The sequence below is a fragment of the Arachis stenosperma genome, chromosome 1 (assembly GCF_014773155.1).
Source record: "Arachis stenosperma cultivar V10309 chromosome 1, arast.V10309.gnm1.PFL2, whole genome shotgun sequence".
Taxonomy (NCBI): domain Eukaryota; kingdom Viridiplantae; phylum Streptophyta; class Magnoliopsida; order Fabales; family Fabaceae; genus Arachis; species Arachis stenosperma.
The window spans coordinates 125,182,619-125,286,446 of NC_080377.1; the positions used below are offsets into that span (position 1 = coordinate 125,182,619).

Genomic DNA, 103,828 nt, shown 5'->3' on the forward strand with positions numbered 1-103,828 from the left:
CTATACAATATTATCTATTTTTTGTGGCTCAGGAAGCAATAAAATAATCTCACTATCTCAGGTTCAAGGTTTCTACAAGACAAGCGTCCTTAATTGCTAGGAGGTGAATCCCTTTGGTGTAGTGTTCCTTAGATATTAATTTTCACTACATTTATATTGGTTTCTATAATTTTACATCACGATGTCCACTTTCTATTTTTTGTATTCATTAATTTGTTTGAAGCCCTTTTAGATTCAGTGTGAATCGTATATCTTTCATCTTTGTTCCAACCTATTGGTAAACAGTTTAGGGCCGTCACTGAATCTCGTGCTAAGAAGAGCAATGAAACCTTAAATGTCTTATTTGTGCATTTTATACTTTGTAAACAATCTTCTTTATTATGTGATGGTTTCCAGTGGCTAAGAGAAGAGGGGGTTGAATCTTAGCCCCCTTTTTTTCAATTACACTTTCTGGTCTTTGAGGAGACTTTTTTATTTTTGTCTCGTCCCTAGCCACGAGACTTTTATTTTTGTCTCTTCACTTGGCACGAGATATTTTTGGTTTTAGCTCCTGTGTAGTAGAAACATAAATGGAGTAGAAGAGAGAGAAAGTTACACCCAGATATATCCTGGTTCAGCTGCTAAGTGCAGTGCAGCCTACATCTAGTCTCCATCACAACAATGATGGAATTTCACTATAATCATCCTGATTACAAACTGTAAAGTGCTAACCCAAGTTACAAGGGGATTCCCACAGAATCATGAAACACAACACAGATGTACAAAGGAACTCTAAGGACATCTATGGCTTTTTCTTTTAATTTTGCACTCTCTGCCTTTTTCTGCTCTATGACTTTTTCATACAAACCTCACTGTTTACCTTTTTCCATGAGCCTCAAGACATGACAAAATTAAACAGAAAAATACAAAACGGAATACATTGAAGGAGAAGAAAAACTGTAAGCTTAGGTAGCTATGAGACTTCTGTGCCTTGAACTCTCACAATTTCTCCTTGAATCAAACTGTGACTGTTCACCCCTTTTGTAGATAGGAGAAGCCTTCACAGTTGAAACAAAAACCAAACTTAACTTCTTTTTCTTCACCCATAACCGGTTTAGCCAAAGAGAGAGAAGAGGTAACCCATTCAAAACCCAACATGCAAATACCTCTAGTTCTTCCTTGGTCATCACTTTTCATCAATCCGAGCGCTCCATCCTTGGGTTGCTATCCAAGATGAATTTCTGGCCCTTGATGCTTCATGATGATGATAGCTTCATCTGCTCCAATCTCTGCCTCTTCTATCACGTAGCCACCCTAGCTGCCTTCTGTGGTGGTTGAGCAAAATCAGAGACAAGCCATCCCTCCAAGGATCTCCTCCTTGCTGGCCGAGATCTTCTTCTTTCTTTTTTTGGTATGAAGAGCTCGAGATTACCTCACCAAATCTTACCATTTTTGGTGAAAATCTCAGCCACATCATATTTTATGTTTTCTTTTTCTTGCCATCATTGTGATGGTCTTTGTTGAGTTTTCTTCATCTCTTCGGTGTCTAGCCATAGCCTCCATGCTTTCTCTGTAATGATATGACCGAAGGTAGAAGAAAGATGAGAGAGAGGTGAGAGAAATTTGAACTCTAGCTAATGGTTAATGATAAAGTAAAATTAAAGTTCAACTTCCCTCGCATAAGATAGCGTGTAAAGTTACTGAAGCCATCAAATCAATTACTCTCTCTCATTTATGTTTCCAATGCTAGCAAATTAGATTTTGAAGTCCATTCCATAATAAGAAATGGAATCCGTTGGAAGGCACAAGGCAAATGATAACATTTGCTTTTCTGATGGATTATTTTTCGGATCATGCATTGGGGCTACTAGCAAAATCTTGGGCTTGTGACAATAATAGATCAATTTAGCCCATATTAACAAATTTCTTCAGCCAAGATTAATTTGGACATTTTGTTTCAAGGCTGAGCTACAAGTAACACACTTGGGCTTGCCAATTTCTTTTGCTTTTCGGCCCAATATGTAATCCTGCATCACAAAATTATTAATTAATCATATGTTACATGAAAATAAAAATTAATAATTTTGCAATCAATTATTTCAATAATGTTTGTTCATCATCAAATTAAATTTAAGTTTTTCAAACTCATCAATCTCCCCCTTGATGACAAACATTATTAAAAATTGAAATCGAAAGAAATTTAAAGATTGAGTAAAGAATACTCCCTTTGAATTTTGAATTTCTCCCCCTTTTGAATTGTCACATGGCTCCCTCTTAATATATGCCATTTTTACCAAGGGAAGCACTAATCCTGTAACATTTTAATCAAGCTTCAAGTAATAATGTTATTTAGCATTTTCATTACATGATGCTAAATGCTTGATTTATTAGCAGAGTTGGTTTGATAATCAAAACTCATTTGATATCATAAATTGATTTTCTGCTCAAACAATGATCAACCAAAAATTCTTTTGAAAATAAATTGCTGTTTAAAATATTTTCCATTCAAATCAGAGCAACATACTTATGGTAAGAAAATATTTTTAATCATAGCATGATCTCAGCAATTTTCAATATTTATTTTCATACCCAATACTTTAAAGGAACTGCCAAAGATAAAGTATTCATCAAACATGTTTACCAAGATGAATCAGAATATTCACTAGAAGCAAGCATATTCATCAAGATAAAACTACTGCTTCCACACATGCATATGAACAACCTGGCAGCCATGATATCAAAACAAATGCATCACAATTCAAAGAAATCAAGCATTATTAGTATGCATTATCAAGCATCAAGTGTATCATTCTAACAAGGGTGATTATGAATTCTCAAAAGAGAATTTCATCTCCTGTTTTCCAGTTTCAATTTTCAGCATTTATTCTCCCCCTTTTGTCATCAAAGGGGCACCTGCAAAAAATATTTTGATATAGGGAACAGAGTATGCAAAATATAGCTAAGCGAAACAGAGTATCACAGAGTATCAAAAAGTATTCAATCCAACATAATAGAAAAAATAGATTGAGCCTACTTAAGCCAATATTCTAAATTTAAGCAGAGAATTAATCATCAGATAAAGGCAGATCAGATTCCTCAGCCTCGTCCTCACTTGCATCTCCCTGTTCCTTCTCCAAATTTTCTAACATCAAACTGACCCTGTCCTTGCATCTCATCCAAGCTCTTTCACTCTCATATGCCAGTTTGCGTGCCGCCTTGTGAGATTGGACCATGAGTTCTGACACAGTTAAAAGTTTGGTAAGAATTTCTTTGATGGACTCGGTTATTTTGGATGACTCAGGTCTGCTCTCATAGTCACTCTCTGAAGCCATGGATTTCTTGCTCTTGGTTCCTTTAACAGCTCTACCTCCTTTGACCATTGACACTTTGTTTTCTGCTGCCTCATTCGAAAGGTCAACTTTAAAAAATTCAAAGATACTGGTTAAGAACATACCATAGGGCAGATTTGCCTTTTTGGTGCTCTTTACTGAGTCCCACATATGGCGGATCATAAGATAACCAAAAGAAATAGGAGTAGAGGTAACAAGTGCAAATAGGATGAGAGAGTCAGAATATGTTACTCTATTGTGAGAGCCGCTTTGTGGAGTCAAGATATGGGTGATGATCCTGTGTAGTAGAGAATTGATAGGACCGAGGGCTTTATGAGTAGGAGTAGTGCCATCCAAACCAGAGACATTTTCACATATGTGTTGAAGAACAACCCTGTAGGTAACGTCGACTTGAGAATCCTATTTTTCAGCCATGTATGCTTTCGGCCCTTCATCTTTGTAACCCAAGGCCGTCCCAATGGTTCCAGTGTCAAGAGTGATGTGAACCCTTTTCACATACGAGTGGATGGTGCCATCAATAAGTCTCATGTTGGCATAGAATTGTCAGACTAAGCCAGTGTAAACTGGTTTTTGAATGTGAAGTAATGGAGTCCATTGAAGCAGTTCAAACAGAGGAGATACATTTATTCCTTTGTTGGAGAGATTGTCAAGGTTGACAAGGTAGGTTGGACAGAGATGACGCCTTTCCAGAACATCTTTGTGGAATTCAAATGAGGCACAGGAGTTGAATCTGGCAGGGTCATAGTGGCAATGTATTTTGCTGAACTTGTTCTTGAATTCCATGGATTCCAAGTTGGCTTCGGTGGTGTTGTGCAGCGTAAAACCGTCTGTCTTTTGAGTACTCTTTCCAGGAGTAGCCTTCTTGGGTGGTGAATACGGTGGTGATGGAATGGAGGATGTTTGTGATTCCTCTTCTTCCACAGGATCCTTTCCCTTCTTCCTTCTTGAAGAGGTTTTCTTGGCTATGACCTTTCTTCTCATGATGTCTGTATGTTTGGAGGGAGGTGAGGGAGAAGATGATGTTGTGGAATAAATGTGTATATGTGTATGAGATTGGAGTGTGGACGGTTTTTGAGAAAGGAGAATATGTTCGCTTTTTCTAGGAGCGGTTTTCTTTTTCATGGTAGTGAAAATGGAGAAGTGGAATATAAGGAGGTTGGGTAGGAACCGAATGGAGTGAGGGAGGAGGGAAGATAGGGAGGCATTAAATGTGGATTGGAGAGAGAAGGTGGGGGAAGTTAATAACCATTAAGAGCACGGTTATTAACCAGGGGATTTCCAAGAATTTGAAAAAGTTGTTTCCTTAAATCAAGGGATTAGTTGAAAGGAAAGATTTGATTTGACACTTTGCCTCTTTCAACTAGATTTGATAAGACCTCAAAAAGATTTTGATTTTCAAACAGTGATGAACTAACAAAACGGTCATGGTGGGGTCAAAGAGATTTGGTATGGCCCACAAAAATTAGTTTCTGCGCAGCCTTCCCTTAGATCACATCCCTTCCTTCATCCTTATTTTTATTTTGTCCATTCCTACGAAACAAAACTGGGCAGAATCAGAATTTCACAAATTTTCAATAGAAACAAGATCAATCATTCCCAAGCTTTTTCTTAATGAACAGAATCTGTCTTCACAGAGGGATTTTGTAAAAATGTCAGCAAGTTGATCTTCAGATTTTACAAATTAAATATCAATAGTACCCTTTTGCACATGTTCTCTAATAAAATGATATTTGATCTCAATGTGCTTTGTTCTTGAGTGCAAAACAGGATTTTTTGAAATATTTATAGCACTCATGTTATCACAAAATAATGGTATACTATTGATTTTTAATTTGTAATCTTTTAACTGCGTTTTTAACCAAATTAATTGTGAACAACATGCAGATGTGGATATGTATTCAGCTTCAGCTGATAGAGCTATTGTGGCTTGTTTCTTGCTTGACCACATGTTGAGTGAGCTTCCAAGGAAGCAACACATGCCGGAGGTGCTTCTTCTATCCACTCTATCTCCCGCATAACCTGCATCACAAAACCCTACTGCACAAAAATCATCAGATTTTGGATACCATAAGCCATAATCACTAGTTCCCTTAATGTATCTAATGATGCGTTTAACGGCTGTAAGATGTGATTCTTTTGGGTGAGATTGAAATCTTGAACATACACCCACATTTTGAACAATATCCGGTCTAGAGGAGGTAAGATACATTAGTGAACCAATCATTTCTCTATATCGTGTTTCATCCACATCTTTGCCATCATCATCCTTTTCAAGTTTAGTGTTTGGATGCATTGGTGTTCCCATTAGTTTAGAGTTTTCTAAGCCAAACTTTTTGATAAGTTCTTTTGCATACTTCCTTGGTGAATAAAGGTACCACTAGGAGTTTGTTTAGTTTGGAGGCCAAGAAAGAAAGTAAGCTCTCCCATTAAACTCATCTCAAACTCACTAGTCATGAGTTTTCCAAACTCTTCACACAAGGACTCATTGGCCGATCCAAACACAATGTCATCCACATAAACTTGAACTAGGAGAATATCATCATTAGATGCTTTAATAAATAAAGTAGTGTTCGTAGTACCCCTTTGAAATTGATTTTCCAACAAGAAGGCACTAAGCCTTTCATACCAAGCTCTTAGAGCTTGTCTAAGACCATAAAGAGCCTTAGAGAGTTTAAAAACATGATTTGGGAAATTATTATGTTCAAAGCCGGGGGGTTGTGCCACAAACACTTCTCTATCAATAAAGCCATTAAGAAAATCACATTTAACATCCATTTGAAATATTTTGAAACCCTTATGGGCAGCATAGGCAAGAAGCAACCTAATTGCTTCCATTCTAGCTACCGGAGCAAAAGACTCATCAAAATCTATACCCTCTTCTTGATCGTAACCTTGGGCCACTAATCTAGCCTTATTACGAACAACTTGTCCATCCTCTCCAAGTTTATTTTTAAACACCCACTTAGTACCCGTTACCTTCTTACCATCCAGTTGAGGTACTAGTGTCCAAATCCCATTCTTGTCAAATTGAGCAAGCTCTTCTTGCATGGCTTTGACTCATGATGGATCTTTAAGAGCTTGTTTGACATTGTTGGGCTCCATTTGTGACAAGAGTACAAAATTGCTTGGTTCGGATTGTCTCTTGGTTGAGGATCTTGTTGTTACTCCTTGAGAGGGATCACCAATAATGAAGTCATGAGGATAACCCCTCATGGACTTCCATTTTCTAGGCTTCATTTGTGGTGTAGAGCTTTGATGGGTTTCTGTTGGTCTCACTGTTTCAGTTTCTCATGCTGGCTCAGGAGACAAAATGAAAATGTCTCCTCCATTCTGACAAGATAAAACTGGGCTGGCAGATTCTTCATTTTGAGCAGACTTGGGATTTTCTTTACTTGTTCCAGCTTCTTCATAATCTGAATCATTATCTATCACAGTATTGGGGATTAAGTTAGAATCACAAAAACTAACGTGTATGGATTCCTCTATAGTTCTATGATCTTTGAGGTAAATCCTATAGGCTTTGCTAGTAGTAGAATATCCAACAAACATGCCCTCATATGATTTTGGATCAAATTTGCCAAGATTTTCTTTGTTATTAAGCACAAAACACTTGCATCCAAAAACATGAAAATACTTAAGATTTGGAGGGGTTCCTTTCCATAGCTCATAAGGAGTTTTCTTTAACCCTTTTCTAATAATGGTTCTATTCAAAATATAACATGCTGTATTTACAGCTTCAGCCCATAGAAACTTTGGAACCTCATTCTCACATAACATAGCTCTAGTCATCTCTTGAAGGCTTCTATTCCTTCTTTCAACAACCCCATTTTGTTGAGGTGTTCTAGGACATGAAAAATTATGAGTAATTCCAAATTCATCACAAAATTTTTCAAAATCTTGGTTTTCAAATTCTTTTCTATGATCACTTCTCAAATAGGCCACTTTTAAATCTTTTTTATTTTGAATTTTCTTGCAAAGAGTTGAGAAGGCATGAAATGCATCATTTTTATGAGCAAGAAAAAGTACCCAACCAAATCTAGAGTAATCATCTACCACTACTAAACCATAGTGTTTACCTCCTAGACTTTGAGTTCTTGTTGGACCAAAAAGATCAATGTGTAACATCTCTAATGGCCTTTTGGTTGAAATTCCATCTTTTGGTTTAAAAGAGGATTTAACTTGTTTGCCTAATTGACAAGCATCACAAGTAAGATCCTTATCAAATTTGATTTTAGAAATTTCTCTAACCAGATTTTTCTTTACTAGCTTAGAAATTTGGTACATGCTAGCATGACCCAACTTTCTATGCCATAGCCATTTTTCATATTCAAGAGATGTAAAACATGTTACATTTTGTTCTTTCAAGTCCTCAAGAGTTAATCCATACACATTGTTGCATCTTTTAGCTTCAAAAAGAATATCCCCAGTTTTTTCGCAAACAACCAAACACACAAACTTTCTAAAAATAACTTTAAATCCTAAATCACACAATTGGCTTACACTAAGTAAATTATGTTTCAAACCATTTACAAGAAGAACATCATTTATACAAGATGAAAAGTTTTTACCAACTTTTCCAACGGCCACTATATTTCCTTTACCATCATCACCGAAAATGACAAGTCCTCCATCATATTTATCAAGCTTTATGAAGAAGGTTGTCTTTCCGGTCATGTGCCTAGAGCATCCGCTGTCCATGTACCACATATTTTCCTTCCTCTTGGATGCTAGGCATACCTACAAAATGAGCTCAAGTAACCTTAGGTATCCAAATCTTCTTGGATCCTTTCACGTTAAACCATCTCCTATGTCCCAAATAATTGTAATAAAAAATAACTTTGTAAACTTTATCACCAATCATTCTTTTACCAAAAAAACACTGAACGAAAAAATGACCGTTTCGGTTGCATAGCCTACAAAACCTTGGAGTTGCTGTTTTGTTAAAGTAGGTAGGATCTTGAAATCTTGTGTCATTAGATGAAGAAGCTCTATTTTTAAAAGAAGGTTTCTTATCAGATTTATAAAACCCCAAACCAGCTTTATCAAAGAGTGGTTTTTGACTAGCCAATATTTGATTTAAATTTTCAGAACTTTGAGTAAACTTGGCTAAGTCATTTTCAAGACTTTTAACCTTTTCAGCAACTCTTCATTTTTCTTGAAACAGTTTACATATTCAACTACCGAATGATCACTTTCGCAACTTCTAAGTTGAGCTTTTCAACTGCTTATTTTCTTCCACAAGATCACAAGCAGTTTCGGCCTCCCTTAGCTTTTCTTTGAAAAAATTATTTTCAGCTTTAAGAATGGTAATTTATTGTTCAAGATCTTGATTATCAAGGAGAAAACATCTTATTTTTTCAGAGAGGTGATCTATCATAAGATGAAGGTCTTCAGTGTTAGGGTTTTGAAAGAATACCTGATCTATATGATTTGCCATGAGACAAGGCTGTGACTTGGTCTCAGATTCTTTATCACTGTCTAAATCATTTTCCAAGTCTTCCCATGATGCCATCAGGCCCTTCTTCTTCCCCCCTTTTTTCTTCTCCTCCTTCTTTAACTTGGGACAATCAGATTTGAAGTGCCCCATTTTCTTGCAGTTGTAACAAGTTACTTTGCTAAGGTCTTTCTTCATTTTCCTTGAGCTACCGCCTTTGCCTTTGAACTTCACCATTTTTCTGAATTTTTTGGCAAACAACACAAATTCATTTTCAGAGGAGTTATCACTGGATTCATCATCCAGGGGGTTAGTCACAGAAGAAAAAGCAATTCCTTTCTTTTTTGAATCTTTTTTCAAATAAGTATTTTCAAAAGCAAGAAGGTTTCCTCTCAAATCATCAAAAGTCATGGAATCAAGACTACTGCTCTCGGAAATAATTAAAGCTTTTGTTTCCCACTCTTTAGTGAGACATCTCAACATTCTTCTCACAAGCACAGAATCAGAATGTGTTATTCCCATAGCATCCAAGCCAACAATGATGGTGTTGAACCGTTCGAACAGTTCATCAATGGATTCTCCTTCCTTCATTGCAAACATTTCATACTCTCTGTTTAACATGTCTATACGAGTCTTCTTTACAATGGTGGTTCCCTCATGAGTGATTTGCAGTTTGTCCCAGATTTTCTTTGCCGTTGTGCATCGTGAAAACCGTCGGTATTCCTCGAAGCTGATAGCATAGTTGAGCAGATTTACAGCTTTAGCATTTAGCTCAACCTTCTTTCTATCTTCCTCGGTCCAGCTAGCTTCTGGTTTAAGTGTGACTACTCCTTCAGCACTTGTGTTGGTTGGAAATTGAGGACCTTCTAGGATGATCTTCTAAAGCTTGTAGTCTACTGCTTGCACAAAGATCTTCATTCTCTCCTTTCAATAGGTATAGTTTTTCCCATTGAAAAGAGGTAGTCTGTTGCTTGACTGTCCTTCTGTAAGATTGTAGGACACCAGATTTGAGCCACTGCTTTCTGCCATGTGGATCTTTTCTTCAAGCTGCAAAGCTTGATTTCTTTGAGACCAAGCTCTGATACCAATTGATGGTTTTCAGTGGCTAAGAGAAGGGGGGTTGAATCTTAGCCCCCTTTTTTTCAATTACACTTTCTGGTCTTTGAGGAGACTTTTTGATTTTTGTCTCGTCCCTAGCCACGAGACTTTTATTTTTGTCTCGTCACTTGGCACGAGATATTTTTGGTTTTAGCTCCTATGTAGTAGAAACAGAAATGGAGTAGAAGAGAGAGAAAGTTACACCCAGATATATCTTGGTTCAGCTGCTAAGTGCAGTGCAGCCTACATCCAGTCTCCATCACAACAATGATGGAATTTCACTATAATCATGCTGACTACAAACTGTAAAGTGCTAACCCAACTTACAAGGAGATTTCTACAGAATCATGAAACACAACACAGATGTACAAAGGAACTCTAAGGACATCTATGGCTTTTTCTTTTAATTTTACACTCTCTGCCTTTTTCTGCTCTATGGCTTTTTCATACAAACCTCATTGTTTGCCTTTTTCTATGAGACTCAAGACATGACAAAATTAAACAAAAAAATACAAAACAGAATACATTGAAGGAGAAGAAAAACTGTAAGCTTAGGTAGCTATGAGACTTCTGTGCCTTGCACTCTCACACTTTCTCCTTGAATCAAATTGTGACTGTTCACCCCTTTTATAGAGAGGAGAAGCCTTCACAGTTGAAACAAAAACCAAACTTAACTTCTTTTTCTTCACCCATAACCGGTTCGACCAAAGAGAGAGAAGAGGTAACCCAGGCAAAACCCAACATGCAAATACCTCTAGTTCTTTCTTGGTCATCACTTTTCATCAATTCGAGTGCTCCATCCTTGGCTTGCTCTCCAAGATAAATTTCTGGCCCTTGATGCTTTATGATGATGATAGCTTCATCTGCTCCAATCTCTGCCTCTTCCATCACGTAGCCACCCTAGCTACCTTCTATGGTGGTTGAATAGAATCAGAGGCAAGCCATCCCTCCAAGGATCTCCTCCTTGCTGGCCGGGATCTTCTTCTTTCTTTTTTTGGTATGAAGAGCTCGAGATTACCTCACCAAATCTTACCATTTTTGTTGAAAATCTCAGCCACAACATACTTTATGTTTTCTTTTTCTTGCCATCATTGTGATGGTCTTTGTTGAGTTTTTTTCATCTCTTCGGTGTCTAGCCATAGCCTCCATGCTTTCTCTGTAATGATATGACCGAAGGTAGAAGAAAGTTGAGAGAGAGGTGAGAGAAATTTGAACTCTAGCTAATGGTTAATGATAAAGTAAAATTAAAGTTCAACTTCTCTTGCATAAGGTAGCGTGTAAAGTTACTGAAGCCATCAAATCAATTACTCTCTCTCATTTATGTTTCCAATGCTAGCAAATTAGATTTTGAAGTCCATTCCATAATAAGAAATGGAATTCGTTGGAAGGCACAAGGCAAATGATAACATTTGCTTTCCTGATGGATTATTTTTCGGATCATGCATTGGGGCTACTAGCAAAATCTTGGGCTTGTGACAATAAAAGATCAATTTAGCCCATATTAACAAATTGCTTCAGCTAAGATTAATTTGGACATTTTGTTTCAAGGCTGAGCTACAAGTAACACACTTGGGCTTGCCAATTTTTTTTGGTTTTCGGCCCCATATATAATCCTGCATCACAAAATTATTAATTAATCATATGTTACATGAAAATCAAAATTAATAATTTCGCAATCAATTATTTCAATAATGTTTGTTCATCATCAAATTAAATTTGAGTTTTCCAAACTCATTATTATGTAATTGAATGGTTGGTCCTTATCATAATTACTGGGAATATTTAATTGGATGGGTACATCAGTATGTAATGTGGCTATCGGTGTTGATAGATGATGTTAACCCAGAAAAATTGGGAAAATTTGATTTCAATGACTGTGAATGATATTTTGATGTTATTATGTTGAAGGCTGTTTTGAAAACACTTAATGTAAATGCTATTTTGATGTTTGTTATGTTCCCATTTATTTTTTCTTTTGGTTTTTGCATGATTTTTGCTTGTTAAGTAAACATTTCCATTCTGGATGCTCAAGTCAGAGTACGTCCGAACCGGATAACTAATTTGTGAATCATTTATTCGCATACCCTTTTGTGAAAGGAAAAATTGATTTGTGGAGCTGCCAAGTTGATGGATTATGTGAAAGTAGTTTACATTGATAATTGGTGTGGCTGTAATTGATGGTTGTGCTCCTCCTATTGATTTGTTAGTAATATTTGTAAACAATTTGGATGGTCACTTTAGTAGGGCATTGGATAGTTAGAGTATTTGATAAACAATACCCATATTTATTTGGATCATTACTTAAGTTTGTGGTTAGACAGGTTGATTTTGTATTTGCTGCTATGTCTTCATGAATTAGTTTTTTATTTTAATTATAGATGGTTACAAAAGGAAAATTCTGAGGTTTGATCTTGATATATCTTGACACACATTTTATATTTATTTTTTATTTTCACCTATCATATCATGCACAATAAAACAACAAATACTAACTATACAATAATTTCTTTTGCATTGTCATCAAGATTATTGTGAATTAGAATTTTAATATCCATTCTCTTGTGTAAAAAAATTGTATTTTTTCAGTTATTTATCCAAACACTGCAACTTTAAAATAAGTATTTTTATAACTAAAAATCAACACAAAATAACTTATTTATAAGTTGCTATTAATAAAAGTCCTTCTACTTTAAACTCTTTTTCCAAAAGAGCTTATTTAAGTTGTTAACTCAAATTGGACCTTAGTCTTAAGACCACAAATACTTTTTTCACATTGTTTACGTGTTTTCATGGTAAAATTTTGTTAACAGAAAGGATAAATTTCCATAGTGAATAACATTTTTAGTTCTCTAACTACTTTGATTCTATTTCAAGATATTAGCGAAGCGTAAAAGTTATTAGTTAAGAATAACCATTTGGGTACTAATAAAAATAACCATCCGCTACCATATGGAATTGAACATCCAGCCTCTACTATTTGTTACTATTTACACACTACACCAAGACTTCTAAATAACCATTTGGGTGACAATAGAGATAACCATCTGTTAGCCTATAGAATCGAACATCCAGCCTTTATTACTTGTAACTGACCACATACTCTACACCAAGACTATTACGAATAACTATTTGGGTACCAGTAAAAATAACCATTCGCTTTCCTATTAAATCGAACATCCAGTTTATAATACTTTTAACGAATCACACGCACTACACCCAAACTATTCAAAATAACCATCTGGGTAATAATAGAAATAAATATCCGCTATCTTATTAAATCGAATATCCAGTTTAACATAATTGTAACTAATTATACGTACCACACCAAGGCTATTATAAAATAACCATCTGGGTACCAATAGAAATAACCATCCGCTACGCTATTAAATCGAAATCGGCTTTCTTTGCATATGTTGCATAAAAATCCTTAGCCAGCTTCAAATGTTCAAACCACACCCCAACTCTTGGTATTTCGTCTTCGACAAGGCAACTATGATCCGATAACTGCAAATCATTTCAAAACAGACATCATTCGATGAACATGAAGATTAATGGTCGATTCAAATATGCGGTTCACGAAAAAATAATAATATACTATAGACCAAACCTTATCAACAAGATTTGTGTCATGACTTCCAGTAATGTCTGTACATTCTATGACCTACAATCAAACATACACAAACTAATTAGATACCGTAGTATTAAACAAATTTCAACTAAAAAGATTCTATTAATATTTTTTTCAAAAATATCATTAAAAATTTATTATTATACATAACTTACAAGAAATAATAACAATGAAAAGTGTACTCATAAAAAATCTCACCTAATTAGTTAGGCTTATATTAAGTATTCATATAGAGTATGTATGGATCTGCCACAACTAAATCGCACCTACACAACCTAAAACCAAGTCCATTTCTATGCTTTGAAAAGTAAAAAAAGTTCATTATTTCTTTTTGGATGTAAATGATACACTCCTATTCTCCATTTTCGTTTTTTCAATTCCTTCTTTGCTAATCCTCTCTTATTTCTTGTTCTTTTTATTTGTTTATTAATTAATTTATTTTTCTTATAGCAGTAATCAGTGTTGTATGTATTGTGGACTTGCTAATTAAAATTTTGGGGCCTTTAAATACTATATTGTATGTTATGCACAAATATACATATATTTTCTAGCAATATTATATAGCGTTAAAAAATAAAAAAGAATGCAAAAACAAAAAATACATTTAGTGAGTATCCAAAATGAATAGCATCTCCACTTAGAGCATATATTTTCATCTGTGAAGTGAGTTGTGATCAAATTTATTTGCATGCATGGCATGGAGGCATAAGGATGGAAATTTAAAATAATCTAATGGCAACCATGTGGAATGTTTAAAACATACATGAATAGGTAGTTTCATTCAATCCACTTAACTAAACATGATATGCACTTCTTAAATTACACTAATCAAATGACCAAATTTAAAATTTTAAACTAATTTGGTGTTTAAACAAAACTAATAATCAAGTGCCATGTCAAAACTCAATCTAAACATCATTAAAAATAGCATAACATTACACAATTATGAATTATAATGCCTAAAGATAACAAAATTTAAGACAAATGCTGGCCAAACATAAGAATTAAACAAAAAATTTCACTCAGGCATTTCATCGAGCATATGGTGTGCACAATATGTAAACATGGATTTTAAACTCAATTTAAGCAGCAATCAATCCAAAAAAATCAGCCATCAAACATGTTGGAAACCAAAAAGTATCAAACCATTAATCTAAGCCTAATCTAAACACTAAAAACAGAATTAAAAATTAGTTAAAAAATAAACAATGAACACGGGCAAGAGAAAGCATGGAACATGCGTTGGTGAAAGGGGAAGAATGAAAAGAAAAAAGTAGCAGAGGCAGTGTTGCAACGGCACAGAGCTCAGCCGCGGCTGGGTTGTACTGGGGCTTTTCGCCGGGGTTGGATTTTGCACAGAGACCAGGGGTAGCGTACAGGGGATTGAAAAAAAATGGAGAGATAGGAAAGAAAAAGATAAGAGAGGGAAGAGAGATGGGGTAGGTGACAGTGGTCGCCGGTAATAATGGCGGTGGTGTCGGACGGAGGGCTGAAGGTAATCCTAATTTGTTTCAAATTTTAAATTAAAAAAAAATTAATTAATTACCCATAATTTAATTTTAATTTCAATTAAACTCCTATTGTATGTATTGTACAATAAAGATATTGCCTCCTCATACTTTTTCTTTATCCAAACATAATACTAGATATTATATTAGTGTCTTGTCCATTATATCCAAATAACGCATAAAAAGCAATTTTTAGTGCTTCTTTTTTAGTGTTATGTCCTATCATGTCTATAAAAACAAATGCAGTCTAAGTGACTGATGAATTTAATTGTTAGAGACTAATCAAATAATTAATTTTAATTAAAATTAAAGTATCTCCTAAAAAATTCTTTAGGAGCCAAAATAGATAAATATTCTAGAGAAAAACCCAAATCAGCCCCTGACAATTACTTCGAAAGACAACGAGGCCCCTGACAAAAAAAACTCCAACCCGGCCCCTGACCAAAAAAAAAAAATCCAACTCGGCCCTAACAATTACCTCGAAAGGACAACGAGGCCCTTGTGCCAAAAAAAATCAATGTTATTTTTTTTGGCACAGAGGCTAATCAGTCCCAAAAAAAATTATCAGGGACCAGATTGGGTGTTTTTTTTTCTTGGGAACCTCGTTGTCCTTTTGAGATAATTGTCAGGGGCCGGATGGGGTATTCACTCCAATATTCTATATTTTATTATATAGGATAATGTTAAAGGACCAACTACATTTATTATTTTTGACGAACAACTAATCATTAATAATTTTATATTTTATTATATAGTAATTATATATATATATATTATTTAATTTTTACAAATTTTGAGTGGGACAACTGACAAGTGCCCGTCCGCTTTGCACTTGGGTCCGCCCTGCTACCCAATATATCAAAAGATCATAGATGGATATTCCATCATTGATTTGATTTTAGAATATCTTTACTAGAGTGTTTTTAAAATATTATTTTTTTATATCTTTAAAAAATAAATTAATTTAAAATTAAAATATATATTAAAATTTATTTATAAAATAAATTGATATCACTTTAAAAGTATAATATTATTTTGATAAATAATTAATAAAATTTTATTATTTTTATAATTATGTTGATAAAATAATTTAAAATAATATAAAATTTTAATTGAACTAATACTAAATATTGAAGAAATAAATTTTGCTTTTAGTTTTAAATTACTGTTTATGATATATAATTCAATAAATATTTTTAAAAGATCCAAAATCAAATGAAACTACCATAAAAAAATGCTCTTATATAGTTATATGTTCATTGCAAGGACATGTTTTATGGATCAAGGACAATATCAACGATAATAATTGACTAATTAATAAACAATATTATATGACAAATAAATATTATTATTATTTATTAGTATTTGATTAATAATAATTATATCCATATTTACAGATATTTTGTACATAAAAAATATATAATTTATATATATTTATTAAAATTTTATACATATAAATTAATACAGTATGTATTTATATTTTTTAAAATTTATATATATAATTATTAAAATTTATTTGTTAATTAAAAAAATTAATATTTGTGTCAACTAAATAATGATAAAAAAAATATTAAAATTTATTTGCCTAAGAGTTTTTCTTAATTAATTCCATTCACTATAACAATAATATAGAGAGACCTTGATTGTTGAATTTTGATGAGCCTTAGCTTAGTACGTGTTTAATGACATTTTTTTTATATATCTACACTGATGAGATTCCACTCATTTTTGTTTTAATTTTATATGGCAAATAAAGAGAGTGGTGAATCACAATAATACAATGCTTCTCTTCATGATTGTACCATAGTCCATAGCCCCACCTGATAATGATGATCGAGAAGTGCGCTTGCCCCACTACACTATTCTCCATTCTCCATAACCACACACACACAACACACACACATATATATATATAACTCTCTACACAGTCACGTACATGCAAAGCACTGCTCTTGCTACAGGGTAGAGTACAACATATAATCAACCATCATAGAGCAAAAAATGTTCACGTTATTTATTTATTTTCTATGATTATTGTAGCAGCAACTAACTCTTGAAGAAACACAAAATTGATTGAAGTTTCGGTTAACTGTCACACCTAAACAAATGATCAATACTTAATTAGCTGACACATACATACAGCTAAAACACGAGGACATCAATTCCAGTTGCTTGTTACATGATATATATATCGAAAAGGACACTGTACCAAACAACATTTTCTCAGCTGCATAACATTATTATTATTATTATTATTATTATTATTATTATTATTATTATTATTATTATTATTATCAGCAAACCAATTTAAATTAAATGATATATTTAAGCACGAAATAGCCAACGTTTACGTCATGCTAATCCTGGTAGGCGGAGCCTCACCCTACACATGCCTCCATGTGCTATTGTGCATTCATCATAAGAAAATGGAAATAAGGAGGTAGATATATGTTCAACGACAAAACTTCATCATCATAGCTTGATCCATGTAATTATATTAAGTCAAATGAATTCAGGTCATAATTAATATTTGTTGATTTGATGTTTAATTATTATCAAGAGGGTGATGAAGATCAGAGACTATAAATATTGATGTGCTACTCTAACCAACTGGCGACGCGACTTTGTTAATGGGTCCATGGTTAATTGTGGTGTATGTGTTTCTTTTCTTTTCGATATTTTCTTATCAATAAGACCAAAAAAAAAAATACAAGTCTTATTCTTTAATAATGCTTTAACGTTAACGCCATTTTTCTTTTCAATTAGAAGAAAACAAAATATTTCTAAATGATTAAATGGTATAGTCTATAAGATTCGGAGTTGTACTAAGCTAGAGTTTATGTTTCAATGAACATTATTGATGATAAACGCAACCATGCTGTTACCACTGAATTTTTGGCGCAGAAATAATTAGGGGCCGAAATGTATGTGCAAGTGGTGGAATCCATTGATAGGGACTCATTTGGCTATATTTGGCGGGAACATGGCCTAGCTAACAGAATTTTATTTTATTTTATTTATATAGTATTTCATGTTTTATATTTATGTGTACTAAAAAGAAAATTCAATTATGATTTATGAAATGACCCCTCTGGAATCTTGAGAATGGATGGATATATGGATTATTAGATTATGGATATGTATGTAGATCCAAGTTCAACTTTATCATATATAGAATCCAAGATTATATATTCACAGTGTGATGAAGATAAACCTTATCATCATTTTATAGAGAAAAGGCTGTCGTCAAATCCAATTAAATATAGCGAATAAGATTTAAATTTATCAGTATACAATCATGCACCATATATATACAGTGGTCCTCATCCATGGAAGAATCTCTGGACCTTAATTAATGTCTTGTAATGGATTGCTAAAGCCATAGATGTTTACCAATTACCAATGCCATATATATCTGCATACAAGTACATGAAATTAAAGTACCAACTGTTTAAACTGGTTTTCTTTATAAGTATACATGAGTTATTCATTACACAAAGTGAATTAATAATAACAACAAAAATTACACGTGTGTCAAAGTGAAGTCCTACTTGTGAATCATTCAATTCATTCCACTTGCAAAGTTTGTTATGTATGGATTGACTATTCAGCAGCCAACATAACAAATTAACAAGGGACTGTGTATCCTAAGATGTGGGATAATATAATTTGAAGAGTGTTGGGGACAACAGATTTTGTGATTTATAACTATTAATTAGTTGTTTTTAATGATCATTTTAATAAAAGTGCTGGACTATAGAAATCATTCAACGCGGGAACATGCCATAGTCATTCTTCAGCCGCCAGTGCCTAATTTATTTTTCTTTTTTCTTTTTTAAAATGATATTATTCAATTTACCCAAGCCCATTCAGTTATTTAAGGTTGAGGCCATACTAACCAGAAAAACAACATAGAAATCATGAACCTCCAAAAGACAACAAATAAAAACAAAGGAAAAGTGCTTTTTGCAACTTTAACCAATTACAAATACAAAGTGCATTGATCATGGGAAATGGGTGACGGGGAATTAAAGAACAGCATAGGATGCTTGGTTGCACTTATGTATTGTCCTCCCCATTCAACCATTTTTCGTGTGGGTCCTAACTAACTTGGTCACAGTGAAACTCATACATGACCCACTTAACAATCTAAGGCCCAACAATATTTGCTATAACTTCCAATCATACATTCAAAATCGGCAGTTATAGACACAGTGACCCCCCTTCCCTCCTCCATCAGTGCAGAAAGCAACACCGTACTCCAACATACACATCCGCAACCACCATTATAAGAGTGTTGGCCATAATGGTAAAAGGAGCTTTACTGATTTGTACTGGGCCTGAGCCCAAGCCCGTCACCCTATACCTTCATTAATAGCATTCACTCTTATATAGTAAAGATCGGTAAATTTATCCACTCATTTTGAAGATAGAAATTCTCTAATTATATTACTATTATGACATTGTTGGTTGTTTGTTTTTTCAATCGAGAATAGGAGAGTGGGTCCCACACCGAGAGCGATACGTAATTGTGAACCGCCGAATGTGGGTTGCTATATCTTAGTAGTGATATATATTGACAATATAAATAGGTCATGGAAGATATATCTTAAGTAGCTACATGAGAAGTGGGATTAGTTTAACTCTAATCATAACGGCAACTTACCTAAACCATCAATTATATGGGTAGAGGGATGCTGTCATTATCGCCATAATCATTTTCTTAAATTATTTTTAATATTGATTTTTAAAAGTTTAAAACTCAAAATGAATGAAAAAAAAATAATTTTAAAAATTAAAAAATAGTTATTTTTTGTTTTCTATAATATTCTCAGTCGGATACAGATCAATAAATTGTTATATACACAAAATATAATTTGAATTCTCACGCTTATTTAAATAAATAAATAAATTAATTATTTAGACCCTTAGCTTATTTTCACTAAAATAATTAGAACCTATCATAGTGTGCCATGGTGGCAATATAGTGACAGGACATACATGGCGTCTCTAGTGCAAGAATCTTACACGTGGTGGGATGTTAGAGGACGCAGAACATGATAGTTGACACCCCTTCTACCCACGTGGAGGGGTTGTCTTGCTTGGATGCATTTCACGTACTCTTCATATCTACAAAAATCAATCAATTCTGACATGAATTTAGTTTTATATATCTATTTTAATGGTCTCAATAGCTTTGTAGTTAGTTCACTTAGTTGATTTCTGTATGTATATTTAATTTTATATCTCAACTACTAACAGCAGTTGTGGTTAGCTTGTATTTTAGAATAAAGAATGTTATATAATTAGTAAAATTTAAATATATTATTAAATTATTATATTAAAAAAATTGATTTAATAGATAAAAATATTAAATAAAAATAATAAATTTTAATAATTTTTTTATTTTTTTTAGAATATCTTATTTATATTCTTAGTTTTACGTGAAATGTACTTAATTTATGACAAATGAGTTTAAAATAATAAAAATTATACAACTCTTAAAGAATATTGGAAAAACTTCTGCTAGTTACGAAAATAATGTGAGTGATATTGATGATTATAAGACGTACAAGTTAAATAATATCTTTCTTCTATTATTGTCGTTTCATGAATGTAGACATATACATGTACTCATCTCTTGTCACCCATAATTTATTAATCACTTTTTATTTTATTTTATCTCCTCGTGAAACAAAATATATTTATCAATCTTTATTTCAAGGTTAGTTGTGACACAGTATCTTTCAAAATAATTAAATTGATATTAACACTTTTTTTCTGGTATAGTTTTTTGTATTATGAATCAAACATTTTGCATTTATATATACCTGTTTTACATATAATTAATCAATGTGTTAGAATTAAACAATTAATCAAATAGTAAAATAAAAATTGAGTATTATTTGTAATATTGAATATAAAAGCTCTTAGAGGCTTCAATTTCACCAAATGCAATTATTCATCAAAATTTAGAAAGGTTTAATTTGTAAGTGAGTGTCCCCATTAAAAATGGATCACATGAGAGCAATAGTTCAATATGAGAATGGGAAAATAAAATCTAGAATGTTGAATACTTAAATCTTATACAATACAAAATTATTGCATTTTTTCAAAATAATCACGTGATCATACATTTAATGACGACTGTTAATAACTTTAACCATTTGTTGTATAATTAATTAGTTATGAGAAAGTATAGGGAGTTAATTCTTGTATAGCAGATTTTAACTCCTTTTTTTCTTAAAAACATTTTTTTCCTGTTTCATTTTCTGCATTCATATTTATCAAGATCTAACTTAAATTATATTCCAAACACATTATTCATCTCTCTCATAGTTTTCAACATTTTATTTCACTTTCAGATATTCTTTCTACTGGAATTTTAGATATTTTTTAGTATGTAGTTTTGGATTTTTATTTAATATTAATGTAAATTAAAAATAATTTTTTGAAACAAAATTTGCTAATATTAACATATAAATAATTGATTTTTTTATTTGGTCTCATTAGTTATATATTATTTGCCTCTCATCACCTTTCATTATAATTGGTGCTCTCATATATATGATAGCTTTCCTCTACTGGGTATGTTAAAATTAGATTTTCATTATTTCTAAACCTAAATTAATTCAATTTTCATAAGTTTCAAAAACTAATGTCCGTCTTTAAAAATGGTAATAAAAGAATTAATATTATAGTTGAGTAAAGTATAACATAAAGAAAGAAAGTTCGTATAAGTTGACTAATGAATGGTTTAGAGATATTCTAGATAATCCTCTTAGGAATAGTTTTGAAATAGGCGATATTTCATTGGACAGCACATAAATCTCCACCACCACCACCAAGTTTAATTTCTTGTTATATTTATTTTAAATTTCAGAATTCAGCATGGCAGAAAATGAGTGAAGGCGAGCCTCAGAAGTCAATTCAAGTAACTATAAGTGGAAAACGAAAAATAAATCCTTTTATGCTAATTATAGCGACCAACGACTAAAATAGAAACTTAATTGAAGAAACACACGTCATATATATAGGGGAGTGGGCATATTTTTCTGAATAACCAATGAACTACACAAATAGAATAAGGCCACTAAATTGTAATAAAATCTTCATCATATACATGTATGTAACAGATTCTGACGATATGCAGTGGCTAAAATAAATAAAAAAAATGTGAAAATTCAGGTGAAGTATATTTTACGCGAAGTTGATATTTAAAATTTGTTAGATGATTTGGCTGATTTGGCTAAATTTTCATTCAATAATTCTCAGATATTGACTTCACGTAAAGTCGATTTTACCTGAGTTTTCATCGTTAAAAAAAATAGTATATTAAAACTTAAAGCTTAAAAAACAGACACGGAATATTTAAGAATAAAATATATTTTAAAAAGAAAGCTTAAAATTGTGCTATTAATTAAAATTTTGAAAATTGACCATGTATTTTTTGTTGTGTTATCAATTAAAGTTTGCCTTTCTACTTTTTTAGAGGATAAAAAATGTAACTCTTCGGGGTATTTTGTTTTCGAATTCGTTCTTTTATATTTTTAAAAGGAAAAGTGTAGGGGTCAATAATTTTATTGAATTTTGGTCAGTATGTAATCAGTAGAGAAAGGTGAGCCATTGGATGATCTCACACCAATCTCACACCATTAAATCATCATTAATGACTATTTGATGGCTACTAATTACAAAAATTACTGACCCCTAACATTGCCTTTTTTAAAAAACACAATTAAGCTCCATTTTTTAGAATTTTACTCATTTTTATATCATATAAAAATTGTTTAGCTGTATTTAGGGTCACTACCACAAAAACGGTGCTTAGCCACCAAATTTTAACTACGAACACTAAATCGTGATAAAAATAAATGAGCGTGTCTTCTATTTATCACGAAACATTACGACAGTGGCTAAAATTTAATCTTTTGCTACAAACAATATTTTTCGTAGCTGTATTTCTTGCTTACATTAACGTACTATGGCTATTCTGTCTTGAATAAATTAATTTTTTAAATAAATTTATTAATGTATAGTATCATTTTTTTAATATTCTAACATTAACACATATTTATGAAATTAAATCTAAAAATATAAAAAATGAATTTAGATAAAATAAAAAATTATAAAAATAAAGATAATATTCTAATATTTGAGTTAATTATAAAGATAAAATTTATTTAACTAAAATAATATAATTTGAATAGATAATAAAAAGTTCAATAATTTGTAAGTATAAAAAATTTTTTGGTTTTTATTAAAAATAAATTATTTATCATTTTTTGAATTTTAAAAAATGAGAATAAGTTAAAAAAAATTAGTCTTTATTTATATGGTTTAGTACATACTATATATTTTTGTGAGTACTATACTCTTATTATATGTATAATTATCTTTTTAAAAATTATTTTGTGAAATTATGAATTAAATTTTTTATTTTTACTATTATTTAATTGGTATATTCCATTAATTAATTATTTTACAATTATTTTCAGTTATAAAAAAATTAATACTAATTAATTTATGAGTCACTTGTATAAAAGTTTGAAATTTTATTAAGTAACAAAGAAATTAATTTATAAAATTTCTTATAACAATTTTATCTGATAATTAATTTGTCTAATGTAATAAAATTTTAGTAACTAATTTAATAATTAAAATTTATTAAACATTAAAATTTTCAGGTAAAAGTATTTACGAAATTTACTTAATGTATAACTCTTGTTATATTGTTTCATGTATAATAGGTAAATAATTAAATAATAGTATATTGTTTAGATCATCAACTATCAACTGCATGAAATGAGAGATTGTGAGGGTCATATATTTATTAAAGTAGTTTTTTAGTTATTTATTGTTATTTTAATAAAAATTAAAGATAAAAATATTACAAAATTAAAATTTAAATTTAAATTTTTTATTATATTTGACCATTAAAAAATAACTAAATAACTATTGTATTAAAAATAAAATAATTTAAGGTATATTTAGTAGATAATAAACAATAGGATGAAAGAAATATTCTTAAGATTAAAGAAAGTTAAAAGGCAATTTAAACAACATTGGTCAAGCTGAATTTTTAAAATTTAAAATTTTAATGTGCGCTTAACTTCTGAAGTAGTTTTTGGTGGAAAGTTAAAATAATCACGGACAAATTTTAATATAACATCACATCATTCACGTTGCCTTTTAACTCCTACTTTTCTGCAGCACCTTAAAAGCACTATCTTTAACCACACTATATGAACCCTATCATATGATAGGGTATCCTCCAAACTCAAAATACCGATTTTTTCTTTGTTATTTGTTAGTTTTTTTTAGTAGATTTTTTCGTGAAACAAAAACATAATAATTCAGAAGAGACCCTTTTAGCAGAATTACGATAACACAGAATATCAACAACAATGAAGAATTTGTAGAAGGTTTGGGTGAAATAAGTCTCAACCAGTACCTACCAGAAAAGATTATAATGACCCTTTCGTTGTGAATGTCAACGGTATATGAAATTTCAATTTTTTTTACGTGATTTTTTGAATTCTAATATTTAGTTTATTTTTTTTATTAAATTTTATATTCATTGCAGACACTTCTATGGGAGAAATTACAACTGGCAAAAGGACGACAATTCAAGTTTGGCATTTGAAAATGGATGAAAAAGACATTATGGAACTTGATGGGCATGGACCAAGTCGAGATAATGACGTAAATTTATTGATACGATTTCTGGGTGTAATGGCTCGTAGAGCAACGCTGTAAATTGGAAAGGTCTTTGGTGTTGAAAATGTATGATGCGTGATAAATTTAGAGAAACTGGATGAAACTTTAGAGAACAAGCTATGGATATAACAGCTCTGTACAAATTTTTGTTATCAAAATATAGTGATAAAGTGTCTAATTTATCCAGTGATATGTTAGACATTTAATTGATATATTTAATAAGTAATAGTTGAAATTTTAAATATATTTAATCTAGAAGGGATTAGAATTTATTTTATTTATGTTAAATTTTTTTTATTTCTTATTATATATAAGTTTAGACTTGTATTATTATTATTATTATTATTATTATTATTATTATTATTATTATTATTATTATTATTATTATACTGAATTCTTATGTTTGATTTTTGTTATTAATGTAATATATATAAATATAATTTTAATTTAATAAAATTGTTCAATTAGAGCAAATTAGCATAAATTAGCCTTAAATTGTATATGAAAAATATAGTGAGTTAGCCACAAAAATAGTGTGATTAAATAATCCAACATTAGCCACACAAAAAATGTGGCTGAAAAACTCGGCCTGCATAAATTAACTACGGATGAAGTGTAGTAGAATTATACTTTTTTATTTAATTATTCTTATTTAGCCACGGCATTATGCGTGGACAATGATATACAAATCGTGGCTCTTTGAAGGTCTCCACGATGTTTAAAATTGTGGCTAATAACGCTAAAATCGTGGCAAATTGAAAATGCAACCCCCCGATTAGTCACAAATTTTCTTTCGTGGCCAATGTATAGTTGCTACGGTTATCTTAGAGTTTAGCCACAATTTTTTTCGTGGCTAAACTCCTTATTTCTTGTAGTGGGTATACTTGCTTTTGACAAAAGTAAACATTTTAAAAAAAGTTTTGATAAGCTAAATAGAATAAATTTATTAAAATCAGTTTTAAATTTTTTTATTTATATAAAGAAATCTGGTAGTAAAAGAAACGAAAACGCAACCTTAATTAGCATTTTTCATAACATTTTTCAGTTAATGGGGTTTGGATTTCGTATGGTTAGCGTAAAACAGATGATTTTGAGAATTTCTTTGATAAATAACTTAATTATTTTATTTACTAATATATAATTTATTATGTATTTATTAATTTATATTACATTATTTATCTTATTTATATAATAAATGATATATGTATATTATTATAAAAAATTATGATTAAAATAATATTAATTTTATTTTTATTTTTATATTAATCTATTTTTTGACAATTATATCTTAAAATGAGTGATTTAAAACTGTATATTTAAAATTAATATATTATTTTTTTAAAAATAATCCATTTAAATTAATACTAAAATAATACATAAAAAATAGATCAAATTAAATTTATTTAAGTTAAAAAAAATTAAGATTGCATGTGTTCAAGTTTCATAATTAAAAAAAAAATGCGGTAACTGAATCGTTTAATACGTGATCAAGGATAGATAGTCATTATATTAAGGTAAATGTTATGGTATCTATAATGTAGTGCTTATTTACTAAAAATGTTAAAAGTTATTATTTTATTTAAAAGATATAAAAATAAATAATTTTTAAAAAATCAAAACTTACTATAAAAAGTAAGTTAAACAATATTTAAGCAAAAACTCATAGACACCATAGAATTGGCCTTATATTAAAAGTGGGAGAAATAATCATGTTTCACAACAACCTTCTAATTTTCATTCTTGATATTTTCTCATGTGAAATTTCTCATCCCTAATATTCTTTCACAGTTTAAAATCAATCCAGCTCTTATTTTATCTAATTATAAAAAAAATTAAATTTTATGTTTTAAATTATTCAAGTTGTGATTTTAATCGTTTGATGAACTAAAAAGAATTGAGAGACGAAAAAAATAAATTATTCTTATTTTAAAAAAAATAAAAAATTCCTTAAAAATATGTGTTAAATTATTATTCTTTATATATTATGTACTTTTTATGTATTTTCATTATAAAAAAATACAAATAAATTTATATTTCCTATTGATAAAAAATATAATTTAAATAACAATAATCTTTTAATAAAGTACGAGTTTTGAATAAATTACAATCCTATAAAAAAATACAACACTTCAAACATAAATATTTAAATATATTTTTCATAGAAAATGAGGACAATGTTTTTAAATGTATAGGTGATGCTTCATCAAGAGTGGATACCTCTTCATCAAGAATATGCTCCCTTCACCACAGCTTCGTTCCTTCTACAGTCGTAATATTTCAATATTTCTTGCTATGCTTTACAAGAGCACCTTTAAACTCTACTAACTAGCATGGCCGGTACCACTCTCCTATTTCTGTTCAACATGTGCTAGCCATACAAGAGCATTATTTGTAATAAAATTTCAGGCAACCTCTCTAATGTACTTTTGTAAGGAAAGGAACAGTAAAAAAAATTTCACACCTTAATTATTAATGATTTGATAATTTAGAAGAGAATAAGAAGGAAAAAAAATAAGTTATTTCTATTTTGAAAAGAATAAAAAAAATTTTAAAAAATATTTATTAAATTATTATACTTTATATATAAATTTTTGTAATGTTTCAATTTTTATACGTAATTTTTCTTTTGTAAAATCTTCCTTCTTTTTATGTACTCTCTTGAGTACTAGTTTAAATGAGCTGATCTTTAAGAAAATCGATATCATTTTAATTGTATTTTTTTATAATAATATACATATATAATTTACACTATAAATGAGATAAATTAATATAATATAAATAAATAAATATGCTATAAATTATATGTTTTAATAAAAAAATAATTAAATTATTTATTCTAAAAAATCTCATAATGTTGATTATGCATGCATACAGATATCGTTGGATCGTTTGATCTTAGTGTCATGTCAAGTAATTACTAAAAGTATTTAATTTGTGCTTGTTTTTTATTGGATGGTATGTATTAAAGGTGAAGTAACATTAGTGGAGCGTAGATATATACTTCAACTGTGTAAATGTTTTTTTTGTCTTTTCCGTATTTTTCTTACCTCTTGTTCTTCTCTTTTTTTTCGGGTTTTTTATTATTTTTCGCGTGTTTTTTTTTATCGCTTTTTTATTCTTTTATTGTTGTTATTGTATTTTTTCTTTTTCCTGCCTCTTCGTATGCTTAGTAATTTTGTATTATTATACGTTTTTTTGTTTAATTTTTTTTATTTTTATTTTTGTTAAAAGAGTAATGAGGAGGTAAAAAAAAAAAAGAAAAAATAAACAAAAAAAGAAAAAAAATATGGTAATAATGAAGAAGAAGAAGGAAGAGGAGGAGTTTTGAGTTATTATTGAGTAATTTTAGTGTATTCTGAATTTAAATAAGGTGAATTTTTTGTTTGTGCTAATTTTGAATTGAGTTTGTTTGTGTGTTGTCATTATTAAGTAAATTTCGGTGCATTTTATATTTGAATTTAAGTTCATTCTGGATTTAAATATGGTGCACTCTTGGTTTAAACTTGTTTTGAACTATGTTTTTGTTGTGTATTATCATCATTAAGTAATTGCGGTATATTTTGGATTTAAATAAGGTGTACTTTTTGTTTGAATTTTTTTTAAACGGAGTGTGTTTGTGTGTCGTCATCATTAAAGAATTTTGGTGCATTTTAAATTTGAATTCTTATACATATAAAAAGAAGACAACGATGATGATAATAATGATAATTAAAGAGAAAGATGAAAAAAAGAAAAATGAGAAAAAAAAAGCAACAACAACTTATTCTTCAAGTGTGTTAAAAGTTATCCAAATTTTTGGAACAAACTAACACCAAAAACCAAAAACACCGAAAACTTATAAGCACGACACCAAAAACAATTCTATATTACACCAAATTGTGTTTCAAAATGCACCGAAAATACTATTAAATGTAACATAAATAGATTCATCGAAAAAACAATTAAAAACTCTTACATTCCATTTACATTCAAACCTTTAACCATAACACTGATTTTTACTAACAAAAAAAAAATTATTCAACTCGTAGACAAAACAACTACACGAACATCAACTACTAACGAACTGCATTAACTAGAAACGAACCAAACTTCATCCACTTGATTTGATTCGAAATAATAATTCAATTTGCTCTGATTAAACTGATCTTAACTTAAGATATTTTTAAACGAAAAACCTATATAAATTTAATTTTATTGCTTGATTTTACCGATCGAAAACGAATTCAGATCAAACAACATTTATTCTAAAAGCAAAAAATTATAGAGAGAGCCAAAATTAGCAGAGAACGCGTAGAAATAAAAAAAAAGAAATTCGTAGAGAACGCAAAGAAATCAAAGGAAAAAAAAAAACAAAATTTGTAGAAAATGTTGAGAGAGAAGCCATTTCCGTTAAAAGTCTGTTACACGTTAGGGGAGCGTGTATATAAATAACTTGGTTAAACTTGGTTCGACAAATCTCTTAGTTGTAGAATATTATTTTATTTTTTTGTTAATATTTGTTAGAGATGTAATTATTTATGTTGTCTTTTTTCTATCTGTTTAAATTTTTGAGAGAAGTAATTTTATGACATAATATTATAACTCTATATTCAAAATGTTTAGAGTTCTATTATTGGTTAAGTGAAAAAAATAGCATTAGACAAATAAAAAATTTTTTATAAAAAATTAAGCAAACGGGTTAAGTACAATTTTTGTCCTTAAGATAAAAGCTGAAAAATTTTTCCATTTCGAATCTTTTTTTACTTACAAAATCATCCTTAAAATTTAACTTAATTTTAAAATCGTCATTTTTATCAAAATTTTATTTTTTATTACTAAATTACCTTTAATTAAAAAATATAAATAAATATAAAATTAAAAAAGAAAGAAAGAAAGAAAGAAAACGGGTTAAATGGGGAAGGGACCACCAGGGGGAAGAAGAAAGGGGACGAGATCACGAAGGGAAAAGGGCGGGGGCCGTCGTCATCCTGGACTTGTCGTCGCCGTTGAGCCGCATCGTCGTATTGGGCTCGTCGACATCGTTGAGCCACCGTCGCTGACCGCAAAGAAAGAGAGGGAGCGATGTGCGAGCTGAAGGGATTCGTGTCCTCCACTACCGCCAGTGCTTCTGGTCCTTGCCGCCGCTTCTAGTCCTCGCCCCTCACCACTCTACTCACCGCCCTCTTTGCCGCTCGTCACTGCTTCCCGCGTCCTCGCCGCTGCTCCACGACCCTCACCGCTGCTGCTGTTCTGCTGGTCCTTCCCACCATTCTGAATTTGGTTTGATTTGTAATTTCTATTGACGTTGCTTGTAGCTGCTGTGGTTGAACTAGTAAATTGAAATTCAATCCTCATCTTCTTCTTCTTCTTCTTTGTTGTGAAATTTTGTTGTAAAATTTTTTGTGTAATTTCTCGTTGCTTGTTGCTTGTTGCTTGTTGCTTGGTGATTCTAATTTGGCCTAAATTAAGATCGAGTTTGTCTATTGATGATATGGGTTTTTTAATATTAGTTTTAATTTTTGCATAGCAACTATATTAATTGAAAGAATTTTTCTAACTATGAATATCAATAAGAATCGACTTCTAATTGTGTTGGGAAGTGAATTTTTAAATAAATTTTTAGTAATAATATATATAAAAGGAGAAAAATTTTGATTGTAGTGTTTAAAAAAAAATTACTTAATTTTTTAAAAATATAAAACCTAAAATAATAGAATTTTAAATTATATAATATTATTTAATTTCTATTTTAATGTTTTAATTTGTATATTAGATATTTTAAAGACTAATCGTATTTTACAATAACAAAATATAATCTTAACAATAATCATATTATATGTATATAAAAAATAACTATCTGTATAAAATTATATTAAAATATAAAATACACATTGAAAATAAGTTAAACAACACATGTAAAGATATATAGTGATTAATAAATAATTTAATATTTAATTTTTTATATACACATACTATTTTTATTATAAAAATTATTATCATATTATATAAATTTTATCTCTTTCTATCAAAATTTTTTGAATTTATCACTCACCTAAAGTAATTAGATTCTATTTTTCAGAACTCGGTTTTGAATTTCTTGTAACACAAAGCAAAAATAACTTTAATTTGATTTAATTGATCGCACATATGGGTAATTGTTAGAAGAGTATGCAACTGGATTAGCTCAAATGCAAATAGCGTTTTTTGGATTTTGTTTTTGAGAAGAGATTTGTACTTTTCATGGACCTTTTATAACTAAATTTAATTAAATTTTTTACAATTATTTTTCCATGTTCACGTTTTTTTTTAATTAGGTTGAGATATTATTTAAAAAAAAATAAAAAATTATATTTTAAATTTGTTTTTTATGCAATTTTTTTAAATTAATTTATTTATATATAAATAATTTAATTTATTTTTAATATATATTTTATATAAATAAATAATATAATAATTAAGTTTTTATATATATTAAATATTAAAAATATTATTTATATATTAAAATCAATCATTAGTATATTTATATATAAATATATATATATAATTTAATTTATTTATAATATATTTATATTTTAATATATATTTTATATTAGATTGACATATATCATAATCGATTTAAAATAGATGATTGGGAATATATAGGAGGGGAAATGCAGACAAAATGCAGGTGAAACTCAAATTGAAATGAAATGGTAAGAAAGAAAACGCTATAAATATGGAGGCAGGAGGAAGCAGAAAGCTTATGCCAAAACCAAGCCAGGTTAGAAGGGGTAAGGTAAGAAGGTTGCATCGCTCTCATCCCCAAAACCACTTACTACCACCACCATCCACCCTCTTGGCTTGGTTTATTGGCTTCGCTACATGGCCAAAGGCCGCAAGCTCACTACCGCGCGAAGCGACCGCTTCCTCGCTGCCACAACCACCTACTCCCACGCCTCCACCGCCTCCGAAACTTCCGAGTTCCGGGAAGAGGACATCTGGTCCTCGTCGGAGGATCGTGACCGCCACCTCACTCTCTCACATGACGACTGGGAGCCACGCGCCTCTCCCCGCCGCAGGGAGGACCACTCGCACCACCGCCAGGTGGGAGGTCTCTCCCTCGCGTTCGAGGACCCCAAGGCCGGGACAAATAATGGCGCCATGACTACTACCTCGTCCTCGAGGATCGTGCACCAGTACCGCGCGCAGCACGACGCCGTTTCTTCGCGTCGGGGTCGCCACGTGGCGGCGTCTGCGCCAGTGAACGTGCCGGATTGGAGCAAGATACTCCGAGTGGATTCGGTGGAATCGCTGCACGAGATGAAAGATGGTTTTGACGACGAAGACGACGACGATTGCGATTCTGAGATGGTTCCACCGCACGAGTACTTGGCGCGCAGCCGGAAGATGGCGGCGAACTCAGTTTTTGAAGGAGTGGGTCGCACGTTAAAGGGCCGCGACATGCGGCGGGTTCGCGATGCCGTTTGGAGCCAAACCGGTTTCTACGGCTGAACCGCCACGCATAAGGTGGTGAATTGGACCGATTTGCGGTTGAGTTGATTAATATTAATATATTAATATCACTAATCAGGCTTAATGGCTGGTGCTGTGTTAATTTAAAAATTTTGGCATAGTATTAAAAATTGTTGTGGTTAAAATTGGATGAATGAGTTTTGTTGTGGACTACTTGTGGTTCAACCCTACGGCCAGTGAGCCTAAACTTATAGTTGGATATTGAAGTTCTATGAAGAATCAAGACCGTCTTGAACTAGTACCACTTTAATCTCATCTTGAAAATTAATTGTCTTGTTGATCCAAGCTGATGGTTGTTTGAATATTAATTATTAAATAAATAGTATTTTAGGATTGGATGAGAACAAGACAAGCGTGAAGGAATGAGGCCGAAGCATCGTCTAATAAACTAAAGAAAGTGTTCAATCAATAGAACTTTGGGTGGTTGGTTCTTATTGCAAATAATCAGAATCACATAAATTCGTACACTATCACTTTTTAAAACAAGGACCTAATTTTATTTGGTTTTTGATTCAACGGGCTAAAGTCACCCGACCAGTCCATTAGGACCATTATTTGTTCAGGGAATTAGAGCATGTTACTTTTGTTGTTTTTACTATAAATATAAATATAATAACTCAAAAAAAAATCTGGATTCGGGAAACTATAGACACAATAATACATATTACAAGACTTAGTTTAAGTGATTGTTAGAATTAATTAAACGTATGTCCTTAATTTTATCCTAAAAAATGGTGTGTATACTAATGTGGTAGTTGACTTATATTTGCTACCATGCAAAATATCTCCTTATTAGTCTTAACAAGGTCTTCTTATAGGAGATACATCATACATGCAAAGACTTTGGCTTGAAATCCACAAGGGTTCCATAAAAATGTAGTGAAATGAGAGAATTGTCTTTTCTCTTTGGTAAGTAAAAAATCATCATATGTTCTAAGTACTGTTCGCTCCGATCCATTACATTAATGCAAACACTAGACTCTAGCTAGCAAAAGTATTCTGTGATATCATTTTGTTGAAATTGAATGTATATATAATAAACTAACAATAATAATATAACATGCTGAGTGTCAAAAGTAATAATTAATAACTGAAAGATTTAAACGCAAAAATTCATTAATCTTTTGACATAATTTCGATATACTAAGAGTATAAAATATTTTATACAGTCATATAATTATATCTATTTTTATAGATAATCATTCACATAATTAATATAAAAAATATTATTTTTATTGATATACGTGTAAAATTATTTTATATTGTATTAAAATTAAATTCTAAAAAAAAGGGATAAAACTTGTTAGGAGGTTTCCATAAACTTTAAATCCAATTTGATCCAAAAATATTTGTGGACAAAAAAAACGGGTGGCCCACTGAGAGAGGAACAGCAAATGCTTTTAATGGAAAAGGGATGGATGGCGCCACTGGATGGTTACTGGTTAACAAGGGTCCAAGAATGAGAGTGAGCCATATTAAGAGACTGAGTGACAAGCCATTGGTTGCACCTCTTTTAGCATGAAAACGACGCAACTCTTCTACGTTGGGCTCATAACTCCTGTCCCTTTTGGACCACTGGTTTTGTAGAATTGGTGCCAAAGTATGATTGAGATTTTAATTTGTTATTTATAATTTGTGCCACTCTTAGAAATCTATATCACAATCATCGGTCCTTCTATTCCGATAAGCACAGAATGTTTTGACCAATGGAACCAAAGATGACTCTCTTACTCTCTTTTTAAAGTGGACCATGTTTTAAACAAACTACTCTTTATTACATAAAAAAATATGATTCTTGTATGTTAATTTTGTATGTACTTGAACCAAAATTTTCAATGTTTTAAATATTAGATTCTTTACGAACCATCACATGTAAAATACGTGTAGTTATGCAATTAATTTTACTGTGGAAGTCAAGGAATTCAATAGTTAAGGCTTTTTCTGGTCATCAGTAATTCAATACTCATTACTAACTAATTAGTACTTTGTCTTTTATGTTTTCTTGGACTGGTTTAGTACTATGGACACCTGAATGAAAAATAAAAATATGGGCCTCATCTCAGAAATAATTGACCTGCAATTATGATGCCCAGCTAAGGCCCTAAATAGTGGAACTTTTTAGTGTTGGGTGTGTGATTGTATAATATGAACTTATTCGTGATGTAATACTTAAGATTATCAGGAGTTGTTCAATTTATCTAACAAAAAATTTAGAAATTCTCCAAGGATTATATAATAATGGAGAGTGGATTAAAGATTCAGAAGACTGATGAATAAGAATTTTGTTAGGTAGACAATGATTTTTATAAATAAGGTAAATAATAAATTTTAAAATTAATCTAATAAAATAAAAAAGAAAAAACATAAGTAGATAATAAAAATATTAAATAATGTGAATAATGGATATATCGGATGTTCATTTCACTAGGTGTGTAGATGATTATTCTAATATTAAGATTTATGTGAGTAATTTGGAGGTATAATGTATTTTGATTTGATTGGTGATTGTTCATATTGTTCAAAAAAGTTATTGGTTATCTAACATAACCTAATAAAAAAATACTCCACTCCAAATTGTCTCCTAAACCTTAAGATTAGAATAATCATCTATATACCTAGTGAATTAAACACTCATAACTGTGCATGAATAAATCGAATCAAAAGAATAACCATCCAATTAAAAATAATAAATATAATCATTCGCATACCTATTGAATTGAATATTAGACATATCCATTGTTCATATTGTTTAGTATTCTCATTGTCTGCCTATACTTTTTCGGACAATAATGCGGTAAATTACTTCAAGAATCTCTTTGAAGATCATAACGAAGCCGGCATCGTGCTTGATATGGAGAAGACTTATCCCCCGTTAGCAGAGGAAATTTCCAAGAGGATATATGAGCAGTCTAATGTTGAGGAAAGAAGGCAATCTTTAACATTGGATGAAAAAGTTTAAGAGTCAGCAACTTTATTAAATTCTGTCCAGCATGTAACCAGCAAGAAAAAATGAGTCATTGGATGAAATCTCACATCAATCTCACCATTAAATCATCATTGATGGCTACAAATCACAAAAGTTGCTGCCCTCTAGCACTCTTAAATAACACTCCAATGTGTGACAAATTAGTTATTGACTTGTCGAATTGAAAAATATCATTAAAAAAAATAGTGATAGCTTGATTACTAACGTATTATCTGGTGGAAAATTATATACTGTCATATAATTCAAGAAATATTTTGGTTACTAACTTATAATCTGATATACAATTATATTTGGTGTTAACTTGATGACATGATTCCATACTCCATTTCTTGGGGTAACCTCAAAGCAAACTGGGCACAATGTCTGCTGTCTCCTCTTAATTAAGTAATGAAGGATAAATGGTATCCAATGTTTTTACTACATACCAAGTTATATGCACTACTTTTGTATACACTCTTTTTTTTGTATAGTTTTTATTTTTGGCATTCAAAGTGATTGATAAAAAGTGAAAATAGATAAAATAATTACTACTGTACCATTAAAAAATATACGTACCAAAAAATGTGTATAAAAAAGTAAGTACAAATATCATTTTTCTTAATATTCGTGACAAAATTTGTATTAAGATGACAACCATATTCAGGTTGCTCATCCGCCCCACGTGAGGTTTCTTTCTTTAATACCTTAGTCTATTACGCATCCCACTGAGTTGCATATATATATATATATATATATATATATATATCAGTATATGCATGCACGTGTGCATACCGGTTCTTCCAATAATTTTTGTGCCCCAAAAACCCCTGAAATCATTCATTGCTTTATATATACAGGTATTCTGTTGTTATACAGAGACCTACTTACACGCTGTCTCTTTTGCATCTTGAAATAGCCAACACAACAAAAGGATCAATGAAGTATGGCTAAATAATACACTGTTAGAACAACAATGTAATAATAAATGTGAAGGCTGCCTCGGATGCTAATAGAGTGCTGTTAAACTGGGATACAGCTGCCTCAGGCTTTCGAAACAAGACAATGAATGCAACTACATGTTAATTAAAAGATGAAGGCTGAGTTGTCATTAATTGAGAGGTTAATGCTTTGCCAAAAGAAAATTGAAGGCGGCAACAAGCAATAAGGTTTTATTATTTTATATAACATGATTTGTAGTGCCCTTGGATTTTGAAACAAGAAATCCAAAACAAATACTAGCTACTATAGTATAGTGTAATACTGAGTGAAAACTAAAAAAAAATAAGATTGAAATGGAAGAAACCTTGAAAAAGAATAATTTGGGTTGTATGTAAAACCAGCTACTATCACATACACATGAAAAAGCAACTCCCCAACATTTTGCTTTTCTACAATCAGAAGTTAATAGCAATTTTTATGTGGCACAAAATACAATGAAAGGAGAGAGAAGCCACAAGTGGTAATGCTAAAAGGCACCATTTCCTTGCATTGATATCATTGCCAATTTCCCATTCTCCTCTCTTGATTCACTGACTTTGATTTCATTAGTCTTCTTTCGTTAGAGTGAGAGTAAAACCTCTTCTTAATATCCATGTTTTACTTCCCTTCGCCTTAGGCTGAACTTTTGTGCTTTCCAATGCTCTTTTAACACTCAAATGATCCAATATTTTAGGGTCCATTCTTCATGCCAAGTTGCAACCGTGAACCATTAGGAATTATATCTTCTATATACTATATAATGGTGGAAGGTTTTGATACTGGAAACATTGGAAAGTTGAAGTTTTGATTAGAGGGTATATCTCGTTTTTTGGAATCCAAAACCAAAGAGTTTCAGATAAATTGTTAACATAAATCTCAATGGTAGAACTTCAATCCTGTTCAAGCTTGGTCAATGCCTCGGCATTGTGTGCAATAGAGCAAGAAGTTAAGGGAGAGAGTGTCAATGTTGTTGCTGAGATTTTAGCTGAATTAGAAAGAGAAAGGCAGAAGAATTCAGAGCTTATGAAGAGAATATCAATGCTGGAAGCTCAGCTAAGAGAAAGAAACATGGAAACTCAAGTATGATATTATTTTTTATTTTTGACTCTGCATTTTTTGCTTGTACTTAGCGCTATGTTATATATATCTATGCATGATAATTCATACTTTCCTACATTGGTTAAACTCCATTTATGTATTATATGCTACAATAGGGATATCATAAGTCATTAATGTTGTTGAATTATTGATTGCTACTTCTTTAACCAACTGAAACCTTTTAGCCGTAAGATTAAGGCACTATGATCAATTATCCCTACTGAGTGAGGAGGGATGGTAAATTAAAAAATTAAAAATCAAGTGTTTAGTTAATATTCCTTGATGATTCAACTTTACTTCAATTTTATTATTAAAAGATGGAAATTATTTTATTGATATCAGGAAAGTCATCATCAACATGCAGGTGCAGCAAGCTCAAAGACATTCAAAAGGCAGAAGATAGAACAAGCAACTGATGAAGAAGAGAAAAAGAATAATGTCAAAAGTGAAATGGCTTCACAGTACAGACCTGGCATTAATCCAGCAAAGTGCTTAATCAATGAAGCAGACTCTGAATCTGTTGCAGATTTCAATGAAACAGACAGTGATGATGACTGTGATGATAATTATGATGATGATAGAGTTAGTCAAAGACATGAAGAAATTGAAGGCATTACTGAAACTATTAATGAAAAAAAAGGTTACTTAGCTAGTTATGTGAAACAAGAAGATCATGGAAATCAAAAGACAAATCATTCAGAGAAGAGCGAAGTCAAATCACAAGAAGGCACAACAATTAGAGAGACTACATCTGAGGTACCTTCATCAGGGTTCATTATACATAAATCACAGAACAGAAAACCTCAGAAGGTGGCTTTTAGCCCAAAAGAAGTTAAGAGGATAATAGAGTCCGAAGGCCTTTTACAAAAGAATGCTCAGTCCCACACAATAAGGAAAATCATAGTTTTTTCATCCCTTGGCATAAGACATGGCTGTGAAGATATGTATGAGCTGGACTTGAAACATTTTAGCATTTTGAATAAAGAAGAACCATATGTATCACCAACAAACCCTGGAGTAAGAGATTGAAATCAGTTTTCAGTTATTTTCATAAATTCAATTGTGTAATATTGATGCATAGGACATATTTTCTTGCAGGAGCATGTTTTATATGAGAATCCTGGTGTTCGGAAGAAAATCTTTTATCCAAATCGAGAGAACCCTGTGTTGTGTCCTGTCCAGATACTTGAAGAAGAAAATGCCATGCGTCCATGTGATCCTAGCTGTCCATCATGCTTATTCTTGTGCATTAAGTATGGTGGAAGGACAAGAAATCTTCCACAAAATGAGTAAGTTCTTTCTTTCTGATCTCAGAAATGTGTAGGTAAAAATTTACATGCAGTTGTTTTATATAAAATTAAGAAAATGTTAGGTAAACAATGATTATCTTGAATAACATGAATAACTACCAATCAAATAAAAACATATTACACTTCTAAATTAATCATTTAAATTTTAATATTAAAATAACCATCTGTACGTTAGTGAAATAAACATCCGATATATCTATTGTTTACATTATTTAAAATTTTCATTGTTTACCTATACTTTTTCATAAAATTAATAGTTGAAAATCGTTAGATGATTCATCTAACAGTTTAGAGTTTAGGATTTAGGTCATGTTTGGATAAACAACTTAAACAAGCTCTTTTGAAAAAAAAGTTTAAAGTATAAGGACTTTTATTAATTGTAACTTATAAATAAGTTATTTTGTATTTAGATTTTTAGTTATAAAAGTACTTATTTTAAAGTTTAGCATTTGGATAAATAACTCCAAAAATATAATTTTTTACATAAGAAAATAAAAATAAAAATGATGATGATAACAAATACTTTTTAATATTAAATGTTTACGTAACGCAATCACTAAGATCACAATCGGTCAGGCAATTGATTCTTTATTTATTCTCTTGTTAGTTCAATTTTTTAGACCATTGGTTTTTACCATGTAATATCATTAGAAATTGGTTCTTCTACTTCACCTTGTGAATAGTAATAAAATTTTAATTCACAATAATCTTGATGACAATGCCAAAAAAATTATTATGTAATTAGTTATTATGATATGGTAGGTGAACATAAAAAACAAATATAAAATATGTGTCAATGTATATTTTGTTGTTATTTTTTTATTTTTTTTACTCTTATTAGTTTTCTCTTTTATTGGGGTCAAGAACTTGTTAATTTGTTATAACTAAGTATGAAAATAATAACAAGTTATATAAAAATAAAATTACATATAAAAAATAATTTAAAATTGAGATTTCATACTACACACAATTAAATACAAATTTAATAATAAAAATAGAGTGGTAAAATGATAAAAAAAAATAACTAGAAGAAATATATGTAGTAGATAGTTTGTTTTAAAATGGTGGTGGAGGGTCAATACTTTCAGCAGATGAATCATTATGTGAAAATGGTAGTGGAAGAACAGTGCTTCTAAGAGATGGAACCTTGTGTGAAAATGGTAGTGGAGAAGTCAATTTTTTTTAGAAAAGTGATAAAATGACTTATCAAGAACAAGAAATCATATATTTTTACTTTTTCAAAAAGTTAAAAGTTTTTTTTAAATAATGCAAAACACACGTATTATGATTTTTCATAATAATAAAAAAAAGTAGCTTTTGTTGTTTCCTAAACGGGCTTTTAGCATTGTAGTATTGGATTGATGTGGCAGGTATGTGAGGCAGCGCATGGGAAGAAACAAATTGAAGTCATTTGGGCCAGTTATGTGCCGAATGGGAATGTTGGTTCATATTAGAAGTGGAAGCTTCTTCTTCAAGGCACTTGGTATCACACTTCTGTTTATGGCAGGATTTCCTGATGATCTAGTTCAGAGAGAAACCAAATACCACAACTTAGACTTGCTTCACAAATATTACAGGTTTATCAAAATCATGAAACAATATATCTAGTTTCACTTTCTTCACCTAACAAATATAATGGTATCCATGACAGGACTGATGAGGATGCTGAGGGGGAGCAGCTGTTTCTTCCAATTCCAATTGCATGTGACAATGTAAAGTAAAAAACTCTAATAATAGTTACCTAAACAATGCATTAACATACTCTAATATGGTCTTGTCCTTGCAGGGAAGCCAAAATCCTGAAAACTTGACTGGAAAAACAGTTGCTGCAAAATCCAAGGGGAGAAAGAACACTAGTGACATCTTCAAGCCTTATAGTTCTCAAAATGCTCCATCATATCATCAACAATTAGCTCCAACAAGTTCAGCACAAACTCAATTTGCAATGGCAGCATTTCATTCTATCCCATTCCCATCTCAGATTTCCCAAGATACTCCTCATCACATGCCAAATCCAATTCTTGCCACTGGTAATAACAATTCATATTATATGCTGCCACCACAACCAGCAAGTACTATTGTACCTGTGATGTATTGGCCTCCACCAAATACATATCTTCATGGACACTACCCTTCCACATATGGATACCAGTTTCTTCCTTGTGCTGCAAGTTACATGCCATTCCACACAACACAACCTAATTACAATCACCCAAGCTGCAGTTCCACCTTACCAAAGTTGTTAGAAGGTGGTGGAAAGAATGATTTAGCCTCCGAACAATGTGACAGCGATACTGATAGCACTGAGGACCATGATGCAAGTGCAACTGCTTCCATGACATGCCACAAATGATTCATTCAGTTGGAAAAATAATCATTCGCATATGGTTGAAGTACCATGATGCATAAGCTTTTCTGTGCAGCTTGTAACTCAAACCTTACTTGTCTTATTTATCATCATGGAAATAATTTTCAACTTTTCTCACTGTGTCCTAATAATCACTGACACAACCTATATCACACACATACACACATATATATAGGTTGGTCAGCTCATAACATCTTACAATATTTTGTGGTCCTGACCCAACAAAGAAAATATGAAGTTATGTATACTTGTTAAAAATTGAACATTAGACAGAGTCAGACAGCTATGTAATTTAACGGAAATGAAAGGATTTCTTTTAGTAGTAATGTTAATTTGATGTTATGAGTTGAACAGTGGAATGTTGGGCCACCTGAACGATAATGGTGATTCCATTTTCTTGCTTGCACCGCTCTCCTAAGTCCTAAGTCACTTTCGAGTTTTGATTAATGCATTTAGCAGTGGGTCCACTACACAGTTCAAGGTAGGAAGATTCTTCATCTGTGATGTATCCCGTTTTGCTTGTTTTCTTTCCTTAGTTTCCTACCAACTGCCAATAATGTAGTTCACTCCTAACTGAAAATATGCATTTATTATTTTAATACATTCAAGTTTTTTTTTTTTATGAATCAAATTTAATCAAATTAAATAATAAAATTTAAAATAATATTAGTCATAATTAATTTTTGTTCTGTTAAATCAATGTATTTAGACTTAATTAACACAAATTTAAATGCAGAGCATTAATGCATCATATTAAATATTTTAAGCAAATAACCACTGTTGATTATTCTACCCGCCCTTGATTTCTGGTGCATTTAATACTGTTAATTAAAACTTGTTGAATTTTATAAACTTCAAATATAAGCAACAAATTTGGAATCTTATGCTTCTTTTGCCCCTTTTACCCGTACGTCTTTTTCTTCGTCCTTATCCGCATATAACAATGGAAGCTACGCTTGTATACTACAATAATGAATAAGCATGAATGGGAGCGAGAACTGATAGCACATACATTGAACTGTGACTGCCACGCACCCATGCCATGCCATGCATCATCACATACATACACATACACATACACATACACGACAGGCCCCACATCACATGCGTACATTATCATCATCATCATCATTCATAAGCATCAACATAGCTATTACCCACTATCCTTATTGAATAAAGAAAGAAAAAAGAAAAGCATCTAATTTGTGCAGAGATCTTGAGACACAGCAGCAACAGCAGCTTATTATTTTCGCAGAATTAGGCTTAAGAAAGCTAAGGCTCGTCGTCGGTGGTACGGATCTTGTTGGCAAGATTGCACTGCTTTCTAATCTCACCTTTAGAGCCAGTGAGAGGGTTGTTCTCAGACAGAATGGTAATGGCTCTGGAGAATTCCTTATAGAAATAGTCCTGACTCTTAGCCATTTTCTTCACAAAAGGCTTAGTCCTTTTGTCATGGGCCAATTGGTGATCCACCAGCAAGAGCCCCTTGTTGTCCAAGATGTTCCTGTAGTAGTTGTTGTCCAGAACCATGGGGGTACCACGGTCATTTCTCACATACTGTACGGCCTTTGGGTCCGGAATGGAGTCCGGGCACTTCTTCAGCATGTGCGGCACATGCTCTGGGTTCAGCGCTGAGTCTACCTCCGGGTACAAACGGTGCACCAACTTCACGCAGTGGGTTCGCCCAACGCTGTGTGCTCCAAGTAATGCAACTACGCCGGGAGTGTCGATTCCCATGGCGCCAAACTTGTCGAGAACGGAAGAAATGGATTCATTGTGGTCTGGAAGGTACTGTTCAACGACCTCAGCTCTGCTCCTTCTACCATCCCTTCTTCCTGTTTTTAGAGGGATGTAAGGACCTCCTAGAGAAACAATGCCATCTCTGGCAGAAAGGACAAGGATATCAGCACAGGAAACAACTCCAGGGCACTCTCTCTCCACAGCTTCCTTGATGGTCTCAATGTACCTGAAGTTCCTCAGCCCGAAGCTTCGGTCAGTCTCCTTCTCAGACAAGGTTCTTCTTGTGGAGTCCAAAAGCAGCGATGCATCACACCTCTGAACAGCACAGTCATGGAAAATGTTCCTGAGCCAGGAGAATGCAGTGTTCTTGTGGCGCTTGTAGAGAAGCTTCACTTGTTCTTTGATGATGTCTTCAGCCTGAGGGCATGTCTCCTTGTAGAAGTTCATAACAAGGCCAGGATCATCTTCTTCCGCAAAAGCCACTACTGCTGAAAAGGATACTAAAGCTAAGAAGAAGAGGAAACAAGTTTTGGGAGCCATTACTCTTCACTCTCCACTCTTTCCGATCCCACTAAAGAGTAGTGACCTACTTTCACTGCTTTCTCTTCTCCTTCTTAAATAACAATAAGACAGATAAATCTGCTAATAAAATACACTACTCTGTCAAGGCTTTAATGAGTTTTTTTTTATTTATTATTACGGTAATATTAGAAAGATAAACAAATAAATAAAATTTATTTTATTTAATATTTGTTAATTATTATAATAATAAATAAATATTAAATAAAATAAATTTTAATTATTATTTATTAATTTTTTGTTGTTAAATATTAATTATTGAGCAATGCTAGGAGGCCAATAATATTTGTGATTGATAGCCATTAACTAGTCATAAATGATGATTTGATGGTATGAGATTGGTGTGAGATTTCATCCAATGGCTCACATTTTTCTATTGGTTACATGCTGGACAAAATGTAATAAAATTGCTAGCCCTAAACTTTTTCTTAATTATTATATAAAAGGTGCCTTGGCTTTTGAATTTTCATTATAAGGAGTATTAGGAAGCAACAATTTTTATGTTTTATAATTATTAATTAGTTATTAATAATATTTTTAATAATGTAAAATTATATTTAATAATAAAAGACATTTTTTTAATGATTAAATATTAACCATAAAATACAAAAATTACTGACCTAAACTTTTTCATTCCATTATTATTATTTATGAAAGGTGCCTCGGCTTGTGAATTTGATGCCATGTAATAATGATCAAACGCTCGGTGGGACTTCTTATCCTATTTTCGGGTTTGGGTTTAGTTAATAAATGCTTTAAAAATATATGTTAAAGTTATTATTAAGGTTTATTTAGTTAAGATTATAAATTAAAAATATTCTTATTAAAAATATAAAGAGTTTAAATTGTATTTATTCTGTATCTATTAAATAAAAATATTTAAATTTTTTTATTAATGATAAGTTTATTATGTGTCTTAAGAGCACATATTAACTAAATTTTTATTATTAATAAGAATTTTTATATTTTTATCTTAATAAATGAATAATAAATATATTAAATTTAAATTTTACATTCTTTTTGTACAAACTCTTTTAATTAATAATGCTTTGAAGTTATACTGATATTTTGGAAACTTAAAAAAAAATGCTCCAGTGGGTTTTTGTGAAGCACTTACACTGTTACACAAAGGGCTGAAAACAATGGCTCATGAATGATGTGAAGAGTTTACTGTACCTTGTTATTACTATTATGGGTTTTTGTGAAGTAGTATAAATAAATAAAGTCAATTCTGTGATATAGACTATAGTGTTTAAATTGTCTAAATTATCTTTTAAAGTAAAAAAATTAAATATTTAAAATTTATTAAATATTAACTAGTTATTTATTTTGGCAAATTAGATACCATTTGTAAAGTACCATAACAATCATCACTCATCAGTAAATAAATAGCATGAAGCTGTTTTCATGCATTCAAAATCTATATATATATATATAACTTATTATGGTAAAAAAGTTGTTTTCAATCGACAAAGTGCAACCAACAAAGCCGAGAAATTACAAAATTATTTCTGATTTAGTGAGACCATGTTATTCCTTACCATTATTGCTTAAAAAATAGGTGACTCAATGCAAGCACATTCAGTTTTCAAATGCATAGTATTGGATTTACTTTACACGCTACGGGGGTGATGGTGTCTTTATTTTAATCGGGATCTTGGGACAAGGAATCAACTAGTATTATTTTAAGCCACAGTAAGATTCAACTGGATGATTAAGATATGAGCAAGGACATGGATGTAAATACAAGAGCTCAGAACAGAGGAGCCTTTATCCCAGTTCCAATGGCAAGCTCATAGAGGACGTGAGGACTGAAGAACCATCTAAAAATGGACGCACAAGAAAAGTGTCATCACTCCTAACTCCTAAGCCTGTAAGCCACCCATAACGCGATCACGTGACAAAAAGATGGGATTCCCAGAAAAGGAGGCGGCTAAATTTGGTGGCTGATGGCGCAGGTTTAGCTTGCTGGCTGCGAAGCCGTAGCAGTAAGCCGTTTTGATCACCGACAATCTCTGTGCAAATAATCAATGGTGTGGGACCCCTCATCACAGTCATCACCAAAAGTCGCTATTTCCACTTCCACACTGCCTTTCAACTCGGGAAAATGCCACTGTATGCTCTTTAATTTCAAACGATAAAAAAACGTCTTTGTCAGATAAATTGACCTTATACGCTCGTATCCTATATAATGTTGGAAGAATTTTAAATATAAACATTTAATAGTTTTAATCGTTAATTTCAATTATAAAAATTATATATAATATATATTAATTAAAATTAATGCTTAAAAATTTAAAACTACGGAAATATAATTATTTGAAATTTTTTTATATTGTATACTTTATGCAGTTTTCAGTTTTGTGACATATGAATATGATGAAACGAAAATTGCAAGATAAGGTTATTCGTGGACTGACTTAATTGGATCCACGTTTTGTTATTCAATTATACAAAATGTAAAGGTGTTGTGTCTAAAATCAGGGCCCCAAACTTACATGCACAAGTAGACAACTCATTCATTGCAGGGAAGGGAGATAAGCCAAAAATATGAGCTAAGAATACTGCCATCAGACGTAACTACTAACTACGGAAACCTTACTCTTAAGTCTTAACAGTTAACACATCACAATTCACAGCTTTTGAGGACTATCTTCTATACCTAAAAACATGGTTATATATTGAGCCTAGTCGAGCTCCGAAGGAATACCAAACCTTACACGGAAAATTTATCACCGAGGGCGACGAGTGTTACAACGAAGTTATGGATAATTAGATAGCGTTCTACCTTTTTTTATTCTTTTGATCTGAGATAACGCTAGTTTTGGTTGCATACTGAGATACTATTGGCGATTTGACGTTATACCTACTTATTGGATCCATTGTCCAACTTTATTGTACAGACATGAATGAATTATGTTGCAACAAAATCTTGGGCCTAACAACGGAACTTTGGGCTTTAACATGGGCCAAACTCTGCAGTGGAAACATTTTTGACGTACTGCCAGAGAATCCAGACCAAAAGAAAAAAATTTACACAAACCTTATATCAATAAACCCCACAAACCAAAAACAAAGAAAACGGTACAACAATTTGGTGCAGAAAAAGATTCCCTCCCCTCTTCTCCCTCCTTTGATGGATAGGATTAACTATTCTAGAACAACAAAACTGTATACTGAGAACAAGATGAATAACAGTTACAACATCAACTGTAACTCTGTAAGTATGCAGAACCTGGAATGAGACACAAGTATGCCAATGCATGCAACATCTGCCAGTCTGATAATTGTTGAAGTTGAACATATTATAGGAATTGCTTTTGCTATCCGCACTGATTGCATGAAGAAGGCAGTTTTAAACCTCAGACCACGTCCCAATAGCTATCTTCTGATCTGTCTGCATCTTACATCTGCAACGACATGGCGAATGTGTGGAGCATACCATTTCACCCTCTCTACATGTTCTATTGAAACCTCCCAACAATAACCTGTGGAAAATCATAATGGTGTTGGGTAATCAATATTAGTTCCAGAAATTACATCATCATTTTTGCATTGAGACAAGCTCACTGTACATTTATTTTCCTTTTTGTAATGAAGAAAGGTGCTACCTTCAGATCTAGCAATTTCATCTATGGATTTCAACACATGATCAGTCCACTGACGTTCTTCAGTGTCCTTTGTATTCCCATGGACGTGTAATATTCCACCCTCTCTCCTGCAACATTGATTTCACGAGAAAGAGTGGAATTAGTTACCAATGGCCCACAAGTGAATCTGAGCTGAATTAAGCTAGCTATTTATGCAATGTAAAGATTTTTCTTGATTGTTCTATACAAATTTTATTACCCCACAGCACAAGTAAAACAGAAATTCTATATGTTTTTAGCTAAATGCAATTTTCCAGATGCATAAGTTTCAATCATGCAATTGATAAGATGACAGATGAACCTAAACTTTAGTATCATTATGAATAGAGTTGGTGAATAAGAACGGCTTGGGAATCAGGATGTGCATACATCGTCTCAGATAATTTGTATTCATACAATAATTTATTTATTGGATAAGAACGATAAAGTATTTCATAATCAAATTCAAGCTGAATGAATAACTTAGCAGCTTATTAGACAGTTTCTCCCTCATTTCATTCATACCTTGATACATAAATAATATGGCAATATTTTAGAGAAATATCAGCAACTTAAGAAAATTAAGTTTAAGAGCAGGGAACATAGTCCCACGGTCATTTCAATTTCAACCATCCTGGATAATCATTTTGTGAGAAGAATCAAGGCAAAGAAAGCAATCATGCAATTACCTTAAAGCCCTGACAGCTGTGACCCAGCTACACTCGCTAGATGGAAGGAGACCAAGAGATACTCTATCAGCCATGTTCTGTAAGCAAAAAAATAGTGAAAGAGTGTTTACAGTGACTCGTTGAGAAAGGTAAACAGTCAATGGACCGCTAGCCACATGTTTTGTTCCTTTGATTAATCTTTTCATCCGGCAAAGCTGATTTTACTAAATCTTTTCAAGTAAGAAAGAGAAGATACTTTTGATATGTAAAAATAAAATTAAAGTTACTGTAACAATCATCCCCTGGTTTCCTCTGCACAATTTTCTTCCCTTCATCTTCATTCAGAAGAGTATCTCTGATAATATGTCAAAGAAGTGCTTATTTTTTCTTTTTCTCAAGCTAACTATAAATTATCTTCACCGCTAAACAAAAAACAGATCCTCTCTTGTTTTTTGGTCATTAGACATGCGATTCTTAGAATAAAGCAAACTATTATAGAAGATTTTTTCAGTTGCTTGTCTTTATTTCCAAATTTGATCCTCACTTGATGTAGTGAGTTGAGACTCTAGTATTGAATTATCAGGAGAAGAAAAAATAAAACGAAAAATAAAATAAAATACTATATACCTTGGGGGCCATAATTCGATTATCTCCCTCAAGCACAATACAACGGTCAGCTACAGAGTTAGTTTGTAGATTATGTTTGAGTGCTTCTACCGCATGGGGATTCCACTCACATGCATATACAAGTTTTGCATGGGCCCTGCATAAGACCATGCAATCACACTATAAATAAACACAGGTTAACATAAATAATATTAGAGGGAATAAAAAGAACCCAAGGAGGTTAAATAGTATTTTTCTCAAATAATACCCCAAACCCTAAGACAGCAAATATTAGAAGAGATTCTGTATAAAACAATGGCATGCCAGTACCAAAACACAGAATACCTGACAAGAAAAGGCAGCACAAAGTAGCCAATGCCAGCAAACAGATCTACTATAACCTCATCTTTACAATCTAGCCTGGCCATCCGGAGCTTCTCGGATAGATTGCCCCATGAGAACATGCACTTTGTAGCATCAAAAGAATAAAGTATTCCATTTTCTCGATGATTGACCCAACCATTATCTCCAACAAGAATTTGCAATTTGCTATCTCTTGTACCAGTAGCAGCAACAGGGCCCTATCATACACTACTTACTAGTCATTTCAAGATATTTTTTTCCCATTCCAAAGATCAATCACTACATAAATATTTAATAATAAGGACTGAAAATTCACTACCCTTAACTGAAACTACATACAATGATGATTTAATACATTTTTTAAGAGAAAAATGCCACATTTAGCCTTTATAATCCATTTTCTGTTGGTAATTTCAGTGTTTTCTATATCTGTCAAAGTCATATCAGGAAATCCTTATCCTTGACATAAATTTTATGCATGCCACTTCAAGAAGACATCTTTACAAAAAGGGAAAATAGAAGAAAGGATCATGTGCATGGAAAACAATAAATCAGTAGGATGAAGTTCGTGGAGGAAAAGGCAAGAATATAATATTTATGCATTTGTCATGCATGTAAGATTTACTTGGCGAGCAAGACGATGGGCCTTAAGTGATTTGGCAACAATGGGCCAAAGCTCCTCTGCGATGGAGTCCCACAAGGAATCCTTGAAAGAAGCCACTGGAACTATGACAATATCTCCAAGCCGATCCCACCTATAAGTCATAAAAGATTACTAAATAAAATATACAAAATTAGAGGAAGCACATACAAGAACAAAAGACATAAAAGCACAAAAATAACTGTGAAGATAGCAATCATTAGAGAAACAATTTTAATGAAAGAACCTTGTTGGCAATTCCTCTAGAAGCAATTCCGGTAGGCCTTTATGTTTAATCAAAGATGTTACAGCTTCATTCATCACTTTCAAAGGGGACTTGGCAGCTTTTCTTACTTCAACAACCTCGTCTACCAACATAATTGCACCATATTCAACGAGAAGATTCAATCCTTCAGAACAGGACAACTCATTTAACGAGTATCCATCTCGATTATGTGGTTTTGAGAAGATAAGTTCATTATTTCCATTAATTGCATCAGCTGAATGATGAATCCTTTTATTAAATAAAGTAACAAATTCCTTACAAACAGGAAAACGGATATGCATTCCACCCTCTTCAGAGCATGCCTTCCTCCCCAAGTCTAACCATCCAAATTTCTTCAATATGTCCTTCCCTGATTTGGCATATTTCTTTTCTAGTTGCAGGACATAATGTGATGCAATCTTCTGACTTTGGTTACTTAAACAAAGTAAGGCACCATTAACATCTGATTTTTCATTCTCCAATACATTTGGTGCATGTACAGGTTGGGATCCTTTAGAATGTTCAATCATATTCCCGTTTGTCCGTTCCCTCTGTATATTCATATGGTTGTCCTGATTCTTGATGGGCAAAGGATCATCACGTGAACATGTTACATGGAGCAAGTTGACTTTTGCTGGCTCACTAAACTTGGTTCCAAATGCATAGCATGCTGCACCACCACCAACAATAACAAGGTCATTACCAACAACGTTAGCTGTACTACGCACAAACAAATCTTTACCAACAGAATTAAGGGTAACATGCTTCCATAGACGAAGCTTCAAATCAAGTAAAGCTAACTCCTGACAATTTTGTCTGACTGGGCAACCACCAATAATGCCAAGAAAATTTTTATTCACAAACATTGAGTGTGAGAACCTAGCATGTGGAATCCTTCCAGCAGTCTTTTCCTTCTTCCACTGACACTTCTGAACATCAAACCTATATAAATCTCCAAGTGCTTTCCCACCAGTGTATCCACCAAACATATAAATCTGAGAATCAGATGCCACCATTGCATGAGAGTGGCGTGCACAAGGCCAGTCCCCACTAACTGGTATCTCTTTCCATTGTAAATTTTGTGTGTCAAGAATATAAAAGGAAGAAAATATAATATCGGTGTCAAGTCCTCCAAATACATAGATATTTGAACCCACCACAGCTGCAGCATGACGATGTCTATACAAAAAAACATTAACCTTACACTGTTAAAATACACAGAAAATATTGTTGCCAAATCAAGCTACAGCAAAAATGTTGCTATACAACATAGAGATTCAATAAGTTGTAAGCATTTATGGACAGAATTATAATGTATGATTCCATAACATATAAACCATAAACAATTATCCTGAATAATCTATCCCCCCCCCCCCCCCCCAAGCATTTATGGACAGAATTATAATATATGATTCAATAACATATAAACCATAAACATTTATCCTACATAATCTATCCCCCCCCCCCCCCCCCCAACAAAAAAAAAAAAAAACTAGACAGTTGCATCATAACTGGCTTTCGTTTGAACTGGAGAAGGTACAATAAAAGAAAACTGTAAATCATTACCTGGGAGGGAAGACACTACCGCCGCATTGATGCAACCTCCAATAATTCTTAGTTGTATCAAGGATCCATACATCACTCAGAATTTTATCAGGACCAGTCCGACCTCCAATCACAAACATGCAATCTCCAACCAAGGAAGCTGTATGGCCTAGTCGTGGGGATGGAGACTCACATGCAGGAGTGCTGATCATTTTAAGATTGCCAGAACATGGATCAAGCAGCAACAAATCATCTCTTCTTGCATGTCTCCCTGGCCCTCCAAAGCCACCAAATACAACCACCTTGCCATTATCCAATGCACAAGCTGAATGGCCCCATAGAAAAAGTTTCTCCACTGGTTCACCAACAACTTCAACATGTGTAATTGGCACATTACAAACAGGAGAACCAACAAATCCTGCCAACCATTCAAAGATTCAGACTTTTTGATTGATATTAAATGGAAAGTTGTCCTGCAATCAGATACATATCAATATGTATCAGTATAATTACCCACGCATTTCATTACCGTATGATATTAATCATAAAGTTAATATATCTATAAATGTGGTGCTACAAAACATAAGCAAACAGCAGCAGCAACATGATATTCTAATCATCAAATACCATCATACTGAAATATCAAATACCTGAATAGGTGTCTCCATTCTCGTTTCCTGACCGAGACTCATTCTCAACTTCATAATGATCACAATTTGGCAGTAAATGGTTACCGATATCCGCAACCACAGGTCCTCCTCCAAAACCATTGGAATGCTGCAACACTGCAAGGAACCTCTCAGTTCTGTTCCTATTAGCTTCCATCTTGTCGTTTGCGACCTGAACAAGATACCTAACATACTCAGGGTTCACCATAATCTTGCCAGTGTCCCCTAACGGCACCTCCAACCGTATCGAACAGCGAATCGCTATGATTACACGCTTGCTGGCGTTGGTGATGCCAGATTCCCTGAAACCACATGATATTGCGAGCCACACCAGCGACTGAGCGGAAGAAAGATCTTTGCACTCGACGGCGATGATGAGGGGCTCGAATCTGAAGACGAGTTCGGAGGGAACGGGTGAGGACTGAGTTGACTCGGAGGTGGGGAAGAGGAGGGAAAGGACGGAATCGGTATCGGCAGGATCGTGGGAAACGAAGAGCCAGGTGCCGCCTCTGGCTTTCTTCTTGGGAAGCGTTGAAACGGCATCGTTTTGAAGAGGCTGAGAGAGGATTGAGATTCTGCCGGAGCAGGAGCTTGTAGTGAAGTAGAAAGGGTGGTTGTTGAGTGCATTGATGAGAGGTATTATTGGAATGTCCAAACTGCCCTTTGGAGACTTGTCGTGCTCGGTTGAGTTCAACGATGATAGTGTTGCCGCTTTTCTCTTCTCAAACTCCATGCTTGCTGCTCAGTCTTCAGCTGTAACTGTAAAGTGTAAAGTAAACCCACCAAAAACCTCTTATGAGGAAGATTGAATAAGCTCTTTATTGGGCTCAGTTTATGGGCTTCATTATCCAAGGCCCAATAAAAGAGAGAACTCTAGACTCCAGTCAATAACGTTGTTCTGAAATTGTTATGGACTCTTGGGTTTTCGCTTGATGCTTCCTGCCATCCATCATCTGCAGCTTGGTTCCGGGGTACTCCTTTCCTCCACTGCGCTGGCCACCTGTGACGGCCTCTGCCGATTCTCTTTCGCGTAGCGTCTTCTTTCGTCTGGAACTGTTTCCGGTGGAGTGGGTGTGCCCAACCCATTTCCTTGACCAAAAGAAAAAAAGGAGAGCTCACTCTTTTTTGGCGGCAGAAGGAGCTTCTCAAGGTAATTCCTCAGCTAAAATTTAAACTTTTACTTCTTCCCTATTTTATATTCCTTAGTTTCATCCATTATGTATTTTCTCTTTAAAGATTTTTTTATAATTATTTTAATAAACAGTGTACGTAGTATTTGGCTGGCTATTCGATGAAGTGGTATGATTTTGAGTTTCTTTTCATCCAAAAGTCGTAACCATTTGGCTCGAGCTTTTCATTCTGGTAAGCGTTTCTTAAACCCAAGTTCTGGAGATATTGTTTTCAGAGCTATTTGTGTTAACTTGAAGCATAGGAGATGGAGTGTGTTGGAGCGACTATCCCCCAAGCTCACCAGCTCCTTGGTGAGCCGAGTTGTTTGCGAGTTCCAGAACTCGCCACAGTTGGCTTTAGATTTTTATAACTGGGTTGGAGGGTTGTTCCCTCACTCATTAGATTCCTGTTGCACTTTGGTTCATGTGCTGGTGAAGTCAAGAAGATTTGATGAGGCATTATTTCTTCTGAGAAAATTGATTACTGAAGAGGGCACTCCTCCATTGGTGTTGTTGGAAGTATTGATAGAGAGTTATCGAAGATGTTGCTCTAGTATTGCGGCTTTTGATGCATTGGTGAGGGCTTGTACTCAGGTTGGGGATACTGAAGGTGCTTATGATGTCATCTATAATTTAAGGAGCCGGGATTGTTTCATTACTATTCATGCTTGGAACAATTTCCTAAATCACTTGTTGCAATTGAATGAAATCGATAGGTTTTGGAATTTGTATAGAGGAATGGGTTCTTTTGGTTACATAGAAAATGTGAATACTTTTAATTTGGTTATCTATGCTCTGTGTAAGGAATGCCGACTAGTGGAAGCTATTTCAGTGTTATATAGGATGATGAAGGGTGGAATTTTCCCCAATGTAGTCTCGTTTAACATAATCATAGACGCGGCGTGCAAGATTGGCAACTTGGGTCTTTCCTTGAAACTTTTAAAAAAGATGAACATGATGTCAGGAGATTTTGTCTGGCCCAATTCTGTTACTTACAACTGCATAATCAACGGATTCTGCAAGAATGGGAAATTATTACTTGCAGAAGAGATGCTTCATAAAATGGTCAAGGCAGGTATAGAGCCGAGTGTTCGGACATATGCTACTTTGATAGATGGGTATGCGAGGTGGGGAAGTTTGGAGGAGGCACTGAGACTCTGTGATGTAATGGTGGAAAGGGGATTGGTCCCTAATAATGTTGTTTACAATTCAATTTTACATTGGCTTTATCGGAAAGGAGGTATTGAGGAAGCTTCTTTGCTACTAACTGACATGATTGATAAGCATATATGCCCTGATCAGTACTCTTATGCAATCCTTACCAAAGGCCTTTGCAGAAATGGATATCTGATTGAAGCTCTTAAGCTTCATAGCCAGATTTTAGAACATAATCTAATACAGGATTCTTTTTCTCACAACATACTTCTTAACTATATATGCAAAAGGAAAAACATGACAGTAGCCAAGCAACTATTGGGCAGCATGATTACCCGTGGCCTGGCTCCTGATGTTTATACATACGGAACTGTGATTGATGGATACTGTAAACTAGGTAACACAAACGACGCGCTTCAAGTTTTTGATTGGATGATAAAGATGGATGAGATGCCTAACTTGACAATATACAATTCTGTCATTAATGGTCTGTGTAAAATAGCCTCAATAGATGCTGCAGAATACATAGTTGATGAATTACGAAAGAGAAGATTATTTGATGCAACGACCTTTAATACCTTAATTAGTGGATATTGCACTGGCGGACAGATTGATAAAGTGTTTAATTTGACTATGGAAATGAAGAGCTTGGGAATTTCTGCGAATAGAGTCACGTATAATACACTGATAAACCTTCTCTGCAAGTGTGATTGCGAGGAAGAAGCAAAAGAATTGATGAAGATGATGATTGTCCAGGGTATTCGTCCTGATTTTGTAACATACACTACACTTGTTACTCACTTCATCAAGACATGTAGTCCTCATGAGGTGATTGCATTGCATGACTACATGATTCTAAAGGGAGTAGTCCCTCACCAGAAAACATATGATACCATTGTAGCACCACTTCTTTTAGAAGGAAGAAATAAAAAGTCATAATACATGTATAGCAGTGTAAAAGGTTGTTCGGTCTCACAGTTTGTGACTTTTCCTGTTTTCCATTTTTTTTTTAATACTAACAGATCATACCATTCATTCTTTAGTGTACCAACCACATTTCTATTAATTCATATTATTTCATTTTAATTTTGATGTCCTACATTAGCTTATCTTCTCTTAATTATATATTAACTATTGTACACTGGAAGTGCATTTTGCTAATTTTTGATACATAAATTGATATGCAGCTTGATTTATTATGTATGATTTATAAATAAAAATATATTTTTTGAATAGTCTTAACAAACCAATTGAGGTAACATAGCTCTTATTGCTGGATTTTGATTCTTGAATAACATAATTTTTTTTTTGTATTAGCCATTCATTCATGTAAAGAACCTTCTATATTTATGCGCTTAGCTGGAGGATTGTGAGCCACTGTATTTTCTATGGGAAAAATATATCTTTATTCTTTGATGTTAGAATATTTACTCGATAAAGTAGAATGCAACAATGATGAGAGATTTAAATAATTTATACAAGTATGATTCTTTTTTTATAAATTTATCAAAAAGAATAGGTCAAATTCCAGATAAAAAAATTATAATATATGTTAATATAATTATAGCTGATAGCAGTTATTGCAACATTTAGGCATTTTTGAGATAGGATAAAATTATAGAAAAATAAAAATTAGCCAATAATTAGTCAACATGGATTTTGGATGTACAGTTCTAAAAATTCGAATGTGTAGTTTTTGGAATTTTTGGATGTGCAAACTTTACATAAATAATTATAAACTAGTAACTATGCATAATAGAATAAAATGACAATTATAACTAACTCAGACATAATCACATTCTGAGATGTAGTAATTCTAAAAATAATCGCCGCATATTTATTTTTGACCTCGTAATAATAGGAAAGCATAAATTGCTCAGAGCCTTTGAATAAAATCACACAGATCTCATGTAAACCAAAATAAGAGCACAGATTAGATTTCACTTAATTTTTTTTCCAGTTAATTTAAGTGAATCTTTATGAAGCATAAAGTTTTAGTGCTAAATTTTAATTTTGTTTTTAATATCTGCATTTTTTTTATTTCAAACATCTTATTTTATTTAATTTTAGTTTTGTTAAAATTAATTTTTTCCCAACATATTCATTTTTCTATTATTATTTGATTTTAAATAACAACCACAATCATAATTATAGGAACCATAATGGTAATTAATGTTTAATAGTAAAAATAATAGAAGAATAAAAAAGAATAATAAAAGAAAAAAATAATATTCCGAAAAAAGATTTAAAGAATAAAAAATGTTTGAAAAAATATTTAATTTTGATTAAAATATAAAAGTATGGCAATAAAATCTAGAAACAAAATAAAACTTAACCCAAAACTAACAAAAGGACAACAAACAATAGTTTACCCATAAATTAATGCAAACAGGGAATTAATACATGTCTGGATTTGGCAATTGGCACAAACCTCGTGTGAAGTTCCTACATGGCAAAGCCTCCATTTGATGACATGAATCTAAGGTAGCGTTTGTTTTGAGGTATTAGGACAGAGATTGAGAGACTGAGACTTAGTATCATATTTATTGGGTCAGAGATTGGTATTAAAATTTCTGTCTCTATCCCCAAAATTTCAGTATTTCAGTACCTCCAAAAAATAGGGACACAGGGGACTGAAATTTTTTAAGACGGATATTGAAACTTTAATAACATTTCATACTTAAAATACCCTCATTTCAATTAATTAATTCCAATTTTGCCCTTTGTACAAATTAAATTAGAGTTTCATTCTTGTTTCAATTTCTGTCTTCTATTTTGCACCAAACAGAATACTGAAATTTATTTCAGTATCTGTCTCGATCTGTCTCTCAGTATCAGTCTTTCAGTCTCTGTCTCTTTACCAAACACTACCTAAATGACCATTTAATACTCAAATTGATCTTTTAAATAAATTTTAAATTTTAGTTTTTAAATTTTATAGGAAAAGGTCCTTCCTGTCTCTTATTCTATTTAATAAAATATTTTTTATTTTTATTTTATCTTTTTATAGATTTTTGTTTTTTTTCTGTAGAGGAAGCAGATACTCATAGATATATAAAAATATTAAGTTTTAATTTTTTGTTGAAAAAAATAACACAATCATAATTTATAGATTTAGCTAACATATGCTCTAAAAACACCTAATAAATTAAATTTTAAAAGTTTTCATTTAACGAATATAAAATAAATACATTAAAAACTTAATTTTTTTATATTCTTAACGAAAACTTTTTTATTTTGTAGTTTTAACATTTGTCTTTAAAATAAATAGTAGATACATCCTAAAATCAAATATTATTCAACTAAATATATCAAATTAGAATATAATCCAAACAAAAATTCAACATAACTAAAATACACAAAAATCTCCAATATACAAATTAAAATAAAATAAAATAAAATAAATTTCTATTATAGTTTGGTGATAGTATTTTCCTTTTGTAATGACACAAATTTAAATAATTAACTATGATAAATTTAAATATTATATATATCATTAATTTATTTCTTGAAAAAACTTAAAAAAATAAAGGCTATTAAATATAAACTTATATAAAAATATTTAAGATTTTTTTTCGTGAGAATTTTATGGATCTCATGAAGTGAATATTTCAATCCTCACTTCGGTCTCCATTTATTTGCGGAATAAGTTTCCATCTTTATAGAGATTTGTAAATCTCATTACTTCCTGTTTGGGGTTTTTTTTTTTTTCGCAATTCTTACTCACATTATCCCAAAAATGATATATATCATTTGTTTTGGTATTTTTTAATTTTGATTTTGAATTTATAGCAGTCTTTTTTAATAATGTGTAAAATTTGGTATTTTTTTATATAAAAATCACAAATTTGACCGTTCAATTTATAAAATTTAATTTTTTAAAATTTTTAAAATACAAAATCGACCATCTAATTTATAAACCTACATAAACTCTAACCTTTAAATTTATAAATTTCCAAACTTTAAATTAAGCTCTTCTCAAATTAGACCATCAATTTTTTTTCTCTAATTAGATATCTTTAATTTGTATTTTAGAATTTTAAAAAAATTACTTCACATTAATTAAAAACATAAACTCAATACATCATGAAAATTCATATCCAAAAAGTGAGTCTTGCTTTGAAAATTTTTTTTTAATAAATACTATTTATAATATTAGTTATTTTTAAATTATTTAAATGTCAAAATTAAAACAATAATAATTTTACAGAATCTAATATAATATCCAATTGTCAATGTCAATTTGCTTTCAATATTTATGCATAAAAAATATTTTAAAATACAATACGAGTCAAATTCATAGAATGTAGAAATTAAATAAATAAATTAAGATGTCATAAATTAAATTGAAATTTACGTGCAAATCGCAAATTGAGACCAATTCCTTCTCACCGTTGCTTTCTCTCACCACGTCAGCCAATCTCTGGTCCCCTCTACTCTGCATCCAACCCCACGTTAACACCAGTCACGAGATCACCATCCACCGTCAATTTCATCAATACAACATAACGAAAGAGAAACCAACGATCCCCTTAATGCTCCAAAATCAATACCATGTGGCTAACATACAGAGTATCATAATCAACGTATGGCCCAGATACTACACTCTTCTCCGCCGTTATCAGTACCACTACAACTATATATTATTTCGTTCCCTAATTCTTACAGCATTACATTAATTTATTATTTATAATACGAAAGATTAACTGTTTTGGTTGCACAGATTCAAAGAGAGAATGATTGCTGGATGAATAATTGCTAGTATATTTAAATTTACGTGATAGTGTAGTTGTTGTGAGGAAGAATTATTGGAAGGAATAGGAAGGCACATACTAATAGGAATGGAGATGTCGCTGCAACTGCAAGTGCACTGCAAAACGACGGCGTTTGGCGATAGAAGAAGCTTTTTTCAGCTGAAGAAGACGACGCCATTTGGTGCTCCGGCCTTCTTTTTCTTCTCTCCTCACGGAGCATCAACTGTCAGTCACTCCTTATTCCCGCGATATATATATTATTTGTTTGGTTTCTGAAGTCATTCCAATTTCATGCTTTCTTAATGCTAATTTAATTTAATCATTACGAACGGTGGTTTGTTAGATCTCGATTTCATGCATTTGCTAAATATCTCCGAATCACACTTTATTTGTTTCGGTGTTCACAGTGGAGACGTGAATTCAAGGCTGGTTGTGTTTCTTCTTGCATTAACGCTAGTTCTTCAGGTTTGTTCTTTTGCTTCGTCATACTTATATAGTGATGATGTCCCAAACTACCCGTTTTCGTTTCTGTAATTGGCCTTTGTCTTTTGTTAGATTTTCCGCGTAGGAGACAGAAGAGAGCGTCCCCTGCAAGGCCTAAGGGTGGGCCTGGTTCAAAGGGTTTCACACCTAAATCACCAATTGAAACAAGCAATCGGAAGAGGGATAAAAAAAGTACTGGAATCAAGGGTGATTCTTTGACCCCAACAGTTAGTGAGGTGTCAGGGGATGATAAGAAAACCCTTGATGTTAACATTGATGCCGAGGAAGACGGCGCCGTTGGAGAACATGCAGAAGTTTCTGCAATTGATGAGGGGAATGTTGTAGACACTTCCATTGGGGATGTTGCGAATGGAAAAGATAAAGAGGCAAAGCCACTAGACTATGAAGAAATTGATGTTGATGATGAAGTAAACGAAGAAGCTTCACATCTTTTCAAGTTAGGGTTGGAAGCAAATTATCGTAAACAAGAAATAGAGACGATTGCAGAGGATAACATTTCACGGGGGAACAAGCTGTTTGTATATCCTGCCGTAGTTAAGCCCAATCAAGATATAGAACTGTTCCTTAACAGGAGTCTTTCAATTTTAAGTAATGAGCCAGATGTTCTGATTATGGGTGCATTTAATGATTGGAAGTGGAAGTCTTTTACTTTAAGGTTAAATAAAACACATATTAATGGTGATTGGTGGTCTTGCCAGGTGCATGTTCCAATGGAAGCTTATAAGATAGACTTTGTGTTCTTCAATGGGCAAAGTGTGTATGACAATAATGACAAAAATGATTACTCGATACCTGTTGAAGGTGGAATGAATGCAAATGCATTTGAAGATTTCTTACTTGACGAGAAACGAAAAGAATCAGAAAGGCTGGCAAAGGAACAGGCTGAAAGGGAAAGACAGGAAGAAGAGCAGAGGCGAATTGAAGCAGAGAGAATTGCTCAAGAAGAGGACAGGTCACTGGCTAGGGGGGAGATCGCGAAAAGGAGAGAAGTGTTGCAGCAATTGATGCAAAAGGCTGCGAAATCCGTCGACTCAGTTTGGTATGTGGAACCTAATGAATTTGAAGGCAAGGACTCGGTCAGATTATGTTATAACAGAAGCTCTGGACCTCTTACACATTCAAATGAAGTATGGATTCATGGCGGGTATAATGATTGGAAGGATGGATTGTCAATTGCTGAAAGGCTTCTCAAATCAGGTTCAGAAGATGGTGATTGGTGGTATGCTGATGGTATGCTGACTTACATCTTCTATTCCTTATCTTCTGTTCTTTTATATCTTGTTCATTGAAATTAATTTTTTAATGGGTACAGAAAGTGTAGGAAGTTAGGAACAACCGCTATGTGAGATCTGTTTATCTTAGAAACAGATCTGTAGACGTAATTGAAGTTAAAAAAACTATATAAATGTGTTGTAATGTAATGCTATATTTTATGGTTCTGTTGATACATGATTGTGTTTGCAGAGTTTGGGGTTAGGAGATTTATGTAGTTATCCTCCATCTTATTCAAAATTTGAATTTTAAAAATTGTATTAGCATTTCTAACTCATTATTTTGGTTTCTATTGTCAGCATTCTTGCTGACAAAGAGAGATACAAATTTCTTTTGTGAGGTGTCAAAATGTGATACTTTTGGAAGTGGCTTAGAATAAGTTATCAATGTTCAAAGCAGGTCAGGTCAATTACTTGTTAAGGCCATAAGAAAAGATAAACAGCTATTTCAATGATATCCTTAATATTAAAAATGGGAATCTTGAGCTTTTCCTTAGAATTATCTTGATGTTAAAGCAACTTCTTTAGTTCTCTCTCATTTGATGCAGTTGTTGTGCCTGATGAAGCCGTTGTCCTGGATTGGGTCTTTGCTAATGGTCCTCCTGGCAAAGCAAATGTGTATGATAACAATCGCCGTCAAGACTTCCATGCTAGTGTCACAAAGTTCACACCTGATGAAGAGTATTGGGCTGGGGAAGAGCAGTTGGTATACCAAAAACTCCAGCAGGAAAGGAGGCTAAGGGAGGAAGCTATACGTGCCAAGGTTAGTCTTTACATGAAATGACTTCCAGATTACCATAATGAGGCTCTAGCTAACATACCATGTTGGCATAAATAAAATATTTAGGCTGTCTGTTTCTGCTTATGTTCTTTTCTATTTGAAACTATGGAAAAATTAGTGGGGAATATATGATTGTAATGTGGTATCTCATGTACAGTATATGAAATTCACCATGTTGGTTTTGGTAAGGCTGATACTTTGAATTCTTAAGCTGTGATGGCTGTGCTATGCTAGATTGATCCTTAATGCACTGTTTATCTGAAATATTAGATGTCACGGACAAGAATTCTAGTTTCCAGGTTGTTTGGAGATCCCTGGAATTGAATTTTATAAAGAATTTGAATTCAATTCCCTGGCCTGTAATTAAAATGCAAAGAGAATTCAATTATGTAAAAACGTTCAAAAGTAAATTAGACCAAGATAGGTCTAATTTGTTTCAGTAAGACTTACAATTTAAATTAATATATCCAAAACACCCTTAAACTTTATCTAGTATGTTGCCTCTTTTATTCATGAAGGACGAGATATTCAAAATAAAGAATTCAATTAATTTCATATACAGTCCAAACAATATGGAATTGAATTTAATTATGTAATTTACCGGTGTATTTCAAATATAAGAACTCATTCATAATACAATTGAATTCGGTTTTTAATAGAATTGAATTTGATGACATCTGTTCAAGCTGGTAATCTTAGTTATTGGACTTTTTCTTGTTGCAGGCTGAAAAAACAGCTCTCATGAAAGCTGAAACTAAGGAAAGAACTTTGAAAAGATTTTTGCTTTCTCAAAAGCATATTGTCTTTACTGAGCCTCTTGATGTTCAAGCAGGGAGCACAGTGACAGTATTTTATAACCCCTCTAACACAAATCTGAATGGAAAACCAGAGGTTTGGTTTAGAGGCTCATTTAATCGTTGGACCCATCGAAATGGTCCATTGCCACCTCAGAGAATGTTGCCTGCAGAGAATACTACTCATGTCAAAGCCTCTGGTGAGTCTGTTCCTACTTTACATTTGACACATAATTTGAACCTATTAAACTGTCACGTATTAGTATTGGGGATTTTAATGTTTCTTTAGTTGCTTGGTCGTTTTTTATTATCTCCTGCTAGAATTAGCTGGTACAATTGTGGTTAGCAGATTCCTGGTCTTTCTATTTAATGGATTGTGTTCGTAAGGTGTTTTCCAAGCTGTAGTCTAGCCATTGATCTACATGCTGAGTGTTTTCTTGTGAAAGGTTATGAAGAAAGCTCTAGGGCATTTGTGAAATGCATGAGTTACTATCTATTGTCAGAATGGTTGTCCATGAACCTTGTATCATATTACAATAGCATATTAAGATGGACAATTTCATAATATTTTTACGGGTTTAGGTCCATGACTTAAAGGAAATAATGTATTTTTTTTAAAATAAAAAAATGGAAATAATGTATGTGTCTGCCTTACCCTTATTGCTGAATAAGTTCTATGATGCTTTTTCAGTTAGGGTTCCACAAGATGCATACATGATGGACTTTGTATTTTCTGAGAGAGAAGATGGTGGAATTTTTGACAATAAATTTGGAATGGATTATCATGTACCTGTTTTTGGAGGTATTGCGAAGGAACCACCTATGCATATCATCCATATTGCTGTTGAGATGGCTCCAATTGCAAAGGTAAGTTAGCTTGTTCATGTTATGTCTATCTTATCATTCTATTGTCAATTTTTTTTTTTTGGAATTTACAAGGAAGAAACCTTACCATTTATCCTGTGTGCGAAGCAGAAAATATTTTTGTCATAGAGAATTATGCTCTGAGCTCTTTATTAAAGAAATCTTCACACCAGTTGCAGATTGTTTTTACTGTCTGCATGCCTGTCTATGACAAAGGGGAATTTCAAATGTTGTGTGATTGAAAAATTCTCACTTTTGTTGAGTTAGCATCTGGAAAGTTTTAGACTTTTAGGTGTCAATATATATACATATATATACATATGTGTGTGTGTGTATATATATATATATATATATAAATTTTTTTTTGGGGGGGGGGGGGGGGGGGGAGGGATGATTTGAACATCTAATTTTGATGGTCTGTATCTTTTGCAGGTTGGAGGCCTTGGTGATGTTGTCACTAGTCTGTCCAGGGCAGTTCAGGATTTAAATCACAATGTCGACATTGTTCTTCCAAAGTATGATTGTTTGAACCTGAGCAATGTAAGCCTTTTTCTATTGCCTTGACACTTGTTACATCTTAAAACTCCACATTAGATATTTAAATTCTCATGAGTTTTCTGGTCTGTTCTTTTCAAAGAGTGATATAGCTTAAATGAAATTAATTGATAATCGGCGGGGGTGGGGGGAGGGGAAGACAAATTTTATGAGTTGAGCATGCCTTGCGGTTGACCTTCAAGCATCTCTTTTAGTGGTTCTGTTCAAAGTTATAGATGGCTAGAGATTTCTCCATATTGGATTGAAATCTATATAGTGTAAGTGTGTTCATGTTATTTTTATTCCTGTAATAGCTGTAACTTGTTTCTTTTGATTCAGGTAAAAGACTTTAATTTTCACAAAACCTATTTTTGGAATGGGACTGAAATAAAAGTCTGGCATGGAAAAGTGGAAGGCCTTTCTGTCTACTTTCTCGAGCCTCAAAATGGGTAAGTGTTTTAGTTCTCCAGCCTTGAAATTCTTACTTTTTGTGGTTTATTGGTTCAACTCATGAGTAGTTTATTCATACAAACATTGAAATTCTAAAGAGCTAGCACCTTCGATGATTTTAATCAGAGCAAAGTAAACTATATTGAATTCTTATCTGCCCTGAAGATGTGGAACTGAAATTACTTTGCAATTTATTAACAATCAATGGTGTGTAACCTTTGTATTTACTTTTAAATCCAGTGATGGATGAATTTTTATGCTAGAGTAATGCTTGCTTTGAGGCTTGATATGACATGCAAAGATAAGCTGCACTTACTATATTTTGTAGTTTAACTTGATATTTATTTATTAATAAATTTCCTTGATAACAACCTAAGGTTTGGATTCCATTAGAGATCATTTGATTGCATGTAAATAATGTAATCTTCCTGTTGGATGTCCATTCCTTTGATAGGGTTGGCACCATCTTTTTAGAAAATTGGTAGGGTGATGGTGATCAAACCATGCTTATGAGAAATTCGCTTGGTACACTTTCAACAAACTTAGGGAGATCTAAGCTACTTAATACCAAAAATGGGGACTAAATACTTTCACGTATTAGAAGATTCTGCTATTTAGGTGCGTCTCATTATGGAGTAATTTTTACAGAAGTACTCTTGCAGACATTAAGCAGTACAATAGAAGGTTGAATGATAGTTTTTGGGGAGCACCAACCATGGCCAATGAGATAATCTCTATCACCGCTTCAAAATCAGTTGAATGCAGGAAGATATTTTCTTCATGTGAAAACATATTAAATCACAAGGAAACATGAAAAAACTGAAAAAAAAAATCCAATGTGGCATTATCACTTGTGAAAACCTCAGAAGTCTATATTGATAATTGGTTTTAAGATTGTATCTGCAATGTTTATGCCTTTATAAACACATCCAGTAAGTATATCTTTTTGAAGCATTTGTTACCTTCATGATCGTTGTTTTTAAGATGATCATTAACAAGATTATATATTCTTTTCTGCAGATTCTTCAATACTGGCTGTGTATATGGTTGTCAGAATGATGCTGAAAGATTTGGTTTTTTTTGTCATGCTGCTCTTGAATTTCTACTTCAAAATGGATTTCAGCCTGTAAGATATATCATTTTAGTGACTCAACTGTATTATAGATAACTTCCATGACACGTTTCTTCTTGTCATAAGAGTGGGACTTAAAGTGCGCATTTTATTGATACTGACTACTGACTCAACATTCTCTCTCATTCCACTAAAGCCAAAAATTAAAGTGCGGGAAATTATTATCTGGTTCATTAGCAGCCCTGCAGAGAGATAGTAGCTGAAAAGTAGATTTATTTGCATTTATTTGTGTAATTGAAACCAAAAGCTTCCTATACATAAAATAAATACAATGAAAGAATATGTATTATATGAGCAACAACTGCTTTACCAAATATCAATCCTTTGTTTGTCATTTTTTTGGCAGAAGACTACACTAATTTAATTAATAGTTTGTTTCCTACTTTGTATTTAATTGTCTCTTGACAATGGGCAGGATATAATCCACTGTCACGATTGGTCAAGTGCACCAGTTGCATGGCTATCTAAAGAACAGTATACACATTATGGTCTAAGTAAAGCAAAGGTTGTCTTTACAATTCATAACCTTGAATTTGGAGCCCAACTCATTGGAAAAGCTATGGCTTATGCTGACAAGGCTACAACTGTAAGTACTTGTTTGCTAACTTTCATGTTGCACTATTATTCAGCTTTAATATTTCCTTTATTCATTCTGAATTTCATATTTCTTCTCTCAATATGTTAGAGGAATTTGCAAGCATATAGTAGTGATTTCCCCCCTCTACCCCTGTAATGTTTAGATATTTAAAGCTCAATTTAATGGAAAGGGGAAAAAAATTCGATTTAATGGAAAGGGAAAAAAAAATAAGTTGGTTAGGAAAATATTGTGGACATATATCATCTCATCTAGCTAGAATTTGTTGTATCTCACACTTACAAATCTATGCTATGAAACGAAAATCTTTTCCACCTCATAATATACCTTCAATATAAATCTTGCCAACAGATGCACATTTGAATGTTAACACTAAAGAACCAGTAGTATTGGAAGGTAGGATAAGCTTGATTATTATTTTCCATCTTTTTGGTAATCTGATATTCTTAATGAACATATTGGCAGGTATCCCCCACTTACTCTAGGGAGGTTGCTGGAAATCCTGCAGTTGCTCCACATCTTCACAAGTTCCATGGTATAATAAATGGAATTGACCCAGATATATGGGACCCATATAATGATGATTTCATTCCTGTAAGTAAAAAACAGAGTTTCTTGTCTGTTTTTGTTTTATTTTATTTATGTCAAGTTTAAATCCAAACCCCAAAACTTTCTCCTTGATGTTTTGAAAGATTGTATAGATGTATAGATACTCAAATCTGTATACATATGCAACATAGGTGCTGAATAACCATCTGTTCTTCCTGTCTTTTTGTTTGTCTTAGATTAGATTGATGACTCCTATCTTATATTAGTTATTATCCGTGTCCCGAAAACAATGCAAACGGTCGTCATCTTATGTAACTCAAATGGACTGATGAAATAGTGTGTGCTGTTGAGTTCGGTAACAACCGCAATTAGTTGATAGCAATAACGTTAGTGTACCCCTTGTACCTGACCTGTACTAATTTTCTAGTTGGTTGTTTAATTAATTTTATGAGGATATTTACAGTTTCAATTATCTAGTTTTGAATAGTTCCAGTTCCAATATAACTTTTTTGCAGGTACCATATACATCAGAAAATGTTGTTGAAGGCAAAAGAGCTGCTAAAGAAGCCTTGCAACAAAGGCTTGGCTTGAAAAGAGGTGATCTTCCTTTAGTGGGAGTTATTTCCCGGTTAACTCATCAGAAAGGAATCCATCTCATCAAGCATGCCATGTGGCGCACCCTAGAACGTGGTGGACAGGTTGTCTCCTTTTTCTGTTTTATATCAACAGGCAACTATCATGTACACATGATGTCTGCATGATGGCAGAATGTTGACTTGCAACAATATTATTTTTGCTAGAATATAGTCAAGCTTTAAGATCAAGTAGTTCTTTGATAATTGACAAGGTATTAGTCGAAGCTTCTTTGACTAGGTTGTGTTAGGTTCATTCCTCATCATCCTATCACATATATAAGAAGCCAGTTTCGGGTTGTCTCGTAAGAGATCCAGATTTTAAACAGTTTAGGTTAGAGATGCTAACTGTAGATGATGAGTGGTATCTTCCCCTCAGACATCTTTCTGCATTGGGTATGTGATTATTTTGTTGTGATATTGATTATAACTTATAAGCCAAATGGGGGTAAGTCTTGCGGCAGTGGTTAACCTGGTAACTTAGAAGCTGTGGGTTTATTTCCCAGAACAGGCTCTTTGATTGTGGGGATAAAGTTGCATATATTTATCCTCTTTAAGAGTTAAGAGTTAAGGCTTAAGGCCTGACGAGATGAGAATCTACTAGGCCATCCTTGTTATTGATTATAATCAAAGGATTGATTTGAAAGCAAGGAATACTAATGTTTATTTAGCTTTCTACTTCAATGCTTTACCATGGGATATGGAAAATTTTTTTATTTTGCTTTCTACTTCAAATGCTTTACCATGGGTTGTGAAAATAATTGAATGCAGGTTGTATTACTTGGTTCAGCTCCAGATCCTCGTATTCAACGCGAATTTGAGGATTTAGCCAGTCAATTGCAATCCGCTCATCATGACCATGCTAGATTCTGTCTTTCTTACAATGAGCCTCTGTCACACTTGGTAATTGAAAATCTTCTATAACATTTTACCTTGTTTTTATGTACGGCCTAATGGGGGCATTGATGCTCATTTGAACATTTTTGTTCTAGATATATGCTGGTGCAGATTTCATTCTAGTTCCTTCAATTTTTGAGCCATGTGGTCTTACTCAGCTCACAGCAATGAGATATGGCTCAATACCTGTAGTACGAAAAACTGGAGGTTTGTTCGTGTTTTATTATTATTATTCAGCTAAATAATAATTTTTCTTGTTGGCGTACCATCATTTTATATAACTTATGTGTGGTTGGTTTACGAGGTCCATATATCTTAACATGTGATATACAGTTTCATTTTTTCCTTGGTAATGCATCTGATAGTCTAGTTTTGCTTCTTTCAAGCAGTGATGTCCATCATATGAACAAATAGAAATGAATCTGTAGTCAGCTTTCATGTTCTTTCCACTATGGTTTGGTACAGTTACACATCTGAATATAATTTTGCAGGACTTTACGATACTGTATTTGACGTTGATCATGACAAGGATAGAGCAGAGGCACAGGGTCATGAACCAAATGGGTTTAGTTTTGATGGAGCTGATGTTGGAGGTGTTGATTATGCTCTTAATAGGTGAGTTATATGCTGTACTGTGTGACCTGGCATCTGTATTCCAACTTGAGAAAACCAAATTTTTCAACAGTACAACTCCAATAGTTGACATTTCATTGTCAGAATTTTCAGAAGTAAAATCATCGCCATCATAATCCGTGATGGATTCTAAATTCTTTCAGGGCAAAACACTTGTAGGGACAAGGTCCTTATGTTATGCATGTCAAGCTCAATTATACACTTTCCTTGTTACATGCGTACAATTCATTCTTACTAAGAAATGGAATTTCCTTTTTTCTAATTACATTATTCGCGCAAACACACAGACCTGCTTTCTAGTCCTATATTTTTTTGTGGTTGCAATATAAATTTTACAATGGATTATTTCAGGGCAATATCAGCTTGGTATGAGGCTCGTGATTGGTTTAACAGTTTATGCAAGGCAGTGATGGAGCAAGACTGGTCGTGGAACCGACCTGCTCTTGACTATCTGGAGCTTTATCATTCCGCATGCAAGTTAGTAGACGGAAAGGGAGGTGCAAATTAAGTTTCTTCCGTTTGTACAGGTTTCTAGTAAGTGGCAGTAGATAAATTGATTGCATATGGTGAATCCCACTCGAAAATAATTAAGAGGTGACGTGCTTTTACGGATGAGCTTCAAATGGTTCATTTTTATTAGCTTGCAATAAAATAAGTTTTCTTCTACACAATTGGGTACTTATAAGTGACTATGCCTTTAGACAAATTAGATTATTGAACCCCTGAATTGTGATGTAATAGTTTTACAGGTATAAGGTGTTCAAATTTTGCTTGAGCTTAAATAATGTCTATTGGCATTTGGCAACGAATAATGTTGTGTAGAGTAAAAAATTTTGACCGATGCTTGCCATTCGACACTTGATCTGGAAGATCGAGCTATGCCTATACATTGTTAGAATGAGAGACTCCTATAAGTTGTGTAGTCTGTAGTGATTGCAATTATTTGGAGAATAAGACAATTATTCAGATGTTAACATTGAAATTGGGAAATTGCATGAATTCTTGTTGTTGCTGAATGTTAATTTGGAAGCTTTGTGATTCTCCTTTTTTTGGATTTGTAATGCAATTGTGACCCGTAACAAATTGTAACTATAAAATGGATTGCCTGAAGTCCAGCATGGATTCTCGATGTATGTTGAAAAGTTTAAGGGGTTTCTATTATAAACAAATAAAATTTTATATTTACACTTATATACATTTTTGAAATTATTTATATTTTTACACTATTATCAACTTATTGCCATTGCAAATAAAATAGGTATATATAATAAAGGAGATATATGTATGTCTATATCGTTTGCACTTTGCAATGACAACTAAATAAGTAATAGAGTGTAGAAATATGAAAATTTTAAAAATATGTATGTAAATATAAATTTTAATCTCTTTTTTTTAATCCAAGTTTAAGTGAATACCAAAAAATGGCTGTAATTAAAATAGTTGACACTTAGGATCTGTCTCAAGAAAGAAAAATTACCTGTGTAACCTATGATTGATTGTTATAAAATATAGTAAAAATACTCTTGTACTACGTGTACAGAAATTAAATCCATGTTAAAGAAGTCACCCAAAAAAAATTCATGTTAAAGAATATTGGATGCTAAATTATAATAATATTTAGAATTTAGTTAATATATGTTTTAAAGATATACGTTAAAGTTATTCTTTAAGAAAATATTTATAAAAATATATAGAATTTAAGTTTTTAATATATTTATTATGCATATATCAAAATAAAAACTTTACACACTTTTATCAATATTAATTTTGGTACATGAGGACACATATTAACTAAATTTTAATATTTATTATCTAATATTTGGGTGTCCGAAGCACAAACATGAATGATGCAACAACTGGGTTATAAGTTATAACCAACTCAGTTCTAAACTTTTATTTGCAATAGTTTTTAAAGGGAAATATAGGACGAAATAGGTATAAAAATTTTGATAGGCAGTGAATACAAATTAAATTTTTATTTAAATCTACATTATTATTTATTATAATAATTTGACGATGATGCTAGTAATATTGCGTCCTTAGCAAATTACAATTTTATTTATTTATTTTGTATCTAAGGTGAAAATTAACATGTAATTGTATAAGATGGATCACTAGTTAAGTTCATAGAAATTACTTAGGATTAATTGTTAAATTGATTCTTAAAAAGATTATTTATTCTTTAAATTAATCTTTAAAAAAATTTATCAATTAAATTGATTTTTTTTAAAATTATAAATTAATTATTTTTGTTATTCGATCACTCACTTAACAATTTTGTTAATAATTAATGATATGAAACGTTCACATCATACATGACACCTAGGTTATACTAGGAATAAGGTTTATTTAATAAAAAAATAAACTATTGATAGATTTTTATGAAAACATTTGTTCAGCTCTAATTAAACACATTAGGTGTCACTGTTAGTTAATGATTTATAATATCAATGAATCGTTCATACTATTAACTTAGTAACATAAAGATAAAAATGATTAATTTATAATGTTTAAGAACTAATCTAATTGATAAAATTTTTAAAAAAAATTTTAGATAATAACTTATTTTTTAAAAACTAATTTAACTATTATTTTAAATTACTTAATTAATTAAGATTATAAAAAATAATTATTATTGTATTTAAAAAAATTAATAAATTAATAATAAACTTAGTTCAATTTAAATTTTTTCTTCCTAACTCAAGAAGAGTATTGATATTGATCCAGTGAGTACTAACATTGTACTTTCACCGAGAGTCATGACATTCAATTTGTTGGAATGAAATTTTTATGTTCGTTGAACAACTGTAATTCTAACCTTTTTAGACACAAGTTAATTATCTATCTGCTTTACTCCGATCGGGTCATTTCAAATTCACCAGTGCTTATTTTATCTAATATGTATTGGCCGCTTTTATCTGACTGGGTCGTTTAAGATTCCCTTGTGCTTCAAGCCTTCAATTCAAGTGAAAAAATTTCACCTTTTAGAGCATAAACTCTGGATATTAGAGATTGACTTATGCAATTCACCTACTGTACTCATGCTAGGTTAGTTGTGTGACACATGCCTTCCTAATTTGTCTCACAAAGCTCCTCCACTAGCAAATGAATATGCTCGGATATTTGAGTTTGGCAATATTAATTAGTTTTGACTTTTGAATGAGAACATTGCCATGTTAAATATACAATTGAATTTGAAAAGAAGTTTTTGGGTGGGAAAAAATAAAAAAATAAAGATGCATTTTATTCGTTGATTTGTTCAAAGGAAAAGTACTACCAACCTGGAAGTCTTATAACATTGGTTTCACCTTTTTATTATGTATCTATCTTTTTTTGTCAGTATTATATTTTGATATTATAATATAAGGAGAAAAAATAGAACATGTATTAGAAAAACATTAATATCAGTACTTCCTCTTCTTTAGATAATTTTAAATTGAACAAAGTTCAATATCAATCTAATTTTTTTTCCAAATATAATGATAGAAAATGAGTCACTTTATTTTCTCAAAACAACTCAAGTAGTCTGTTACCAAATTTTGTGACTCACTCTTATTCTTCATTTCCAAATCAAATTTTTGTAAGAGCAACATCCACCTAATTAATTTAGGTTTTGATTTTTTGATAGATACTTTAGAATATATCACTATTTTGGAGCTTAACAAATATAGTCTAAATTTGTCAAGAGCAAAAACAATAGGTAAAAGCTCTTTTTTCTTAGTAGTATAGTTGAATTGAGTCACGTCTAAAAGTTTTGGAAGCATAAGTTATGGAATAAGAGATGCTACCATCATCCATGATAAAATTTGAGGCATCACACATGATCTTAGAAGAAAGATTCCAATCCGAACTACTTGGAGCAGTGGTGAGTGCTTTCTTAATCTTGTTGAATGCTTTCTTACAATCCTTATTAAATTCAAATTCCACATTTTTTTTTGAACAATTTTGAAGGTGGTAGAACAATCTTGCTAAAGTCCTTAATGAACTTCCTATAAAAACGTATGTAATCAAGAAAAGAGAAAATTTACACGTATGTAATCAAGAAAAGAGAAAATTTCCACACCGTAGCAGAGTAAGACAAGCAAAAAATCACTTCAATCTTAGTCGGATTAACGAAAATTCCGCCACTAGATAAAAGATGAGAAGATTTTCCAAGGTTTGTTTGGTTATTTCTTCTCTTAATCGGATCTCTAATTTCCACAAGTTAGAACAAGTGTTTATGCCTTCTTATGTTTGCAAGGTCTTGAATGAATATGATACTTTCCTTGTTGTAGGATTAAGAGAAGGATAATTAATAAATCATTACTCGTATATTACCAAGTTTATGTTTTCTTTTGTTATATTAATACTAAGCATAAATTTTGTCACAGGCTCTGAATTTTGATTATGCCTGGAAGCAAAGGTATTCCAGATTGGAGAATCAATTATCTTTTCCAAAAGAAGAAACCGTGAGCTTAATCACATCTTGCACAGATTTGGAGCTCATACTTCATTGGTTCACAGTTGAAAGATAAATACACCTTACCTTGCATTTGACAAAGCGGAATCCACCCTTTGTTCATGAGTTGGAGCTGAAGAACTGTGGAATTCATTTGGTCTTCGAAGGTAATGATGACTATGAAGGAGATGAAGAATCGCTAGATGAATGCCAATATTCGGTGTCACAAAAATTAGCCAACTTCTTCAGTTGTCGGCTTCCTTATTAGTCCACTCATACCATAGATGCAAGTGTCCATTAATAAAAAAGGACACACAAAATAAAAAGGTTATCTTGTGGAAGTGATTATCATTAAGGCAAATGCAGCAAAGACTATCACGAATTAAACATCTATAGTAAAATGTATATAGTTCTTGAAAGTGGAAATTGGTAATAACATCGATATTTTGATTAAAGGACTCTTTTTTGTGACAATCAATGTATGTAATGTTTCATGCCAAAGTGATGCATCCTTATGTAAACTAGTCATGCATCCCCTCCCACAAATAGCATGCATAGACAAGATATGAACAGAGAAAAAAGGCCATATAGCCACAACTCTCCACTTGAAAAACTCAGTTCAGGATACTTCTTGGACAGAGAAGCGCTGACATCCTGGCAAAGGTACAAGTAAATAATCTAAGCATGAAATTACGGGTTTACCGTAAAGGTGATACTAGTCAAACACTTAAGGCAATGGGAACAAGCAAATGGTGTGTGTTTCTACACTAGACAGTGCTACTAAAATTCTATTACTTTATTTCCTGAAAGTTGAGTTGTTATCAGAAATAATGAGGGAGATAATATGCCACCTTGTCAAATAGTCCAACAATGATCACAGGCAGTGCTGTGAAGATGACATTATATGATGAGTGAAACCAATCGCCATAGAATCTCTGGCCAGAAAACCCAGCTTGAAATGTAAACCAAAATTGGGTTAGAGTGAATGTGAGATTCTTGTAAAAGAAGTGTGTCACCACGTGAAACAACCAAATTCAAGGGTGTTACAAACACTGAAACAGGAGAAAAAAGTCACATAAACAACTGTATAATTAGTAAAAATGTAACGCCTTGCATATTCGAAGATATGACCACCGGCCATGAACAAGAAGCAAGTCGGCAAGATATCGAAACTGGGCAATAGCAAAATCACTGGCCATCACAGCTTGCATCCCCTCCAAGCCACTTATGCCAACACCAAGGTGAACAGCTTGAATCATGCTAACATCATTGGCCCCATCACCAATACTAAGTGTTATTTTCTGAGCAACTTTCTTGACCAAACTAGTGACCTGTAAAGCACCATAATTGAAATCCAAACACCACCAATCCTACTGAGGCAAGTTACCCCAACCAGTTCCTACTAACTAGACCCAAAATTGACTATCATGCTAAACAAAAGCTCTCAGCATAACGAAAATAAGGATTGCAAAATGACTTTAATTGCCTTCAGGCATAAGTTTACCTTAGTTTATTTTTAATATATTATAAATAGAAGCAGAATACTAGAAAAAAAATAAAAAATAAAAACTTGCAGTAACATTCACATAATAGTTGGTGATGAAATTTGTCCAAGTAACATCTTTCATGTGACAAAAGCTTTAGCATGATGCAGCAAGAGATTGGTTCAAGTTTAGGGTTTCTCCATCTTATGAGGCATAATACTAACTGGTGCTAACCTCGTTTGATACATATGCTACCTCTCTATTTGTAAATATATCTCATATCTTATTTAAATTATAGCACACTGTATTCTTGTATTTTATAGAATGTCACACTAAACATTACATTGGCCTCTTCTTTGGGATGATCAATATAGGCATGAGCAATCAACGCATGTTGAGTGTAATGTTTCTTAACAAGGGAGGTTAATGTAATTTACCTAGGTATGATCAAGCAAGCATCAATCAATAGCAATAACAAAAGGTTAAATTTGACTCTACTTCTAAAAGGTTTTGGAAAAGGTCATTATTTCTAAAGTGTGACCAATTTATTGCAAATATAACTACTAGCTTTTCTCTGCAAGCTCTTAACATTATAATCCTCAGAAAATATACTATTATATCCTTCTATGTCACATAGTTGTCCCAAACTTCGTAAGTGTTCTTCAAACATGTAAATTTCTCTACATTCAGAAGCATCCCCAGCTCCAAATCTGTAGATTTTCTTATTAACCTCAACGGTGCTATACCCAGGAACTTTCTTTAGTCCCATTCCTTCCATCTTTGTTCTCACCGCTCTGGATTCTTGGAGGTATCCTCCTTCGGCATATATATTAGATAACAACGTATAGTACCCTGTATCATCTGTGCTTATTTCTTGAAGGTCTTTGTTGATTTGTCGAATCAGGTCTTTCCTACCGTGAATTCGGCATCCGTTAAGTAGAGCTCCCCATATGCTAGAATCTATAGGGAAGAGCATTGATTTAATTATTTTGTGCGCTCCATCAAGATCGCCAGCGCGGCTTAGGAGGTCGACTATAGAGGCAAAATGTTCTATGTTAGGCTCTATGCCATAATCCCTCATCGAGTTGAAATAGAATTTTCCAGCCTCCATTGATCCAGCATGCCTGCATGCAGATAAGATATTCATGAAGGTTACTTCATTTGGTCTGATGCCTGACTCTAACATTTTTGTGAAGAGTGAACCAGCCGCAATCATTTGACCGTGTACACCATAAGCAGCAATCATGGCACTCCATGTCACCACGCTTTTCTCTGGCATGATATCGAAAACTCGTTTGGCTGTTTGAAGGTCTCCAGATTTGGCATACATATCAACCAAGGCTGTATTAATATAAAGGTCACTCTGTACACCAAATACAATGATCTTATGATGAATCCATTTTCCCTCCTCAAGATAGCCCAAATTGGAACAAGCTTGAATTGCACATAACAAGGTTACTTCATCAATTTTCAGACAATTGAAGTACATCTGATCAAATAGTTTGAGTGCTGCTACCGAAAGCCCATTCTGAGAAAGCCCAGAAATCATGCAGTTCCATGTCACAATGCTTTTTTCTGTAATCTTGTCAAAAACCAGGTATGCCAAGTCTGCAAAGCCGCATTTTAAATACATGTCTATCAAGGAGTTCTGAACAAATTCATCTATGAAGCCTCTTTTCATGGCATGGTTGTGTATCTGCTGTCCGAATTCTATCGAACCAATGCCTGCACTTGCTGAAATAGAACTTGCTAGGCTATATGAGTCCGGCATTAACCCCTTACCCAACATATTAGCAAAGAGTACCATTGCATTGTCATGTAAACCCTCCCTAGCATAAAACGATATAAGTATATTCCATGACACAATATTTTCAGTTATATAAAGAAGTTTATGACAACTACTTGGTTCCCAACATGCAGCATAAAACTCCACTAGCGGAGGACCGAGATCAAGATCTCCTAAATCCATTGCTTTTCTTAAAATAAAGCAATGAACTGACTTCCCCTCTTTCAACCGGCCTAATCTAGCACATGAATACAGAGCATTAATCATTGTCACTGCATTTGGTTCCACTTGTGACTCCTGCATCAGGATAAAACTCGCAAGTGCATCTCTAAAGCACTCATTTCGATTATAGGACGAAATCATAGAAGTCCAACAGGCAGTATTTCGATCAGCGAGGAATTCAAAGAGCCCTTCTGCTCTTCGCAAGTGACCGCATTGGCCGTACATAATGATAAGTGCATTACTCAAACTGGCATCACCAGCCATGTCACTTCTGATTGCATACCCGTGGATTGATTTCACCAGCCTCAGGCAACCAACTTTAGCACAACCTTCGGCTACACTAAGCAAAGTGATCTTGTCAGGACTAATTTGCTCGGAAACCATCCGGCGAAACATCTTCAACCCTTCACTGGGCCTTCCATTCTCAACATAACAAGAGATAACAGAACTCCACGAAACCAAGTCCCTATGAGGCATTTCATCGAACACCTTCTGAGCATCACCCAAACAGCACAATTCACCATACATACCCAACAACGAGGTTCCAATTACAGCATCTGCTTCGAGGCCGGACTTAATCACCGTACCATGGACCTTTCTTCCAGTAACCAAGTCCCCAACACCAGAGACAGCCTTCAGAACAGAAGGGTACACAAAAACGAAGCTACCCATGTGAATGTGACTATGGTAGAGTGAAACCACTTGGTGAAAAAGGTGGTTCCAGAGATAACACTTGATGAGGACACCTAGCATGAAGGAATCAGGAGATGGGTGGGTGTCAAAAACAAGCCTTGATGAATGGAGGGAACCCATTTGATAATATGACTCAATGAGCTTTGTGGAGGGAAGTGGGTCGTTGTGGAGTCCAGTTACGATAAGATGGGCATGGAGTTGGGTGAGTGATCTTAAGGTAGAACATGTCCTGAACAATGGCATGTAGAGTGTCATCTTATATTTGTGTTATTTGGTTGCTAACGTTAGAAGGTGAAGATAGAAAGAGAAACGAGAAAAGAAAGTGAAGAGGAAGAAGAGCATCATAGAAGATGAGGTGAAAGGGGCTACAAGCTAGTGAGGCTAATGTGTTGCGCGAACTAAAAAAAGCCTCCAATGGAGAGTGTGATTCGAAAACCGAAATTGCTTCCATAATATCAATCTATTCGGGAAGTTGCTTAATATCAACCTCAAACAGGGACTGAACCTGGAAAAAAAAAAAGGATATTAATAGCCTCGACTGTGATAATGATGGCGGATCACAGCTCAGGGTAAAAATCCAAACGTCCACTAAAGTTACAATTAACCATTCTAGTTGATAACACTATTATTCAGCAGCTGCAAAATTTTAAACACACATAATGCATTTTGGAATTAACCAACCAAATTAGAACTCAATACTTCCCCAAAAATGAAAAAGAAAAACTTGATCAAGAAGAACATCCACATAGACTAAATAAAGATGACTACTGAATAAAGATGAAAAAGAAATACTTGATCAAGAAGAAAAATTAGGCTAATTTTTAGTTAATTTTAGATTGCTTAGGTTAATTTTTAGTTAGTTATTAGAACTTAGATTTATTTGTCTGTTTTAGTGGATTTAGGTGGTTAAGATAGGATTAGACTAGATTATTAGACTCTGGATCACTGAAAGTGTTTGAAAAATACTTAACTGTTATTGATGGCTGTTGTTGAACTGCTCATTGTTGCTGATAGATTTGACAATGCTTGACTCTGTTGATGATTTCTGTGGATTGCTTGTTTTGCTGAATTGTTTGATGATTTTCCGTTGTTATTGTGTTGATTTAGAAATTGTCGTTAATTGATACTTAGATGTATTTATTTTGAATGTTTGACACTTATGCATGCCAGTAGGGCTGTGCAAAAAACTTTAGATTTTGGATTTTAAACCCAATCCAAACCAGACCATTAAAAAAAACTAGTATTAAATGAAAAAAGTTCAAAGTTCAAACTAAATTCAATGTTCTGAAAATTGGACCAATCATCAAACCGTTTTAGTCATTAATTTACTGATTTATTGGTCCAACTGGTCCAATCATAATTTAACCAAAAAATTCGTTTTAGAATAAAATAATAAATAAATTATATGCTGGACAGTGATAGTTCATAGTTAACTGAATATCTTGTGATGCTGCATTATTTTAGAGCCTTTGTTCTAAATTATAGATGCAACTTTTGACAAGATAGTCGTTCTTCAATATATGGATTAGTTTCAATTGCTTCAACATATGGGCTCCTAAGACATGGTTCTCGTTACTTTTAGTGCTTAATTGAGTTTATAAGTGTGCTGCAGTTGCTACTTTACATGTTCCTTTCTCATAATAACAAAAGAATATTAGAATTAAGTGCAAAAAATTGTCAATTTCCAGATTCATAACTTTGCCTACAGAGACATTTCTTTCATTTTCATTACAATAAGTACAACAGAATGAAAAACTGTATCTAATTTATCTATGAAACTACATCAAAATGATATCAGAAGCATTTGTTTACTTCTGGATTCACCAATACTTTCTGCAAGAACATTCACCCTCTTTAAATATGTGAAATCATGCTCTATCACGCACAATGATATCCCTACTATAAATTTTGGATATAATATTTAGCACAGCATGACAATCTACACATATTCTAAGGTTATTTCCAGCATTCAAAGGACAGCAAGAACAGAGTAGTCACAATCTAGGCATAATTAAGTCACAAAACAGAAACACAAAGCAGCACATCACCAGCAGCATATCACTACCCAAAAAAATCATAAACCACACAACAACAGCAGAACAGAGCAGTCAGAGCTAATCAATAATCATTAATCAGTTAATCATTCAATAAAAACATAAAACATTCAATGATTTCTGAAAAGAGCATTAAAAAAAGGAACAAGAAGCGACCACTGACTGCGGCGGACGAAGACTCAAATAAATCATCAACAAATAATCAACAAAAACCCTGAATCCCAAGTATGTAGCAGTACCAAACCTCGGCACAAACAACACAGTACAATTTTTTCTACTCATCAAGATTTTCAGAACAATTTTAACAAAACCTCAGTGCATTATAACTAGTTGTAGGAATGTATTTAGCATGAGATAGAGTAATTTCACATTGTATGTGTACAGCAACCAGTGATGAATCCCCCCCCCCCCCCCAAAAAAAAACATTCAGAAACAGAGACGCAAATTTTAACTGTGTAGTCGTCTAAACCATGGGGTGACTAAGTAATTTCTGATCATGGGTTGCCAAGTTTCTAAACTGGCATGCATTTAGAATAATTTCCTTATTTGGTTCCAAATCTAGTACCACAAATCCGCCAAAAACATTTGCATTGAATCAAGATGAGTAAAGTTGTTACCTAAATTCCAAGCTTGAAATTTAATGTTGACGGCGACAGACAACGAGGGACAGCGAGGGACGGCGGGCGAAGCACGAGTGAGCAGGAAGAGGAGTTGGAACACACCGACTCAACGAGCACGACGAAGAAGCTGGAGATTGGCGAATGAGGAGAGAGGCTGGAGCATGAATAACAGACGAAGATCGTGAGCGCGATGGACAGCAGCAGTAAGAAGAACAGCGGCGGCGGTGGAGGAGGCTAGGGTTACTTTTGAGGGAAGAGCTCTGAAGGTTTACTGAAGGTGAAGTGAAATCGTGAGAATGAGGAGAGATGGAGAGGCGGATTCGAAGTTCTCCTTTTTCCTTAAAACTGAAAACGAACGGCGTTTACTAAACCGGCCGGGTTCCGGTTCAACGATTTTTTGGCGGTTTTGGAAAGGTTTTGTTCAGAGGACCAAACCACAACTGACCGGCCGATCTAGTCTGATTTTCAAAACATTTGACTAAATTGTATCCATTTTATAGTTTAGTTTTTTAATCCAAACCATTTAGATTTAGATCTAGATCTTGATCTAAATTCAAATCCAAAATAAAAAAATCCTAATCTGAGTCCAGTTCACACTTCACACACAAAGCCTTTTGGTCTTCTCTTTTTTCTTTCTAGTTTCTTCTACCGTTGAAACCAGGATTGATACCTTCCGTTAGCGTTTATTGTCTCCGCCGCAGTCGACACTGGCGTAATAGGTTAAGGACTGAGGAGAACCTAACGCGTTCTTGTTCTTAACATACAACACGTAAAATGACGTGCTTCATGAGAACCAGTTGGATTCCGGTTCAATCTAACTAGCTGGTTTTTGGTCGGTTCATCGATTTTAGCCAATTTTAAGGACATCAATTTTTGACGTTGAGCCGAATAACATTGATATCTGGTTTGCGATTAGACCGGTCAGACCAGTCCAATTTTTAGAATTATGGTTTTTCATCATCACTGATTACTTGATTATTAGAAGTTATTGTTGAAATTTTTTTATTCTAAATTTTTATTGCTGATGTGATGAATATTATTCCTGATTACACGATTAGAACTTAGAAGTCCATTAGAGATTTTTTATTTTGTGAATTTTTAATGATAAAATATGAACAAGTTGTTAAGTGAAATTGTAAAACTTTAAATTTTATTAGTTTAGAAATCATTGAATTTGAATATTTAAAATTATATATTAAATTTTCAATAATTTTATTGTCTATTTAATTAAACCAGTTCAACTGGGTTCGACTCTGATTGGACCATTAAACCCAGTTAAACGAACGGTTCGATTTTCATAACCTTGGTTTTCACACAAACCAAGGTCTCGCGTGCACAAAAGGGCCATGCATGCACGATTTTGCTTCTAACTAGTCTCGCGCGCGCATAAAAAGTTGTGCAAGTAGCGATTCGTTACTGACCCTTTTTTTTTAAACAGAAAATAAGAAACATTCTAACATATTCTAACACATGTATATACTCTAAAACAAATTCTAACATCAAAATTAAGCAAATTAAACCTATAACCAAGCAAATAAAAATTAAAGTGGTTCAAAAAATAAAAAAATCTATGAATATAAATAGATTGAAAGATATTACTATGATGAGATGTCTTTCACCTAACATTTTTATTTATTGTTCTTAAATTGGACATCCATAAATTTCAATGCATCTCTTTGAATATATTTTTCAAGAAAAACACCTCAACTTCCTTATTGTGATGTTGCTTGTAGTAGAGTTTCACCGGAAGTCCAATGACTAAGAAAGTTGTTCTGCTTGAAGGTGGTTCAATTCTATTACTCCATAAGGCATGACCTTCTCCACCTTATATGACCCATCCCATATTCCCCCATCTTGATCTCAATTTGTTCGACATCAACCAAAGTCTTAAATTATAGAGCAACACTCCATCACTAACCGAGAAGTTTTTTTTCCTGATATTAAAATCATAAAATATCTTGGCTTTGTCTTTGTAAAGTCTAGCATTTTTATAGGCTTCTAGCCTTAGGCATGCCAATTCCTTCCATAAATAATGACAAGCTTGTACTCTATTTTCAGTGAACAATGACCTTGTACTCTATTTTCAGTGAACAATGACAAGCTTTGCCATATAATCTAGAATAAGCTCATTCTAATTGGTGTCTTGTAAGTATGTCCATAGAGTATCTCCTAACACTTGATTTTTCTATCTACATGGCCATTTGTTTGAGGTGATAGGTGGTTGCAACCTTGTGAACCATTCTATACTTCTTCATTAATATATGTCTCTATTTTTCTATTATAAAAATCGATTTCTTAGTCACTCATAATTGCTCGTGGTGACCCAAAACGACAAACAATATTGTTTTTTATAAAAGATACAACGATGTTAGTATCATTGTGAATTGAAATTAGCTCCACCCACTTAAAACATAGTCAACCATTAACAAGATGTAAAAAAATTCATTTGAACTAGAAAATGGTCCATAAAATCAATATTCCAAACATCAAAAATTTCACAAACCAACATAGGTTGTTGGGACAATTTATCACTTTGGGATGTATTTTCAAATTTTTGACATTGATGCAAGATTAACAAAAATGGTTTGCATCTTTGAATAGTTTGGGCCACCAAAATTTACAATCTAATATCTTCCTAACAATTATTTGAGGTCAAAGTGGCCTCTAATTTCAAATGAGCGGCCAAATTGAAGAATGAATTAGAATTTGGTTTTCGACGCACACTTTTAAATTATTTGATTTGTTCCACATCTCCACAAGTAAGATCATCCTAAATATAATATTTGAAATTACTCTTCAACTTATTTTTTTAATGTTTTGAAAATTTTGGAGGAAAGATATGGATACTAAATAATTTGTACTAGGTGCAAACTATGGAGTATTATGAGATATTGCATGCAGATTATAAAAGAGGGAATGAATCAATTAACACGTTGTCTATAAAATTGATAGTTAAGAATCGTTAGATAATAATTTAGTTAAACATATCAAATTATTTAACGGTTCTCAAATAAAAAATTATATTATTATTATTATTAGGGTAAAGTATATTTTTTGTCCTTAAAATTTGTTAAAAATCTAAAAAATACTCCTAAAATTTATTTTATTTCAATTTTGTTCAAAAAATTTTCGATTTACAACAAATATACATCTGGTGGCTAATTTTTCAAAAAATTTAAGTTGAATTTAGTAACAATTTCACAAAAATAACCTTCTATACAAGCAAATGAGACATAGGTATCATACATTATTGCTGAATTGGTCCTAAATTTTTTTAAATTTTTGAAAATTTAGCTATTAATAACATATTTAATGCAAATAAAAAACTTCAAAGACAAAATTAAAACAAAATAAAAATTAAAAATATTTTTAAAATTTTTGACAAACTTTAAAAATAAAAAATATACTATTATTATTATTATTATTATTATTATTATTATTATTATTTTGGAAGGAATTGCAATATTATTTGCATGTGCAACGGTTGCATTGTATAAGCCCAGCCCATATGAAAAAGTTAGCCTCTACCTTCTATTCCTCCAACGGCTAGTTTATTCCAACCGTTCAGATTTGTTGACCGTTTAAATTCCCAGACTCAAATTTATATCCCAGTCGAGAATTTCTCAAATCCTCCTCCTCCTTCTTCTTCGTCACTATCATTCTGTTCCTACGCAATTCGTGGCCATGCCTTCTAACAACAAGTCCTTGCCATCGGTGGCATCAAATTCAAGCCCTAGAAGAAGTTCAGAAATCAGCAACCCTATCAGGAAGAGTTTTACCGGAAACCCATTCTCTAAGCCCTCCCTAGTCGCAAACCCTACTAGTTCTAGATCCGTTTTCCCCAACACTCCCGCCAACAGTCCTTCAGGTTCCTTTCCTTTTTTCCTTTCCTCTTTTATTTTTTTCCCCTCCTATTTACTTATTACTGGTTGTTTGAAATGTGCTTAGATTTATGTTCAAAAGATTTTAGCTTTCTCAAAAGTCAAAACAGTTTAGGGTTTCCGATTCACTACTTAATTTCAATTTGTGGTTTTGGACTTTTGGTATCCTGTAGATTTTCAGGTAAGGAACAGTGTTGCGGGCAGAGAAAGTGGGGGGTCTTTGCGGTACGTTGATGACAAAGAAAATGGGAAAGATCAGACATTGAAGCCCGGGAAGGTTCGATCACCAGCTGCTTGCTTGAAGGGCTCAAAGAATTTCATGTCTCCGACCATCTCTGCTTCCTGCAAGATTATTGAATCTCCGAGGAAAAAAGTGCTGATTGAGAGGAATGGGCCAGTTCCAGATTCTGTTCCATCTGCAGAGGCCAAAAACAACGTTCGCAAGGTAACTTTTGCAGAACCCTTGGAATGTGGTGGCTTGCAATCAGACCACCTTGAAAACTTGAATCTATATTTGATGGGGTTTCCAAATTTTGAGGAATCACATAGTAGCCGCTCTAGTTTGACATCTGAGGTTTGAGTGATGAAAGTGAAACTGTCCGTGATATCAGTGTTCCTTTGGTTCCAAATAATGACACTGATGTGTCATTTGAGGCTGAACATGATCTGAATGTTCCTTTGGTTCTAGAGGATGATAACATTGAGACAGAACCTTCATTTGAAACTGTTTCCCTCGATCATGATTGTGTTAACCTTGACCCAACTTTCAAGCTTAGTCCTACCCCACCTCCAGCTTCATCCACAGCTACCATCTTAGCTCCTCTTGATGCCGATCCCTTGATGCCACCTTACGATCCTAAAACAAACTATCTCTCCCCTAGACCGCAGTTTCTTCATTACAAACCTAGACCAAGGACGGAACTTTGCAGTGAGAGTATCATATCTGGTAGCTTCTCTGATACAGAAGTTACAGAGGATTCTCAGTCCGAAGGTTCACAGAAGGAAGCAGAGGAGGTCTCTTCGGATGAGGCAGTTATGGAGGAAGAAAGCCAAAGTTCTGATGAACCAAGTCCTGCTGAGGGAACCATTGAAGCCAACCCTAAGCGCCGCTTCTCTATGAAATCATTGGCTTTTAGTCTGATTATTCTCCTCTCATTTGCTGTTCTCTCCATCTCAGTCATCAATTCTCCGGTGGTTCATCATACAGTGTTTGAAGACATGTATGAGGCTTATGAAGCGTCTCAACTTTCAGATTTTGCAAGGGCCAACTTTGATCAATTCACCCAGTTTGCAAAAGCAAAATTCGATTGGTTAGCTCAGAATCTCCATATCCGGTTTATTAAGTCCTTAACATCAATATCTGAGCTGATATCCAAAGTTAGAGGACTACAAATTCATAGTTTGGCCCAGTTGCAATACTACAACTTGACCGTTGTGCCGGATCATGTTGTGGTTAATCAGTACCATGTATTTCGTAGGGGCAAAAATGAAGTTGTTGATGCCGAAATCCAATCAACAGTACTTCACATTCAAGAAAGTGAAGTCATCTCAGACATTGATGCTGATGATGAGGATGATAGTGAAGATATTTCAGAAGAGCATTATGAAATATATGAAGAACAAGTTCAGCAAGAATTGGGAGTAATTACTGAAGCTGAAAGTGCTTTAGATGCTCCACAACCAGAGCAGTCTTTGCAACTTACTGAAGCGGGAAATTCAGATGCAAAGCAAGAACAAGAAGGCAACGTTTATTTCAATGTTGAAGGTGTTTCAGAATTGGATGAAGTACTTAAGGGCCAAGCAGGAATTATACCAGAGAAGGCTTTGCAATTGGCTGAAGCAGAAATTTCAGAAGCAATGCATGCACAAGAAGAGGATGCTCACTTCTTCAATGTTGAATCTGATATCCATATTGATGTGAAGCAGACACTAGGAGATGTGAAGCAGACACTAGGAGAAGGTCTAGAGAATTTGCCTAGTTTAGGCTCAGAAGTTGAAAAAATTCATGCTGAAGTCTATGATGAAGAAGCAGAGGGAAATTATGCAACAGTAGATGCTGCAATCACCAGGAATGAAAAGAGATCTGAAACAACTGACATAACTCCACGTATGATGCTATATTTGCTGCTCTGTGGAGGTGCACTTATAATTGCTCTTGTATCTTTCAACTTTTCAAGGAAATGTAAAATCGGAAGCAAAAGGGTCACCAGCTCTGTGGAGCAACCTTTGATTGGTAAGGAGTTGCATGCCAACAACTCATTGCAAACTCTGAACAAAAAGCAAATTTCTCCAGAGAAGTCATCTCTCAGGAATGGACCCACAGAAATGGACGTGCTTGAACTTGAAGAGCATTGCCCTTCAGAAATGAGCAGCTTTCAGCAGGGTTTCATCCCAAGGTGATAATAGCGTAGAGAAGAAGAGCAAGAAGCACTATAGGAGAGAATCTTGGGCCTCTTCAGACTATTCCATGGGTTCGACATCATCCTATGGAAGCTTAACAGTGTACGAGAAAATTCCAAGCAAGCAGGTATGTATTTTATTTCCCTTTATTTTATTGTCACAAAACCTAACAAAACATATATCTTTCATCCACTATAAATTTGTTTCTTATCATCTTACGTGTTTTTTCATTGCATTGTTTTTGCAGGGAGATGGGGATGTGGGAATAGTAACTCCTGTTAGGCGTTCAAGTAGGATCAGAAATCTTGCTACTTCTCCTTCATGAACCTTGTGATACCTTTTTTAAGTTCTCTTTTGTATTGTTAGTTTGTAAGCAGAAGTGTCCTATCTTCTGAATCTCATGTTCTTGACTCTGTAGCTTAACAAGTTTGTTGTTGAATGACTATTGTCAATGAGTTATATTATTAATCTTTCTGTTGCTTCCTTTGTAACTTTTATCTATTTAAACTCTCCATTAGATTACAACTATTTTGGCCGCTGATCATATGGCACTATACGATTACGATTACCAACATCGTTTTCAAGCTATACTATATCTATATCATGCATGTAGACAAAGGAGGGAAGTGAGTGGGTGATATCTTTTATGTGGAAACATATTACATGGGACACGTCAATGACCTAAATTTCTAATCGGATAGGTGGCATCTAAGTTAATTGTTTAGGAAGGTCCCCTATCTTGCCACTTACCACTAAAGTTTGTTCATATTTGGGAGTGCATTGAAGCGACAAAAGGCTATGTGGAAATGATAGATGTGTGACTAACAGGGACGGCTTGCTATGTATATAGTCTGAGAGCAAATTAAATGGAGGATCTTCAATTGCTTATTATTGGTTTCTGCTTTTGAGATGCCACTTTTCCTCCGTTTATTTATTAGGTAGTGCTCGTCAATAAAATGAGAAAAAAAAGTTGGACCAGTCACAGTTGTGCTTCATTATCAAATATTGTATATTATAATATTATATATATTGGAAATCATGGAACTAAGGAACGGTTTACCATGATTAGAAATGAGCTTACTTATCTAAATTAGAGGATTCGTTAGTGGTGGTTAAGTCAGAAGTGGTTAATTGGCCCACTTGGTAAGTGATTTCAAATAATTATAAGTGACCTCAAAATGCATTAGAACTGTGAAGTTTGTGGCCCGTAAACTTTCTTTCCACTTGAGCTGTTATTTAAAAAAAAAAAATAGAGTTAAACTAAAAAGATAAGTTTTTTCTGTTAACATCAGTTTATTTTTAAAAATTTTAAATTTTCCAAAAAATAAGAATAAAAAAATAATTTTATAATAAAAAATTAATTAATATTAACTACTTAAAAATACCCATTACCCAAATTAGTTTCTAAAAATTTTAAAAGCATACATTTTAGTTTTCAAAAAAAAAATAATATACAAAAACATTTTTAAAATTTTACTCCGGCACAACAAATCAGTCCTCAATTATTTTTTGGCAGAATAATTATCCAAAAATTATAAAATCGGTCATTTTAGTACCTAAAAAAAATTAATATACAGATCAATCCCAATATTTTTTTCCGTCAAATATAACAATCTGCCGTCCCATTCTTTTGCATGACTCAATAAATTTTTCAAATATTTATTAGAAAAAAATATTACTAAATATTATAATTAAATTAACTTTTAAGGTTAAATTAAACTTATTTGATTTCTAATATGGTATTTTTTCAAAAAAACTTATTATTGAATCATCCTCACTACAAATACAATTTCAAATTCAACAAAAAGAGATGTACAAAGTCTCATATTCTCTTAAACTAAAAGCATATTATTATGATTTGTTTAGTTTCATGTCTTGTTGTTTGTATGTTTCATTTTATTATGTTGAGAAGTGGCCTGAACATAGATTATACACATGTGTATACACTATATAAAATTGTAAGTAGATATGCTCATACAATCATCATCACCAAATACACATTCAATAACATTTATTAGTATCAATTATACCACATAAAAAATAAAATAAAATAAAATAATTATTATTAATTACATATTAATATTGTACCATAATTTTTTGTATGTTTTTTGACAATTATATATATATATATATATATATATATATAGGAATAAGTACTTTTTTCGTCTCCAGGGGTCAAAATCAAAATGGTCCCCGACCTTTTTTTCTTATTAAAATCATCCTCAACGTTACAAAACGTTATAAAATCGTCCTTTTCAACTTCAATTTTAATTTTTTTATCAAATTACCCTTCATTATTAAATAATTATAAATATAAAATAAATAAAAAACAGAAGAAAAGGGGGTGGGGAGAAAAAGAAAGGGGAGCGCGAGAAAAAAAGGGGGGGAGGAGGGAGGGAGAGAAGGGGGACCGCCGCCCTGCCCTGCCGCTTTGCCGTCCTGTCGCACCGCCGCCTTGCCGTCCTGTCCCACCGCACCGCACCACCGCACAATCTTCTTCTTCTTCTTCTTCACCATACCGCCGCACCATCGCACCGACGTCCTGCCACCCTGTCGCCTTACCGCACCGCACCACCGCTTCTTCTGTGAACTGGATTCTTTGTGAAATTTCTGGATTTTTGATGAAATTTGTTGTTGCTGAAATTTGAATTTCTAGATTTTTGATGAAATTTATTATTGTTGATAAAATTTGTTGATGATGATGATGATGACCATGAAGAGAGGGGCATGAGGAAGGGGGTGGGGGTTACGGTGAGGGAGTGGGGTGAGGGGGTGGGGGGTTACGGTGAGGAAGTGAGGGGTGGGGGGTTACTGCTTTCTAGCTTTCTGTTTATGCTTCTTGGTTTGGTGTTGTTGCTGTTTTGGTGGTGGTGGTGGTGGTGGTGGTGGTGGTGGGGTGAGGAAGGTGAAGAGGAGAATGATGATGATGAGGGTATTTTGGTCCAAGAATTCGGAAAATGACGATTTTATAACGTTTTGTAACGTTGAGGATGATTTTAATAAGAAAAAAAAGTCAGGAAAGATTTTGATTTTGACCTCAGACCTTGGAGATGAAAAAAGTACTTATTCCTATAATAATAATAATAATAATAATAATAATAATAATAATAATAATAATAATAATAATAATAATAATAATAATATTAATATTAATATTAATATTAATAATAAGGGTTAAGTATGATTTTGGTTCCTAAGCTAGGGGTTGAAAAGTTATTTCGCCCCCAGTCTTTTTTTCGCTACAAAATGGTCCCAAATATTTAACTTAGTATTAAAATCGTCTTTCGGACAAAAATATCCTCCCCCTTCTTCCCCAAAATCACCCAGAAACAGAACAGAAGCTGAAGCTGAACCAGAACCCACCACCACCATCATCTTCATCGAAGCATCAGTAACAACAACAATCCAACAATATAATAAACATTAAAAAAAATAACCAGAAGCAGAAGCAGAAACAATGGAATTAGAATCAAAACCAAAACCAGAAGTACAAACAACCAGAAGCAGAAGCATAATGAAATTGAATTAGAAGCAAAATCAGAACCAAAAGCACAAGCAACAAGAACTAGAAACACAAGCAACCAGAACCAGAAGCATAATGAAATTAGAAATATAATCAGCAGAAATTAACAAAATCAACAAACAGCGAGGAGCATAATCAAAAATCAATGTAATTAACAAAATCCACAAATCAAACAAATTCAACAATATAAATAACAAAAACGGTGAGTAGCAGAAACGAGGAGGAGAAGAAACGGCCAGTGAGGAGCAACGATGATCGGCGACTGAGCGAGGAGGAGCAGCAAAAAGGTGAGAGGCGCGCGACATCCAACCTCTCGGATCTGCTGGCGTCGACGGCGAGCAAGGAAGAGGAGCAGCGACGAGATCTGGCGGCGAGATCTAGCGACGATCGAGGACCAAACGACAAGGAACAACGGCAGCGAAGGCGGCGAGGAGCAGCAGCGGCGGCGAAGATTCCCCTTCCCTTCCCTTCTTCTTCCCTGACCCCTCCCCTCTCCCTCCCGTTCGTGATTCTCTTTAACTTTTTTTTTTAGTTAGGGGTAGTTTGGTAATAAAAATAAATGTTTTGGTAAAAAGGACAATTTTAAAACAAATTAAAATTTTTGGGACTATTTTGTAGTAAAAAAATGCTGGAGACGAAAACAATTTTTAACTCATACCTCTGGGATCAAAATCGTACTTAATCCTAATAATAATAATAATAATAATAATAATAATAATAATAATGTTGTTTAATAAAGTTATTAGAGATTATTCTTAAAAAAAAAACTCAGTTTGAAATCATTTGATACTTTTGTATTTAATATAATTTAACTTGGTGTGATAGTTAAGAATGAAGTATAATTAAAGTTATTCTTCTATTTTTATTTGAATCTCAACTTGATCTATCATCAAATTATCAATTAACTCAAAAAATTAACTAAATTTTTACTTCATAATTAGACTAACTTAACATACACATCTATGTGGCACATACATATTATTTTTCTTTGATTTATAAATGTGCAAAAATCATGTTAACAAAAAAAGTGTGTCAAATTTGCATTCTCCGTTAGTGAGTTATGCCGAACAATGGATGACAGATTGTTATGTGACAAAAAAAGTCTAGAATTAATTTGTATAGTAATTTTTTTTAGAGACTAAAATATTTACTTTTAAATTTTTCGAAACTAATTTGGATAATTACTCTATCGAAAAATAGACTGAAGACTGATTTGTCTACCAAAATAAAACCTTAAAAATGTTTTTGTGTATTAATATTTTTAGACACTAAAATATTTATTTTTAGGGTAAAATATACTTTTTGTCCCTAAAGTTTAGCAAAAGTTTAAAAAATACCCCTAAATTTTATTTTGTTTCAATTTTGTCTAAGAAGTTTTCGATTTGCATCAAATATACTAAATTTTTAAAAAAATTTAAGACCAATCTAACAATAATACATACAAATTATGCTTGATTTGCTTGTATTGAGAGTTGTTCTTATGAAATTGTTGTTGAATTGGTCTTAAATTTTTTGAAAAAATGAGCCGTTAGGAGTATATTTGATGCAAATAAAAAACTTTTGAGACAAAACTGAAACAAAATAAAATTTAGAAATATTTTTAAATTTTTTTTCAAACTTCAAAAATAAAAAAATACTTTACTCTTATTTTTAAAATTTGTAGAGACAGACTCAAAAAATTATTTTATGATTCTAGTATTTAAGAATGAGGAATGCTAGGGGGCAGTAATTTTAGTATTTTGTAACTATTAATTGGCTATCAATAGTATTTTTAATGGTGTGAAATTACATCTAATAGTGAAAAATCATTCACTTTTATTTTGATGATAAAATACTGACAAAAAATACAAAAATTACTGACACCTAAATTTTTCCTTTAAAAATTATGTTTCTAGTCCTACGCATTTTATGTCTCGTTTTTTTCGAATACTACTCCTTCTAGTATTGAAATTGTAAATAAATTCATGTTAGTATATTGTTGTTAAAAATAAAAATTATTAAACAAATTAATTATTATTAATATATTGATAAAAATAGTCATTAATTTAAAAAAAATTAAATTTCAAAAATGTTTTCTACTATTTTCTTTGATCTAATATTAATATTTCTAAGGCTTCAGTCTTAAATATTATAATATCAATGCATTCTTTGATTAACTACAATATTTAAATGTATTAATATAAATCGATAAAAAATTAAAAAAATAAATATTAGTTAAATAAAATTGATAATTTGATACATTCAACATTTGATCTATTTAGACATAATTTTAATTTGTACTCAAATACTTCTTAAAAATATTTGACACCAATCAATACCAAAAGAGAACATCATTGTTTTACTTTTTAAAATATTGAAATATTGGCAATTTAATATTTTTAAAAATATTATTATTATTATTTTACTAAGATGAAATTGACATTGTTTGGAAAAGAAAAAGTTAAATATATATATATAATATATATATATATATATATATATATATATATATCCAAGTTGATAAAATAAAAGTACTAAACCTGTTTAAAGTTTAAATTTAGGTCTCTGAAATAAATTAAAGTCTTTCATAAAAAAATTTATGAACAAAATTGAATTTTTGAAGTATTTAAGATATTTATAATAATATTTTGTTAAAAAATTAATTTTTTTTGTTAATAATAATTTTAATGTCCTAAAAACAATTTTTTCAGTAGTAATAGAATGTGGTTTTTTGTGCAAGATAGCTGGCAATGCTAGCAAAACTGCTTGTAACAAATCCTAGGTAATAAATGTAAATTGATAAACGTGCATAATCGCCAACTGGATTATAAAATAGTACTACTCCTACCACCCTAGCAGAATATACTAGAATGGAATTGCATTAAAGAATATTTATGAGTGGATAAGAACATCACTTTGCCTAGCACAAGAAAACGGTAAAGGAAAATAAATAATGGCTGGTCACTAGAAAATGTTCACATTTCCAAGTTGAATATTATTTTTTCAATAAATTTAAGAAGTGAAAAATATAATTAGTTTAAAAAATTAAATATAAAAAGTAATTTTATTACAACAAAGATTTGTGTTCTAAAATAAAATAAAAAGACTTTATTTAAAAGATTAAATTATTGTGTATGAATAATTTTTTATTTTTATTTCAAAACAAATATCTGAAAAAAATTAAAGAATTTAAATATTTTAAAATAAAAAATTATTAAAATGATAAAATAAAAATTAATAATCATCAAATTTGTAATTTTTATAAAATATATAGTTTGTTATTCTAATTATAAATTAATTTTTTATTGTATTAATTGATTTGATTTAAAAGATCTTAATCCAAAATTAAGTATTAGAATCATCTTAAAATTGAATGACATTTTTTTATTTAAATAATGACAGAGGATTAGATCGATTTAATGAAATAACAAGTAATAATTAGATATATAGAGGAAAGGACAAAAAGAATATTGAGTAGCCCATGCTGTACGAAAATAAAGTGAGAAAATTAAAATACATAGTAAAATAGAATTTAACAAAAAAAAATTGAGTTGAGTACTTGATGTACTCAAATTAATTTTGTAAAATATTGTGTGTAAATACTTGTAAATAAATAGTCAACAATATTAGATTAAATTGACTTTAATATCCTATTAAAACTAAAATTAAGTGAATTTATCTTAATTTTTAATTTAAAAAATAAAAAATATCTTTATATTTATAAATTATTTAAAAATAATAACAAAAAATATAACTATTTAAATTCTAAACATAATATAAATAAAAGAGTATTAGGAGGTCAGCAAATTTTAATAATATGAAATTATATTTAATAGTATAAAATTGCTCATTTTTTTACTGGTTAAATGTGATTAAATTTTAATAAAACTACTAGTTCATAAACTTAATAAACTATGAATTTATAACAATACTCTCCTAATTACCATAATACGTACCACATTCACTCAATTCTGGATTCTATAGTTAATTAATGCTCAAGCCAGGAAGCAAAGGAAGCATTGAATAATGAATATTACTACCATATCAAGTGACTGAGTAGTGGTGGAAGTCTGATTTTCATTCGCTAGCAATAACCCGCTACATATTTCGATGTAAGTTTTTCACTGTGTGTGTTATATTAACACCCAACCAAATAGCATTTCTACTTGCATTCTCTCCTCAGCCACCAACATAATAGTAGTATTTGGCTAGGCTCACACTTTCAAGTTTCACAATTACTCTAATACAATAATACTATTACTACCTCAGTCACCTACCTCAATGAGTTCTCTTGTGCTTCAACTTCTGCTGTTTGTTGCATTGGACTAGGAGGGGAAGAGGATAAGGTTGGAGGTACATTGGAGCCAATCAAGATGCAGCTTTTCAGAGATTATGTCTATTGAGAAAAGAAAACAATTAAGTTTTTTGTGGCCTGCAACAGCAACTGCTGAGTGATAAATTCGGCAGCATACAGCCACACAGCTATAGTAGTGTTCTCTTTCTTTCCCTCTTCTTTAATGGGGCTATGATGGGACTTGCTCTCTTCTCTTCTTTCATTGCTGCATGCCGCTATCCCCACCTCCTTATTGTCCTTCATCTCTGTCCCTTTTGGACTCTTGCAATTAAAACCACACCCCCTTTTTCTCTTATGCTCAGCTCAGGTAAACTACTATTATAGAGAGGTAGAGAGATCAATCAATAACTGTAACTCACTACAAGACCCATCATTTTCTTTTTGCTTTCTTTACTGTGCATGTGGTTCTTTTATGGGCCAAACTATAAATACAACCTTTTCTCATTCATATGCATGTGTATATATGCATACGCATACACATCTTTCTGCTGCTTTAATCTGTTGTCTTTTTCTGCCCTCTATCTTGTCTTTTATTTCATTTTTTCAGGTACTATTCTGTGAGAGACTGGTCTCTTGAAACCTGTGATCTTTCTTTGGAGGCATCTACTATCTACTATTATAAGGTCAGTGGAAGGGATTTTCAAGGCTTCTTCCCTTTGTCCTGGTTGGTTTTTTTAAGGCTTCATCATCAGTGTGTTCCCCATTTGAGATAAATCTCTTCAAAGGTCTTTCCTTTTGGAGGCCAAAGGCAAGTTAGATTCCTCTTATTATTCTCTTACACCTTTCTGATCTGTTTTTTAATTCCCGAGGAAGAAAAAGAGAGAGAGAGAGAGAGAGCATCTTATCTCACTAGCAGCTATGATAATATATATTGATGTCTTTAGGTGAAAAAAGAAACAAGGTTTCTACTTTTCTAGTGTCATCAATGTCTATAAATGCTGAAAATAGATGAATGTATGTGTCATCATATCACAGTTGTTAATCCATTTCCCTTGTTCTGTTCTGTTTTTCTCATAACCACCTAGCCATTTGCATTTACAGGAGGCAGAACAAACACAACAATGGCTGATTGGGGTGAAGAGTTTGATGAGCAAGATGTGTGGGGAACTGCTATGATCACCAAGGACAAGAAGGATTATTCAACCACAAAAACAATGTTGTCTAAGTCTAAGAAGTACTCATCATCATCATCATCATCATCATCATTGTCTGGATATTCTTCTTGTTCTGCATGGCACAATGCTACCTCTACAAGAAAGATACCAAGGGCTAATAATGGAGTCTTATTACCCTCTTCTGATGAAGATCATGATGGGCAAGCAAGTCTTAGAGGGTCCTCAGCACCAATGGACATCCCTGACTGGTCAAAGATTTATGGCAAGAAAAAGGATGATGGGTTTGATGATGATAATAATGATGATGACGATGAGAATGAGGATGATGATGAAGATGGTATGATCATTCCACCACATGAATTGATTGCTAGGAAGCTTGCAAGGAGCCAGATCTCTTCATTCTCTGTGTGTGAAGGCATTGGAAGAACACTCAAAGGGAGAGATCTTAGCAAAGTGAGGAATGCCATTTTGACCAAAACCGGCTTCATTGAGTAATGTTAGTGTTGTCATGTTCTATGGTCATGTCATTATCAGCTTCATAATCATATGTTATATGTTATGGTTTTGGAGTCACCACTATCTATAGTTATAGCACAATAGTAGTAGTATTCATCATTATTGTTAGACTCAGATTCGGATCAAATCCCATGCAATCTTTTATATTTGATTATCCGCACTAAATATTATAGCATTAATTTATTGTGAGGTGCTGCTACAACCCCAAGAGCTTCAAACTTGAAATAGTGTCCCATCATAAACCTTTTAATTTTCTTTTGTTTATTTCTTGTTCTACATTTTCTGGGAGTAGGGAGTTTCTTGTTCTCTGTTTTGTATTTTGTATTTATGATTTATGATTTAGCTTTCTATTGTAGTTGGTTTTTTTAATCATTTGATTAAATATTTATGCTTATTTAATTTGTATGTCCTCCTCTAATCATTGTTTTTGGCCTTGTAGTTGTATGTTATGTCCTTCTGCTAATAAAATTTAAACCTTTTAGAACCAAATTAGAATACATATTCTATTAGACAAAAAAATTATACCTGAAACAAAATCTTTCTCTTCTGTGTATGGTAACATACAGCCTCAACACTCTTTAACAGTTTTATTTTTTCACTTTTAGTCTTTTAGATCAAGATAAATGGAGAAAAAAACTATGGTTAAACCAAGTTTTTGTGCACCGGTGTTAATATTATACACAAGTAATAAGATAACGGTAACAAAAAGTGTATTATAATTACTTAATTTTTTTGAGTAAAAGACAAATTCGTCCCTGAGGATTTTTTCTGTGGACATTTTCGTCCTCCAGGGTTAGGAAATACGGTAATGTCCCTGACCCCCAGAAAACTGGACATTTTCACCCCTCCGTCATAGTGTCTCCGTTTAGTCCCGACGGAAAACGGTGACGTGGCTCGGTGGCACTAAGCTGGCCGTAACGGGCTGCCACGTTGGCTGGGCTTTATAAAAGAGGACAAATATGTCCCCCGAGCCCAAAACGCTGCCGTTTCTCCCCAACCTTTCGAAACTTAGCATAACTCCCTTACGCAACACACATAACACCAAAACGATCAAAATCCCTCCCCTGTTTCTCCCTCCAAAAATTGCACTACGTGGAAGAGCAATCGGCGTACGGTGGAGCAGCTGTCGGAGGCAAGAAAGAAGGTTACTGTGGAGGTTAGCACTGCCGTCTTCCTATCAAGGTAAGATCACCTTCCTTACTCCTGAAGTTTCTGTAGTTTGTAGTAAGGGACTATATTCTTCATGTGTGCATGTTGACAGTGTGTGTAAGAGTGGTGTAATGAGGGCTAAAAATGGATTTTAGAGCATGGTGTGTAGTAGTAGTAGGAGGTATCAGTTAGGGCAAGAGGGGGTTCTGTAATAAATTTTGAATGCAATGTAGTACTGACACATAGTTGTTTCTTGATAAATTTCAGATGGTGGATGTTTTTGTGGTGCCAATTTTTCACCACGGAGGTAGCTTCGTGAGAGGTAGTGATGGTGTTCTTGTTTATGAGAATGGTAAGGAAGAGAGGTTCCCGGAGATGGACTTAGATTTTATCAACTTCGGGGACATTGTAACCTTATTTAAGGGTTTGGGATACCCTTTGTACAAGGCAGTATACTGGTATGATCGAAGTAGTGGGTTGCTTGAGTCTGGGCTGAACGAGTTAACCGGGGACGCAGGGATCGATGTAATGCGGGAGAACTTACTGAAGGACCAACAGTCTGCTGAGTTCCACATTTACTTTGACCACCCCGTTGATGATGCGGAGGTAGTAGATGATGCTGGCAAGGATGGTGATGATGAAGTGGATGTTGATGAAATTTTAAAGGAATTGAAGACATCCTCTTCATCGGATGATGGGTCAAGGCATATTTCTTTCATGGGCCGAAAGTTGATAACCTCACTAACAACATGTGTGAGGTCTTCAATGCCAAAATTGTTAATTACCGCTGCAAGCCAATCCTGACTATGTGCGAAGAAATCAGGTGTTACCTGATGCGGAGGATGGTAAATCATAAGCGAGTGTTGAAAAATCACCTCGGTAAGCTAGCCCTATTACAGCAAAAATAGATGGAAAGATTGCCTGCTATGGGGACAAAGTGGACAGCAGAGTGGGTTGGAGATAATGAAAGAAAAAAGGTTCGAAGTGAGCCGCAAAGGAAGCAAAGTAGATGTGGACCTCATTAATTACTCCTGCAGCTGCAATCGATGGCAACTAACTGGTACAACACAAATGTCCTTATAAACTGTTAATTACATTGTTAAAGTATTTATCACCTGTGATTTAACTAGTCTTTGCTCTATGATCAAATTGAAACATTTTTTGATTTTTTTAGGGATGCCATGCACACATGCCCTTGCTGCTATTGTGAAGAGGCGTGACAAGGCAGAAGATTATGTCCACCCCTGGTTGTGCATGGAATCAATCAAGAGGACATATTCACACTGCATCAAACCAGTCCCCAGTGCAGAATTCTGGCCTCGTTCTGAGTACTCACAACCAGAACCCCCCATCATCAAGAGGCCTATTGGCCGGCCAAAAGTTCACAACAGACAGAAAGATCCTGCTGAGCCCTTGATGCAAGGTGGAAAATTGAAGAAGTCATTCTCGGTGACTTGCAGTAAGTGTGGTGAAAAGGGCCACAACTATAAAACCTGCAAGGGAGCTCCTTCAAACCCCAACTGGAAGCCTAATACGAAGATCCCTAAGAAGAAAGGAGGAAGCAGCTCTCAACAACTAGTTGTGCTTCCTTTGTCCCAGTCAGCTCCACCCACAGTGGTAAGTTTGCATTGTATATTTTTGGTTTGGATTATAGAGTACTACGCAAATGCTTGTTTATAGATTAGTTTGGCAGGGACGTATCTGTCTTAATGTCATATACTTAAGGGGTTAATGAGTATTAGTAACGTAATTGTCAAGGATCAGGAAGTCTTAGTGTAGACAAGTTAGAGGACTAATCTGTCATATTATCATGCTGACACCCCATGTCCATTAACTGTCCAGGATTCTTCAAGCAGCCAACCAACCAACACACAACCCGTTCAACAAGCAACTACTGTAACTGAATTATTTGTGTTCTGAGATGAATTTGATATACCTTGTTGTTTGATGGTAGACTTGATGTGATTTAATTTTTTCCCATTACTTGCTCTCCTCGTGGTTGCAGTTTATGAGTGCAGCAGGACCAACTCATGCAACTGCTGCACCATCCCCACGCATGGTTACTAGATCCACACTTGTGGTAGCACCTCCGGTCCCAACAGTCACTCCATTCAGGCCACCAGTCCAAAGGCCAACCCCTGCATGTAATGCTCCAGGCAAGGCTCCAGAGATGGTTAGCAAGACTTCTCACCCTAAACCATCAAAATTCAGACCAAAACAGAAGATCTTCAGGCCACCGGCACCACTGTTTCAAGGACAGTCTAGCACAACCTTAGAAGCAGAAGCTCAGGAAGTCTCCCAAAGAACAACACATGCTGACCCAGCATCTAGGGAATCAACATGAGTGAAGGCTGACGATATTATGAATTTTTTTTTTGTTTACCTGTGACCCAATGTAACTGACAACCATAAACTCTAGATACAATTTCCTTTTTTTGATTTGGGTCTTTATTTTGAGTTAAAACAGCACTTCTCAAGTAAGGAGATGTTAATGGTAGCATTCTTTTATTTTGATGTCAGTTTACATGATGAATGTATACTTTTGCATTCTAAATATCAGTTGTTGACACTTTTATTTCCTGTGATTTTTCGAACTTTAGTTACATACAAACATAGTCACAAACATGACCAAAGGTGATTCCAGATGCACAAACGATTAATACATTTCATTGACAACATTTTTACCAATCTTACATCATTCTTTGCAACTAAATAAAGCAAAAATCAGGACAACAAACATCACATATATGCTCCACCCAATTCGATTTTTTTTAACCTCTAACACTTCTCTCCTCTTCTCCAACAACAATATCTTGTTTTCCATGTCTTTCATCCTGAGATGCTCTCCACCATGCAGAATTTGCTCCTGCCCCAGGTACCTTGTAACACCAGCTCCAAGACCGGCTACGTGCTCGTCCAGCCACAAAAAAAACTTGCAGCATGGTTGTTTTACCTGCACAAAATCAATCCTCAAGGCTCACAAAAGGTTGGAATTGAGGATAAACCCTAACACAACCCAAGTTACACAGATTTCCTTTGCTTACCTTGTAAAACGGACATCCAAGAAACAATATGTTCGGATTGCTGCTGGTCCTCGACATGAACAGGATTGCGTTTTCTCCACAGAAGCACCTTGGTGACACACCCTCTTTTCCATCATTACCGTTTGGAACTTGGCCTCTTCTCGAGTTTGACGACACTCCTTTGGATGCCATGGTCGCAATGCTCCCTTTCTTCCTTCACCCGCTTCACTCTTAGACTGCATCAGAGGGATTAGGGTTCAAGGATTTCATAGATAGGGGATGGGGGAGAAACGGCAGCGTTTTGGGCTCGGGGGACATATTTGTCCTCTTTTATAAAGCCCAGCCAACGTGGCATCCCGTTATGGCCAGCTCAGCGCCACCGAGCCACGTCACCGTTTTCCGTCAGGGCTAAACGGAGACACTATGACAGAGGGGTAAAAATGTCCAGTTTTCTGGAGGGTCAGGGACATTACCGTATTTTCCAACCCTGGAGGACGAAAATGTCCGCGAAAAAAATCCTCAGGGACGAATTTGTCCTTTACTCATTTTTTTTTGGGTCTGCCACTGGCCAATGAGTTGCTGCATGCACAAGGCGGGATTCGAACTTCCAACACTTGCTTAAACAGACGAGTGAGCTAACCACTCAACCAACCCAAGATGATTGTATTATAATTACTTAATTAGAGAAAGAAAAGGTATCAAGGCCCAACAAATGGTTAAAAAAAATTCAAATAATTCTATTGGGAGGTGAAATTTTAAAAAATGGGAATGTTAGTGATTTTCAGAAATATCAAGACCAATAGAATTCGTTCGGAATTGATGATATTTTTATATATAAAAAAAAACAAATTCATTCGCCATGACTAGGAATGTCAACAAATTCGTTCGGGATGGTCCATGACTAATTCTTTTTCTTTTTATATATTTTTTTTTATTTTCAAAAAATGAATTCGTCAAGAGCAAATTGTTTTTCTTGAGCATCATATATCAGTAAATAATATTATACTATTTTTTGAAAATGATTATATTGAAAATCATATACAAACTAAAAAATACAAAAAAAAGTTTTCTTGAAGTTATTATTTCCTACAAAATTCAATAATTTTTATTTTTCTAATTTAAATATTATCTGCTGCTTTGTCTGCCATTCATTCACGATGACACCAACTAGTGTGTGCATATAAATTTAGATAGTGAAGATTAGATTATGTAACATCGTGAATCTTGATTTATCATATCATAAATCATATTGCTATTCCTGCTAAGTGCTAAACAAAAGTAACTTTTTTCTAAGAAACGTGATCCCTTTTTTTGGGCTCATTGTCTTCAATAAGATCAAGCATAGCTTACTTTTACCTTTTCAGACAGAAATTATGATAGTGCAAAGCTTACAAATTAAATAGATACTATTAGCAGATAAGATAACTCATAATTATATAGTTAGACTTCAAATATAGCATACATGGTTTACATAAAAAGACTCGAGTGGGATCCCACTTCACATCCCAACTGGATTCAACGAGTTAAGCCCCACTTTGGTCCCTGAGATTGGCGAGTTGCACTGAATTAGTCCTCGAGATCTCAATTGCACTAAATTAGTCCTCCAGATTCGGAAAAATGCACCACGTTAGTCCTTCTTCCAATTTTCGTCACCAGAGCACTGACGCCGTCAGTGACGTGGCCAGTTCTTGCCACGCTGGACCCAGCAACGGTTAGATGACATGGCAATAAATTTGATTAGCTCCAATTTAGTCCTTGTCCCCTTTTATAACCAAGATTTCTGCCCTAACTTCTTCCTCTTCTTCTTCTACCCAATTTTCCTGGTTCTTCGTCTTCTTCCTCACTGTGCAGCTTTTTGGGTTTAGGATCATGAGTGCAAGTGGAGCCAGAGTTTCCGGTGATCAAACAGAAGGATCTCCAGAGGAACCAGTAAAGCATCGAGTGTTCCAGAGTGGTGTGGGTGTGGTTGCCGCCTTGTTCTCCAGTGGTCCACAACAGAGGCTAACCCTAACAAAGTCTCAACTAATAAGAATTATACATAAATAGATATGTAATAAAAGCATTAAATTTTTATGAATAACTACAAAGTGATTTCTATCTAATCCTTGAAGAAATTACCAAAAGAAATTACCAATAATCCATGAACTTGATAGATTTCATTATCACAGGAAATGGTGGATGATGGAAATTGAAAATACGTGGTATCCATGAGAAAGATGTCCACCATGAGGAAGATCAAGTGCCATGATTCTGTTATGAGATTTTAGCAATGCAGTATAAACTTAAAAATTTGAAGGAGACCCAAATAGAGGCTGAACGTTCACTGCAGTTTATGGGTAATAACATATGAGAAAAATTGACACCTAAATATTTTAAAAGAATCTACTGAATATCAAGAAAGCTCATGAGCATTCATTTTGAAATTTAACCAGCAAAAAGTCTATAAGAGAATTCAACCTAAATGCTGCTTCTGAATTCTGAACAAAAACTCGTGTGCCTCAAGTGGTAGAAGTAGAAAGAGAAAAAAAATAAAAAAAAGGTAATCACAATGAATAGATCATGTCCACCTGCAAGCTTAGAACAATTAAAACAATAGGCCAATGACCAACAAGATGAAATAATGTGCAATCAACAAACCAAATAAAAGGGTATACCAAATATAATTATTGTGTAGTTACCTCCCCATTTAGCTGGATCTAACCTAAATGCCTCGAGGGCACGTTTCTGACACAGTCTTTCTGCCTAGCACCACAACCATAATCCATTCAAGAGTAGAGAAGCTTACTTATTCATCACAAAAACAAAAAAATAATCATATTAACACAGGTCTTGTTTCAAAAGTGGCAATCTTGATGAAAATCAAGTTGAATTGCTTAACAACATCAAAGAACAAGTAACTATGTATGTGATTATTTATATTCAATCCATAAAATTGCACAATTTCTAATTATAATACCTAATAAGAATAGAATTTAAGATAAATGTTGGCTAAACATAAGAATTAAACAAAACAATTTCACATTAGCATTTCATTGAACATATGGCATGCATAATATGCAAACAGGGATTTCGAGCTCAATTGAAGTAGCTATCAACCCAGAAAAATAGCCAGCAAACACTTGCAATCCAACAAACATTAATTAACTAATCTAGACATAACAAGAAAGGCAATAATTTTTTAATTGGACTAGAAGCAAGAGTCCAATAATAAAATCCAAAATGCTAGCCCCTGTATATTATTGTGTTTGTTGAATTATCGAGAGGTGAACGAATACAAAGAAGAAAAATGAGTGATATACTCATTTCCACCATAATATCTTGCACTAGGATATCCTTCGTTGTACTTGTTAGTCATGACTGAGCCAACAGCTTGCATTACAGAGACTGAAGTGAAATTTTCTGACGGTATCAATTCAAGCCCCTTCACCCCCAAAAAAGTGATATTCAGATAAGTCATTCTAATAAGTACAAACTACTGAAAAAAGAAAAAAATGAGTTCCAATCCTTATGTAATATTCTCCCTAGGTGCGGTAATTTTGAACAGAACCATGATTAAAACAAAAATAAGTTTGTTGTTCCATGGTCTCTATAATCACATTGCACGCAACAATTATAGCTGCATAAATGAAGGGTCTCATGACCAATAACATGTATGTAAATAAATTACCTTCCATTGCCTAGCTTTTTCGAACTCAATTATATCATCAATCTAAGGATTAACAACCTCAAGTAGGGCATTTAATTGCTTTGGCAACTAAAAATCCCAACAATTTGAAATCGAAACCATCACACTACAATCACAATTAACCTTCTTTTTTTCCTATAGTAGAGATGAATTGAAGTGATATCTTACTGTAACTCCTGTTCTCTCTTTGTCGTAGACAGCTTCATCAGGATTTGTTGGTTCTGTGATGTTGGGTGGTGAAGTATTATCAGCCAGGGCAGTGGGCTTATTGCCTTCAATGGGTGCTGATTCTTCCACCATTGGAACAGAGCATAAAAAGAAACCCCTAAACACAATCCCACAAAACATCAAAACAAAATCCTAACACAAAATCAGCTTTAAAATTTGTGAACTGACAATATACAAAACACTTAACCATAATTAACACACATCACAGCATTCCATTAAATTTGAAAAAAAATTTTCATCCTCACTAACCTCAGTGATGACACAGAAGATCCCTGTAGTGGCAAACGTACTCTTCCGACAACTGCATAGCGAACGTCGTGTCCCAATGGTCTCG

At 33.1% G+C, this 103,828-nt stretch overlaps 9 protein-coding genes across 12 annotated transcripts; 6 read left to right on the plus strand and 3 right to left on the minus strand.

The window, feature by feature from the left end:
• Positions 1-31,389: 31,389 nt before the first annotated feature.
• Positions 31,390-32,493, plus strand: LOC130946433 (protein S40-5-like). The gene has a single exon (XM_057875223.1). It carries the CDS (start codon positions 31,558-31,560, stop codon positions 32,185-32,187), a length of 630 nt encoding a protein of 209 aa, XP_057731206.1. The 5' UTR covers positions 31,390-31,557; the 3' UTR covers positions 32,188-32,493.
• A 4,194-nt stretch (positions 32,494-36,687) lies between these two features.
• Positions 36,688-40,990, plus strand: LOC130946210 (uncharacterized). Its single transcript, XM_057874885.1, has 6 exons — positions 36,688-37,231; positions 37,592-38,266; positions 38,348-38,538; positions 39,930-40,136; positions 40,211-40,271; positions 40,346-40,990. Exons 1-6 carry the CDS (start codon positions 37,031-37,033, stop codon positions 40,910-40,912), a joined length of 1,902 nt encoding a protein of 633 aa, XP_057730868.1. The 5' UTR covers positions 36,688-37,030; the 3' UTR covers positions 40,913-40,990.
• An 875-nt stretch (positions 40,991-41,865) lies between these two features.
• On the minus strand, positions 41,866-43,292 carry LOC130970807 (peroxidase 42). The gene has a single exon (XM_057897004.1). It carries the CDS (start codon positions 43,205-43,207, stop codon positions 42,200-42,202), a length of 1,008 nt encoding a protein of 335 aa, XP_057752987.1. The 5' UTR covers positions 43,208-43,292; the 3' UTR covers positions 41,866-42,199.
• A 2,459-nt stretch (positions 43,293-45,751) lies between these two features.
• LOC130943333 (tRNA wybutosine-synthesizing protein 2/3/4) lies at positions 45,752-52,384 on the minus strand. Of its 2 annotated transcripts, XM_057871178.1 has the most exons (9): positions 51,613-52,384; positions 50,984-51,380; positions 49,400-50,596; positions 49,138-49,267; positions 48,495-48,730; positions 48,171-48,306; positions 47,565-47,641; positions 46,858-46,964; positions 45,752-46,734 (listed from the first exon to the last, which is right to left on the minus strand). In XM_057871178.1, the coding sequence occupies exons 1-9, from the start codon at positions 52,361-52,363 to the stop codon at positions 46,628-46,630; spliced, it is 3,138 nt and encodes a 1,045-aa protein (XP_057727161.1). In that variant the 5' UTR covers positions 52,364-52,384; the 3' UTR covers positions 45,752-46,627. The 2 variants fall into 2 exon arrangements, with proteins under 2 accessions (XP_057727161.1, XP_057727166.1); XM_057871183.1 differs by lacking the exons at positions 45,752-46,734; positions 46,858-46,964; positions 47,565-47,641; positions 48,171-48,306 and having other exon boundaries at positions 48,500-48,740.
• A 547-nt stretch (positions 52,385-52,931) lies between these two features.
• On the plus strand, positions 52,932-54,893 carry LOC130934012 (pentatricopeptide repeat-containing protein At1g11710, mitochondrial-like). The gene has a single exon (XM_057863602.1). The coding sequence runs from the start codon at positions 52,932-52,934 to the stop codon at positions 54,891-54,893; it is 1,962 nt and encodes a 653-aa protein (XP_057719585.1).
• A 3,743-nt stretch (positions 54,894-58,636) lies between these two features.
• LOC130970828 (soluble starch synthase 3, chloroplastic/amyloplastic-like) lies at positions 58,637-69,119 on the plus strand. The gene is made up of 16 exons (XM_057897026.1): positions 58,637-58,933; positions 59,116-59,173; positions 59,264-60,442; positions 61,032-61,246; positions 61,988-62,258; positions 62,750-62,925; positions 63,355-63,462; positions 63,796-63,905; positions 64,927-65,032; positions 65,454-65,624; positions 66,099-66,227; positions 66,698-66,880; positions 67,586-67,717; positions 67,807-67,918; positions 68,203-68,326; positions 68,696-69,119. Exons 1-16 carry the CDS (start codon positions 58,796-58,798, stop codon positions 68,850-68,852), a joined length of 3,369 nt encoding a protein of 1,122 aa, XP_057753009.1. The 5' UTR covers positions 58,637-58,795; the 3' UTR covers positions 68,853-69,119.
• A 5,244-nt stretch (positions 69,120-74,363) lies between these two features.
• Positions 74,364-79,937, minus strand: LOC130933062 (putative pentatricopeptide repeat-containing protein At1g69350, mitochondrial). The gene is made up of 2 exons (XM_057862597.1): positions 79,639-79,937; positions 74,364-77,472 (listed from the first exon to the last, which is right to left on the minus strand). The coding sequence occupies exon 2, from the start codon at positions 77,220-77,222 to the stop codon at positions 74,796-74,798; it is 2,427 nt and encodes an 808-aa protein (XP_057718580.1). The 5' UTR covers positions 77,223-77,472; positions 79,639-79,937; the 3' UTR covers positions 74,364-74,795.
• A 3,311-nt stretch (positions 79,938-83,248) lies between these two features.
• Positions 83,249-86,247, plus strand: LOC130934021 (uncharacterized). Its single transcript, XM_057863612.1, is given in 5 exon segments — positions 83,249-83,509; positions 83,696-84,044; positions 84,104-85,922; positions 85,924-86,049; positions 86,170-86,247. Coding segments are annotated over 5 exon segments (2,556 nt in total). The 5' UTR covers positions 83,249-83,325.
• A 7,265-nt stretch (positions 86,248-93,512) lies between these two features.
• On the plus strand, positions 93,513-95,636 carry LOC130943379 (protein S40-7). 3 transcript variants are annotated; one of them, XM_057871236.1, is made up of 4 exons: positions 93,513-93,536; positions 93,754-94,085; positions 94,326-94,526; positions 94,820-95,636. In XM_057871236.1, the coding sequence occupies exon 4, from the start codon at positions 94,840-94,842 to the stop codon at positions 95,386-95,388; it is 549 nt and encodes a 182-aa protein (XP_057727219.1). In that variant the 5' UTR covers positions 93,513-93,536; positions 93,754-94,085; positions 94,326-94,526; positions 94,820-94,839; the 3' UTR covers positions 95,389-95,636. The 3 variants fall into 3 exon arrangements, with proteins under 3 accessions (XP_057727219.1, XP_057727210.1, XP_057727226.1); XM_057871227.1 differs by lacking the exon at positions 93,513-93,536 and having other exon boundaries at positions 93,586-94,085; XM_057871243.1 differs by lacking the exon at positions 93,513-93,536 and having other exon boundaries at positions 93,586-94,085; positions 94,326-94,401.
• The last annotated feature ends 8,192 nt before the right edge of the window (positions 95,637-103,828 follow it).

What these genes read in the sequence shown, in the direction of transcription:
- LOC130933062 (XM_057862597.1), bottom strand. Translation starts at nt 77,222, where the DNA reads ATGACACTCTACATGCCATTGTTCAGGACATGTTCTACCTTAAGATCA.
- LOC130946210 (XM_057874885.1), top strand. Translation starts at nt 37,031, where the DNA reads ATGGTAGAACTTCAATCCTGTTCAAGCTTGGTCAATGCCTCGGCATTG. An exon ending in AAAGAAACATGGAAACTCAA is followed by an intron (nt 37,232 to 37,591) that starts GTATGATATTAT and finishes TATTGATATCAG; the next exon opens with GAAAGTCATCATCAACATGC. An exon ending in AGAAATCTTCCACAAAATGA is followed by an intron (nt 38,539 to 39,929) that starts GTAAGTTCTTTC and finishes TTGATGTGGCAG; the next exon opens with GTATGTGAGGCAGCGCATGG.
- LOC130970828 (XM_057897026.1), top strand. Translation starts at nt 58,796, where the DNA reads ATGGAGATGTCGCTGCAACTGCAAGTGCACTGCAAAACGACGGCGTTT. An exon ending in TGATTGGTGGTATGCTGATG is followed by an intron (nt 60,443 to 61,031) that starts GTATGCTGACTT and finishes CATTTGATGCAG; the next exon opens with TTGTTGTGCCTGATGAAGCC. An exon ending in CCCTAGAACGTGGTGGACAG is followed by an intron (nt 66,881 to 67,585) that starts GTTGTCTCCTTT and finishes AATTGAATGCAG; the next exon opens with GTTGTATTACTTGGTTCAGC.
- LOC130946433 (XM_057875223.1), top strand. Translation starts at nt 31,558, where the DNA reads ATGGCCAAAGGCCGCAAGCTCACTACCGCGCGAAGCGACCGCTTCCTC.
- LOC130970807 (XM_057897004.1), bottom strand. Translation starts at nt 43,207, where the DNA reads ATGGCTCCCAAAACTTGTTTCCTCTTCTTCTTAGCTTTAGTATCCTTT.
- LOC130943333 (XM_057871178.1), bottom strand. Translation starts at nt 52,363, where the DNA reads ATGGAGTTTGAGAAGAGAAAAGCGGCAACACTATCATCGTTGAACTCA. An exon ending in CCCATCGTCTTGCTCGCCAA is followed by an intron (nt 48,731 to 49,137) that starts GTAAATCTTACA and finishes AGTGTATGATAG; the next exon opens with GGCCCTGTTGCTGCTACTGG. An exon ending in ACAGCTGTCAGGGCTTTAAG is followed by an intron (nt 46,965 to 47,564) that starts GTAATTGCATGA and finishes TCAATGTTGCAG; the next exon opens with GAGAGAGGGTGGAATATTAC.
- LOC130943379 (XM_057871236.1), top strand. Translation starts at nt 94,840, where the DNA reads ATGGCTGATTGGGGTGAAGAGTTTGATGAGCAAGATGTGTGGGGAACT.
- LOC130934012 (XM_057863602.1), top strand. Translation starts at nt 52,932, where the DNA reads ATGATTTTGAGTTTCTTTTCATCCAAAAGTCGTAACCATTTGGCTCGA.